The sequence below is a fragment of the Lemur catta genome, chromosome 9 (genome assembly GCF_020740605.2).
Source record: "Lemur catta isolate mLemCat1 chromosome 9, mLemCat1.pri, whole genome shotgun sequence".
In the NCBI taxonomy this organism is placed as follows: Eukaryota; Metazoa; Chordata; class Mammalia; order Primates; family Lemuridae; genus Lemur; species Lemur catta.
Genome location: NC_059136.1, coordinates 48,633,891 through 48,778,069, shown reverse-complemented (window position 1 = coordinate 48,778,069; position 144,179 = coordinate 48,633,891).

The following is a 144,179-nucleotide window of genomic DNA, read 5'->3' as shown; positions in this document are numbered from 1 at the left end:
TCAGAAACAGGAGAGGCATCAAAGACTTACAAATAATATAAATGAACTTGTAATTTATCCTGTAGAAACTGGACAATATTATCAGATTCAAAGAACAGCAATAATTATGAATTATTACAGCTTGATATATACCTAACATTCAATTAACTGCATAGTTTTAAAGGGATGAATTTGATGAGTTTTGACACATGTATATACATACCTGAAACTATCACTATGCTCAAGATAATGAACATATTATTCACTCTTAAAAGTTCCATTTTATCTATTTATAACTCCTTCTGCCCCACGTCTCCAACCCCAAGCAAAAAATTCTACATGTTATGTCACTGTGCTTTTTTTTAGAATTTTATATAAAGAGAATCATGTAGTACCTACTCTTTCTTGTCTGGTTTCTTTAATTATAATTATTATATAATATAAAATGATAATTATGTAATATAATTATTTTGAGATAAATTCAAGTTTTATCTCTCAATATTCTGTTTTGTTTTTACTGTTGAGTAGTATTCCATTGTATTTTAGTATTACAATGCAGTTATCTATTTACTTGTTAATGAAAATTTGGGTTATATTCAGTTTTAGGATGTTACAAAAAGCTATTATGAACATTTATATATGAGTCTTTGTGTGAACACATGATTTCATTCACCAAAAAAAAAAAAGCTGCAACAAGTCTAAGGTTGCATGAATGCAATAATAATTTTATATATAATACAATAATTTTATATACATACATGTGTATATATATGCATATACCACAAATTTACAGAACTAAAAAGAATATTAGGAAAAATCCACCATCTTCATGGGAGATGATAACTCTCAATGATAGACCAGGAGCAATAAGTCAATAAAGATATAGAAGATTTGAATAAGCTGATTAAAATGATCTAATACAGTGCTTACTTCAGCAGTATGTACACTTAAAGAAAGTGATCTAATACGTATGTTAGGAACACTGTAAGAAACAAATCAACTTATGTAGAACACTATACCAAAGGATTTTTCAAAGAGGGGCCGTGGGTAGTATCATCTAATGACATAAACCTAAAACATTTAGGAAGGGAATGGGGTGAGGAAGGAAAGTGGACTGGAAGCAGAAGTAAGAAATCAATGGCACAGAGAACACCTGTCCTACCACACACCCTATGGCAGTAACATGAGCAGTCACCACTGAAGAGAGCTGGAAGAGAAAGAATCTCCTCAGGAAAGAGCCTGCATGCCTTAGAGCAAGAAGAAAATAGAATACTAGAAAAATATTGGAGGATGAAGAAGCTTTTGCTTATGAGTGCCACTAAGTTACAGGAAACAGTGAAAAAATTGCAGGAGTTGGAAATGGAGTCAGATTAGAGGATTCATAGGGCTGACTAGGGGTGACTCTGGATGGTGAGAAATGACCTTGATGTCTTGAATTCCTTGGAATGACTGAATTCCTTGAGATGCTGAAGTAAACCAAGTGAAAGTGTAAATGAGGACTGGTGTGGTGGGGACAAGAAGATAAAATCTCAGTGGCTGATGGGCAGTAGGGGTGAAAGTTTTGTTAGGAATATGCAGAACTCTCAAGCCTTGACTTAAAATGCTGGTCATATTTATTGCCTAGCCCTGTCTGGCAAAGCAACCTCCCTATTCTATAACGCTACCTTCCACAAAAATCACCCAACAATCTTTAGACAGTGACAAACATTTGCTCATTGTTTAATAGACTCTATGGGGTTTGCGGGTTTTTGTTTGGTTCGGTTTGGTTTTTATTTTTGTGGTGGGTAGAAAAGGCTCTGAAGACTGAGAAACTGCTATTGTTAGTAAATGGGTTGCTTGTGTGTGTGTGTGTGTGTGTGTGTGTGTTTGTGTGTGTGTGTGTTTGTGTATGTGTGATGGCCTGACTTGTTCATAAATCACTCTGCTTATTTTCAGGGTGAAGAAAGCATGATCTCCTTAAATTAAAAGATGGGGCCCTTTATGAGCTGAGATCTGCATAGTTCTCGAGCCCCAGCTCTTGCCCTACACGTGGTATTTTGCCCATCTGAACAGCTGCTGTGCTGCTTCTTTAACTTCCCACCCTTTTTCATACATGGCTGTGTCTCTCCAGGACTTTATAAATATTTCCATCTTTGCCTCATTAATGGCTTTCCAATTGGAAAGCTGCAATTAAGAAATAATAAAATGATGAGGACTGCTAGTAAATATGGAACTTTGGTGAGGAAGATTATATTGCAAGCTGATTAGTTTGGTGATACTGTTAAAGGTGGGGCTCTGAGCTGGCATTTATATTATGAAGAAAAATGCATAAGAGAAAATGAGATTTTAATGAAATTAAAAGTAACACTCGGAGATTATATTTAAAAAGACAACTTACAATCTTGTAAGATTTATTACAAATCTGGCTAACTCATCTTTTATTGCGTAATTCAAAATATTTTAATTTTATTCAATATTTAACAGGATATCATGTGTTCCCCTTTTGCTTTGGACATTGAAATATGAAGATATGAGAAAACAACTATAATTCAAGCAGAAACATTTTTAATAAATGACTAGGGGAGAATACATATTAAAATATCCACATGTTTTTAATATATCCCAGGAATTTTAAATTATATATCTATGTATATTTTGTCAAAGGATACAATAAGTTAATGGTGTGGTTTTAATTATTTCTAAGATGATAGATACCTTTTAATTTTTTTAATTGTAAATAAAGAAAAAAAAGCATGCTTTTCTTCTCAATGCCACCATGCCACCTGATTGTTGAATCACGTTTGTTTTAGCAAAAAATAATTTTATGTCAATTTAGTAATCATATCAAACACATGTGGGAAGTAATAAGGTTCTCTGAAAAATGACATAAGGCAGATGGATTAATTGAGAGAAAGATAAAATTTATTTTATTTAACCATATATACACAGAAACCATCAGAATAAAACTTCAACTCCTCCATGAGGTACAGAGGTTTTTAAGGAATGGAGTCTTAAAGGCACTAACATAACTTCGGAGAGGAAGAAAGGAAGAGGCTTGGTTAGCTAGCTAGCAAGGTGGTCTTGTAAATAAAACACTACAGGTAGCAGCCCTCAGAAAGAACAGATGATAAATGTTTTTTTTCAGACATTTAAAGATGTCAGACTCACAGTTAATCTTTCCTAGATCTGGTAAGGAAATACCTGGCTACATTAATCCAGATACTCTATACATGCAAATTTCCCCCCACAAAAGACAGCTTTGAAGCATTACTTCTATGGCAGCCATCACAAAATATGTCAAAGAAATACATTTTGAGGTAAAATATTTCTAACTTCCTTCACACATACATGCACATATATGTGTAATATATAATCTTTCCTAACAGCTTTGCCTATTTTAGTCACTTAAAACTTACAAAACCATAAAATTAGCTTTGTTAGATAGATAGTGAGGGATTCCCTGTCTCCTAGGGATGGAAGTGGGCCCCTGTCCTAGTGCCACTTTACCTTAATCCTGTCCTGAGTGACTGCCGTACCTGGGGGAGGAGGGAACACCATACAAATCTGCCAATCAGAACTTAGTGTGCCAACTTAAAAGAATGCAGAGGACTCGCTAGCCCACAGGACAAGCAGCATAGGTACAATAGAGCCTGGAAAGTGACCCAGAACAACCAGTTTTCAGAGAGGCTCATGGGAGATCCGCATGTGTAGTAAGACTCAGGTCATATAACTCCCAACTGTCCAATCAAAGTGGTTCCATGGTGATGACTGAGCCACGAGAGAGGTCCCAATCTGGACACTATAAAACAAGACCCAGAGCATAACCAAGGCCTTTTTTGCTGTCTTTCTTCTGTGGCAATGGGTCAGGTCATCATCTATGGCACATCTCACTCTGTAACCCTACATCTTGCTCTTGCTCTATAATCCTATCTTTCTCTCCTCAACAAACCTCATTTTTGTGCTTGCCTTACTTTGGTGTGCCTGGTCATTCTTTGGCACGTTTTAGACTGCAACTCCACAGCCGTATTGTTAACATCCCACTTTAGAGAAACAATCCCCGAGGGATGCAGAGATTAATTAATTAATGGCTCCAAGATCATGTATTTATATATGTTATAGGTTTTCAGTTTGCTTACCTACTAGGTTTGTACATAAGGACTCAAGCATGTGAGTACAGCAGCTTTATCAGGCCAGATTTTTGTTTGATATAACATATAGTTAGTAAGTAGCTGAGCCAGGAATCAAACACAGATACCTGAGCCCTACTGTCTTTTCAAAAAAAAAACAAAGTTTATATAATATAATTTAGAACTGATTTAGCAATACATAGGATATATGTTATGTTTTTATTTTGCATGAGGCAATTTTTCTTACACCTGTGGGGGTGATGGAAAACTTTCTCTTTCCCCCAAAAATTCACTACAAGATCAACTCACAATTAAGGCAGATTAATAAAAGGAAAAGGTTTATTTACCATACACATGAGGAGAATCACAAGATGATTACCCAATATCCCAATGGGATCCAGATATTTTTATACGCTCCTTTTAGAGGGGAGGAGGAGATGAGGAATATAGGTAATTCTGTTTAGGGGCAATAAATGGTTGCTAGTGAAGATAAATGGATGGGGAAAACAGATTGACTTGTAAATGAGTCTCTTTGCAAATTAACTTTGAGAGACAGGTAATATGTTTAAAATGATTTGGGTCAACTCTGGTTGCAGTCTTGATTTTCTTTCCTGCAATATAGTGAGGTAACAGGGAAGGCAAGGGAAGTTGATTGTTCTTTTGATGGGTCTGTCTGGTTATGTAGACATAGGTCATATTTTGGGGTGAAATTTCCTGAGCTCATGTAATTTTAACATTTCAATGTTTAAGAAACAGTGTAAATGTATATATATGCTGTATTTTTTTAAAAAATATTCTATTAATATACATATGAGCTCTCATAATCTGCTTTCTGATTTTATCTGTACATTGTTCTGACTATAAATATAAACAGAAACCTTTTTGTGCATATCTAAAATATACCCCTGCCCCCATTTCAAAAGATGACAAGCAAAAGAAGCTAAGCAGCTTTCTTAGTAATTTAATGAGTCAGCATAGTCATTGGACTCCTAACTTGGTTCCAGAATTTTTTTATTCATTTGCATTCAATTGAACATCATATCACATATTACCATCAAGCTGAATCCTTGTCTTTGTCTGTAAAATGTCTATGAAAATTTGTGCCTTGTGTTTATTTCTCCATCCTTAGAATTACCAAATTTTCATTTCTGTCAGTATGTTTTATTGGACAACTCTGTGTCCTGTGTTTCCATTTACTTAGAACTCTCAGCTGTTATCTTTGACTTCTTTAATCACTTCTGGAAACTACCTGTATTACCTACAGGTAAAATCTTCCTTGCATTGAATGCCTCACTGCCTAGCTCACCTATCACATGCTTGTTAAACCTCCATCATTGCAATACATGGTTCAATGCTGTAGATTTTTCAAATTTTCTGATGACAGCATTACCTGGGCAGCCTGTTTTCATTAGTGATCATGTACCAGCTGACATGAACATCTCCATTACTGAAATATTGCACATTGTATGGTGACGTTTATGACTCTCTTTGCTAATTTGAAGATTATAAAGGGAAATCATGGGATTTACTTTTATTACCATAGTCATACTGCAAACATCCTTATCAAGTAGGGACACATGAGTCTGAAAATAAATCTGGTTTAAAATAATAAGTTAAGTTAAATTAACCATGAAATATAAACCTTCCAGAAATTTGAAACCCTTTCAAATGATTACCTAATGTAAGGCTCATTGAATATTGTTTTCTTCTGTGTGCAGATTAATTTTATTGGCCATATCAGCATGTTCTTTTATTTCTAGTCTCCTCAGATTTACAGTTTTGTAGGCATTTGGCATGGTCAATTTACTTTCTTTGATAGTTTTAATTAGATAAGTATAATACAGTCAATACCAAAGGATATCAACAGAACATTTGTGCAAATAAAATTTCAAAACAAACAAATCTTATCATTCCTGGAAAAATGTCATCAAATCCTCATCAAAAATCTTGCAAGGTTTTTTTTAATGGTTTGTGACTCGCACGAGCAGACTTAAGAGACGAATACTTTTCCAGCTGTATTCAAATAAATGACAACCATCAGGTCAATTGAGAACACAACCAGTTTTTCTTCAGCATTAAATATATTTTCTGGCTTCATGTTTTTAATTGCCTTGGTACTACTGCTAATTTTACCATATTTATATGTATGTTCAAAAATATTATATGTATGGACAAATACAAATTAAAAATAATAGGCTCAATTCTCTTTGTTAAAAATAAGGGAAGAGACATTCCTTTTCCATTTGAGAGCACTTACTTTGGAAAACTTGCAATTGTTCTTTCTCAGTCTCTTTGAAATGTTTGTAAGTCTTTTAAAGCTAAGTAAGGCTCTTGTCAGTTTTAAGACTCAGGTTTGCCTTTCTCAAAAACATGGGAACCATCTCTTTGTAAAGTAATCATGAGGAAGATAGTGCCCACATTTCTCCATCTCCCTGGGAGAGCAGGAGCCTAACTTCCCTTGATGCCTCCTTCTGAATTGAAAAACAACCTCTTGTCATAAAGAAATGAGTTCATTTTTCCTTTATGTAAAGCCAATTAGCTAACACAGATGGTCACCCCAATTACCAAGTAAATTAAGGGTAAACTGTTTTAACAAATGGTGCTGCCAAGTCCTTTTACTTGAGCATTTGTTGTTTACCTTAAAAACAGGTACAGAATTGGTTGTGTCTGCTTGGCTATATAAAAGCGTGAGATTTCTTTCTGTCTTTCCAATCTTTTAGTGGATTACCTGTGATGCACATCATAATCTGTTTTAACGTTTTATTCAATAATAAAATTCTTTCATTTTCTTCTACTTTTGTAAAGGTTTTCTAAGTTGTGAGAAGATTTTGTTTTTGATTATATTTTCTCAAGAAATAAACTTGTACATTATTTTTAGCATTTGCAATCAAAAAGAAATTAATTAGAGCATAATGAGCAGAAAACCTTTAAGTCAACCAATGAAATAAAATGGCAATAGCTTTTTAAAACAGGAATACTATAAATTACCTCTAGACATATGCAACTACCTATTTCATGTTTGGAAGTATCAGAACTGAAAAGAATCATAACCCACAGAAGTACACATTTCTTAAAGTAACTTCTAAGCATGGCCTGTAATTGTTTTCCTTATTTTATTAATTCTTGTGAATTTAGCATGAATTTTAAGTTTTATATTATTTTCCAAAAAAATTAAATTGCATTGATTTCACACAATTGTTCTTCAACATAAGCTCATAATTTCAGTGCCTTCCAATTAGAACTTGTTGGTTTTATAATAAAAAATTTACATTTTCAAATATACAAGATTGCTAAGAATGGAAAAATGGAGAATTCTGCCATATTTCTAGATTAGTATTTGAATGTCTCATACATTTATATATTAGTATATCAAAATTCTTTTTTTTTCAAAGATTTATATAATTTCAAGGTGGTAATTACTGGAAAGCTTTATGTAAAATATAAATGCATAAAATACTTAATGTTAGTAAGTAATGTTAAACACAAACATTAGCATGCTTATATGTGTCTTTTAATTTTGTAACAGCTGTGTATGTAGGATATATTTATTCAGAGATAAAATATCATTTAGCAAACATTTATTGACTAATATATACTGGATAGAGGAAAATGCATTGTTTCCAATGATCTTAATGTTTGTTTTTTTATGTAACACATTATAAGCATTTACTGTGTCAAAAATATTTTTTTAAAATGTCATGTTATCGATTGTCGTATATATCCCTCCACGATAATTGAATTTTTCTTGTGTGGGCCATTTTGACTTGTTTCCAAATTCTTTTTTTACTAACAGTGCAGACTTGAATATATATTGGAGCAATAGACATCACAGAACTCAAAGATCAAGGACTTCACATTTCTTTATTGGCTATTCTTTAGCAAATTATTTACATTCGTATTGTAAGTTCACCCCAAGGGCCATTCAGACTATATCGCTAGGCTAGCTAAAGGGAAGCCATTTAGCTTCCAGTGTGCTTTTGGATTGCTCTGTCTTAAAAGTTTAGAATTAAACTGTTATTTTCTTACACAGCTACTGAGCAAAATATTAGAAAAAGGACCTTGAAGGAAAACAGATCAAGAGGCTGGATCTGTCAGGTAAACCACAGACTGCCGAGGACAAGATGCACCAGACAACATATTGTTTGCTGGTAAACATCAAGCAAGTCATCATGACTTGCACAAAGCTTGCTTTCTGCGGTGAACCCCTTTTACACCTTCCCTTGATAAGTTGCTCAGTAAGCAGAGAAAGATGAGATGGTCTTTGAGACAATCGTCTGCCATCTATCTCCTCAGGCTGCTGGCACTTGAATAAGCCAACTTTCCTTCACCAACACTGAACTTTTGTGTTTGGTTCTTGAGTAGTGGTTAGCCAAACCTGTGATCGGTAACATTATGACTCAGCTTCCTCACCTGTGAAATAAAAATAATAATACTAACCTACCTCATGAGTTTGTAACATTAAATGAAATGATGTTCATAATGCAAGTGGCACAATTCCTAGAAATTTAACACTGTTAAGTAAATGTCAGGTGTTTTAGTTATAGGTGTAAGTAGCGGAAAACCTGAGTTAAATATACCCAGGCCTAAACATACCCTTGAAATATCACATGCTCCATACATAGATGCATAAAGAAATTATTTTAACATATCTTAATTTCATATAAGTGAAATAATAGTAAAATATACAGATTAGTATCTGAAGATACAGTGATGAACTTCTACTAAATTAGAAGAGTGAAAGAAAGCTTTCAGATGGAGGTGACACTTCTGAGTCTTAAAAGATAAATAAGAAGCCCAATAAGAAGATATGAGGTGATAAGCAAGACAACAGCATGCAGAAAGAAATAAAGAAAGAAAGGTAAGACATTATATTATTAAGAACTTTCAGTGGTATTTTAGGTCAAATATCAGTTCAACAGGTATGTCTTGTTAGATCTCAGCCCAGATCAGTCTTCCTTCTACAAGCGTTATTACATTTGAATACTACTTTATATCATTGTCAGGGTTTTAAAAAATTTTATGTAAATTATATATAATTGTTATAATCAATCTGATTATTTTATCAACGTATCTTTCCCTATCTCACTTGTTTCATGATGAAAGAGAACTTATTTGTGTTTGCTTATAATTTTAAGTAAAGAATTAGACACTCTTGTTCTCTGGTTCTATGACAACCTTCCTTTAAATTGATGCAAAACTCATATTTAGATGCCTATATCTATATTCACTGAGAAGTGCAATGAGGAGATTGTCTTGATAATTGAAGATATGAAGAAATTTAATGTATCTTGGAGGGATTTGGAAGGGGTAACACATTATTTATTATTTCAAAGTAATATTTTATAATAGAATATTTAGCTTTTAAATATTATATCCTACAAATCATTATTTGTAGTTTGAAATGTCAGTTCTTGGTGCAGTGAGCTCATGGCTGAAGAATGACCAGACACACCAAATTAAGGCAAGCATGAAAATGAGATTTATAGAGGAGAGCAAGATAAGATTATAGAGCAAGAGCAAGATATAGGTTTACAGAGTGAGATACCTATGCCACAGATGAGGACCAGACCCACTGTGGCAGCAGAAAGAGTGAAAAAAGGGCTTGGTTATGCTCTGGGTCTTGTTTTATAGTGTCTGGATTGGGACCTCCCTCGTGGCTCAGACATCACCATGGAACCACTTTGATTGGACAGTTGGGAGTTATATGACCTGAGTCTTACTACGCATGCGGATCTCCCATGAGCCTCTCTGAAACTCCATTTGGTGGAGTGAACCACAACAGCACCCACTTTTGTCCTTATGAAAACCAGAATCCCTCGCTAACTACCTAACAAAGTTTCAAAGAGAGTTTTAGACAGGTTATAGTTTGTTATAGGAAGAAACCAGAGGAGAATTAAAACAATTGCCCAGAGGTGACCAAATCCTTATATAGATACATTAGTATCTTCATGACGTAATCTGCATCCTAAAACCAAAATTAATTCTCACTGGAGAGGCACTAGAATCATTCTGGCTCACAAGTGTGGCAACAATATATTTTTTTCAAGGAAGTTATTTTCCTTTATTTGGTTAGATCTCCAGTGAACAATTCCAGCAAGTTCAACATATATTAAAAATGCCAACATCAGCTCTAATATTAAAGGTTAGGTTTCATCTCTAACATCAAAGTGCTTGGAAATCGTCAGCCTCATCCTTACAACAAGAAAAAGGTGAACAAACAAACTTTTCAAGAACTTTTCATGGACTGATCAGAGAACTGAGCTTGCAGGGCAAACTGCCACTCTGAAACCCAAAGAGACAGACTAATCCAGTGAGTCACAGCCAAGATCTCTTAACCTGGAGCAGAAAGCCCTTAGAGCCATAAATTGGTAGAAACATTTTAAAAACAAATTTTATAAATTGTTGGAGGCAAAGTGTGGACTAGCAAGAGACTGAGGAACTTCTGGGGAGCATAGTCTTTGGGGATACTGGGGAGGGGGTAATGCTTCAGTGAGTTTTATTTCCCAGGGCATTCACTAATCTCATGTTGAGGGTCTGAGAAAGATCAACTCATAGCTCTGGCAGAGGAAGGAGAGGAATAATTGTTATAAAGTATGCCAAGAGCCAAGAGCATTCTCTACAACAAAGCCCTACTCTTCATGAAAAAAAAGAAAGCAAAAAAAACAAAAAACTTCTTGTCTCACCTAAAAGGGAAAAATATATATACATATAGATATAGCTACACTACTGGAGAAACACTTGTTAAGATAACTGCCCAGAGGTGGAGACTCACTAAATGACTGAGATTTAATAATATAATTATAAAACACTTTCTCTGCACCACACCTTACTGTAACATCAAAAGGGCTCCAGTATAACAATAGTGGATTATAGCCAAAAAAAGCTGCAAGATGTAGATTTCCTGAGGAGTAGTATATAAGAAAACCTAAAGTTAAGATAGGAGGCAAAAACAAGAACGTTAGAAGAATTTGAAGTCTCTAGCACACTTACAGTCATAGCAAACACTAAACAGAGCCTAAATCTTACACAAAAATAAATAAAAGACCTGAACACGAGACCTAAAATATAAAACTCACAGAAGAAAACCATGACATTTTGTTAGACAAAAATTTTCTTAGATAAGGTACAAAAACCATAAATACAAAAGGGAAAACTAATAAACTGGATTTCATCAGAATTTAAAACATTTGCTTGATAGGCAGAAATTTTATAAATATCAAAATCCAAGCCACAGATTGTTAGAAAGCATATTTGAAATATATATTTACCAAAGGACTTATATCCAGAATATGGCACTTTTTAAACTACAAGAAGACAGCTACATAAACAGATGAGCAAACATTTTGAACCATCACTTCACCAAGAATATATATTAATGGCCAACAAGGTCATAAAATGTTGCTAAACATCTTTGGCCATTTGAAAAATGTAAATTAAAACCACAGTGTGTTACCTCCACATACCTAATAGAATATCTAAAAATGCTAACTGTTGGTGAGGACATGGAGTATCTGAAACCCTCCTACGCTACAGGTAGGATTACAAAATGGTGTAGCCTCTTTGGAAACAGCTTGGCAATATTTTAAAAAGTATTTAATAGTACATATGTTTACTATAAAACAGGTCATATCATTCTTGCTTATTTACCCAAAAAGAAAAAAAAAGCATATGTTCACACACACACAAAGATTTTTATGTGAATGTATATAAATATTACTCTTAACAGTCAAGTAGTAGAAATAACCCAATTGTTCATCAGCTGAGTGAAAAACAAAATATGGCATATCCATACAAAGACATAGAATAAAAAGGAACAAACTAGTAATACACTCAAAAACAGATAAATCCCAGAAAAGTCATGCTAAGTGAAAGAAGCTAGACACAAAGGACTATATATATGATCCTATCCCTGTGACATTCTAGAAAACGCAAAACTAAAGCGAAAGAAAGCAGATCAGTAGTTACTCTGGTCAGGGGCGAAGGGTGGAGAATGACTGCAAAAAGACACAAAGAAATACCTTGGTATGATGGAAATATTCTAAAATCTGCTTGTGGTTATTGTTGTGAGAAAGGGAAAAACATCCCCTGACATCCAGGAGCTGGCCTGGTACTATTAGCTGGAACTTGGTATTGTTATGAGCTGGCCTAGCATATAAAGCTAGTTCTTATTATATTTCTGTTTAACATAAATATTTCCACAGACCATCAACTTTAAGCAAGTTACTTTTGTGATCATAATGTGTCAAAACAAAAACAAGACCACTCTATAATAATATTGGAACACATACAAAATATTAACACTAAGGCACAAAAATAACTAAAAATTCCCCTATCCTGGCTAATAGGAGTCACTGCTCAGTTACATCCTTAGCCCATTCCCTTGTATGATGTAAGATTTAACATGCCCAAGCATAGAATTATCCCTGCTTCCTGGAGGCATCCAATCCAGAGAAAATATCTGTTTCCTTAAATTCTCCAGAAAGTAAATAATTCTATAAGCGACTTTTAATACCCTGTTACCAAGACACCCTAGAGTTCCCCTCAGTGTATGAAATCTAACTTGTTCAGTTACAGGAATTATATGTTCCTGGTTGTCTTTGCTTGGAGGCACAGACAGTTGCTCATTTATAAACCTTTATCAGAAGTCATCTGACTATAAAATTTAAAATGCTGAATTTTCAGGTACATAAAATAGACCTCAATAAAGTGTTTAAAAATAAAATAACATCATGTCCTTTGAATAAATTAACCAAGGACTCCAAGTGCAAGAAATTTTTTCAGTGCACAATCAACTTTTCAAAATGCGGAGGTGTTCCCCTTAATTTTAGTCTACTGTTAAAGCATTCCTAAAATTTGGCCCTATGATCACTTCGTTCCTTTGTTAAAACTATTTTTTAAATTATGTCTATATTTTCTGTTCTTCAATCATTCTCTTAAATCATATTCATTTGCCCTTTATTCATTTTCCCTTCACATGAGTTTGGTTTGTTGAATTCTATCTCCGCAAATGTCACCAATACAACATGCTGATAAGAAAAAGCTCTGTTTATTACTTAATTTGATAGTGTCTCTGAGGAAGAAACACAAAATCAGAATTTACCAGGAATTGAGAGTTTCTTTTAAGGCTTGTCTTTTAACACAGGGCTTGATTAGGACTGAGTAAAAACCATGATGTAACAGTTTGTTATTGATGGACACAGCATGGTAAGGATTTGGAGACATAGATTCAAACAGTAGATAATATAAGCTGATGCTTTCTTTATACAGAAGAGTTCATACATCTTTTAGAAAGTGAACAATCATTTTATTTGCCTGGGCAAAAGTCTCCCAGAATACTGAAGTTATGGTAAAGAAGATAAAATAGGAAAGTCATTAATATAGCTTGTAAGCTGTGTATGGGTGTAGATAGTTTCAGTTTTCAAAGTTCAAATTGTGTGTGTGTTGCAGGAGTGGAGTAAATGGTTTCTGTTCTCAGGTTATAATTGGTATATATTTTTTCCACCATTAGTAATATTTTTCTTAAGACATCTATGAGCCTGAAATGACTTCTTGTTACTGATTTAAATTAAAAAGAAAAAAAGGAGGGGGGTGGAAAAAGATGGCTGAATAGAAACCTCTAGCAATCGTCCCTACATACAAATACCAAACTCAACAACTATCCATGCAAGCAAGCACCTTCAGAAGAACCAAAAATCAGGTGAGCGATCATAGTACCTGGTTTTAACATTATATCAAGAAAGAGGCACTGAAGAGGGCATAAAAGATAATCTTGCATTGTCTACCCCACCACTCCCCTACCCCCGGGAATGCTGCACCAGCACACCAAGTCGTGAGAGAATCTGTGTGTCCCAGGTAGGGCAAGTGAAGTAATTGTGGGAATTTGCATTGAAAGTCAGGGCCACCCTGGCACAGGGTAACACAGCACAGGAAAGAATTCTGCTGGCGCCCACAGAAGGAGCATTTAGACCAGCCCAGCCAGTGAGAAATCCTCTGCCCCGAAACCCAAGTTCCAGCTAGGCCCACCACTGGCTGACAAAAAGTGGCTTGGTGTCTGGACTCAATTTGTAGAGCAGTTGAGCCACAAAGGATGCAATCTTTGGGCAATTCCTGCAGCTGAGCTGGCTTGGAGCCAGTGAACTTGGGGTGCACATGACTCAGTGAGACACCAACGGCAGAGACCAAGCCAATGTGTGTGTCAACCCTTCCCCAACTACAGGCAGTGCAGCTCAGAGAGCATCTTCTTCCACTTGGAAAAAGGAAAGGGAAGCACTGACTGGTACAAGCATTTCAAAGAGACAAAGAACAATTACAACTTTTCCAAAGTAAATGCTCTAAAGCACTGACTAGTTACTTCATTGGGAACTATGTAGCAAGTATTTTTCTAAGGACTTTTTACCTTAATTAACACATTAAATTCCATCACAACATTATAAGGTAGGTAATATTATTAGTCCATTGCACAGATAAATGAAAAGACTAAAAAAGAATTTAGGTAATTTTTTTTTACAAAAATCAGAAATATTAAGTGCTAAACTATGCTTCCATAGGCAGGCTGGCTCTGGACTGAACTTTACACTGTCACTTTTAAGACAAGTTTAATTTGCTGTGATTTAATCACAATATTCACACTGGATGTGTTTGGTCTGAATAATGCAATCTGATGAATTTAAGTTCAAATAATAACCTAAGTTTACATGATTTCTTCTGTAATTTGCAGAAATACACTCTTCCTCAACATTTACTCGTGTTTAAGTAATAAATTCCATCATCCTATCAATGATCACACTGAGTTTACCTGGGGTTCATCACTCTCTCCTTTGGAATCTCCTAGTACTCTGCGAAGGCTGTTGCCTTGGTGGATTTCCATAGCCTTCAAAACAAAACTTAACTGACATTGTCATTTAAGAAACTTCTTCATTTTGAGCATCTAACTCCTCTAAGCATTTTTCCTTGCCAACTCTTTCTCCTACATTTCTCCACACTCCATCTAATACACACAGAGGCTTCCTGAGGTTAAATTAGGTGCCCCTCCTACAGGTTATCATAGCTCCTCAGAGGCCCCTTTTCTAAGTGCACAAATCAGAAGCACTGAGTCTTATGCCTTTTTACATAGGGAACATGGCCATTTAACCATGGCCCAATCAAGATGAACATTATGGCGTACTGGTGGTCTCCACTGAGCTCCCTTCCAACCATTCCTCATTTCTCTTCAAATTAACCATTATTCAATCACAGAGTTCATTTTTGCCCATTTTTAAACTTTATATCAAGAGAATCATATTGAATATACTTTTTATTTCTGGCTTTTTTTGTGTCCTCCATTTTACCCACAAGCTCATAATCCAGCAGTATTATTCTGTCTCCCTTGACTCTGTCACATATCAACAGCCTCCAAATTATTTTGACATTGGGACATTTGCTACTTCAAATTGTTTAGTTTCTCAGTGTAAATTAATATCTATCACTCCTATAACCCCTGCCAAATTATTGTTTTTACCTAAATCATTCCACTTAATTTTGGTATAGAGTAGGAACTATGTAATTTTTCTTATTTTTCTTTCTTCTAAAAATTACATTGTACCCAGTTACCCCAAAGAAAAATTAGTTCAGACCCACCTTCATTGAAATAGCAGGAAGCTATTCATATAAAAACAAAAAAAGGCTTAGTGTATGTCCCACTTTGTGGTGCATTATAATTCTTTTTTGACATTGTTTTTACAATTTGAGGCTTTAATTTTAAATATAAGCAAACATAGTAATGGTAATTTTAGAATATGTTCCTAAAATATATCTACTATATATTTTACATTCCTCTCTAATTTCACTGATGTAATTCAGTGAATTTTCACTTTATTTTAGCCACCTAAAACTGATCTTCAACACACACAGCCTCAATTAGCACCAACACCATCTGTTACCACCACGGCCACCTCTCAACCACATCTCTTCACACATTCCCCTTGGCAACACTGTATGCTACCCTAAAGCACTTACCCAAGTTTTTGGTCTGCCAGGAAGGCCTCTTTTTAATTTTAAGTATGTCACATATCATCTCTGACAGCCTGAGAAGGATATCTTTTACAATAATTAAACAGAATAATTTGCAGTCACAGCCTGTAGGAAATGCAGTATAGAAACCAGTTCTAAAAACTCTATGTATTTCAGAAGGCCTCTGACAGCTCCTAAATGCTCTCAACCTTAATATAATATTTCCCCCTCCAGGCACTATGGCAGTATGTTTTCTTGAAATGAAGCTGGGGACTGGGATGATCAAAGGAATCCTCATCCTCTTTCATTTATTTATTTATTTATTTATTTTGGTATATTATTATACATACATATAATTTTAATTTCAGCTTATTATGGGGGTACAAAAGTTTAGGTTATGTATATTGCTCATGCTCCCCCACCCCCTGAGTCAGAGCTTCAAGCATGTTCATTCCCCAGACAGTGCACATCGCACTCATTATGTAGGTATACACCCATCCCCTCCCCCCTCCCCCCACATCTGCCCAACACCCAATTGGTGTTATTCCCAAATGTGCACTTAGGTGATGATCAGGGAAACCAATTTGCTGGTGAGTACATGTGGTTCTTATTTTTCCATTGTTGGGATACTTCACTTAGTAGAATGAGTTCCAACTCTTTCCAGGAGAACAAAAGAGATTCTATATCACCATTATTTCTTATAGCTGAGTAATACTCCATGGTATACATACACCAAATTTTACTAATTCACTCATGTATTGATGGGCATTTGGGTTGTTTCCAACCCCTCTGTGAAACTAGATACAGTCATGAGACAAAGATACAACATAAGATTCAGTAGTAAATGTTGTATGCCACTTCTGTTAGGACGTTTAAAAGAAAAAAAGAGATTCACCTTGGAGGTTCTCCAGTTTGGTCTTTATCCATTTATCTTTCTTGCATTATGAAAATTTGACATGATGCCTAGAGTTCCAACAGCCATCCTGGATCATGAATTTACCTTGACAATGAGTAAAGGATATGAGTATTGTCACCTACATGGAAAAGCTAAAGAAATAGTTTATAAGTTCAGGCCTTACAGTTGCTACTGAGGACACTAAAGAAACAGGGACTGAAATCCGGAGAGACAAATGAATCTGAAGCTGAGATCTACTAACCTAGAACAGAAGTTGCTAGAGCCAAAACCTGGTAGGAATGCTTATATGGTAATTTTGACATGTTGCTAGAGGTTGAGTATAGACAAATATGATGGCAAAAATATCTGGGAGGTGCAATCTCAGGAACATGTCCATACTTTCCTAGTATGATTCCAGGAGTCCCACCGAATTCTCATTTCTCTAGGTGAAAATCCTAGAAATATTCCCTTATTACATTAACAATGGGAAGGGAAGATTAATCACTGTAAAATATGCTCAGAGCATTCTCCCTAGAAAATCTTTCTAGGGGAAAATACTTTACCAGAGCCTTATTCTACCTAGGGGAAGTGCATTCCTCCCAATTTAGTTCCCTCTCGCTTTCCTGTCTCATCCAAAGGGGAAAAGAAAATACCAGTGGAGAAACACTTACAAAGATCTCACCCCAGACACATGGCCCACAAAATGTCTAAGATTTAATCATGAGATGACAGAAGGGTTCCTCTCTCCTACATTTTATTAAAATATAAACAATCTTCCAGTATAAAAGCAACGAGCTGCAGCTAAAAAGCTGAAAGATGTAGATGTTCTCTGAGGAAGAATACATAAGGAAGCACAAATCCAAGAGTAGAACACTATCTCAGTCATGCGATCAAGATTAACACCAACAATCATGTCAGGTTGCCACTATGTACTTTGATATGATGAAATGAAGTGGAACTATACATTATGGTCTTTTTCTCAGGAACATATAACACCAGTCTAATCATGAGATATATCCCAATTGAGGCAATTTTGCAAAATACATGACTACTAGTCCAAACTACCTTATCAAACTATAAATGTCTTCAAAAACAAAGAAAACTCTCAACAATTGTCACAGTAAAGAGGACCCTAGGAAGACATGACTACTAAATGTCATGTAGTATCCTGAATGGGATCCTTAAAGACAAAAAGGACACTAGGCAAAAACTAAGAAAATTTGAGCAAAGTATAGACTTTAGTTAATAATAATAAAGTATCAATGTTGATTCCTTACTCACAACTATACCATTCTAATGTTAGATGTTAATAATAGTGGCAACTGGTATGTGGGATATGTCAAGTCCTTGTATTGTCTTCATATTTTTCTATAAATGTAAAACTTCTCTAAAATATATGCATATATGTGTGTGTATATATATATCCTGTGAATACCATAAAATCACCCAGGAAAACTCAGTTATTTCTATAATTGGTCCATTACATCCACCAAGATATTTATTATCTACAAGAAACTAATACTCATCTTGTTCCTGAAAAATGACTATTCTAAATTCCATTCAATTTCACAAATGGTTACTTTGTTGGACATGATAGATTATTGCTAATCGTGCATATTGGAAGATAATTCAAATGCTAAATCTCTTGATAATGTCTTGTTCTAATCTTTATATTGGGCAAGCCATATCAGCAAGAGGAATGATGAGGGCAGGGAGAGCTATTTGTGATTAGCCTGCCTAAATAATTCTCAATCCAGCCGAAGTTACACTGTGCAGAAGACAGTAAATTCTAGATTCTCCCAGGCATTAGTTTCTTACACAAAATCGTTGCATGAATATAACAGGAAAACCAACAGAGACATCGATCTACATTATTTGTTAACCACACTAAATTGATTAGGCTGGTGGGAGATGAAATAGGCCAGCAAAACCCAAAAGATCTTGGAAGCAAAAAGACTCAAGAATATATAATATTCTTTTCTTACCTTCTTTTGTTTCTGGCAAAAGACTCTACCAGTTTCCTCCCAGATATTTTTTAAAACAGAGCAAAATTATAGCATAATTGTGTTTCCTACATGTATGAGTACAATTTCCACCCTAACCCTACCATCATAATTCCATTTTCAGAAGGTGGACAGTGAACTAGGGATACAGTCGGTTGCCAGGATAATAGAAAATGCGGTTGTCCCTTTAAAAGCTTCACTCAGACCCTGACTTTACTTGATCACAAACTTTACTTGATCAGATTGCTGGTATGTATTGTTTCCTTTGAAATATGTAGCTTAAAGACTGAAAAACATTCCATTGTTTTATTACTTTACTCTTTTTTGTTTCTATTGCTTTACAATATCCCCATCTCTTCAGGATCCAGAGTCATAGTTTACTATAGTCATGTACCACATAATGACATTTCAGTCAATGGTGGACCACATGTATGATGATGGTCCCATCAGATGGTAATACCATATTTTTATTGTACCTTTTCTATGTTTAGATATGCTTAGATACCCAAATACTTACCATTGTGTTGTAATTGCCTTCAGTATTCAGTATAGTAGCATGTTGTACAGGTTTGTAGCCTAGGAGTAATAGGCTATACCATATAGCCCGGGTATGTAGTAGGTTAAACCAGTTAGGTTTGTGTAAGTGCACTTTATCATGTTCACACAATGATAAAATCATGTAATGATGTGTTTCTCAGAAGTATCCCCATAATTAAGCAATGCATGGTTGTATTTAATAATTTCCTACTTCCCTCTGAATGTTCCTCAGTGTGCAAGAGAAATAGAACTATAAGGGATGCATACACAGTGTAACAGAGTTTTCAGACATGAATTTTAAAGTCATTATGTTTAATATTTGAGGAAATACAAGAATAAGAATTTTGTTAATAATGCATATATAGAGACTATGTCTGCAGCACATATAACTGACAGACCCATACAAATAAGAAAAAAATAGACAACCTAATAGGAAAAATGGCATGGAACTTGAATAGCAATTTCACATAGCATTATAGCCAAAAGTCATTAATTTGTGAAAAAGTGCTCAGCTTCATTAGTCATCCAGGAAATGCACATTAAAACAGCAATTAGCTACCTCTAAATGCATACTAGAATGTCAAAGATTGAAGAGTGATAATACCAAGTGACGCTAGGAAGTGGAGCAGTGGGAATTCTCTTGTAGTGCTGATGGGAGTATAAATTTTTATATATAACAAACTTTGGGAAAAAATTCTGGCAGCATTTTCAACAGTTAAACAATATGCACATAAAATATACCTAACAATTTGACTTCTAAGCAAATACCAAAAAATGTGTATGTATATGTGCAGGTGGTATGTACAAGAAGATTCATAGCAGCTTATTTCTAAAAGCCAAAAACTGGAAACAATCCAAATAGTCATGAACAGTAGAACTGATGAATAATTTGAGATCTTCTCATATACTACCAACTATCCAGCAATAAAATATAAGAACTATAGCTCCAAACAGCAAAGTATGTATGTCTCACAAATAAAACTAAATAAAAAGAATCTCAATTCCTTTATTTAGTCATTCTACAATGTATACATATTTCAAAACATCGTGTTGTACATCATAAAAAATATAGTTTTATTCATCAATTAAAATAAATAAATTAGGGGAAAAAAGCCAGACACAAAAAGATACATAATGAAGATTCAATTTGTATACTATTCAAAAGTAGGCAGACATATATGGTGTTATGAATTATGACTTTAAGAATGAGAGAAAAGGTAGTAACTGGGAATCAGTTTTATGAAGGCTTCTCTGGTAGTGGTAATGTTCTACTTGGTACTATGAGTAGTGGTTACACATATATGTTCACTTCGGATAATTCCTTCCAAGCACAATATATGACTGGTGCATTTCTATGTGTTCATATTAAACCTGATTTGAAATTTTATAGCATGACTTACGTTAACTAAAAAATATATGCAAACCAGACTAGATATGATATAAAAATTAAAGGATATCATTTCGTAAATCTTATTTTTTTTTTTTTTTTTTTGAGACAGAGTCTCGTTCTGTTGCCTGGGCTAGAGTGCCGTGGTGTCAGGTTAGCTCATAGCAACCTCAAACTCCTGGGCTCAAGCAGTCCTACTGCCTTAGCCTCCTGAGTAGCTGGGACTACAGGCATGCGCCACCATGCCCAGCTAATTTTTTATATATAAATATTTTTAGTTGTCCAGATCATTTCTTTCTATTTTTTTGGTAGAGACAGGGTCTTGCTCTTGCTCAGGCTGGTCTCGAAATCCTGAGCTCAAATGATCTGCACGCCTCGGCCTCCCAGAGTGCTAGGATTACAGGTGTGAGCCACCGTGCCTGGCCTTATTCTTTATACTATTATTCAATGTGATCATTTTTGAACAAAAATAAAATATAAACATGTTTCTAAAACTATATCTTTTTATCAATTTCTATCTACCTCATATTTTGAAAGGAGTATATAGCATTCCATTCTATGAGCTCTTTTATATTCTTTTCTATTACAATTCCTCAAGGAGCATCCTTGCATCCTCATTTCTGTACATATGTAAAATTGAATAAATTTGTGGATCAAAACGATATTAATTTTATAGATATTTCCAGCAAATTGTCATACAAATACTTTCTGTTTCTCTACACCATACCTAGACTTTATAAATAAAAAAACAAGAAAATATGGCCATGATACTAATGTAGCTCATGGAATGAAGAAAAAAAGAATCAAAAGATGGAAAGGACTCCTCCCTGTGACACAGCATTAAGGGTATACACTTCTTTTAGTGTGCTTCTATTACTATGATACTGACGAAGAGAAGGTCCTTCTATAAGGCAATTTTTTCTAAATTGCAAATTTTAGAAAGAGAGAATATGATAGGCCTAATTTGTTTCAGGAATTTTCAGCCTTTTTGGGGGAGCAGAGTGAGGTAAGGAATCAATTAATTCTAGCCAGATGAGTGCCTGAGGCTATTACCACAAAAAAGAAAAACAAGTGTGGTAAATTATGGCTGACTCCCTCAAGGAGGACCCAGTACTGAGAGTTCATAGGTGACAAAATAGCTACTTTTCAATTGTTATTCTTTATATCTTAAAATGTGAGGATTAGATATATTTATTTTTTCAATCTTTGAAATACCAAATGTCTATTTTTTTATTTAGTTATCTTTTTTTATTCTTTTGAAAAATTTTCTTACATGTTGAAATATTAGAAGAATGGTTTGTCTTTTAAATATATGACTTTTATGTAAATTTTCTCAGTGTAAAATTTGAATACTGCCACCTCTCAAATGCTGATCACAGACTTATTCCCAAACTCTCATATTGATTTGCTTCATTTCTGTCTGATTTCCTAGAAAACATCTCTAGCACAGGCAGATAGTAGGTCTAGCAGGTGCTGAATTGATGAATGAATGAAAACACTTGAAATCTTACAACTCTTGTAGACTATTGACAACTAGCCCTAACATCTTTCCTAAAACTCTCAGAATGAATAGATGTCTCTCTCCTGAATTTCCCTAGCATATTGTTTTTATTATACCTTAACAATTTTTGTTGTTTTAACTGTACATATACAATTTGTCTTCCTCTTGCTCTCTATTTATAAATTGCCTAAAACAGAGTAGTCATTCAAAGGAGGTTATATTTGAAATTTGACAAATAATATCCATATAAGTATGCTTAACTTAGTTCCTTTTCACCTTGAATGTTTCCATAACAATCTCACTACTATTTCAGTGGACACTAACTGATAGCAACTAAATACTGCCACCTCTCCTTGATCATGTTGACAGCCTAATACTAGCCTAAAGCACTTCCCACTTCTTGTGTCTGCAAGGGAAGCAACAAGTTTGTTTCAGTGCATCCCCAAATTAGCTCTGGCAAATCTTGTCCAACCACCGTGAGGTGGATCTGCTGATACCAGACAATGGGTTATAGCCAGGTTGGAAACCAGGACCCAAAGACTCAAGTTTTACTAACCACGTCTCGTAGCTCTTCAGCGTTCCCAAACCTGGATTTAATGTTGATCTCTTTTTAGTTTCTTAGGCTGTTACTTTTTTGGTGGGTAAATGACAGTGGAACCAAATGAAGGAAAATGTCTCCTCTCTCCCAAAGCTCTTTCTTGGGACTAGACTGAACTAGATTGAGCAAGTGGATCATGTTGCAGCTAATGTTCAACCACTACTTCACTGGGATAAACAAATGTGCTAATTCAAGTCCTTTGTTTTGGTTTCAGCTGGTTTGGAACAATGAGACTTTAATACAAAACTCTGCTTTCCCCATGCCTTGGTCCAGGGTGAGAGTGTTTGGCATCACTCCAGTTATAAACACATCCCTTGAGGCCTGGCCTACACTTCCCTCCGTACCAGCTGGTAGAGCAGTCCTAAGAGCTCAAAAGCCTTTTGTATTTTTCCACAGTCCCTCCCCTTACAGAGCTGTTCCTCACTTCCATGAAATCATTCCTTCTTGGCAGTCTTTGTCCTGTTATGCCCAGATGTGTGTGACACACACAAGAAGCAACAGTGAGATTCTACAATAAAATCATCAAGTTGGCCAAAATGAAAAAGTCAAGTTATTACCACATCAAGGATATGGGAAAAAAAGAACCCAGGAGCCCTCATGTAATGCTGAAGGAAGTACAAATTTAAAAAGCTATTCAGTAAAGCACCTAAATGTACTTTGTGAAATTAAGTTTGTATATTCTGTGATAAATACTTCTCTTAGTATATAAAACCTAAGAAATGTTTGTATACTTTCATGAGGAAACATGTATAATATTCTTCCCTGCAAATTCCTTATGAGCCTAAAGCTGAGGGAAAATTAGTTGTCTATGTTTAGGAGGAAAGGTAAGTAAAATGTGGTGAATAAACACAGTAAGTCGCCATGGACTTGCCAGTCTCCACAATCACATGGGCCAATTCCTTAAATAAATTTCTTAAAGTAAATCTTTGTCTCTATCTCTGCTTCTCTCTCTCTTTCTTTCTCTCTCTCTCTCAAGTCCAAAACCTGAAGTGCAGACTAAGATATTGGAAAGAATTAATGTTGCAGCTCAATTTGGAAGAAAGTCTGGAAGCAGAATTCTCTCTTCCTCAGGGTACCTTAGTCTGATTTCTCTCAAGGCCTTCAACTGATAGGGCGAGGCCCACCCATATTATGGAAGGGAATCTGCTTTACTCAGTGTAGTGATTTAAATGTTGATCTCATCTAAAAAAATACCTTCATGGCAAAATCTAGACTAGTGTTTGAATAGTTACCTGATTACTATGGCCGAGCCAAATTGACACATAAAATTAACCATTACAGGACTGTTGTAGGAAAATGGTTGTGCTGCCAGACTGAAAACATCCAATCCTGAGACTTAAAGAAGCACCTTTAAATATAACTATTTTTCATAACATACCTAGGAATATACTTAACCAAGGAGGTGAAAGATCTCTACAAGAAGAACTACAAAACTCTGAGGAATGAAATTGCAGAGGATATAAACAAATGGAAAAACATATCATGCTCATGGATAGACAGAATCAACATTGTTATAATGTCTATACTACCCAAAGTGATTTACAAATTCAATACAAACCCCATCAAATTTCCAAAGTCATACTTAACAGATCTGGAAAAAATAATTCTACACTTCATTTGGAACCAAACAAGAGCCCAAATAGCCAAAGCAATCTTAAGCAAAAAGAACAAAGCTATAGACATCACATTACCAGACTTCAAAATATACTACAATGCTGTAGTAACCAAAACAGCATGGTCTTGGTACAAAAACAGACATATAGACCAATGGACCAGAACAGGGAACCCAGATATAAAATCATCTACCTTCAACCAACTGATCTTTGACAAAGCAGACAATAATGTACACTGAGGAAAAGAAGCCCTGTTCAATAAATGGTGGTGGGAAAATTGGATAGCCACATGCAGAAGAATGAAACAGGACCCCTACTTCTCATCACTCACAAAAATTAATTCAAGATGGACAAAACACTTAGATCTAAAGCATGAAACCATAAGAGTTCTAGAGAAAAATGTAGAAAAGCACTTGTAAATATCAGTGTAGGCAAAGAATTTATTACCAAGACCCCAATGGCAATCATGACAACAATAAAAATTAATAAATGGGATTTGATTAAACTAAAAAGCTTCTGCACAGCTAATGATACGATCAACAGAGCAAATAGACAACCTACAGAATAAGAGAAAATATTCACAAGCTACACATCTGATAAAGGGCTAACAACCAGAATTTACAAATAACTCAAGCAAACTAGTAAGGAAAAAGAAACCTATTAACACTGGGCAAAAGACATGAACAGAAGCTTATCAAAAGAAGAAAGACAAATGGCCAAGAAATGTGAAAAAATGCTCAACATCACTAATCATCAGGGAAATGCAAATTAAAACCACAATGAGATATCACTTCACCCTTTAGAATGGTTTTTATTAAAAAGTCCAAAAACCATAGATGTTGGCATGGATGCAGAGAGAAAAGAATGCTTATACACTGTTGATGGGACTGCAAATTAGTTCAACCTCTATGGAAAACAGTGTGGAGATTCCTCAAAGAACTAAAAGTAGACCTGCCATCCAATCTAGCAATTCCACTACTGGGTATCTACCCAAAGGAAAAGAGGCCATTTTATCAAAAAGACACCTGCACTTAAAAGCTTATTGCAGCACGATTCACAGTTGCAAAGATATGGAATCAACCCATGTACTCATCAATTCATGAGTGGATTAATAAAATGTGGTATATGTATACCATGGAGTACTACTTAACCATAAAAAAGATGAATTAACAGCTTTTCCAACAATCTGAGTGGAACTATTTTCCACTAGTATGCACACTTGAATGTTGATACAGAATCATGAAATCTCCATCTTGTCATTATAAGTTTAAAGAGGGAAAACTAAGCAGGATCCATAATTTGGGTTCTACTGAGAATGTGCCAAAATACATTATTCTGAACTATGCATACCCGTAATTTTTGACAATCTATAAGCTCTTTCTTATGTCTCTCTTCAAGTACTTGTTTACTACACTACATTTTTCATTTATCCCACTGCATCTTTTTACATCTGTTACTCCTCATCTCTTTCTCATACTTTACATTATTCTTGTTAGTTTATAAAAATGATCTCTAAGAATCCTTACCCAAAATAAGACTTTTCTATCACTCTACATCACCCACTCAGTACAACTTTCTTTCTCCTTTTTTTCATAACCACCAGAATGGAATTACCTACACATTTCATTTCACAACTGTCCATCCATCCTCAGCCTCCTATACAGTTTAGCTGCTGTTTTTATTCCTCTCTCCCTTGAATTAACTCCCTCAAAGAGCATCAAAATACCTAGATTACCAAGCTTAATGTGCTTCAATGGAACCATTTACACTGTACCTAACTAAAAGAAAGCATTTATGTCAGAAATAGAAATGACCTTGATGGCCATCAGTATAACTTAGATATGAAGTGGAGGCTCAGAGATATTTGGATCTAAACATCATGAACTTCCTTTCCATAAAGCATTAACTCTTGAAGAGCTGGACACTGAAGTAAAGGAATATTGAAAATTTAGTTAAGTCCCCAAAGGTGCTGATGATGCTTTATTCAGGGAAGAAAATATTCAGTAAGGGATCAGAGTAAATCAGATACAGCAGCAGAGAAGAAAATACACTAAATTATTTCTACTTTCTTTGACCTTCCAGATTCAATTCTGTTCCACTTATTGATCAGCAACCTTCAAGGGACTTCCATGTAAGTATTGAAAAAGACAAGGAAGCAGAAAGTTTGAGGTAAGTTGGAATAATTATGCTTTCTAAATTTTATGGCATTTTTATGGAGGATAGGTTATTTAGAAATATGTTTACTTGTTTATCGTTCTTTCTCCATTCTAATTTTGTCTTGTTTAATCTAATATAATTTTTATTGACACATTATAATTTTACATATTTATGAAATACAATTTGATGTTTTTTACATATACATTGCGTAATGATCAAATGAGGATATTTAGTGTATCCATCACCTCATTCGTCATTTTTTTGTGGTGCGAACATTCAAAAGCCTCTCTTGTAGCTATTTTGTAATATACAATAGCTACTGTTAACAACTATCATCCAACTGTGCAAAAGAACACCAAAACTTCTTCCTCCTACCTAATTGTAACTTTGTACCCATCCACCAACCTCTTCACATCCTCCTCTCCCATCCCCAAGTCTATAGTTTTTCATATTTACTTCACAAGAGAAAATTGAGAATAATTTAAGAAAGGTCTTTTAGTGTTTTATTTTTTTGCTATTGTGCAGCAAATTTTCTTTCCACTTCACATATTCTATTTTAGTATTTTTTCAGTTGTGTTCTAAAATCACAAGCATCCCTCAAGAAGTTGTTTGGTGGTGTTAGATGTTGAAGAAAGTGAATGGTTTTGAAATATGGGATTCTGATTGTTTTAAAATTCAACTTGGAGATTCAAAATACACACCAGTGTATTGAAAACTATAAGAATCCTGAATTTTAAAACTCAATTATTTTAAATGAGAATTTTCTCAAAAATTTTAATCATGGAACTTTTTATTTTTAAAAAACATTAATTAATATTTTAGAGATGTTAGTATTTTATCAACATAATTTTTAAAGTAATTTGCTACTTTTAATTGCAATTGGAGTTTATGTACTTGATTCTTACATATTATTTCATTAATTTTAAGCATTTTTCATTGTATTCAGTTAAGTTTCCAAGTTTGTTATTGTTTAGACTTACAGAAAATATTATCACATCCTATCCAATATTCATTGTATGATTATGATGTTATATAGAGAGTATTGCATTGGCCTAGACTTTTAATATAGTAATAATACCACACAAAAGTGATAATAAGCAACTCTATTTTATTGATTTTAATGAAACTTTCTTCAATGCTGCATTGTGAATTATAAGGTTAAGGGTGAATATTTATGACCCATTTAGTGTGAAAATAATCTATTATGTTGGGATTTGAATAATGATCACGTCGTTATAGGATCAGCCAAAAATTATGGGAAAATCCTTTTTCTCAGCCAGAGCACATTATACTTTGATTATTCCACTCACCATGGCATAAAAATTTTATGATTTCAAGCAAGGGATACTGATCAACCTTTGCACTAAACTTTCATATCTTATTAAAAGTAATGCCCAACACATGAAAATGGGAAGCAAAAAATAGGCACAGCAGCCTGAGATCATATTTAGTGTTTCATACTCCTTTGAATGTGGACGAACAGAATTGTCAGGTCGTCTGCTCCAGCAACAGAAGAGAGTTTTGTGTATTTTTTTTTTTAATAGAAGTGAGGCTGAGAAGGCAAAGGTTAAATTTCATGAGAAAATTTAATTCTCATCTTCCCAGGAACACATTAGAACTTTCCCCAGGTTTATTCTTAAAAGAAAGGGCAAGCTCTTTCCAAATAGATAAAGAAGTAGAGTCAGAAAAAAGTTAAAACAGGTAACTTAAATAAATTTATTCTTTTTCACTTCAAGGAACAAATATCATTTTGAAAAAGAACCTGGTGTTCATTAGCATCATTTGCTTAGGAACAATGATAATAAAGCTATTAATAATATCTTTTTCTACATTAAAAAATAACATATTAAAATGAATAATGAGTTTCAGTTTTCACAGTGCATGTTCTGAAAACCTTCTATATTTCTTTTTTAACTTATTCATAAATTGGTTCTTCATTAGGATATATTCTCCTATTAAAATTATTTTTGTTATTATTGCTTTTTGTGGTATAAATTTCGAAAATGAACGTTTACAAAGGAATTTACCAGATCTAATTAAAGCTTTGTGATCAAAGACCACCCAAAAGGTAACTGCGGCCACATAAAGTTAGATTTTTTAACTTGAGGTGCCAGGGGAATATATCCCTCAGCAGCCCTGGTGCATCCAAGAGAAAGCTAGGAGGGGCTTTTCTTGTAGTTGCCTTGTATTTGGTTATTTGGGATAGAGTTCAGGGAAGTGGGGATATTTGGGATAGAGTTCAGGGAAGTGGGGATTCATTCTGGATTAAGTATTATCAATAATCGGGAACAACTGGCAATTATGCATTTTAATAATCCTTTTCTAGAAGATGGGGTTAGAGTTGTCACTAGTAAAGAAGCAGTAGCCACTCCTGTCAGTTCTCATGTGGACAAAAGGTTTAGTTATTGTTGTGTGGTGGTGTAGTTTCCTGGTTTTGTCTTATATGCACACATGATTACAGATTGTCTTCTTTTTATCTTGTTCCACCATTATCACAGAGTGCCCCTGTCTAATTGTTGTTGACATTTAGTGGAATTATTTATTTACAGCATGGAATAAAACAGCCGAGAGGATGCATTCTCAACTGGGGCAATATTGTCCAAAAAGGGGGAAACATTGGTTATTAGGGGCAAAAAGATCTTTGACATTATGATAGCCTATGACTCTCTAGTACATAAAGAGCTAGACAGTACATCTGTGCTATTAAAATTTTATGGAGGGGAGGGAAAAGCAATTTGGGGAAAATGTCTTAAAAGTTTCTTCGGGAAGTTGATAATGAAAAATTGAGCAACAATGGCCTAGACATTCGTAGCTAGCTTCCAGATCTTTTTTTTTTTTTTTCTTTTCATCTTTTTCACTGGAAATAAGATTCTCCGATCAGTGTTAAGGCTCAAAGAGGCTCCCCATTGCTGGGCATAGGTAGGGTTTAGGATTCAAACCTATCTGTAGCTCAAAAATGCTGTACTTCCCATTAAAAATTTTACCTTATGTCCCCATCCCACAGTCACTTGAAACGGATATTACAAAATGTCCTGAAGGGAGAGTGCACTTGACTTCACTCCTCTTGCTGCAGAAAACATTTACACCCATGGCCCTCTGTTTCTTCTAGCTTTGATGCTGGAAACAATATTCAAAATACTGGCATGATTAAAGGGAAAAATGTCCCTTAGGGTAAGGATTCTAATCACAAACTTGGCTCTACAGTAGTCTCACCTGGAACACTTTAATAGACAACCATGCCTGGATTGCACCCTGAACCAGCAAATGAGAATTAGGTCAGTCTACAGTATTTTTAGAAGGAATTTGTGATGATTTGGGTATTTGACCCCTCCAAACCTCATGCTGAAATTTAATCCCCAACGTTGGAGGTGGGGCCTAATGGGAAGTGTTTGGGTCATGGGATGGATCCCTCATTAATAGATTAACGTCCTCCCTGAGAGTGAGTTCTCATTCTATTAGTTCCCATTAGAGCTGGTTGTTAAAGAGAGCTTGGCACCTACCCCCTCTTGCTTCCTCTCTCACCATGTGCTCTCTGCACATGTTGGCTCCGCTTTACCTTCCACCATGAGTGGAAGCAGCCTGAAGCCCTCACCAGAAGCAGATGCTGATGCCATATTTCTTGCACAGCTTGCAGAACTATGAGCCAAATAAATTTCGTTTCTTTATAAATTAACCAGCCTCAGGTATTTCTTAATAGTAGCACAAATAGACCAAAACACTTCCACTTTGTAATGTACAGCTGGGTCAAGAAACCATTAAAATTTATCTGTACTATGGCAGAAAAAGGTGTCCAGGCTATGCTGATCAAAGTCCATTGGAATGTAAAATTTCCAGCATAAATTTTTCCCTTATTGCTCCCTATACATCCCATATCAGAACCATGAAACATTATTTCTGATCCTGTGGCCTGGCTTAGTATTTCCTGGACCCTGGCCAAAGCAAAAAAAAAAAAAAAAAATCTGAAGGTTTAGAGATGACTCACAACCAGTCCTTTCCTTAGTGTCTCTCTTTTCTTTTCAGGTAACTGACCTCTTCCTCCCAGAGCACCAACTCAAATTCTTCTCTCCTCACATCAGTGATGTCAGTTACATCAACGGGACATTTAGTATATGAGCCCTAGGGAGCCCATACATTAGAAGTGATATCTAACTCTTTTATTTTGTTTATTTATTTTTAAAACAGGGTCTTGGCTGGACGCAGTGGCTCATGCCTGTAATCCTAGCACTCTGGGAGACCAAGACAGGTGGATCGTTTGAGCTCAGGAGTTTGAGACCAGCCTAAGCAAGAGCGAGACCCTATCTTTACTAAAAATAGAAAGAAATTAGCTGGACAACTAAAAATATATATAGAAAAAATTAGCCGGGCATGGTGGTGCATGCCTGTAGTCCCAGCTACTCGATAGGCTGAGGCAGGAGGATCGCTTGAGGCCAGGAGTTTGAGGTTGCTGTGAGCTAGGCCAATGCCACGGCACTCTAGCCAGGGAAACAGAGTGAGACTCTGTCAAAAAAAACAAAGAAAAAAAATAGGGTCTTGCTCTGTTGCCCAGGCTAGAGTGCAGCATCATCATCCTAGCTCATTGCAACCTCAAACTCCTGGGCTAAAGTGATCCTCCTGCCTCCACCTCCCAAGTAGCTAGAACTACAGGTGTATATGACCACACCCAGTAATATATTTCTTTTTTTTTATAGAGACAGATCTTGCTATATTGCTCGGGCTGGTCTTAAACTCCTGAACTTCAAGTGATTCTCCCACCTCAGCTTTCCCAAGTTTTAGGATGACAGGCACGAGCCACCATGCCCAGCCTGTGCTTCTTTTTAAGTCTACTTATACTTACAAAATTCAGTCAATTTCAATTTTTTATTTTGATAGGAATTTCAATGTCATAATCTAATTCTTATACCTCTATTTCCTGTGATCTACCTTATTCTTCAATGAAATTCAGATTTCAAAGCACTTTGGAAAGTAAATATCCTTCTGAGTTTGAAAGTGGAGCCAGTAGATACACCTAGAGAAAGAAGATCTGGAGAAAAGGCAGGAAAAATGCAGTTTCCAGGGAAAACCGATGCCACAGAGTCTCCTCCACTGCACCTGCATAGTAGTCCACTAGCAAGCAGCTGTGTGATGCAAAAAGCTTGGCCTCTGAGCTCATTAGGCCTGGATTCGAATCCACTATACACTTTTTACTTTTATGAACTGGGACAAAATATTTTATGTCAAAAATAGGCTAATATTACACACTTGAAAAGATAATTGGGAAAATTAGACAAAATGAATGTCATTTGTCTCCATTTCCTCAAAGCTTACCCCAGTTCACATCACCTGGAAGATGTTTACCAGTGAAACATTGATGAGTTTCTTTCTTCACTGTAATACATACCTCTACCATGCATACCATTTTTTAATTAAGAATCGAATTTCTATTTATATATAACTTCTGACATTGCTTCTTTCTAACACTAATTTCAATTGTGACTAAATAACTAAGTTGTTGAATATCTCTTCTTTCTTCCAAAGTATAAGTTCTATAAGGGCAGAACTAATATCTAACTCCTTCACACTCTCTTCTCCAATGGCATAGCATAGTATATCACTTACCCGCTAGACACTATGCTAGGCATACACACACACACACATGTATATATACACACACGCATATATATGTGTTAAATGAATAAATATAGATCCTAGATCTTGCTTTGTGACACTTTCATTTTTATTGAGCAAGATAAAAGCAAGAAAATACAATACAAACTATGACCAAAATGCATACAGTTAAGCTCTGAACTCCAGAGAAGACTTTCCGGGGAATTTAAGTTTCAGTAATGAGGCAGATTTAGCCAGGAAATAAAATTTTGAAATTTTATTTCAAGTGTTAGAAGGCTGAAGCTTGGACAGAAGGGTTGAATCTTTATAAAGGCCAGGCTTAAGAATTTAGACTTTGTCTTTTAGACTCTGGAAATCTCCTGAAAAAGTTTAAGCAGTTAAGACACACGCTATCTATTTAATAGTAAATGTTCCTAGTTAATAGATTCCCCAGATTTATTCAAGGATAAATATTCACAGTATTTAAGGATAAATACGAATTTGCTAGCTAAATTTTCTTGGATGAAAGAGTATAATGAGAAAGAATTTTATACAGTGAATGAGGTCAAATGGACATACACTAGAGAACATCACTATGTCTGGAATGTATTATAAATGAAGTTTCAATAATACAATTTAAGGCTTTTAAAAAATAAGATATTTTAATGAAAAAAGATAGTGGTCTCTATGGAGCATATTAGAAAGGCAAAAACAACCCCATATTTTTATGCATAATCATCTATTACTCAATCAGACAAAATGAGTCTCTGGAAAAGTATACTCTACTTATAAGCAGAAATGGTTTATCAGGCTTTTCTACCAATAAGTTGAGCATCCCTAAAGATCTTGGGATTCACCTTATCAAATTCCACCCCATCAAGCAATCCTGTAATTACTACTCAAGATCCCCAGAGTTCTCTCCACCAGAATAGAGAACACTGTATGGCAAACCCCTTGACATTATCTGGTCTCTAGAAAGGATTATCATTTTTTTGTGTTGGTTTTTCAACAACAAGCAGAGCTTCCTAGAAAGTGTAGGCTTATCTTCCACATTATTTGTTTGCAAATATTTTTATAGGTCCTTCTGGTGAATGTACTTTTCCTCTGTATTACATCACCAAAATTGCTATTGTTGTTCTATATATGGAGCCATGGAAAGTTAGAGAGGGAGAACTATCTCTCCAAGACCCTCAGGGTAAGTGACAGTACTGATTCCCATAGCTATTCTTTTAATTCAGAGTCCTATGATTTGAAATCTGCAGCTCTTGCCTACAACTTACTGCCCTAAGCCATTGCCTATGTAGCCAACAAGACTGATGGATGATGCCATTCATTAATGACACGTGTATAAATACATGTATATATTCATACATACACACATTATATTCACACATTATACATTATATTTATTCATTACTACAAATACTAGGGAAATGTCCATTTCAAAACATAGACACATGTGACCTATTTTTAGATATTTTCTGTTAATACGAATATTTTACTTTTTACTTTACAAATGTTTATATTATCTGCATACAGACAAGCTTATTATTTTTATGATTAACTCATTTTTTAATAATTTTTGTAACTTGCTTTTTTATCCACAATATATTTTAGACTGATTCATAGCATTAGACTGAGAATTAATTCATTAATTTTAAATAATTGAATGTTTTATTCTGTTTTATAGATGACCATGCTTTAGTCATTCAGTACCTTGATAAACAACTAGTTTGTTTCACATTTTTTAAACTATTACAAATAATTCTCATGTAGATATTATTGTATATGTCTATTTGCACTACTGAGTTTTTCTATAGTATCTATAGGAAACTTTTCTAGAAATAGAATTACTGGGATAAAAGTGAATTCAAATTTTTATAGGTGTAGTCAAATTTATGAAGAAATATCTTTTCATAACTTACATAGTTTCATTATATGTGAGTTTCTATTTCCAAACATCCCTACCAATATTCAGTGTATCGGTTAACATTTGTTATTTAGCAAATTACCCCAAGCCATAATGGCTTAAAACAATTGTTCATTTAGCTCATAGCTTTTTAAGTTCGCATGTTGAGCCAGGCTCAACTGATAGCTTTTCTGGCAAGCCCCAAGGCATAAGTACTTTTTCAGTCTCTGCTTGTATTGTTCGTGTTTGCTACCAACCCATGAACCAAACAAGTCACACAGTTAAGTCCAGATTCAACAAGGAGAAAAACAGACTCTACTTTTTAATGGGAGAATAATTTCATATATATTCTAGCATTATCCATTTCATGGTTGCAAATTATATTTTTCCTTTTTTTCTTATTTATTAAACTATGATTTCCTTGAAGGCATTGCCAGGTTAAGGAACCCAATAAACACTAAATGCTTTTTTTTTTTATTGTTATTGTTGTTCAATGAAAGAAAGTACTTGCCCTTGAGCAATTCATTGACTTTTTTGTGATAACACATATGCAAACATTTGTTCATATGTACCTATTAAAATTCCACCTATTGCCCCAGGCCCCAAAACTTCCTTAACTAATCTTTCTAGAACTTCTCTTAGATTAATCTATTATTCCCAGATATTCCCAGAGGACATTATTTAAAGACTTATCATAATACTTATTACCTTTGAACATCTCTCTAGAGCCCTAATTTCCTAGCACATAACAGACTACAAAACAAAAGAAAAAAAAACAGGCTATTTTCCTTCACCAGTTTTGTTTAACCTTTCCTTATGATCTTTTTATTACTATAAAATATCATGTGTGTTTTTAATATTATATAAAATTTTAAAACAACACAACTGGTACAGTTTCTCTGTACCACATCCTCCTATCCATGGTCACCAATTTAATCACTCATAACATATGTTTCTGTTTCCTCACTTTTCTTTGGCTATGTACCCAGTCAAAAGTACACCTAACTCATATGGACTCAAAATCCTAAGGATTCTTTAATAGGTGTTGTGTCTGCTTGTTTGATATTTTTGTTTGTTTGTCAAGGACATGGTTTCTTGCTAAGAAGTTTGAGATGATTGCCTATATACCTGACAATATTTTAGAACTGAGCCCAATAGGAAAGGCAACGGAGTTTCCAGAAAACAAATCCTCTGCTGGCTGCTGTGTTAAAGGTGACATCATGATCTTTCAGTCTGGACATCCTCTACTTCCTTCTAGGTAAGCTAAGGTCTAGGAGAGAGAAAAGGAAACAGTTAGCTACCTCATCTCATAGGAGCCCAAGCCCCCTGGTTTTCCCCAAACAACCAAGGGAGACAAAATGAGGCAGAGCTGGACCAGGAGTGCTCGGTCAGGTGGTAACTTATCAGGGCTCGTCTGGAGCAGGTCTGTGAGAGATGAGTACTCTGTCTAGACTTTATCTTATCCACATCTATGACTGTGGAGTTTTCTGTCTTTTCCCCCCCATTATTTGCTTTTCTTCTGCTCTTCTCCAAGTACTTGGTAATATCTGTAAGACAAAATTCAGGTTCTGAGATCTGATCCTTTAGGAAACCAAAGAACAGTTTGGCTTCTGTGTTCTAAAAAATTTACAAAAGCTTGCAGAGAAGCTGTGGGGCTTTGGGCCTGAGGACCACATCACAAAGCTAGTAGGAATGTCTTGTCTGATACTTATAAAATGAAATAAAAACTGTTAGAAATAAATTTCTATTATTTAAGCAAAAAGTAAAAATCACAAACAAAAGCAAAAATTGAAAAAAAACAAAAACAAAAACAAAAACAAAACAAAAGCAAGCATGACCAGTTGCAGAGGACTCTCATTTTAAAGACAGGAGGCTTTAATAATGGTTTAAGATGGTATTATGTTCATGGTTACAAAAAATGGCCACTATTTTCCAGGGATTGTAGTTATATTAGGACAAGTATTTTATGCATCAATATATAATTTCATTATTTAAGAAATCTTACACTTTTGAAAGTGCAAGGCAGAATGTATAGGATATTGAGAAATGGAAAAGAAGAATTAGGTTACAAAGTTTTTTAAGAAAAGATGTATTAATTGGGATTTATACACCAATGAGGATATTGACCTGATTACAAGGGTAGGTAAATGTCAGGGTATTCAGGATGGAAACCACTGTGTCAGGATGGGGAAATTCCTAGTATTTCGTGAAGATAATTTATGTTTATGAGGATTCTTGAAAGTTTGAAGGGATGTTTGTGAATGAAAAATAACACCTGCAGTTAGTTTTCCATTGTTTAATGCTCTATTTATTAAATTCACATCTTATTGAATAACACTTGAAAGCCAATTTTTCTTAAGCATTTAAATGTCGAGTACCCATTTAATTAATTAAGTTCCTTCAAATATTTTAAACTACAATTATAAATATAAATATCTAATAGGATGGTGAATGGTAGTTTCCATGCTTTCTCAAAATTGTAGTGAAAGCCTTGTAGCTGAAAATAGTAAAGACTCAACACTCCCATATACTAAAGGTAACTACTAAGAGAAGGAACCCAGCAGACACATCACATCAGTCATGAGATATGGCTGTCCCCTGCTACATTTACTCTTCCTAAGTTTCCACAAAATAATTGGAAGTTTGAGAAGCCTTAGAAATAGTGAACCATCTTCCTAATGGGAGACTGTTTGGCTTTTCTCTTATCCTTCCTGAGATGGGGGTTCAGAAGCCCTGCCTCTCTTCACTGCCATAAAGGTTAAGCAAGAAGGTAGTTTTAAAGTAATCATCCCTGGGATAAAGTTGAATGCCTGGAAAATGGGGGGTATCTTAGTCCATTTGTGGATCTATAACAAAAATACCTTAGACTGGGCAATTTATAAAGAACATACATTTGTTTCTTACAGTTCTAGACTGAGAAGGCTAAGATCAAAGTACCTGCAGGGTTGGTGTCTGGTGAGAGTTGCTCTCTGCTTCCCAAATGGCGCCTTGATGCTGCATCCTCTGGAGGTGAGAAATGCTGTCTTTGCTTGGTAGAAGGGACAGAAGGGCAAGATAGTGATCCCGTCAGGTGTAAGCCATTTTACAAAGGTACTAAACTTATTCATAAGGACAGAGTCTTCATGACTTAATCATCTCCCAAAGGTCACCTCTTAATAATATTTCATTGGGGATTAAGTTTCGACATGAAATTTTGGAGGGGAACTGTCATTCAAACCATAGCCAAGGAGAGGGAATGGATATTGCCTTAATATTCTTCTTGGGCTATTCTTTGTGCAAATTTGAACCAGGGTCTAAAGGACATGAATAGAAATACCAGAGGGAAGACATAAGACAATGAAGGCACCGCAACTCTTTCACTGTTTGATGTAAGTCAACATTTTGAGAAGTATTCAGGCTTGATCTCTCTTTTGGTACCCTAACCAAGAAAGCTGTCTGGTAGGAATGTTAGCCCTGCTGCAAGAAGCTGTATGGTGTGCCACAAGTAACGAGAGCTGAGCGTCAAATAGAGGAGATCAGATTGGAGTACATCTCCCTCATCAGACAATAGTAAAGTAGGAAGATGATGAAAAGGTAAAAGATATAGAGCCCTGGCTTCAAGTTGCTCTCAGAAGAGTTGGATATATGAACAAGGATTTAGGAAGCTCTCTCTCTCTCTTTTTTTTTAACCAGCTAAGTGAGACAAGAAAATAACTTCAAGATAATATGATACATGTTGTGATGGAATTGAACATAGGGGAGCTATGTCTGACCATGCATATGCATATCTTCCTTAAGGATTCAAAACCTTAGGTAGGATTTCTCCACTATGAGGTATTATAAACTTAGCAAGAAAGGGAGAAAGAGAGTTGGTAAGGTAGATGGTTAGAGTATTTAGCTGTTGTTGTATTATAAAGTATATTGAAACCCAAGCCTTAGCATTTGAATTTATGCTGATTACTGTAAGAAGTCATGGAGAGATTTTATCTGTTGAGACAGTGCCCCTAAAGAAAGAATTAATATATTTCTTAGAGCTCTATGGGAGACAAATGAGGGAAAATTTCTCCATGCTTAATTGAATCAGAGATGAGATCTTGGAGTCTAGTATTTAAGAGTAGATTGGGGATGCCAGATGATGAAATTCTGGGCAAAAAAGGATTACAAAGTACAAGAAAAACCAATCAAATGGTTGTCAACTAAACCAACTGCTACTTAACTGCATCAAGACTGCATTGTTTTCAAGACAATATGGTAATTGAATATTATGACCCAAAGTTAAAACACAGGAAAACTTCTGTTTTGCTCTTAAAAGTACTATGACCTAGAGTTTAGGTATTCTGATATTGTTTCTCATTAAGGGGTTATGTAACCCTCCACCTAACTAACCACTAAATAATATCTCTAAAACCTGCACCCTCCTTGTCTTATACTTGCTCTAGTTCAGGACTTCATCATCTGGACTACTTTAACAGTATTGTAATTGGTATTCCAAATTCTTAGTTTCTTTTTACCTCAATTTTCCTATCTTACATGCATCATTACAGTCTTAAAATATAAGATTTTCTCCTATTAAGAACCTGGAATAGCATTCTATTTCATAGTTGCATCTAACATCAACCACCATACTTCAAAATCTGTCCCATAACTACATGAGCACAAGCCAATTGAGAAACACCTTTCTTTTGTCTTTCATGTTCACAAATAGTCATCAAAGGCTCTACCACGATTTTCAAATTTTGTCATAATTTTAAAGTCTCTTAACCGTCTTCAACCTCAGGCCATATGTTTGTTAATAATGATGTTGGCAACATCTCACAACCATGGACAGGTCTATACCAGCTCCTGCATAATTTTCCTACCCATCAAACCCTAGAGTTTCTATAGGTTTGTTGTTTGGTTACTTGATTTTGTTTTTGTTGGATGGTGTTTCTTTGTTTTAATGTGAACTCATTTCTGATAGACTTGAAATGGCTCTCTCTTTGTCCAGAGAGTGCGTTGAAGTCAGACTAGACAACTAGACAAAAAACAAAGGTTTTGATCCAAATGTGCATACTTTGGATTTTTCTGGAAAGTCAGTAAATAATTGCCCCAGAGCCAAGAATCGGATTTTTTTTTTTCCTTCTAGCCAATAGAGTTCCCATTTCCTTGGAGAGGAGCTGGGGATTAGACCTCAAATGAAAATCCTCTATCAGAGGAATTTTTAATGAAGAAAACATTCCCCTTTCCCTAGACCTCACTTCATTAGTCATCCCCATTTTTCTCAATCTAATTTTATTAAATTTCTAATCTTTGCTTATGAATCTGCTTAGATATTTCCCATAATAAGATATATTTCCTCCTTTACCTACCCCTTTTGTTATTCACCTAGCTCTCTGATTCCCTTCTTAATGATTCTATCTTCACATTTACACTGTCTATATTGACTACATTCACTGTTTATTCACTGCAGTGTGTGTAGCCTATCACCACTAACCTTAGTGGAAGTTCTTTTTAATCAGCTTGTTTATATCCATTTTATATAGCAACCACATTTCATTATTTTCTGCAAAATATTGGTTAAACACAAGTCTGCCTGAAACTCTTGATTTCCCTCTTAAATATTTTTCAATAATATTATAATATTAAATAGCTTTTAATTGTTATCTTTGTGAGATAGAAATATACATAACAATGATTCTCACAAGACTTATTGGACCTAAGTACTCTTATTTCTTGAAATAATTCATCTTGGAATTTTCTAAAGGGCTTTAAGTAGGAATTAAGCAAGCAATTTGGCTTATAATCTGTGCATAGTAAAATAACTTCCCCTTTAAAATATGGAATGTGTTTCATATTTTTGCTCTTTCTAAGCTAATTATATATTTAAGTTAGATTTAGATAATTGTTTGGTAAGGACTAATGCCAACTTTTTGAAATAATTAGACTATTAAGAATAATTATAAAGCAAGAGCTCTTTCCTGGGGCTTTTTACTGTTGTTGTGATCAGATATTTTAAAGTAAATAGACTTATCTAATTCCAAATGAGAAGATTCTTAAAATATGCAAATAGAAAGATACTATCATGGAATATAATGGAAGTAGCAATGGCAATGCTATTTATACCTTTAAAAGATAATAGTTTTTAAAATTGTCACATATATTCTTAAATTTGATTATTTTATCTTTAGGATTACTGTAAAAGGGTATCTTCATTTTCCAAATAAATGGATTAAAGTTTTAAAATATAATTTTTACAAGTTTCATGATGAAAAAGTAGCTGAGGTAGTTCCAAAACCAAGGTTCTTGGGGTATAATTTTAAGGATCTTCTTGAAACGAATGCTACAATGAAAAGACAAGCAGGATGGATGGGGTAAAATAGATTTGATCTTAGATTGAATTGCATAGAATGCCTGTCAGAAAAGAAAAAAATTGAACAAAAATCTCAATAATGTGTACAAGTGATCCATGCAGAATCTGGATCTAGAATATTCCAGGAAGAGGGAACAGTAAAGGCAAATTCTTTGAGGAAGTGTCATATGTGGAATGTTCTATGAATAACAATTAGAGCAATGCTAGGAGTGTACCATGAGGATAGAAAGCAAGTATCTGACACTAAGGGATTTGACCTTATATCCTGTGTTAAGAAAAGTCACTGAAGAGCTATGAGGAGGAAAACAAACCCACCTAGTAATCTATATTGTAGTCAAAATGATGTTTTATAAGAAGGAATTTTGCTCTATAGGGAAGCACAGAAATGAAGTGGTAATTGGTTTGGAGCCAAAAGAGATTTTTTGTTTATTGTCTGTTTTTGTTTTTTCTATGAGGTAAATATTTCAGCATGTGTGTTTGCTGCTGGAAATGATTCAGTGAGAGAGAAAAACTGATGAAATAGATAAGAGAGGTAAGAAATGAAGAAATTACTTAAATCTGTAAGAGTTGAAGAGGAATGTGACTGAATTTATTATAGGCCCCAATTTTTCACCCTTTCCTCGTGTGTTTTAGTTCATTCTACTAAATGGGCAGAGACTATTTCCTTGTGTCTTGAATTTGTACTTTGCCCTGTGATTTGGTTTGATTTGTAAAATGAGAAAGAAGTGACAGAATGAAATTGCCTAGCTGAAGGGGGCTTATGTGTTTCTACTTGCTTTTGTGAGGCTCTGACATCATCAAGAGAAGAAATACTCATGTGTAGCTTTTGCATCCTTAGCCTTGGTCTCTGAATCAACCAAAGTGGAGACAACCTGGGCCCAAAACTCATAAAAGAACCAAGTCCAGATGGACAACAGCGTACTTGCATACGCATGAGTGATAATAATAAAACTGTTGTCTTTAACCATAAATTTTGGAGTGATTTATTACATGGGGAAAGCTAACTGATATAATATGTATCATGCAAGTGAAAATGTTGGCTTTGTGAAGAGATATGAATAGTTGACCCATTGTATTAACAGGAAAAAGATTGATTGGGTTTAGGTTGCTGAAGATGGTCTGGTGGGTTAGTTGTAAAAATTGTCATCTGAAAGCCTTTATTTTCTTGGTGACATAAAAATCAAGAGTGAGAAAGAAAAGTTCCATTTGGAGAAATAGGAGAAAGTATAAAATATTACCCTGGAATGGATGAGTGAATTGACTAGAGAAATGTGCTCATGTTTCTAAGAAATGCTGAGGGTGCAATTAAATTTTCTGGGCATGAATTTAAAGTAATCATGGTTATGGGTTTTTCTTTAATTATCCACAGCTGCTTTGACATAGTGCAGGGATGTACCAGGTTTCTCAGGTCAGTACTTCACAAAGAAAAAAAATACATTGAGAGCCTATGTAAGGGAAAAATTATGATAGGCCATGGAGTCCAAGCCAAGTAATCAGGGAATTGAAGATAATGAACAGTAGCAAAGGATATATTGAGTATACTGGAGTTACCATTGCTTTCAAATAATAGTTGGCCTCGAAATATTAAAGTGAATAAATTTTAAAGATAGGAAATGGTAATCAGAGTGGTGGCTTAAAACAATAAAATTTTGGAGAGACAGCAGTTATTACTCACGAGAAGGTAAAGGATATGAACAAAGGAGTTGATAGTAGAGAAGCATCAAGGACAAAATAATTAGATGTAGGAGGGAAGCAAGAACTGATTGAATATTGAGAGAGGGGAACAAGAAAAAAATTGGTGAATCAAATGCTAAAACTGTTTGATAAATAGGGAAAGTAACCAGCTTTATAAATGACTATGATAAGGAGAAATAGCTGATCAGATAAATCAAGAGCTATGCTTCAAAGTAGTTGGGGTTTAGAGGAAGAGGAAAGAATGATGGTACAATATTATCCATGAGGAGTAAGAAACACACATGGATCTCCTTTAAAGACCTAGTGGTACATGAGGTGTAGGAGAACAACAGCTATCATTTTAGAGACTACAGTGAACGTATTGTCTTCATGACATGTCCTGGTTTCACATAGCACAAGAATCCAAAAGAAAACTCACAGCTATAAAGTATAGAAATTTTACTGATGACAAAAACAAAATTCCAAAGCACAGTAAAAGTCCCATGGGAGTAGGGATGGAACTAAGGGTGGGTGGGAGATTACATCAGACAAGAATATATTCAGAGTTGAATGGAGGTAATATTCCAGATGAAGGATATGTGGAGCTACCTCTGGAGACTAAAGAAAGTAGGAATGTAGGCAGGACGGGATTGGTCCTAAGTGATATTAAACACCTACTTTTAATATCTTGCCAAAACAGGTAGATGTTGCTCAATAGACTTCAGGTTCTCATTGATGTGATGAAAACACCTTGACCCTTAGAGAGAAGAAAGCAATGATAGAAATTTTCATTCTAATACCTATCCTCTTTCTGGGAAGTGTCAAGAAAGTCCATTTATCAATACAACTTGATAATGAGATAATATTTCTATCTCAGTAGTAAAAAGTGAAACAATATTCAGATGTGATTCAAAATGCCAACTTTTAGAATAAAATATCAGTAAACATTTTTGCAGTGGTAATGTACATTCACAATGATGGACCTGAGTCTCTCATGTAATTTTTGATACACTTGGAGTTGATACATCGTTCCCATAAAAACCTTACATTAGCATACATATTTAAATTAATCAGGTTACTATGTACTTTATAATTCTAAATTATATTTTATGTCCGTTTGTAATGTGCCCACCATAGCATTTAATATAAAAAACAGCAACAATAAAGGGTAACAGGGCATTAATGGAGAAGAAAATTATTTTCTTTTGAAAGCAATTATCTTATTAAATGACTCAGAGGGCATTTGATTACTACTTATATATAAATACTTTGAAAATAATGCAGAAAAATATGTGTTTCCTCAGAATACTGAGAGATATGCTTTCAAAACTGAGAAAATTCATTGTGGAAAATAAATGTTATTGGTCTCCTGATATACTTTTGGTAGTGTTCTGAGAATGATTTTATTATTGAGAATGTCTAAACAAAAAAAGTTCTTCAACAAAATAAATGACTAATAAACAATCTGGCCATTTTCAGTGGCAATTATCTTAAAATGAGATATGCAAATAAGCAATGCTCCTATAAATTAGTTGTTTTATTTTCTCTCTTCTGAATAAATAAATTCAGACAAATAATGAACTGTAAAAATATGAAATAAAATAATCACATTTTAGAACAATCTTTCATTTAAAACATCACACTTTGAATACTATCCCTTTTAGGAAGAGCAGAATTTCTGAGAGTCAACTTTGCCATACCTAAAGTTGTTTTCAAGTAACATACTAGAAAGTCAATCAGTCAACCACAATTATAGTGTTTCAACATCATAGAGCCAAGGGTCCCCAACATTAAAAAAGTAAATGGAATGGTAAAGTCTTGATTTATGCCTGAATGATTTTATGGTATTTCTTAAGTAGTCAATAAATATTAACTAAATTAATAAACTATGTAATTAAAATCTTCTTTAAAATCATAAAAATATAAGAGTTGATCTTTTGAAAAAATGTTAGACTAATCAGAGTTTTAGGGGTGTAAAAAAACAAATTTGTAATTTTTGGTAAGACAGATCTTGGCTCAAATCCTGGTTATTTTACTTACCAACATTTTATTTTTAGGCAATTTACTTCATTATGCACATCCTCTTTATTATAAAGGGACAGGAGCTCTCTTGCACTATTGCAGTGAACCATAATGAATGTTTTTGATGCAAGTACCTCTGATTGTGACATCTAGAGGTCACTCAATAAATAATAACAATCAAATACAGGCTGATTTGTTTGGTCAGGGAAATATTTATGGAAGAAATGTAGTTACAACAGGAGGGATACTATATTAATCAGGGTTCTCCAGAAAAACATAACCAATAGTATGCATTATGTGTGTGCATTTGTGTGTGTGTGTGTGTCTATAGAGAGAGAGATTGATTTATTATAAGAAATTGGCTCATGCAATTATGAAACCTGGCAAGTCCAAATGTGGGCCAGTAGGCTCAAAACCCAGGAGAACTGCTGATGCAGATGAAGTATAATACAAAGATACTCTGCTGGAAAATGTTTTCCCTTACTCAGGGGAGAGATGATCTTTTTGTTTTATTCAGGCGTCCAGCCCATGGGATGAGGCCCATCCACATTATGGAAAGCAACATGCTTTACTCTACCAATCACAATGTTAATCTCATCCAAATAAAATCCTCCTAGAAACATCCATAATAACGTTTGACCAAATGTCTAAGCACCTCGTAGCCCAGTCAAGATGACATGTAAAATTAACTATCATAAATGGCATAGACCACAATAAAAAATTGATAAGCCACATTTGCTTCATTGTAAGTAGCCAGAAGGCCAAATAGGAAAGACTAAGGAAAGCTGGAGCTTGGAACATCAAACAAACAACCAAGTAAACAAATACTGCTGTATGACATGGTTCAGTCTTTGGTAATTGTTTCATTCTTCAGCATATAATACAAAAAAGTTATTCTGGAGTTCATAGGGAAAATACATTGGAAATCCACTATTACAACAAATATTTAGTGAGTCTCCACTATATACAAAATACAGTTTTAGGTACTTGGCATATAGTATTGAGTAATCCTGAAAATATTCCTCCTATTTCTTATGTCATATCTGAGAGAAGACAGTCAAGGAATGAATATATGCATATAGGCTATGCAAAAGCTATAAAGACCAGTTTTAGAAAACTGAGCAAAATGAAAAGGGCAGTAAAATTTATGTCATAGAGGAGCAGAATGACAGTCCCAAACAACATTATTCATGTGTGGGGCAAAGGAGAAAGAAGTCAAAGAAGACCTGGGGTGACGAGCCCAGTGATTACAAGTGTAAAGTTGAAATTGATGGCAGCAGCTCTTATTGATGCTATGATGATAAAAGATACTGTTGCTCACTGTTACAGAATAGAATATCACATTTTTAAAGGAAAGGAAAAAGAAATATGCTTAGGTTTGACATGATAAAATTAATGCAATGTCATTTAGCCTTTTAAACTAAGTAATAATTATTACCTGGTTTTATGAATGATTTTTAAAGACTGGGATCACAATGATTTTGTTATTTGGTACCAGATTCACTGATAAAAGATGGAAAGTTCAAGCACTTTAAATCACGTCTCGAAGCAATGCAATTTTGGGGAAAATGCTATGTAGAAATTTCTTTAAATTTATACTGGTCCTAAAAATTTGAAATATAAAAAATAACCCATTCTTCTATTTCAGAATTCTTATTTACTTTAATATTGGACTTTCTATTTCTATGTCACAACTGAATCTTTACATAAATATACATAGATGAATTAATTGGTCAATAGAAACTTAAATTACTTAAATTTCAGTAAATGGAGTGTTTCTTGACCTTGGAGTGTGTTGGTTTTTTATTTATTTATTTACTCTTTTAACTTATACACCTGTGAATCAATAACTGTCTAATCACTGGGGGAAAGTAGTCCATTTCATTCTCTAGCTTAGATTTATTTATGGCAGTTTAGTTGGCCTACAGCATTTTATTCATCTGAGAGGCATTAGCTGCTAAGATTTCTTGCCTCTAGGTCGTTATTTTTCTCCCTAAATCATGAGAATATAAGAAAATAAAAGATAAGAAGTAGAAATAAAAATTATACAGTTAACTATATATTTCCTTTGATGTCAGGCTTGTGTTTGTTCTTACTTTCTTCCTGGTAAACAAAGCAGTGGGGAAACAAATTAAGGTTAATTTTCAATTCAGTGATAATTTCTATTTTCCTGTCAGATTGCTTAAGTGTATCTGTGTTGAAAGTAGGATATAAAAATTTCCAGATGTGTTAGTTGTATTGACATTATTGCTAATATTGTTATTTTTTTTCTGATTTTTTAGAAACATAGAAAATAGCAGAGACCATACATGAACTTCTGGTGTCATATAATCCTGAGTCTTTTGTATTCTTATACTTTCTTAATATTTGAAATCTCCTTGTTAATTTGAAATAAAGATATTGATGAAAAACTCATAAGGCAAAAGCAATCTTTGTGTTGAGAAAATAAAATATATAATAATTTTAAGACATTTGTCATTATGTACATCACTAAAATATTTCATTTGATTTGTATTCTGCCAGTTTAATTACAACAAAGTAGTTTGTTCAAGAGAAGGAGTATTAAAACTAAGTGATATTATCAGAGACCCAGTAATGCATAAAAAAAGAGAAATTATTGAATGGGAGGTAGAAATGTTTTTCAACAGGAATAAAATATTTTCTACTTCCCACGTGATAAATATTAAATTACCTAATTGAAGAAAACCAAGATTGATATACATATAATTTGATTTATTAGAAATTATATCATATACAGTATTCTATAAACTGAATGATTCTAGGCTTCTATAAAAACTATTGTTATAATATTTAAAAAGAAGAATATGCTATATAAATAAAAGTATATGCTATGTAAACATTTACTTAATTTAATTAAAATAAAGGAGTATATGCTATATAAACATTTGATTGAGTTATGAACATATTCCCTATAAATGGTAACATTTTAATTAAATAAACAATACACAAACATACAAGGTACAGAAAAAGTGACAATGATAGATAATGGGTATATTTATAATTCAAAGACAGCTTATGAACACTTCTGTATGATTATACACGAAGGGCTTAATTTGTGTATATAATCAAACCCATATGATTTTACCAGGGCTGAAGTTGATTAAAAAAAAAATAAACACGGTGAAAGAGAAAAGTTTCATTGGTCAGAATAAATATAAGGCAGGACCTCTGGGTTTTAGCACATACGTAATTATAACAAATGCAAAATTCAGCTGAGGGAGATTTGAAACATGTCTCTAGTATCCATGACTTTTTGTGTCCCCTTCCTACATTGACTCTAAACTTGGTGGTGATTGTTTTACCAGTGGGACAACAGGGAAGTGTTGCAACCAGAAACTTGGTAAGTCCTTACACACTGGGGCTTGCCCGTTAGAATTCTGCTGCTGCCACGTCATAAAATCTGATCTAACATCTTTCAGGTTACATATAGTGAGAGGTCTATGGGAAAGTATTCTTCTGTGCTACTGCTGTCTCTCTGTGGAGATACAGACAAGCATCTGGAAGTTGGTCTGAGGTCATTTCAGGTCAAGAGGGCCAGCAGTCAGGGCAAAGAGGATGCAGAACATAGGAAAGTTATGGAATCCCTCAGGACCTGTGACTCTGTCTATTGTCACCTCATCTGAGTATGAAAAGACCTTCAGAGAGTAAAAACTCAGCTTCACTTTCACATCCCAGCTCTTGTGTATGTTTCCTCTCTAATTTAGAAGTATTACAAGAGATCCTGGGAAATATATTTCCCAGTATAATCAAGCTATCCAAGTTGTACATCAGAATCCACCCCAACATGGTGTCCATATACATCTATTTTAACCATATCTAACTTCCATGTAATAGTAAAATCATGCTTCCACCTAACATGATACAACTTATATTACTAAAAATACATTAACTCTCTTTTCAAAAATGAATACACAAAGTCCTAAGAGATGCTTAATCTATCTTGAGTGATGTGTACTTCACAATATATTTTTAATATCTGTAAGTAAAGTAGAGATATGCCAGATTAACCCAATTAATTAGAACATCTAGGCATGAAAAAGGAAGAATGTAAAAAAGAAAAAGAATTAGTATATACTTAATATATACTAGTTTAGATTAGTTTTTCATAGAACTGAAAATCTATTCATAGCCACTACAATCTCCAGTTAGGTTCAGTTAGGGTAACATGAAATAGCAATATATTATATGAATTATACCTTTCATAATTGATGTAGCTGGTAAAGTTCTAGAAATCAAAAATGAAGGATCATAAAATTAATTTCCAACCAGTCATCCTGACAATCCAGGTCTTCCAATTAGCAAATAAAGAATAAGGAATGGGCTTTTATAGCATGGACTATGAAAAATTGTTGCTTCTCTGCAGGTCTACAAAGGGCATCTGGCAGTGCACCTGAGGTTCCTACAGTCCCAGCAGATGCAAGAACTGGGCATGAAACCAAAGGGTGAGCACGAGCTGGAACTCACTTAGTGTTTCCGCATATGTCTGACACTACATCTTTACTGGAAGTCACTATGCATGACCAAGATCCCCCTTCAGGACATATCCCTCTGGTTGTAGGGAGTACTATTGACTGACAGCCCTCAGCTGTTAGCCTTTTCTGGGAATATCCCTAAGCTGAAGACAGCCACCTTGCCATAAATAATACTCTGATTCCAGGGACAACTGTCATTCAACGACCTGTCTATATGAAGTCTGTATGAAGATATTAGCCTATGGTCCCTTCACTCCAACTCAGAGCAACTCTGAAAAGCCTAGCTTCAAATATCCCCAAGGGGTTGGCTGAACATTTTGCATGTGTATCATAGCCTACCTTTCTTTCTTTGCATAATCTTGCTTCCCTTCCTACAAGCTAAACTCTATCCTAGAGTCTGCTTCCTGGGGTCTGAATTGGTATCAGAAGAGGGGTCTGAATAATAAGTGCTAAAATGAAATGTTGGAGCTGGATCACCTCCCAACCTGCTGACAATCAGGCATCCATTAATTACTGTATGAGGTGGAGGGCTGACAACCCCAGCATACTGTGGCAGGAAATTTATTAAGGCTTCTACACATCATGAACTCGTATAATATACCAAAAGATGAACCTGCACTGGTGCAGGGATTAGCAAACTATTGCCCACTCCCTGTTGTGTAAAAAAGGTTTTATTGAAACACAGCCATGTATTGTCTGTGACTGCTATCATGCTACAGCATCAGATTGGAGTAGTTGCTACTGTGGGCAACATAGATGCTATATTATCCACAGAGTTTAAACTATTTACTATTGGGCCCTTTACAGAAAAACTTTGTTGAGCCATGCATCCATGAATAAAATTTAGTAGGCATTTGAGAAATATGGCAGAAATAATAATCATAAGGATAATAAAATTAGATAGCTGTTGCTGGGGTTAACTGATGCTTGTGAGAGAGATAATGTAAAACTAATCAATTAAAAGCTATTTGTGAAAGCCAGAGGGACTTTTTTTGGCAGTATATATAGAGATACCAATCCCTTGTTGATAGAGAGCTGAGCAAGCTCAGGACCAGGAGCAAAATTCAATTATAAAGAGTAGCAGAGTGCCAGAGAACATTAAATTGTTACTATAAGCAAGTCTGCTTTACCAAGATCAGGGGCCTGACTGGGAAATAATGGGGCCATCAAAATAGGATGGAGATGTCTGGGTTGATATACTTAAAAATATTGAATTCCTACATGCTCCCAAACCCTCTAAGTCTACAGAAGAGTTTACCCCTCTTTCTAAAGGACTTTCAGATGATGCAGTCAACTTCATTGTGCAGGACAACACACCCTCACCCTACCAGAATCTGCTGTCACCTTCCTTTTCTGACTACTATGTTAATAATTAGAATTAAATCACAGAATTACTTAATAAAGTGCTTAGCCTACTAATAAAGATAAGAATAATTATAACTCCCAAATAAACTGTAGTGCCTAATCATAATATAATAGACAGAGCCAGGACAGTACATATAGACGTGAGTTCTGAGTGTTCTAGATCAAGGTATGTGAAACAGAAAATTGTGTGAGGAGGAGAGTTTATTAATATGACTGGCAGCATTCTTTCAAGATACAGGATCCAATATTTTGGCAAGGACCCTGAAACAGTGCAAAGACACCAAAAGTATATTTCTTAGAAACTTGAAAACAATACTGTATTAAATGAAATAGAAATTTCCAAGAATTGGGCATGCTAGCATGAATATTCTATGTAAACTCATAAAACCGTGAGATGCCTATTTCTATGGAAATGCTGTAAGATACCCAGTTCCTCCTTAAGATAAGAGATTAAAAGAAGAGAAAAAAGAAAGAAATTTGCTCATGAGAGTGGTAGCAGATGACTTATAATCTTGATGTTGGCTCTCCTTTGTTGTTCATTGCTGACAGTAAAAGATAACTGAGCCACCAATGGCTATGGGATGATAAGATTCTAAAATAATGGAACAAGTGGTAGTGTTCAACCATTAAAAACAGTGAGGCACAATGATACTATGAATGGCAAGGTTGAATTGGCAGCTGGGCTGCAGAGAACTTTAAAGATGGGTAATGGACCTCACTGTCTCTAGAGGAAACTAAGGTGGACAGACAATGTGATTTATGCTCAGTCTATAAATCTAAAAGAAATCAAGAATCCATGATTGCCCAATTTCTTGAACTGAGCCAGTTTCCTGATCTGGAGCCCAATGACTGAGGAGTGGTCAGGTTTCCAGAAGGAAGAACCTTGCAACACCATTGCAAGTACATAGGTTAATGATTCCCCCAGTCCTCCTGTGGTGACCTAGAAAAATTTTGAATGTGCACAGGAAAAATGGGAATACTGAAACATTTCTAGAACTTACGAATACAGAGTCCAAACTGATTTGATACTGGAAGACACAAAGTTTCATCATGGCCCTCCTCCATTCTAATCTGGGAGCACATACAGGCCAGGAAATAAAACTAGTCCCAGGCCTGGCTCATTACAAGTTCAGTTAGTCAAGGAGTCCATCTGGTGGTCATTTAGGTCATTTATTTGGTCTTGAATATATAATTAGAATGGTTATACTTAGTAGTGCCAGCTACTTCACACATTAAAATTCTGTCCATTCCATTTGCAAATGGGCATATGTTGTCCATCACTGTGGTCTAGAGGTGTGCATACCAGCAGTGTGTTCTGCTTTCTGGAGGATGGAGAGACTACAGAAGCTCCAGACGATGCAGTTTGGGAAGGGAATTCTATAATCCCAGGTACCCAGAGGCTAGTTTTAAGTGGAGAAAAACATGGTCTTCAAGTTGCCACATTCTCCTGGAAAGGCACAGAAAGATGAATGACACACTGGGGCTTCAGTTCCAGGGTAAAGGGCAGGAACCTTCTTACCCTCCTCAAAAAACAATAGTGATGGAGAGGACAAACACAGACTTTAAACTGGCTCTGCAGCTGCCTGACTCCATTGGTTCTAAGAAGATAAATGTTAAAGTATCTCCCACAGTATTCTGCAGTGACATATTTATGTTAGCTGGATTGTCCATTTTGATATATGGTAGAAAATCTCCTATCCTTAACTATTATTTTTGAAATTATCTGGTCTGTTCTTGAACCTTTTCTCTGCCAAGTGGCTTTTAGGAACTATAGATCAATTTCCAATAAGTTTTTGAATTGTGACTGAACTTACAAACTTGCATTTAATTTATAGATTAATTCTGAGAAAAATCTGTATCATTATGATAGTAAATCTTGTCCATGAACATAATTTATAATCCCCAGTTTGGTGAGTTGACACAAAAAATTGGTCTCCTCACTCACTGCAGAAGGAAATGGGAATTGGAGCTGGCATTTAATAAGAGCAATTTGACAATGTCAAGAGAAACAGAACCAATAGGAAACATATAAATCTATATAAGGAGATATTTATTATAGGAATTGGATTATGCAGTTATGGAAGCTGAGAAGTCCCACATCTGTTTTCTGCAAGCTGGAGAACCAGGAAAGCCGGTGGTGTAATTCAGTCCAAATTCAAAGGCCTGAGAATCAAGGGGCTGATGGTGTAAGTCCTGGTTTGAGTTTGCAAGTCCAAAAACCAGAAACTCCAAAGTCTGTAGGCAGGAGAAGACGGATGTCTCAGCTTCCTCTTCTTCACTCTTCTTTAGAATAGTTAATTTTATCAGTTTAAATGCACTCGTGTGGCATATGTGAGTGTGGGAGTGTGTGTGTACATCTGTGTGTGTTTAGTTCTATTTAATTTTATTACAAGCGTAGATTCATGTGACTACCATCATAGGCAAGATAGTCTTGTCATGTGACTACCATCATTGTCTGTCACAAGAATCCTTCATGCTATCCTTTGATAGGGATAACCATCTCCCTACCACGACCCAAACTCTTGGCAGCCACTAGTCTGTTCTTGATTTTTATAATTTGTCATTTCATGAATGTTATATAAATGGTATGTGACTTTTGTGATTGGCTTTTTTCACTCAGCATAATTCACCTGAGATTTATTCAAGTTGTTGAATATACCAATAGTTCATTCATTTTTATTTGTATCCCACGATAAGAATGTACCACAATTTGTTTAATCATTCAACCATTGAAGAAAATATGGAAAATTTATAGTTTTGTAGCATTATAAATAAAACTATGAATTTTTGTGCACAATTTTTTGTGTGAATATAAATGTTTGTGTCTCTAAGATTAATCTCCAAGAGCATACTTTCTAGGTAATGTGGTAGGTAAATGTCTAATTTTATAAAAGACTCTCAACCTATTTTCCAAAATGACTATACCATTTTCCGTTTCCACCATCAATATGTGAATGATCCAGTTTCTCCACATCCTTTCCAGCATTTGATGTTGTCACTATTTTTAATTTTAGCCATTCTGGTAGACATACAGAGATTTCTTACTGTGGTTTGAATATGCATTTCCCTAATGGCTGATGAAGTTGAACTGTTTTATGTGCTTATTCACCAGCTGTGTATCCTTTTCAGTGAAATGTCTGTTCATGCCTTTTGACCATTCTCTAGTTAGATTGTTTGTTGTTTTACTGTTGATTTTTTAGAGCTCTTTACACAATCTAGATAGAACACTTTTATCCAATACATATTTTGCAAACATGTTCTTGTCTCTAGCTCCTTTTTTCATCCTCTTCACGGGGGCCTTGTCTCTAGTTCATCTTTTCTTCCTATTAACAGGGTCTTTTTCACAGCAAAGGTTTTCACTTCAATTTTGATGAGGCTCAATTTTAATGTTTTTAATTTTATAGCTCTTATTCTTCGTGTCAAGTCTAAGAACACTTTGCTAATGATAGGTCTCAAAGATTTTCTATTTTTCCTAAGTATGATTTTACTTTATATATTTAAATCTTTGACCCATTTTGAGCTAATTTTTAATAAGGTATGAGCTTTAGTTTAATTTTTTCGTCTACCAATTTCTAATCATTCCATCTCCATTTTTTGAAAATGTCATCATTTCTTCATTGAATTCCTTTTGCAGCTCTGTCAAAAATAAGTTGGCCATATTTGTGTGGTTCTATATCTGAGTTCTCTATATACATTGGTTTGTCTAACTATTCATCTACCAATATCTCACTGCTTTTACTACTGTAGCTACTGGGACTTAATATCAGATATAATAATTTCTCCCACTTTATTCTTCTTTTTCAGGAAAGTTTTAATTATTCTAGGTTTTGCACCTTTCCATATAAATTTTTGAATAAGCCTGTCTATGTCTACAAAAATCTCTCTGTGATTTTCATAAGAATTGTACAAAGCCTATAGATAAATTTGGGGGAAATTTACATTTTTACTATATTGAATCTTCAAATCCACAGACATTATATGTCTTTCTATATTTAGGTCTTCTTTGTTTCTTTTCACCTGGATTTTGTAATATTTAGCATAAAGACCCTGCACATTTTTTGTTAGATTTATAGTTTAGTATTTCATTGGAAGTCATTGTAAATGATACAGTATTTTAAATTTCAGTTTTCATATTTTCATTCTTAATATGTAGTTTATTTTTAAGCACAATTTTGGTCAAAGAAAACACATTTGCAGACCAAATTTTTCCTATAATCTATAAGCTTGCAAACTTTGCCCTAGGCAGTGGAATCCACATGAAGTCAATGGTGAAATTATTACTCTATTTAGTGAGACAAATAGCCCCTAAGGGTAGTAAATGGACCTAGCTGGTTAGTTTCTCAGTACCAAAATCAAAGGGTTAGGGTTTATGCTAAAATTCTCATCCCTGCAAAGCTAAGTACAACTAAGAACTAAGATGGAAACAATGTAGAATATAGATACTTGGAGCACCATCCAAGGATACCACACACTGGACATAGGGCAGAAACAATATTCAGAGATTTCACAGGCAGTTAGAATTGAGGATATTGATACTCTACTTGTGTTGCTTAGAATTGGCTCAGAAATTTGTAGGGAAAATATTTCTGTATATTGAAGAAACCTTAATACTTGTAATGATATGAGGGTAGGAAAAGGGCTAGTAAACTCTTCTTACTCATAGATAAAGAGAGACACAAGTCTTACTGTTTTCCCAAAGTTCTCCTTCCCTATGAGTGACAAATTATAAATGAGTGGAGTATTTGCTCGTAAGAAACAGGAAAGCAGTCAATGTAGAGAAAGCATGTATGGTATGGTGGACTGAAAACATGGCCACGGTATTTCACAGCTCCCATCAAAAGGTGGAGTCTAGTTTTCCACGTCTGAAAATATGTTGACCTTGTAACCTGTGTTGACCAACAGAATGTGGAAGAAGAAAGTTCTTAAGCATTTGGATTATGGGTCCTGAGGCCTTGGAGATACTGCTTTTGCTCCCTTGAAATGCTACCCTGAGACTGCAATGCAAAGAGGCTTGGTCTAATATATTGAAATATGAGAGGCCACATTGAACGTAATCAAGGAGCTCCAAGCTAACAGTCATATGAACTGCTGGATATGTAAGTAAAGACATTTGAACCTTTCTGAGTTCACCCTTATGAATGAGCACAAGCAAAACCATTAGAGGTACCACTCACCCAACCACAGGAATTGTGAGAAATAATAAATCATTATTGTTTTCAACTAATGAATTTTGGGGCAATTTATTAAGCAGCAATTAATATCTGATACACCATGTTGCTTATTAATTGAGAAGTTAGTTGATAAGATTCAAATATACTTGAAAATTTTGAAGAATCAGATTTAGGGGGTGGGAGCTAATAATGATAATATTTAAACACTTAAGCTATATGATTCTTTGACTTTTTAATACTTCTTTTGCAACCCTGAGATTTTCAAAGGTGATCAATTATGTGATGTGAAAACACAGGGCAGGAGGCTTTTTTTCTTTTTTATTATTTTGTAATAAATACCATACTAGACCTATTCAGCAAAGAAACTATTATTAATATTGCAATGCTATAACCAACAAAATTAAAAGTAATAAAATATTTGTATTTTAATAAAACATAATGTCATAATTGTAATAGCAACTGTAATGAAATTACTTGACTTACTGCATTAATATTTATTTGCAGCATGAAAAGTTTACCATTTAAATGATATGAGTTTCAATGTATTTTAAACACAGAAATCTCCCATATGGATATCATGTGACCAGCATACACTTAGCAGTTTTGTGAACTATCTCTTTTTTTACAAATTATGATGCCCATAATATTAAATTAGTTAAGATAAAATTAATAAAAAGCACTATTTTTTGTCTTACTGTGGATACAGATACATGTGGAAGTCAGATTTACATTTATTAAATTGAGGATATTTTAAAAATCAAGAGTAATATAGGTGTATTTTAAACTTCACCAGCATGTTAAGTTTATCGTATATAGGTTTAAAGTTGTAATAATCTTAGAAAAACTCATTGATTCATGTCAGAAAGGTAAATGCAGTATAGCACTTAGGTCTTCCTTTTTCTTTACTCTTCTGTCCAGTGGATGCAAAAACTTCTCTTCTGTTTTCATTTGGGCAAATTCTAAAATGAGTTCAAATTCCTTTCACACTGCTAAATCTCATTACACTGTCATGCCTGTACTTTGAGTTTTGAGTCAAAGGAGAAAGAAGGCTTATTGCAGAGTTTCGAATACAAAATTGCTATTTTTACTTTCGTTTCAGGATTCTCAACTCATGATAGGTTCTGAGAGGAATTGCGATTGTACAGGAAAAATAATGTAGCCCAGAGAATCACTGCCATAGAAGTGCAGAGCCTTGGACTAGCTTTCAAGTGTACGTGGCATCATGTGTATCCCGGCTTGTCTTTTCAGCTTGTTACTTCCATTGAGGATAGAAAGTGAAACCCGGCAAGCTAGACTTGCAGTCACACATTAGCGCGCAGAAGGCCAAGGGAAAAAGCGTGGGTTAAGCCATCTCAAAGCAGACCCTTCTATTATTTTAAGAAACTAAAAGCAAAGCAAGCCACTTCAAGGCTCTGTTACAGAAAACTTCACCTCCATGTGACCAAAAACAATCAAGCTGACAAAATGTACTAAATGAACAGCTGCAGTTTGTTTCTAACACTCTTTAGGCAAGAAGAAATGTCAAACTCAAATTTATTCTCAGTTCTGTGTTTAGTGATAATAATGCTTTGTATCCGCTTAAAAATTTTTATCAAGAGTCCACTGGACTTCAAAATTCAGCCACTGTAATAAAAATACTTTGAGTTAAAAAAGGACAAGTATTCACAAAATAGATTCTGGAGACATTTTAAATATTAATATTTCATCTGTTACAAAATACATTTCCCCCCAAAAAGATTCTGCTTGTATATTAGAGTCTGAAATGGATAAAATGGGGTTATATTTAGAGGTAATTTTAATTGCCAAGAGTCACAATGAGATAGTATGAGGATTGAATGAGAAAATATAATAGAAAGGAGGTGATGAAATGTAAATATTGCAATTATCCTTATCATTACCCTAAACCATAATGCTTTCTGTATCATTACCCTAAACCATAATGCTTTCTGTAAGATGGCCTTATATTATTAGCAACCTTTGAGTCTTACTTTCTGATCATATCATCATCTACTTTCCACCTGTGCCCTGGAGAATCCCAATAAGATGAGAAATGTTTGAGTGGCTCTGCTAGAAGAGATATTAGTATCTTTTTCTGAAAAAGATACCTAGAGATTACTTGAGTATTACAGATTAAAATGGAAATTAAGAAATGCTTATGTCGGCATTTGACTTCTCAAAATAATCACCAAACACAAAAAGAATAATAGGCTAAGCATGATTAGCAATGAAATATACACATATATCCAATCCTGAATTTCTAGGAAATACTAATGAAGCTTAAAATAAAGCATAAATATGTACATACTATTTTTATTCATTAGAATGCATTGCAGATATTTGTTTAAACTTTGCTACATTTTTATCACACAGTGATAAAGTATTATCATTACATGGTGATCAAGTATTAGCATTTTTGAAGTAAAAGTCAATATAGGGTGAAAGTATAAGATAAATAAAATAATAGTCTAGTAGAAACTTTAGTATGGAATTTTAATGCTGTGAATAATTAGCACAAATATCACTGGATATCTACTGTTTACCAGACACCATGTTAGCCTCTTCATTTACACCTTGCTGTTAAATATGTACAGTACTGAGGTAGTTGTTATTATCCTCATTTTTCATATGAAAAAATTGAAGTTAGAAAAATCAATATGTCTAGTTGTACTTAGTGAGTTTTAAATTTAGGATTTAAATTCAAACCTGTTTGAAACAAAAACATGTGATCATTCCCTTCTGCCACACTGCAGAAAACCACTCTTCATCTGCGTAACAGTAGCACAGCTCTGCTTACCTCCCTGACTCTGAAGAGTTGGCCTGCATGATGAAACTGATAATGATAATAAGGGTAATTATACTGAAACTTCAGCAATCCTTTAAGTGATAGCACTTATAATATTTCCCCCCCAAAAAAAGAAACAGGAAGATTAGGCATTTCTAGAACTTTTAACTTTGGCAAGCAACCGTATGTATATGGAAGAAACCAAGCCGAATGTACTAGATTTATCAAGCCATGATTCTCATGACACAAGAGGAGCTATCGCACTTCTAATACAGAAGCTATAACTTGGTCATAGTTACTAGAAAGTGCTTACCACCTAGTTATGTTTTCTTCCAGTAAGGACAGGTAATTTCAGTTGGTATATGCAGGTTTCTTTCCATGCTAGGCAGGTAGAATGACTTAACTGGTTGATAAATTTGGGAAGCATATCCGGGCAGACGCAGTCACCTTCGCTCCTTCCTCTTTAGTTTCTCTTTGGAGCAAGCTGTCTGAAATAGCGAATGTTCTCCTTTACCCTGTGTTGTTGGTGCCTGATGAGTAAGTCTGACACATTCTGGTCATCAAATACATGGCCCATTTGACTTTTACACTAAGCTGCATCTTCCAGCTTTGCTTTAGGTGGTATTTTGTCCTCTAGACTTCCTTTTTCGTTTCATTTCACACGTTTTTGAGAATTCAGTTGGCAAATTGGTAGGAGTGATATTTTTTGAAGGCTCTCAGAGCCCCGATGTTACAATAATTATTTAAAGCACAGAAATCCAAAGTCACATGGAGAGTCTGTTGGAATATAAACATCAGGAATCTCCTGATGGACCCCATGAAGCACAGTCCGTTGCTTAAATTTTAACCAGACTACATGACTTATTCTTCAGTTAGGTATCAAAAACTAGGCATGATTCTGATGTCAAGGTCTTCAAAGTCACAGTCAGGAAACCACTTATTGTAACATCACCACAAATTGCACAAGTATAATGGCACTGTTCAAGTAATCTTTAGAACGGAACTACTGGCTCTGGTTTTAAATATACCTCAGATATGAATCTGGCAGTTTGACTGAAATCAAGTCTCTCAAGAGGAAATGTGTTTTAGGCGAGTGCACATTCAGTAGTTCTCATTTTGCCTCAATGAGTATTGTAGTAACTGCCACAAACTGGATTTGGAAATCCATATTTTGAGGCCATAATTTTATATCACCATTATAAAAGTCATAGGATGATTCCACTACAGCACAGAGGATGTGTTGTCTAGAATGCTCTGGGACAGGGTGCTGCTCCCACACTTATGGAGGAATTGGAAGGAACGTGTAGTCCAGGAAGTGCAGACTCCGTGCAGCTGAGCCTGATTGAGAATGTTTCTCTTCAACAATCCTGTGCTTGACATCAAAATGCAGGGATCATATGAGCATGAGCAAGGGAAATATGATTAAGCAGGGGCACCAAGGGATCATGTAAGGAATTGCCAATGTTCTATTTGTACATCTGAGTGACAGATACAACAAAGTTAATTTATTAATATCATTTTTTAAATTGTATACACTGTTTTTCAAGTTAAGGTAAAATGCACAGATATTAAGTATACGATTCACTGAGTTTTGACAAATATATGTATCAATGTAATCAGCATAAAAAAAATCAAGACATGAAATATTTCCCCTAACTCATACCATTTACTCATATCCAATTCCAGTCAGTCCCTACCCTTCATCAGCAACCACTGGTCTGATTGTTAAAACTCTAAATTATTTTTACCTATTCTTCAATTCCATTTGGAATTTACTTTTATGTCTGACATCTTTTTTGCTCAATATATATATTTTTGAGATTTATATGTATTGTTTGTGTAGGCAGTTTGCTGTTTTTCTGTTTTACTTTTTTCCTCTTTTTATTATTTTATTTTATTATTTTTTTAAGAGATGTCTCTTTCTATGTGGTCCAGGCTAGACTTGAACTACTAGGTTCAAATGATCCCCCTGCCTCAGCCTCCCAAGGAGCTGATCTTTTTCTATTTTAAATGAGCCCTACTCAAGTAAATTTATACACAATAAAATTTACCAATTTTAAGTGTACTATTAAATGAGTTTTGGGAAATATGTATGCAATTGTAACCATAACATACTCAACATATTAATAACTTTTTTTGTCAAAATAAATGAAATAAAAAGATGTCAAATTATCTATGGGAGCTGAAAAAATAAATTACCAATATAGTGATTTTGTGAACTGTAAAAAAAGAGTGAATATTTTTCCAATCACTAATAGATCTCAACTAGTAATTTGACTAAATTCAAATTTTATAATAAAAATATTCAAACAAAAACAAAGTAATACAAGTTGCTTGTATTTTTGTTTTATTGTTTTTAAATTGTTAAAAAAATTTAAATCCATAATAATGTTGGACAGTAAGAAAGAAATAAGAAATAAAGGGAGAAAAATTTAACAACATTGAGTTAAATTATAACATTTAGGGTCAACAGGTTTCAGCAATTATTTGGAACAAAACTTTTATTTGAATAGGTACAGGAATTAAATGTTTGAAAAAAATAGGTCAAACTGATAAATTATAATATTTCCAGGATCAGCACAGAAAGCCCAAATTGAGAGTAATTTTGACTGCCTTTGTTTGTTTTGTGGTGTCTGTTTAGGTTTAAAGAATTCACACTTCCCAAACGTCCATCAACCTCCTACAGAACCCACCCCTCTCCCCTTCCTAGGGGTGTATTAGGCATGTAGCCTTTGCCAGAGCCCTAGGGAGATACAGGAATGAAATGCAAAAGGGGAACTTACTTTCCTTTTCCCTCCTGATAAGGACTAAGCTTATCCCTCCCGGTTGTTCCCTAGGGAAACAAAAGAATGAAATTTAAAAAAAAAAAAAATTAAAAAATAAAAAAGAATGAAATGCAAGAGGGGAACTTACTTTCCTTCCCCCTCCAGGTTGTTTGAAAAGTATTTACTCCTCCCAGAAAAACCCCCTATAAAACCCAAGGCTCCCCCCTTTTCTCTGGTGGACACCTTTTTCGGCCTCCACCTATCTGCACTCAGATGCTCCAAATAAACAGCATTTTGCTACACATGAGGCTTCATGTGTGTCTCTCTCTCAGCTCCTGACCTAACAGCCTGTATGCATAGAACATTTAGATGGTGTTAAAGAAATCAGTATGAACACGTACAGCATATAATGGAGGGCCCATTATAATAAAATATTTTTTAATTACTTGAAATTGCTATATTGGAATATGCCCTTTTTTCCTTTTTCCTTTGGTTGTAGATGGGAGTTTGAACAATTATTCTTCAGTAATTTCAAATTTAAGAAACTAACATGCATCTGCATAAATTCTTTTTTGTCTTTGTGGGGCACGTTAGTGTCTGGAATACCGCATTCATGCTGATAGTGGCAAGTCACACAAGACAGACACTATTTCTTTTTATTTATTTTAACAGTAACCAATATGCACAATTACTACTTCTATCATGGTGAGAGAAAAAAGGTCTGCAGACTACCACAGATAAACAGAAATATAGGTACAGTATTGCTGAAGAATATAGGCATAGTCTTTACATTGTAATTATTGTGATTTTTTTGCCCATTGTATAACAGTTTTATAGTCTAAACATTTTAAAAATATTTTGAAAAATGGCTGAAAATCATTAGTTAAATCAGTGTATAAGCAGATACTGAAACCAGAGAGAAATAGTGAAAGAAAAAGCAATAGGATCCCAGCCAGCTGAGCTTCCATTAGGTAGGTTTTTATCAGAATTGTATGAGTCAGGGTTTTCTACCTTGATTGAAATAAGTTTAGAAATTCTTTGTTACCTGCCCACAGGAAATAGCCTCAAGGAAACTGCCTAGATGTTAAATTGCCACATGCATCAATGAAGTTAATAAATATTTAACTCATCCTTGGCTTTTTTAATAAACACAAAGACAAAGACATATAAAAGAAAGGAAGGAGAGAGAGGTGGAAGGCAGACAGAAATGAAAAGAAAAAAAAAAAAGCCTCTTCAGGTATTTTGCCTAAAGGCCTTTGACATAGCAAAGCTCTCCTTTTTAACTTACTGTTTCTGGACCCAATTGCTCTATTTTTATAGTCTTATTTCTGGACTTATTTAGCAGAAAGTAGAGGTGGCAGAGGATTCAGTAGGAGAGTGACTCTCCAGGGTATATCTGCCGGTATTTTCTTTTCCCAATACATCTTATTTTAAACTATAGCCACAGTAAGAACAGGAACCCTGTTCAGCAAAGTGAATATTCTTTCAATATATTTCTGTGACACAGTGTTCACCTCAACAGCAGAATATAATCATTTGGGCCAGGGTAACTATATAGCGGCAATGCAAGAAACCTAACTTCTTTCTTGCTGGTTTTCAGGTAAAAGAAATTAAACCACAGTGAAACCAAAACTAAAATACCTTTAGTATAACATTAATTCAACCCATGCTTATTAATCCTTTTTGTTGTGGAAATGTAATGAAAAACAAAATCTTCTCCCAACCTAGAAATATTGTCCACAAAGGTATAATGAAAAATGAAAACAAAACCAAAAACACTTTTGTTATTGAATAAGTATTAAATCGGAATGGGATGTGCAGAACAAGCAACACCACCAACGAATTACAAAGACAGAAAGAAATCACACTCTTTTATATAGTTAAGCAGATACAACTCATGGCATATATGTTCTCAAGATAAGCAATAACTAGTCCTCAAGTAAGAGGACTTGATAACACTATTGCTCGGAGATTCACCTGGTAATTGTAGTGATTATCTATATTAGCTAAATGGCTTTATCTAGAGGAAAAACTTCTTATCTTTTCTGTGACAGGAGGTTGTTTTGCAACTTGGGGGAAGTTGGCTCCTACCCTCCCACAGACAGGGAAGGTAGATTTGGTTATTTCCTTTGGTGTTTACATTTCAAAGACAATGCTGAGTCTTAAAGTTGACAAAAGACCTATCTAGTTTTCAAAAGTCTTTCTATAGGTTTAGAGAGGAAAAAGTCCAATTATAAGTTTTTTTTTGTTTTTTTTTTTGTTTGTTTTTTTAGCAAATGCTCTAAGAAAAGGCAAGGAGAAGTGTCTTCCCTTATTTTTAACCAGGAGAATTAAGCCTCTTATTTTAAATTTTTGTTTGTTCTTACATCTTCCAATTCTTTATTAACTCATGTGTACTCTGCAAATATGTACTAATATGTTATTGCCTAAAACTACAAATTCTCATCAGTTTTACTACTGTGGCTTATTTTATTCTTAAAAATTACGAGAAATAAGAGGCTGGGCGCTGAGGCTCACTCCTGTAATCCTAGCACTCTGGGAGGCCCAGGCAGGCGGATCCTTTGAGCTCAGGAGTTTGAGAACAGCCTGAGCAAGAGCGAGACCCTGTCTCTACTAAAAATAGAAAGAAATTATATGGACAGCTAAAATATATATAGAAAAATTAGTTGGGCATGGTGGCACGTGCCTGTAGTCCCAGCTACTTGGGAGGCTGAGGCAGTAGGATTGCTTGAGCCCAGGAGTTTGAGGTTGCTGTGAGCTAGGCTGAAGCCACGGCACTCTAGCCAGGGTGACAGAGCAGGACTCTGTCTCAAAAAAATAATAATAATTAAAAAAAAATAATACGAGAGAGAGAATATAAATGGCAATGCCTGGAGACTTTTTGGTTGTTGCAACCTGAGGGGCACGATGCTACCAATATCTAGTGGGTAGAGGTCAGGGATGCTGCTAAACATCCCACAATGCACAGAACAGCCTTCCCTCCTCCCTCGCAAAAAAATTATGTAGTCCAAAGCATCAGTAGTGCTGAGGTTAAGAAAACCTGATATATTATAGTAAATTTTGTAACAGTTGCAAATTAACACAATTCAACTTTTCTTTCACATTGAGATGTCTAATAGGGTACTGAACTGCTGATCCCCAGTTGAACCAAAGTTGATATTGATGCGCACTGAAACACAGGACTTAGAAAGCACAAATAGATCATAACCTTAACCTACAAGAAGCTTAACATTTTTCTTCCATTGTTGAATAACCTGGTACAAAATGCCTGAAGTTGAAAAGATGATAAAGAAACATTTGTAGTACAGAGGTAAAAATTAGCCATAAAGTCTTTTATTTTAACATTTAATTGTGAAATGAGTTAGTATCACAAAAAGAAAACCATATCAACAAAAAAGTGTGGGTTTTCCCCAATTTAGCAGACTAAATCTAACATGGATAGTGTTTAAAGTTTCTAACCAAACAATATGCACAAATTAAATCACAGTAATATCTCCACTAACAGTTGGAAGCAATGGAAAATGGCAAATCTTTGACTACAGAAAATTAAATGCTTAAAGATGTAAAATTTAAAATGTTTTAAAGAGTTTTAAAATGTTTTAAAGACTTGAATGTGATATTTTTCTTTGAGTATAATCTGGAAAAAAATCAGAGTAGATTAAGTTGTATTTTTGTACAATGAAGAATTATATTATATGAAAACAGGCATTTCTTACCAATATATATTTATTTATCAAAGTCTATTTCTGTTTTCAAAGGTCAATTAGGTATTAGTTTCATTGCCCCAAATTTATGTCCAAAATATAAAATCCATTGCCCATACCAAAATGGGATTCATGGACCCTGTTATTATATAATTAAAGCAAAAAGCTATATGTCCATAGGTTGAATGGTAAAAGTACGTAATTTAATTCTGATCATGAAAATTATTTTATAGTAATTTATGGAGAATATTTAAAGTCCTCATTTTCTACTTATATAACATTCTTCATTTCTGCTTAAAATATAATTTTATCAAAGTAAGTAAGGCTACTCATAAAATTACTTTATGCCAAGGGACCTGAAATTCCCTTTGCTGTGATTACATTGTTTCAGAATCCATTACTTCTCTAACACCATCTCTGAAACAATTTTACTATGATTGTATTGTATCAAAAGCTGTATCTCTTGTTCACCAAATAATAGAATTTTCTTTTTTCTTTTTTTTTTTTTAGCTTTCTTGGCACTGGACAGAGGGAAGCATCTTTACTTTGATTATACTTGAGCAAGTTTAAATAGTCTGATTTCCTTTCAAACAAGTTTTCCTTTGTAGTTGCCATTTCTAGCATTCAGTGCTATTTGAAAACCACTTAAAGTCCTATTCTGAATAAATAAACAGAAATTCTGATTATAAGGGAGACTTCCAATTCATTATAGGTAGAACAAAAAGGAAAACTCTTTGAGATATAGTTCAGGTTTTGTGCCTACTATATTCAGAATTTTTAAAATCCAAAACCATATTTTACGACAAAACAGAAAAAGGGAAAATTAAATTTTTAAAAAAGGAGAAAAGAAAAATATCTAAGGGCTTTCCTGGCAATTGGTTAAAGGAAATATTTTCCTAGTATCTTGCAACTGAAAAACACTTCAAAGAAAATTCAAGCTAATGCACCCATATATCTTTTTATAAAACATAGGTCTAAAACCAAAAATTAAATACTTTAAATTTTCTCAAAATAAGAATAAACTTTGAATTAGAGAAAGCCATTTTGGAAATAGTTTTAAATGTCATTAACCTTAAGTTAATACATATGGAAACATTGTTTTCTTCCCTCCCTCATTTTCTGCCTTCTTTTGCTTCCTTCCTTATTTGTTTCACTAAATGAGAGGACTTACATATAAATGGTTTTGCTAAATGATACTGATCATATATATCTCTATTAGTTTTCTATTGCTGCATGACAAATTACCACCAACTTAGTGGCTTAAAACAACATGTTTATTATCTCCAGATTTTTATGGGTCAGAAATATTAGCATGACCTAACTAGGTTCTCTACTTAAGGTATCTCATAAGGCTGCAATCAAGGTATTAGGTAGAGTTTTGGTATCATCTGAAGACTCGACTGGTGGAGGATCTGATTCCAGGCTCACTCATGTGGTTTTAGAAGAATTAATTTTCTTACAGGCTACAGGACCAAGAGCCTCAGTTTCTTCCCAGCTTTTGGCCAGGAAGGTTCTTAGTTTCTTGCCAGATAAGCCTCTCCCTAGGCTGGTTCACAACATGGTAACCTGCTTCATCAAAGCCAGAAAAGGAGAGAGTCTGCTAGAAAAGACAGAAGTTACAATATTATGTAATGTAATCATGGAAGTGACATTATATCACCACTATATTCTGTTGGTTAGAAACAAACAGGTCACAGGTCTGCCACATTCAAGACGAGATTATAGAAGGACATGAATGCCAGGAGAAAGGGAACATTAGGTACCACCTCAGAGTCTACCTCACACAGTAGCTAAAATATATTGAACACTTAAAATTCCAGAAACCTCTCGTTACCTATTCTTCCTTCTCTGTATAGTAATAAAACTAGCAAATTTTATCTAGGCATATAACTTCCAGGAATGAATGCTACAGATTTTTGCCTTCCTTACAGCTAATATAGTTAGGTGGCCAATGGGCTAAGAGAAGTTATATGTACAACTTGTTTCTTCCTGGTTTCTGGAACTTAGATATATTAGTGAATTATCTTGATTACATGGCAGTACTATATAAGCACTTTACATGAACTAACACATTTAATTATCACATACTTTTAACAGGTAGGGAATCTAATTATTCCAATATTACAGGTAAGGAAAGCAAGGCAACGAAGTGAAATATTTTTTCCAAAGACGCCCAGTAAGTGCTGGTACCATAATATGAACACAAATAGTATAAATCCAGAGTTTACAGTTTTTATTTTATCTCTATTAGTTTTCTTCTTTACAACTTCACAATTTGCATTGCTCATCTAGTTAAACAAAAGCATTTTAAATTCGGGCCAAATTATTATAACAGCAAAGAAAGATCATCTGCATACATGTAAATGTTTTCTAAATATCCATTTGATTTCATTAGAGGTAATCTCTGGCATTTCCATAGATGACCATGAAAACATTGCAAATGTTAATTTGGGGGTTACAAATACATTTTAGCAAGTTGGCAAGTTAACAAATAAAGAATCTGTGAATAATGAGGATAGACTGTATATCAATTAGGGGAATACTCATAAAACTCTACCTCTCCAATGCTTGTAAAAGTCACATTATTGTTTTGTGTTTACCAGTGACTCCCTACAATAGTGACTCAAAGAAAAGACTATTAGTCCACAAAAATTGTGATTTCTTTGGATGTAGACAGAAAAAAATGGTAAGAGCTTCACTCCAAATTTTAAAAACTAAAATCACATTTAAATAGTCTATAAAATAAATATGTGAAGAGGGATAGTTTGGGTATGTTTACACCAACAACAATTAAACAAACAACAACACAACCATTACATACATATGTATAGTTTTCTAATTAGCAGAAGGGATCAGAGACAAAACCAAGTTCTATTTATTAAGACATGGCCTTTTCAATACATTTTAACATTAATCAATCTGCCAGCATTATTTTATATGACCTCTATTTTCAGGCTAATTATAAATTTGAATCTATATTTCTCCCCATTATCATGCTGAGTGCTTCCTTAATTAAATTGGTTTGTGTATCCATCTAAATGAAGTTCTCTGCTTCACTACTTCATACACTGTGCACCAATTTGATAATAAAGTAAAACAATTCAAGACTCTATTTGATGATTTTATTTTTCATTTTATTCACTAGCTCTAAACTTCCATTTTTATGTATAAAACTTATTTCATTTTCATCATGGCATTTCCCTCAAAATCATGTATTTTGCCCTTCATTGCATATTATATATTAGCTTATAATTACTATATAATTTATTATTGAATAGATATTTGAATGCTATTCTCTTTTCCATGTAATATATAAAAAGAACTCCACCTCAACCAACCATTACCTCCTCCTTCCCCTCAAAAAACTTCTAGAATTTATCTGGAAGCTGTAGAAATCTAAGATTTTATTTGTTTTCACACGTTAGCATTGCAAAAGTACTGGGCTAATAGATTTTTTAGTTTGCCCTCCCACCAACATTAAGCAAACCATCACTTTCTCTGGACCTAATTTATTTAATCTATACAAGAGAAGGAGCCTACACATATTACTCTTAGAGCACTTGTGATATTGCATTTTAAATTAGGGTTTACATGTATTCTCTTCTTTTTAAAATTAATTTTGTTAGTTTCAGATTATTATTGTTCTTGATTTTTCTTTTCCCCATACCATCTAATCCAAAGCAATTGATTAAAATATTTATGTTAAGTAAAGAATTCAGGATAAACTTTATGTTCCCGATCAAATTATTAGATAGAAGCAAAAAAAGAATTAATCATTTTTAAAACCATACTTTGTAGTTTATAAGAGTTTCTCTTACATACTTTTTAGTTAATACTTGATTTTTAAGATCAAGGTATGTCCTCCTTTGTATTTAAGTAACAATCTTATCTATACAGAATTATCTCTTCTGTCTAGTTAGCTGTACTTTCTGATTTTTCCATTTGTAATCATATTTTTAAAGAGACATGTATTTTTTTTTTTTTTGAGAGAGAGAGAGGAAGAGTCTCACTCACTCACCCAGGCTAGAATACCATGCCATGATCATAGCTCATTGCAACTTCAAACTCCTGGGCTCATGCAACCCTCCTGGCTCAATTTCCCTAGTATTAATAACTGGGACTACAGTTGTGTGCCAACATGCCCAGCTAATTTTTTTTTAATTTATTTTTTTCAGAGATGGGGTCTTGCTATGTTGCCCTGGCTAGTCTCAAATGATCCTTTCACCTTGACTTCCCAAAGTGCTGAGATTACAAGTGTAAACCACTGTGAGTGACAATCCTTAGCTATGACACTGTAAAGCTAATAGCTCCATGAAAAGAAAAACATAGGGCAAAGTCTGTCACTTAAACTTTAGGTTAAGGGAAGACTATTTATTGATAATACACCAATCTTTAATAGCTGCCTTTAATGATCTAGAGAAAAGATTTTTGTTTTCTAGTCACATTAACATAAAAAGGGAAAAATTTACACTGAAAAGTTAACTATTGATTTTTAAATGCTTTCCTTATGTAATAATAGATTGGATTCCATTATGTTGAGCACTAAATCCTGCCTTATTATTATGACTTTTTTAAATATTTAACATAGGTACAGTTTTATAGCTTTATTCCAGTTGAGATTCAAACATCATTTAGAGTATTCTAATTTGATGACCAGCAAACTACCTCACAATTTGTAGATTTCAAGATTCTGAATCTCCTTAGATTTGGGAATTTGCAAATGGAAGATAATTCATATGAGCTCTCTGCCTTCCACATGGGCGGGCTTGGAGAGGCTCTTTGCCTATGTTTGTCTCACATGTGTAGCTACATATACATCCCCAGGGGATTGCCTTATTCAAATGAAGTTAAAGCAGTTAAGTATATTAAATAGTAACCAAAATTCTAAATTCCTTATTAAGTATGTGAAGCATAGTCATCCCTGTGTTGCTGCTGCATTATGTCCAGAACTTCATTTAGCCTCATTCAACTTAATCTCAATAGACTTACCCATGGAAAACACTGAAGAAAAAATTGGGAAATCTGTAGTTTGTCTTACGGTGCCTGGTTTCTTACTTGTAATGAAGGCTATTGAGACATCTCTCTATTTCTATTGCTTAATACCCTTTTGTTCTTTCCTTCCCTCCTTCAAACAAAATGGGTAGGAATCTATCATTTGTATATGTTCTTTCATTGCCTATATATATACATAAACATTCATATTCATCTAATAAGAACATACACATACACACATATGCACACACATTATTAAACTACATTTTAATAGTGAAAGGATTTTGCTCCATTTAAAAAATAAATTTCAGGTATTAACAAGCAGGCAAAAAGTGATTTGAGGGAAATCAAAGAGTATTCAAAAATCTATCTGGGGATATACACAATTGACTCTATGATCACATTGTCTTCAATCTTCTTGAGACTAGATAATGTTTAGTGAACTGGATAGTACAACTCAACATCTTTTTCCCTTGGAGATGATAATTTCTTTCATGAAATTGACTTAGTAACAGGTGGCATATCTTATTGAGACAACATGAGTTATGTATTTTGAGATAATAGTAATAACTGTTTTTGAAATGGTATGTGGTAAGCTGAATAATGATCCTCCCCCAAAGATTTCTATGTCCAAATCCCCAAATATGTAAATATATTGCTTTATGTGGCAAAAGGAACTCTGTAGATGTGATTCAGTATTTTGAGATGGGATGATTACTCTATATTATCTAGTTGGGCCTAATATAATCACAGAGAGGGCAGAAGGTCAAAGTGAGGAGAAAGCAATGTGATAACAGAGGAAGAATAGAAGAAACTGCAGTGATGTGGTCACAGCCAGGGAATGTCAGCAGACTGTAGAAGCAGGAAGAGGCAAGGAATGACTTCTTTTCTGGAGCCCATAGAAATAACCAGCCCTTCTGAAACCTGGATTTTAATCCTGTAAGACTGATTTCAGCCTTCTTACCTCCAGAACTGTAGGAGAATAAACATGTGTTGTTTTAAGGGTGAGGTAATTTTTTACAGCAGTAATAGGAAAAGAATAAATTGTGCTTTGAGTTGTGGTTAATGGTCATAAGGATAAACGTGTTGTTATGGATGTTCTTTATAAGATTGTAAAAAAGTTCTGAAAAGACAATAAAATATAAATCCAATATATCTAGTCAGAAAGTGATTATATGACAATCTAGAGATTGTCATAGAGACATAGTTATGATACAGTGAAAGGGTATACATGAAAAGTATTTAAATTGGCAATAAGTCATATTATGTTCTCAAAATTGTACTCCTTTGGTAAACCGAAGAGCGGGCCACAAAACCTAAAGTAGGTCCAGAAAATGCTTTATAAGTTCCTCTAGAATCAACAAGCCATATGCATTGCCTGCCAAAAACATACACATTTTTAAATCAAATTGGATGATCCTCTAATTATTTTACCATTAATACTACTCATGTCCTTTATTGACCTCTGTTACCTTCAAACATTAATGGCTATATCAATGTAAAATATAGTGACAAAAAATATTACTTGGTAATGGTCTCAACTTTGATATTGATTTTCTTTTGGCCTTTTATACTAGTCAGAGCAGCCCAGTATCATGGTTAGCTCCCAAAGAATTCCCCCATAACTTATACCTACTTATATTCACTTTGCTTAGTCCCGTTCTTCACAGAATCTGCACTGGTAACAAACTGTACGATTAACAAATTGTGAAAGAAGTAATTCTGTCCCAGTTCCAGGCCTAAAGTTTTCAGATGCTGTAGTTGTTTCCTTTTGTGTACTTTCAGAATCTCAGAGTCCCAGCATAAGAGGTCTGACTACGCTGAGGCCACCATATTGTAAGCCTAAATAATCCACGTGAAGATGTGATGTAGAAAGAGAGATTGAGATATTCAGCCAGCCCTCAACTGCTCCAGCCATTTCAGCTTAAATACCATGCATGTGAGTTAAAAAAAAAAAAAAAAGAAAGAAAAGAAAAAAACTTTCTTGGATCTTCAGGGAAATTGGCTCTTCATATGAAAGTAGAACCAGCCACTATCTGACAAAATGATATGTAAGATGCCAAGCAGAAACTGCACAGTTGAGTAAAAGAACCCATAAAATCAAAATTGTGAGAAGAAATAAAATTGTGTAAAACTGAGCCACTAAGTTGTAGGGTGGTTTATTATACAGCAGTAGATAATAGAAAGGCCCATCATGGCCAAATTGCTTGAAAATGTTCCTAAATTTGCTTTACTGTTGCTCTTGTTTAATATTCTCCTTATTCCTTTCTTCATAAGGCTATTAATTTTTAAGACGTAGTTCTTTTCTGTTGCTTATTTTTTTCTCATTTGTATAAAAAACATTTTTTTCAGTTCTCATTGAATCTTATTTTTTCTATCATGATAAACCTGCCATAAAGTTATGATTTAAAAATTTTTCCATTACTTGAGGAGACTATAGATTCTCAATATCCCAACTACTTACCTTCAGCTACAAATACAGGAGCTAGGAAAAGATAGGCACTTAATTGCTTAGCTGAATAAGTAATATCTGGATCTAGGACATCTACTAGGACCATTGTCTTCATTGATACCATGACCATAGATGTTAGAAAATATTTTATTAATAGGACAAAAGACATAATATAGTGGAACTATTACTCAGAAGTATAAGTCATAGCTTTATAAGATTGAAACTAGGAAAAGAAAAAGAAAAAAGATACATTAAAAAGATAAATACCAGGGCCAGAGCAACCCCAGTGGCCCTAGGCTCCATAGTGTCCCCAGTACCATGTTGACGCTCAGGGCTCCAGACTCCAGGCCAGGCTATACAGCCACAGGCAGAACAGTCCCTGTGAGCCTGGCTTTAGGCCAGCCCCTGCAGACCCAGGATTTATGCCAGCACCAGCAACAGGCCCGCTCCAGGCTCCAGGCTGGTGTCAGTGGCCCCAGGCTTCAGCGAACTCAGGGTCTAGGTCTTTGCCAACAAACCCAGGATACAGGCTCATCCAAGTAGACTCCAGTGTCAGGGTAGACTTTGCAGATTGAGGATCCAAAAACACTCCTGGAAATTCAGGCTTCAGAAAAGTCCCTGTGGATCCAGGACCCATGCTCACCCCTGCAGACTCAGGCTTAAGGCCCCTCCCAGAGCACATAGGCTCTAGGCCCATATCAAGACTCAAGAAGAAGGACCATCCTAGTGCCCCCATGGACCAAGGCCCTCCCACAGCTCAGATTGCAATGTCTGCAGGGAAAGTGTGAAGCCTGGGGTTCACTCCTCTGTTCATTCCCCATATGTGGATGCCTTCCTCAGGTACCTCTGATCTTACTAAGCAGGTCACCCACTTCCGTCTCCTTCACTTTGGGTGCCTCCTGCCACCTATCTGCTGATCCCCAAGGCTCTCTCTAAGACAATCAATCAGAAGGTGGATATCTACTCACCACTTTCAATCCTCTCCATGAGACAGTGTTTGCCGGCTGCTTCTAGTCCACCATCTTGGCCTGTGCCTTCTCAATTGCATTTGTTTATCTCTTCTCTGTTGAGGTCTGTTCTAGGCTCCCAGCATAAGGAACAAACACAACCCCCAAATTTTCTATTCTCATGGGCCTTGCATTCTAATGGGAGGGTAGAATGGAAAGTGAAAGTGGAAGAGCAAAAGTGTGGAAGAGCAAAAGTGGAAAGTGTGGAAGAGCAAAACAAAACAAAAATGTATCTATATGTGTGTCAACCTAACAAGAAAATTCTCAACAAGTATAAGAAAAATAATAAAATTAGGAGTGTTTTGGGATAAAGAGTAGCCAGTCATTACTGTAGCAAGGCAGATTAAAGAAGGGTGTTCTGAAGAGAAACATATATTAAAGACCATAATTTGAAGGGAGCAGCCAAGCAAAGATCTTGCTAGGAAAAGATAACAACTGGTTCAAAAAGCCCAAGACTGGGAAATTTTGACATTCCTGAAAAGTAAATAGTGCTATTTCTCCAAATGCAGTTAGAATGTAGTGAGTGAGGGTGAGAATGGGGAAAAAGGAGGTATTGGTGGTAGGTGACAGATTATTTGGTCATTATAGATTAAGGTGTAAGGAAATCCACTGAATTATTTAAGTAGAAATGTCATGTGATTGAATGTATCTACATAAAAAGAAAATTCTACTCATTCTGCAATATGTATGAGGAGAGAGAGGATGGAGAATGGAAGGAGGTGACTAGGAAGGCTATTGAAAAATTTTGTAGATGTACATGAAGGTGACCCTGGAAAGGCAGAGAATGAATGCCCAGAACCAATATTGACACTTTTGAAGAAATAGAAAGAAATGATAGAGGATCTGAACTAAAGGTGTAATACATAATAATTGAATGAGAAGAGTTGAGGATTATGAAAAATATACAGAAACTAGAAAGAGTAGAGTGTAATATTTATCTGTGTACACTCACACACATATGTGTGTGTATCTCTACCTAGTTTTAAAAGCATTTTTACAGGCTGTACATGTCAACTTAAGCCATTATTATTGACTATACAGACAAGACATAGTGGAATGGCTAAAATACTCCAAAATTCAATCAAATTCAATCACTTAGTAATTCTGCTTTTTTCAGGTATATGTACATATTTGTGTTTGTACTCATTCCTTCGTGTCTCTAAACTTGTTTGAAAGTTTTTCCATTTTCTTTTTTCAACTTTTATCATTTTTTATGTGAAGTAGAGGCCACCTGATTTTACCTACTTAATTATGTAATCAGTATTCAAATATAACATTGAAGCAGACTATCTTTTCAGTCTCAAATATCACCACTGTAAATATTGCTGCATTTTATAAAATGATTACTTTGCCCTATTTCCTTTTAGAATTTCATAATCTTTACAGTTGAAGTAATCTTTAGAATTTCATAATCTTTACAGCTGGCTCCTTCCTCGTGTCTTTGAAGAGTCATAATTATCCTAATTATCTGCTACAGTGCAATGTTAAAATGTTTTAACACTCCACTTTATCTCCTGAGGAATGTACTTAGTTGCTAAGAAGTTGCCATCTGTTTTTTATTTGAACACTCACCATAGGTTAAAAACCCACTTGTGTGTTCAGCACTATCAACATCATCCATCAAGAACTTCCTGTTTCAGGGACAGACACTCTGTAGATGACAGTAGGAGGTATAAAAGCAAGAGCCACGGTAGAGAGAGAGTTCCAGATTTATACCATCTCCTCTCGCTTCTCTACCTAGAGAACATAGACTCTTCATTCTTTTCGAATTCTTTTTGTTCTCTTTTTAAAATGGACTTTTCATAAAATTCATCAATCCTAGAGTTGTCTTTGCAACACTCCTTAAATCCCTCCAGCTCTCTTTGTTAATGTACAAACAATTATGCAAATATTGCAATTGGAGTAAAGGAAAATATTCCAATTAGTGGAATAAAGAGGTTGAATGTCACAATAATTTGATGTGGATTAATTTGAAGCAATGTAGAGGACATCTAAATTTGCCTTAAACAAGTTACAAAGACAATATCAACCAGCAGTGCCAGTTTATGTCATTTATAGTATTGCATACATCCAATCCTTTTTAAAAAATATTTTTACTTTTAATTGACACATAATAACTATACATTTATGGGGTACATTAAGATGTTTCAATACATGTATATATTGTGTAATGATCAAATCAAGATAATTAGCATATCTGTCACCTCAAACATTTACCATTTCTTTGTGATAGAAACATTCAAAATCCTCTTCTAGCTATTTTGAGACATACAATACTGTTTTGTTGACTATAGGCGTTCTACTGTGCAATAGAATATCAGAATTTACTCTTCCTTTCTAATTGTATCTTTGTACCCGTTGACCAATCACTCCCCATCCTCCACTCTGTCCTACCCTCCCTACTTTCTGGTAACCAATGGGTTTGTCATATATTGCCTTTGTTGAGGTAGATACCTTTCACACCATATATACCTAATTTTTGAGGGATGTTAAATTTTGTCAAACGCTTTTTCTGCATCATTCTTTGTGTTATTATGGTGTATCACATTATTGTTTTGCATATGATAAACCATTCTTGCATCCCTGGGATGAATTCCACTTGATCATAGTGAATGGTCGCTTTAATGTGCTGTTGAATTCAGATTGCTAGTATTTTTTTTTTGAGGATTTTTTCATCTATGTTCATCAGGGATATGGGCCTGTAGTTTTTTTTTGTTGTTGTTGTATTCTTCTCTGGTTTTAGTATATGGGTAATTCTGACCTCCTCAAATGAGGAAGTATTCCCTCTTCTTCAATTTTCCAGAATAATTTGAGAAAAACTGCTGTTAGTTCATTGTTAAATGTTTGGTAGAATTCACCACAGAAGCCATCAGGCCCTGGGCTTTCCTTTTCTTTTCTTTTCCTTTTAGAGACAAATTCTTTAAATTTATTCAAATACTGATCAAACAGATGGGATATTTTTTTCACTGATTCAATTTTCTCACTGATGATTTGTCTGCTCATATTTTCTATTTCTTTATAGGTCATTCTTAGTAGATTGTATATGTCCATGAATTTATCCATTTCTTCCAGATTATCAAATTTGTTGGTATAGAAATAGTCATAGTATCTCTTGTCATCTTTGTATTTCTCTAGTCCCAGTTGTTATCCTTCCTTTTTTAACTCTAATTTTACTTATTTGTCTTGTTTCTTTTTTTTTTTCTTAGTCTCACTCATGATTTGTCAATTTTGTTTATCTTTTCAAAAAACCAGTTCTTCATGTTGTTGTTCTTTTGCATTGTTTTTCTAGTTTCTATGTTATTTATGCTCTCATCTTTATTATTTCTTTCCTTATACCAATTTTGGGTTTAGTTTGATCTTGTTATTCTAGTTTCTTGAGGTGCATCATTATATTGTTTATTAGAAGCCTTTCTTCTTTTTTGATGTTGTTGTTACTATTAACTTTCCTCTTAAACTACTTTTGCTGTATATAAAAGCTATTGATATGGTATGTTTCCATTCTCATTGGTCTCAAGAAATTTTTAAATTTTCATTTTAATTTCTCCATTCACCCATTGGTTGTTATGGAGCATGTGTCTAATTTCTTTGTGTTTTTAAATTTTTGAAGTTTCTCCTGTCATTATTTCTAGTATTACATCATTGTGGTCAGAGAAGCTACTTGATATAATTTCTGTCTTCTTAAATTTATGAAGACTTGTTTTGTAGCCTAACATATGGTCTCTTCTGAAGAGTATGTGCAGTTGAAAAGAAAGTGTATGCTGCACTTATTGGATGCAATGTTCTGTAAATATTAGGTTTATGTGGCCTAGGGTGCAGTTTAAGTCTGACACTTCCTTGTTGATTTTCTGTCTAGATGATTTGTCCATTTTTATAAGTGGTATGTTGAAGTCCTTTATTATGCTTTCTTCATCTATTTCTCCATTTGGTTTAATAATTTTTGCTTCATATATTTTGGTGCTCTGATGTTGGGTGCATATATATTTATGATTGTTATATCCTCTTGCTGAATTGATTCCTTTATTATTATATAATACCATTCTTTGTCTCTTTTTACAGTTTTTGACTTAATGCATACCTTATTTTATATTATACAAGCTATTTTATTTTATATTATATTATTATTTTATATATATTATTATTTACTTTATATTATACAAGCTATTTCTGCTTTCTTTTGGTTTCTGTTTGCATGGGCTATTTTTTCCCATCCCTTCACTTTTTCAGTCTATGTGTGTCCTGGGGAAGTAAGTCTCTTTTAGGCAGCATGTAGTTGGTTCTTATTTTCTTATCTATTCAGCCACTCTGTCTTTTAATTTGATAGTTTAATCTATTTACACTCAAGGTTATTGATAGTCAAGGACTTACTCCTGCCATTTTGTTAATTATTTTTCAGTCATTTGGCAGATCTCCTTTCCTTCTCTCTTTTTTACCTTTTCAGTTTGGTGGTTTTCTGTGGTGCTAAGTTTTGAATTGTTTCTCTTGTTTGTATATCTGCTGTAATTTCTTTCTTTGGGAGTAATGTAGAATCCGTATTTATAATAAACTATTTTAAGCTAATAACAACTTATGTTTGGTGTATAAAAATAATCTAGGCATTTTTCCTTCCCTAACTTCTTATATTTTATATTTTTGTTACCTAATTTACACCTTTATATATTGTGTGTTCCCTGACCAATAATGGTAGCTGTTATTGTTTTTGAGCATTTTGACTTTTCACTTTCATCCTAGAGGAATAAAAGTTTTCCATAGCAGCATTACATTACTGGAGCATTCTGCATTTGCTTATGAATGTATTTTTACTATTGTGTTTTATACTTTGATGTGTTTCCATGATAGTATTATAATTATTGTCCTTTCACTTCCAGTTCCACTCTCTTAAGCATTCAATGTAAGGATTGTTTAGTGATAATATATTCCCTTGGATTTTGCTTGTCTGAGAAGAACTTTGTTTCTCCTTCATTTGTTAAGGATAGATTTGCTGAGTACCCTTGCTTTTCTTGACTGGGCACCTTTTTTTGCTTGGCTGACAGTTTTTATTTTTATTTCAGCACTTTGAATATATCATCCCATTTTCTTCAGGACTGTAAAGTTTCTGCTGAGAAATCTACAGCTATCCTAATGAGAATTCCCTTATATGTGGCTTTTCTTCTGCTGCTTTTGTAATTCTCCCTTTGTTTTTGACTTATGAGAGTTTAATTATAATGTGGTTTATCTAGGTCCTTTTTGGCTTGAATCTATTTGGGACTTTTGAGCTTCCTGGATATGAATGTCTATATATTTCCCAGGATTCAGGACGTTTTCAGCTATTATTTCATTAAATGGGTTTTTTGGTGCCTTTCTCCATCTGTTCTCCCCATGGGACCCTATAATGTGAATATTTGTTTGCTTAATGGGGTTCCATAGACCCTGTAGGCCTCTTTCATTCTTTTTTATTCTCATTTTTATTCTTATTTTTTCCACTGAATGGATTAAAAATGCCTGTCTACAAGTTCAGAAATTATTTTTTCTGCTGATCTAGTTTGTTGTTGAAGCTCTGAATTGTATTTTTTTATTTCCTTCATTGAATTCTTCAGCTCCAAGATTTTGTTCATTTATTTTTTAATAATATCTATTTTTGTTTTTTAATTTCTCATTCAGATAATAAATTTCTCCCTGACTTTATTGAATTGTTTTTCTGTATTGTTTTGTACCTCACTGAGTTTTCTTAATATCATTATCTTAAATTCCTTTTCAGTATTTTGTAATTTTGTTTTCTTTAAGGATTGTTACTAGAGGATTATTATATTTCTTTAGAGTTATCATGTTTCCTTGATTTTTCATGTTTCTTGTGTCATTATATTGTGCATCTGGTGGAACAATACCTTTTTCCACTTTTATAGAATGACTTTTCATAGGCAGAGACATTTTCTTGTAAATAGGTCCTAGATTATCGATTGGGTATGGTCTGTTGGCTTTGATTCTGGGTGGAAGCAGTAGTGTTATTCCTTTGCATCATCTCCAGCTGTAATCCATGTCAGCAATGTCTGTGAGTGCATCAGTGGTCGAGGATGTAAGAGTTAGTATTAGTGGTGATGTGGTTTTGTTGGTTGTGAGCCTTCTGCGCTGATTCTTTGGCCAGGCACACAGAGATGCAGTTGGTCTGCTGACTCTGGCGGTAAGTTCACGGGGAGGAGCCTGTTGTCAGGCAAGCCATCAGTGGAGACATGTATGGGTGCAGTGGGTCAACTGGCTCTTGGCCAAGCCCACCAGGGGCCAGCCTGGAGATAGCTTCCCTATTGTGCAGGACTCTCTGTTTCTTTGTGGGTAAGGTGACATATGGGCTTGGACACCAGGATCATGGGCATTATGGTGGGCCTGGGTTCTGAGCAGCTACGGTCATGGTACTGAAGCCACCTGTGTAAGTATGGTGGAATGATGGTGGAGTCTGAAGGATGGAGAGATGTTACGGCTACTGGCCACAAAGCAGGACACACTTTATCTCTGGGTAGTTTCAAGATGGCACTGTGCCATAGTAGCTTGGGGTGTTATGGAGGTTGAAAAGTATACACTGTAGGCTCCTACTCTGGAGCGATACAGTGACATGAATTCCAGACAGCTTTCTAAACCAGGCTCACAGAGTGTGAGGACTGTGGGGTCTCTCTTGTAGCAAGAACTGTAGCTGTACATCAATAATGAGGACTACTGGGGGCCTCTAATTTAACTTTTCCCCACAAGAAAATGTCTCTTCAGGCCCTGAGCTGATCCCAGCAGGGGACATAAGGTGGAAGACACGGGATGCTTTGATCCCCTTTCTATATTTCTATCCTAGGTTTCTAAGCTTCACAGCAATTTCAGCACCCCCTTAATGTACTCCAGCTTATTTCTTCAGTGACTTTAGTTGAAATATAGTTTTTTATTTGTCGTTTTGGTCTTTTTGTTTGTGAGGAAGTGGTAAGAGCCAGGCACCTCTAGTCAACCATCTTGGCTATAGACTTCTAATCTTGATTGTATCATTTAGACAAAAGGAAATTATTGGTTTTGAAAAAAATATATAAATTAGTGGTTCATAAGCATTTTTCTCACTGCAACACAAATCCATTGAAAAAAAATCTAATAAAGGTATTTGTTCTTTCCTCAGAGAAAACAATTTACCATTCACCCAATATTTTATATTTAAGTTTAGAAAATTAATGGGCTGCCTGAAATACAGTGACATCTTCACCTGTCATCCAAAACTGCATTTTAATAGAAGTATAAAATTCAAAATAGGCACATGAAGTTTTTGAACACCAGACAAAGCTTTCAAGTTAAAGTATAGAAGAAGATTGTGTCTGTAAGTGGTAATTTTAGATAAAATGAATATACTCCTTCCTGCCAAAACACCAAGAAAAATAAGCGTTATCCTCTGTGTATGCAATCAAGAGTAGTACCTATTCAAAATGAATTTTCCTGGAGTATATTCCCAGAGTGTCTAACATAGGTGGTTCTGATTTGGGTCCCAGGAATCTGAATTTACTAGAAAGAGTAGAGACTGAAATGAGGCAAATGTTCTAAAAGGGGTACTAAAAGTTTACTATGGTAATAATATTCTATTTCTTTTATGTTTCATTGCTCTTTAAAATAAGTAGACAAAAATATAGAATTTGAAAACCTAGATTAAGAAAACAAATATTTCTAGAAAAAAATATCATAGGCATTTAAAAAGATATTACATTTATTTTCATAATCTCTTAATTTGCAGATATATCTAAATATTTTTTCTACTATATTTACTACAGAAAATATACACTTAATACCACCAATCATGGAGTTAAAAATAAAAATTTATTCCACATGTGTAATTTACTATGTGCCAGACACAATGCTAAATGTTGAGAGTTCACCAAACACAGCAGTAAAAAAGTCTCAGCCCTGATGAAGCTCATAATATAGCAATAATGTGTGTAATAGAGAGCATCAATGTGTCTCTTAGAAACAACTGAATGGAAATGTCACATGGTTTGAACTTAAATCTCTCAATTATCATCTATCAAACATATAATTCTATTACTTAAGAAATATTAAGCCTACTTTTGTGGGTTTTTTAATTTATAAATTTGATCATTTTATTTTTGAATTTTCTTTTTTTGTCATTTAATCAATTTGGTAATTTATACAAGTGCCCTTTGTCTTAGTCTGTTTGTGCCAATATAACAAAATACCACAAACTGAGGAATTCACAAACAGCAGAAATTTATTTCTCACAGTTCTGGATGCATGTAAGTGAGAGATCAAGGTGTAGGCAGGTTTGGTGTCTGATGATGGCTTCATCTCCATGTCCAAGATGGCAACTTGTTGCCCTACCCTTTGGGGAGTGATGAACATTATGTTCTCACATGATGGAAGAGTGGAAGAGTAAAAAAGCTCTAAGCTAGTTCCCACCAACCCTTTTATAAGGCACTAATCCATCCACAAGGACCCAGCCCTCATGACTTAAATACTTCCCCAAAGGCTCCACCTCTTAATGCCACCACAATCGGGATTAAGTTTCAACAAATGAATTTTGGAGGGAAGACATTCAAACCATAGCACTCTTTAACAATAAATTTATTCATATTTGGTCATAGAGGGTTTAAAAACAATAACAAAAAGAACCAGAAAAATAGAACAAGTGAAAAAATATAAATGAAATATTTTATTTTGAAAGCAAACATTATAAAATGTGCTGGTATCTTTAAAGTTAAGTGTATGTATTATGTTTTAGGGTTAATTTTACTTAATTATGCTTAAATGTTACAACATTTAATTTACTTAAGTACAGTTTCATACACCTTTCACATGAATTTCCTGTCTTGGTACCCTTTTACTGTTTTATTATTCTGTAGTTTTCCCAGTTTATATAAAAACCTTTACTTTTTTGGAACAGGGTAATAAATCCATCTATGCCAACCTAGGCATCATTGATGTTTACATGCTCTGCTTCATTAAAGTGTCTTGGTATAGTTTTTTAAAAACCCAAACAATTTATTTAACCATTTTTTATACCCATGTTCCAGTACAAAACCATAGCAGTCATCAATGAAGACTTTTAGAAATCCAGCTATATTGAGGCATAATTGACATATAATGAATTGAAAATATTTAAAGTATGCAATTTAAGTTTTGACATATGTATATGGTTGTGAAACCATCAGTATCATCAAAATAATGAATATGTATTTAACTCCCAAAAGTTTCCTTATGCCCATTGGGAATCTTGCTCACTGATTCCCTTTCATCCCATCCCCATCTAACTATTGATCTATGGTTTGCCACAATACACTAATTGACACTTTCTATAAATTTGTATAAATAGAATCATTAATTGTGCACCCCCTTTGTCTGGCTTCTCTCACTCAACATAATTTAATGTCCTATGTTCATCAATTATTCCTTTTATTGCTTAGTAATATTTCAGTGTATGGACATATTACAATTTGTTTATTGCTCCCAGTTTTTTTTATTTGTTCAAACAAATAATGCTGCTTTGATCATTTGTAGACAAATCTTCCTATGAATCTATGTTTTCAATCTCTTGGGTAAATATCTACAAGTGGAATGACTAGATCATATAGTAACATTCAAATTTTTAAGAAGCCATTAAACTATTAATATTTTCCTAAGTGTATTGAAGTTGTAGTTACTCCACATCTTTACGTACATGTAGTCAGTCTTTAATTTTGCCATTTTAATAGGTGTATAATAAATCATACTCTGGTTTAATTTGCATATTCCTATTGACTAATGATGGCATCTTTTCATGAGACTTCTTGACTCTTTTTCATGTGTTTTTTGCCTATTTATTTTCTTTGATAAAGTGTCAAATCAAACCTTTTGCCCACTCATTTTTTATTATTGATTTATTATTTATTATTTTTATTATCTTTTTATGATTGAGTTTTAAGAGTGATTTATTTATATATTCCAGATAACTTTTTTATCAAATGTGTAATTTTGAAAATATTTCTCTACTGTTTGTGGCTTGTCTTCTTGTATTATCCTGGATAGAGCTGGAGCCCATTCTACAAAGTGAAGTATCACAAGAATGGAAAAGCAAGCACCACATGTACTCACCATCAAATTGGTATTAATTGATCAACACTTAAGTGCACATATAGTAATAAAATTCATCGGGTGATGGGAAGGTGGGGGGAGGAGGGTAAAGGGTATCTTCACACCTAATGGGTGTGGTACGCACCATCTGGGGGATGGACATGCTTGAAGCTCTGACTTGGGTGGGGCAAAAGCAATATATGTAACCTAAACATATGTACCCCTATAATATGTTGAAATTAACAAAAAATAAATAAAATAAAGGTAGATAGCTTTAAAAAAATAAAAAATAAAATGTATAATTTAAAATATGTATATATATTCTTTTAATAGTGTCTTTAAGTTTTAAATTTTCATAGTCTAATTTAGCAATCTTTCTTTTATGTGTTATAACTTTAGTTTCATGTCTCAGAAAATCTTTGTATAACTCAAGTAACAAAAAAATCTTTCTTCTGTTTTCTTTTTGAAGTTTTATAGTTTTAGGCATAAACCTAACTGTAATCTATAATATGGAGGTATATGATCCATTTTCAGTTAATTTGTATATGTAGACTTTAACATATATTTAAGTCTATGCTTCAGTTATAACTTCTACCAATCATGTTGCTGATTGGGTTTAATATGTAGTCCATAAGTTGGAATACTCAAATCAATTAGATAAGAGTTTATCAATATAACTAAACAACACAATTATATTTAGTTTAAAATCACTAAGAATCAAAGCACCATCGACTTTTTAATAATCTTGCAACTGATATTACTAGCTAGGCTCTTGGTAAAGTCACTAACACAATCACTGACTATTAATTACGCTGTTTTGTATGAAAGAGATTTCTTCCAGAATTTTTATTGATAATTAAAGAATTAGTTTTAATTAGACAAACAGAATTATGTTCTGCTTTCATTAGCTTTGTAAACCTATAATAGAAATAATTCTAATCTTATAAAATCAACTTAGGATAAAATCAACTTAGTAGATCTTATGTTAAGTAATTATATATTTGAAATATTAGGGTAAACAAGTTTAAGGTAACAGTAGACTCTGAAACAGCCTAAAACTGGGTGATATTTTCAAGGAGAAGTTAAGACCCAGCAATATATTTTGCAAATGCTTCAACAGGATCAAATAATCTTTTGTCTATTTGAGACTGAAAACTTGTTTCAGAAATGGAGCTGTTGTTTTCTTTCTCCTAATTGCATAAGCTTGAATTTGGGAAATGAGGAATAGAAGCCTAGGAGATACAGCAATAGGAAAAAATGGAAATTCTCCAGTCAGGTTAGCAAGTTGGTGTGTGCACCTCTAAAAATATATTATTTGACTTGAGAAAAACCTTGTGAAGTTGGCTCTGGTCTTTGGCAAGATACACTAAGCACCTTCTGCCGTGTCTTTCCTCCTGAATGCAACTATGAACTTGACAGAATCCAGGAGCAGCTATATGAGGACTCTGAGAAGTCACTATTTACAGGAGACTTGGGGAAATAAACAAGAATTGAAGCGCCTCCAAACCTGTGGAGAATCTCCCAAATTTTCCATCTAACCCCTCTGATAGCTCCAGGCCAATATATGGAACAGCTAACGACAAAGGAAGCTGTAAGAAAAATCTTCTTGTGGTCTCAAAATAAGAAAGGGAACTCCTAAAGATTAGAGAGAGTAGGAGAAATTACCTGTTGTTTTGTTCATTTATTTTATTATGTTTTCTATTCCTCAGCTATCAGTTAATCCCATAGTAGAATAGGTGGCAGTGGTGATGATGACAGAAATGACAACTGGGCAAGGGTCTAACATTCTGAGGAAGGGGCATCTTTCTCTCTGACCAGAACAGCTGTCCCATCAAGAACATGGGTAAATCTTCTTTGATTATTTTCTGTGCCTTCCCCCTACTTGGCTCTAAAAGCAGACACAATCACAGGAAATGTGCAGTAGGGTAGCGGAACAAAGTCCCAGCTTTCTAGACAGCAGCCCATACAAAGGAGGCTCCAGGGAACTGGGAATTTTCGGGAGATTGCAAGGAGGAGAAAGCACAAGAGTGCAGTGCCATAAAGTGATGTACGCACTTCTGGGCTCACTTCCAAGCTGCATATTCATGGATTTGACACTAAATACCATATTTTGAATTCAACAATGGATGAGAACTTTTTTGTAAAAGGTCAGATAGAACTATTTTGGGTTTTGTGGGCCATACGGTCTCCATTGCAATGAGTCAACTTTGCCACTGTAACATGGAGGAGCCATAGATAATAAGAAAACTTTATTTACATAAACAGTAAACAGTCAGTGAGTCAAGTTTCAACCATGGGCCATTGTTTCCAAAACTCTGAACTAGATTACTGCCCGGGTCCATGTCTAAATGTGGCACTGCATCAATTCAATATAACTGCAGAAAAATACACCACTCATTTTTCATTCCTCCACATTTCTTGGTAAAATTAAACCTAGACAAAATTACATACTCACATTTTTATTTAATGACTAAATCTACTCCAAGTCACTCAAGTGTTAATCAATAACAAATCCATTGGTATTACACTCTTGGAGTTCCTAGTATTCTATAAGCTGTTTATTTACTCAAAAGGATAGAAACCATTCGTCAATTTGTGTGCTATGATCTAAGCCTTAGGAGGTTTCTATTTCCTCTGAAGATATGGTGAATACTTAGCTCTAGAAGATATATAGAGGCAAAAGTATCTTTAACCCTTCAAAGATACATTTCTTTATGTAATTGTTTCCTGAAATGCAGATAAATTTTAACAACTATTGATTAAAATGTCTGATATTGAGGATTCAGAGAATCTTTATTTTAAATAATCATCTCATATATATTTAAAGGAGGAATTTTTTCACACTTAAAAAGAAAACATTGTTATGAAGTCCAAGAGAAAAATGTATTCTATGTGGAGAAAAGGGAACCCTTGTGCACTGTTGGTGGGAATGTAAATTAGTATAGCCATTAAGGAAAACTGTATGTATGTTTCTCAGAAGACTAAAAACTAGAATTTCATATGATCTAGCAATCCCACTTCTGGGTATTTACTCAAAAGATTTGAAATCAGTTTTTTGAACAGATGTCTGCACTCCCATGTTCATTGCAGCACTCTTCACAATAGCCAAGTTAAGGAAACAATCTAAATGTCCACCAGCAGATGAATGGGTAAAGAAAATGTGACGTATATACACAATGAAATACTAATTAGCCTTAAAAAAATTCTGTCGTATTTGACAACATGGGTAGAATTGGAGAACATTATGCTAAGTGAAACAAGCCCTCATAGAAGAAAGACAAATACTGCATATTCTCACTTATATGTAGAATCTAAAACAATTCAACTCATAAGTGCAAAGAGTAAATGGTGGTTACAGGGGCTGGAGAGGGTGGCAGGAATGGGGAGATAATGGTTAAAGCATATAAAATCTCAGTTAGACAGAAGGAATAAGATTTTTGTTTGAGATTCATGGCATAGCAGTGGCAAATATAGTTAATAATAGTGTATTGTACATTTCAGAATTACTGAGAGTAAATTTCAAATATTCTAACTGTAAAAAAATGATAAATATTTGAGGTTATGGATATGTTAATTAGCTTGATTTAATTATTCTAAATTTTATTTATAAATCGTAACATCACTTTATACGCCATAAATAGAATTATAAATTGGCAATTACAATAAAATAAAAATTAAAAAAAAGGTTTAATCTAGCTGAAGAATTGCAAGGGTGGAGTCTTACACTTTCATAAAAAAAATAAGAATCTTTTTTCTAAATTAAAACAAAAGATGAGAACAATATCGAATGGTAATTTAAAATTTTTTGAATTTAGAACGCACTTGGAAAATGTGACCGATATCCTACTGTGAACTTCACATATTGCGAGACTCCTCTTGCACTAGAAGACTAGAAGAAACCAAAAAGAATACCTTAAGATGGGATTGGTTAAAAAAATAATTATAATAAAAGTCCTTGGCTGTTAGGAAATAAATGTGTTGGGAAACTGAACTCTGTGGGATTCTTGCCAGAAAGTTTAAGACACTGCAGGCTCAAGTTATTAAGAAGGCTTTTGCTCTTTGGTTGTTGTCTCCTTTTTTCATAGAAATATGATCATGTCTCTTAGTTGAGGAAGGGAGTTGGGAGGTAGGATCACACCTCTCATGAAAGCCTTACTACAGGTCTATAGACTATTATAATTAAGAGAAAAAAAAATTAAGTGGAATCATAATTAGTGTCCCTGGCTAGGAGGTTTGTTATCTAAAAACTATGCATAAACTATAATAGAATGCTGACATCATTGGCTACATTCTTAAATTAGAATTTAATCACTCCTTACCACCATTACGGCAATCACCTTACCAGGACATGTCTCTCCCTCAGATTATTACAATTCTTAACTAGTCTACTTCTTTTTCACTTCCCCTGATCCCTTACCCCCATCCATTCTTAAAAGTGCATCTAGAGGGATCCTGGTAAAAGACAAGTGAGATATTGCTCTCTCATGAACAACCTTCAGTGGCTTGCCAGCTCATTCAAAGTAAAGGCCAAAGTCCTTAATATGAGTTACTGGGCTCTGTATGGTCCAGTTCCTTCTAACCTCTATAATTCATCTCTAATCTTCTTGTCCCAACTCACTACCTCCAACAGTACTGGCCTCCTTGCTGTACCCAGAACATGTTAGGCATGCTTCTGATTAAAATCTTCAGAGTTGCTCTTCTCTTGCTTCATAGCCACATGACCAACTCCTTTGTTTCCTTTAGGGTTTCTTCAAAAACCACCTTCTTATTCAACCTTTGTTTTTTTTATTTTTTTTTTTGGTGGTGGTAGGGGGGATTCTACCCCAGACTGTAACCATTCAGCATTTCCTATGTCCTTGCCCACTTGGTTCTTTTCCTCTTTATTACTTATCCTTATCTATCAAGCAGTATATTTTAATTATTTATCACATTCATTATTGCCCCCACTAGAAAGTAAACTACATAAGAAGAAAGTTCTTTGTTTTATTTTGTTCTCCACTGTATACTCAGTAATGAAAATAGTTGTTGGCATACAGTAGGAGTTCAATAAATAATTATTGAGTGATTGAAGACTTTATAAGCTTTATTCTTTCAGGAATCTAACAAATTGGTTTCTTTAATATTTAGATCAGCAAGAATATTGTTACCAGTGAAGTGTCTTAAACAAGAGGAAAGCTATTCACCTCCCATAACAATTCTAAACATCTAGTAATTCTAGAGTTGCTTTATTTTGTCCTCAAAAACCAAAATTCTTTCCATTTCTCCACTTTGCCATAATTTGCTCTGTGATGATTTCTCTCATATTTGCTCACTTCCTGATCACAATATTGTTGCCTTGACAACAATGTCTAGGGACTTCAAATGAACTCTTTATTTTTGCAATTTTTTTTTTCAAAAATAAGAAAGATTTTACCAGGAGTCCCATAAGTGGATTTCTTCTCGAATCTCATTGACTAGAAGTCGGTCATCTGCCTCTACCTAAGCCAATCACTGGCAAAGAAATAACATTTCCATGATAACTCTCTCTAGGCCGTTAGGTTATTGATCATAGCCATATTTCAGAATCACATGAGAGTTTTTCAGTTATAAATTCTTGTTACCCAGCTCAAAATAATTAAATCAGAATCGCTCATGAGAGGACTCAGCCATTATTAATTTTTGAAAGCACCCAGGTCGTTACAATTTGCAGTCAGGTTTGAAAAACAATAGTGTATCTCTTGATGAAGCTGGGGCTAGGCATAGAGGCAATTGTGACAGATGGAGGATAAACACTGAACAATATACAGGTTTGGCCAGAATGAGAGGAGTGAGGCAAAGCAAGGATAAAATGAATAAGCAACCACAATCTCTGCTGCATAGTATTAATATTTGTCCATGTAAAATTGTAGAATAATATAAAAATTAGAAATAGATTTTTTCTTTGCAAATACATTTGGAATTTTGCTTGATGCAAACTAATACTTCTGTTCTATTTATTTGCATATATTTATAGACGCTGCAGCATGCCAGCGTCTTATTAAAGAAAGAAGAGACTTCTAGCCTTCAGAAAACTTTCTGAATAGCCTTTAAAGTTCCATGATATTCTTCTCACGCAGAGAACTATCCTGCTCTACTACACTTTGCCACTTTGGTACCAGTGATAACCAATTATTTTAACTTTCATTGTTTACCTACTGTGTGACTGACCTTTGAAAACCAGGGGGAAGTAGTTAACCTCGCACCATACCTCTCACAGGTGAGACTTCTTTTAATCTTATTTTCAACAGGCTTTCTGTTGCAGATATTTTAGCCTGCAGGTTAACTACAAAGATTCCTCAAGGCAGTTACTCAAAATTGCAAATATAATTCTCATTTCTGTGTGAAGCAAATGAATTCTAGTTTTAAAATATTGTCCTCATAATCAGCAGTGCTGCCAGGAGGTTCTAAAGGAAATTTAAGAGGAATATTGATAATATTTCCTAATTTGTGGAGATCCATTGTTCTGGTTAGACTTGGTACTGATTTGAACATGACCACTTTGGTTATGAAGACAGTAAAAATGAGAGCCACATGTGGAAGATAATTAAAATGCATATCAGGTCACTGGGCACACAAATATTAAATAGCTAAATGTTTGAAATTTAGGGTTGTTTTTAACATAAACAGCATTATTTGTCCATGTCCTTCATAATTTTTAGTATTTAGTAAATCAAAGTAATTGCAAATTTCATCTACTAGCAGTGTTTTCCCTAAAGCATCATCAACTTACATATTTGGGAGTTCTATTGCAAATGAGGTTGTCCTGTGAAAACTAGAGTTTATTCTTTAGTTATTTAATTTCTCACTCAGATGACATTTAGATTTTAAACACTAAGAGAGATACATTTGTTTTTTTACATTGTGTAACCTGAGTACAGAAGCACCTCAGACCCTTCTGCAGAGAACTGCAGAAGGTTCTTCTGCAGATATGCAATGATAATGGCTTGGACTGGGAGGTTGACAATCGAGATGGTAAAAAAATAAAAGGATTTCAAATATACTTTGAGGGTAGAAATGATAGGACAAGTTAATGTTGACTGTGGAAGACCAGAGAGTTTGAGGATTTAAGATAATGTCTACTTTTTTGTTTGTTTATATTTGTTTCTTTGCTTTAGCAATTGGATGATGATACATTTACTGAGATAAGAAAGATTCAAAAATGGAATTATAGAAAGGAATATTCTAAGTATTATATGTGTGTGTGCATGTACATAAAAATATTATAATAATCCAATCATTTAAGCACCATTTAATAGAAAACAAATATCAACTATATCAAAATAAGAAGTTTGAAGAATCATATTAGTGTCAATTTCATGTAGATATTAATGCAAGTCATTTTGTTCAGACTTGGTGTTTAGTAACTGCAGTAATTGAATTGCTTTTATAAATTAGAGTAGCACAAGAAAGTTTAAATTAAAACTTATAATTATTAATATTTTGTGAGATTCCCTCACCTCCAGTTCCCAGAAAAGGAATGAAATGAGAAACCTGTAGTAGCAGAGTATAGCATGTGTCACCCTTGGCTCTCACAGCACTTTGCACTTCACGAAAAGAAGTAAAACTGGGAAATCTAATTCCACAAAATCTTGATCCAATGATGACTTTTCTCAAATTCATTATCTATGTGAGTTCTAACAAACTTTCCTGAAATTGAAACCAGAAATTTCATATCACTGGGAATTAAAATATTCCATTAGATTTCATTGTTGATAGAACTATAAACTAATTTTTTTAAAAAAAATTATATATTTTTCTTTTTGATGAATTTGAGGATACGGAGGTATTAACCCAAGCAGGATAGTATCACAGCTGTGAACACATGAAAACACTTTCATGTGTGATGTATTTGAGAAATTAATATTTTTACACAAGCATCATGAGGTATCTTTCCCTGGTAGCAACATTTGTTTTTCTTTATTATTTGACACATAGAAACTAGAGTTACTTTACATCAAACAGTGTTCAGTAGTTTTAAAATATTATCATGTATGTGCCAAATGTACATTGAGGGTTAGTTTTATTAAAGACAACTATATGCTTATATATATATTGCTATATATAGCTTATATAACTATATTGCTTATATATATACTGAAAGGAAAGCATTATGGTCACATGCTTATTTCTAAATCATATTTTAATGGGTTATTATAATATCAAATCAACTAAGAAAAATTTACCCCAATATATTATATTCTATCCTTTTATATTTTTCAATTGAAAAGTCCATTTAATTTTGATTGGCCTAAATGATCAATCACATATCCTAAGGGCCTTGACAATTCTGTACAATGAAAATGAAAACCAATCATGTTCTTAATTTGGTGACTAACTGCCTTCACTTTTCAGATTGTTGCGTTGAATATAGACAATTTGCTCTCTTCATGGCTGAAGACACGTTTTAGTCCAGCATGAATCATTTTGTTTTATGTAAGTCATCTTTCAAAAGATTAAACAAAAAGCATGAGAAGGCATATGACTTAATTTCATTTAAATCATTCTCTTCCAGCCTTTCCTCATTTGAGGAAAAAATGCCATTTTGACCCACCTCTTCCTCCTCCGTTGTATTTCTTATTGACAATGGGATAAAAACCAATACCCAGGAATCCAGTGGCAATAGTGGTAGGTAGAGTGGTGTCAATCACATTTACTACTAATAAATGGAACTTATTGCATGATATGTGCTATGTATTTTGTTAGATTGTATGTAGATTATAAAAAAAAGAGATGTCACAATGGGGCTCAGTGAATATACCTGAAATGCTGGCATTGATTTACCATTTATTAAATAATATCCCACTATGTGTTTGGATACAAAGAAAGGACAAGAAACAGATAGTCTCCACCTGATTTGCCAGTATTACATGGTAGATTATTTAAATTTATTTTATCTTTACCACAATACTTTAAGTTCTTATCTTTTTTTTCTGTTTTAATAACCAAAACCATGGTGACACAGCATACGTGATATCTGGCATATTAGTTGGAGACAAAAAGCATGGTTCCAATAATTTGGCATCTGCCTTGTTTTAAGTCCACTGTTGTCATTCTACAATTTTATTGTATGTCGTTTAGTGGTTTTAACAGCTTGCCTTTTCTTTACTCATTATTCATGAAATTTTTTATAGGAAATTATTTAGAATCTTAGTCTGCCCTGTAGATTTACCCTTTAACCACAGGTCTGGAGATCGGACTCTAACAACTTTATCTCATTATTATCTATACCTCTACTTTGTTTTAGACTGCCCATTCCATCTGTTGACCTGCACATCAAATAATATTACTTAAAAACTTGAACTTTACACTTTGCTCATTAGACTGACAAGACAGACTGAACAATAAGCATGAGATTTAGGAAGGACAGTACTAGAATTATATCAACAAAGGCAAGCAACATGAAACATGAAAAGAAGAAAAAAAAAGGATGTCAATTTCACATAGGACTCTGCTGTTAGAGAGAAAGGATTCTATACTCTTAATTTGGGTTATAAAGCATCTTCAATTTCTCCTATTACTATAGGAAGAGGCTCCAGGCCAAGGGTCAGAGAATCAATAAACCTGGAAAATAGGCAGGAAAGTGCTGTCTCTTCTCTCACTACATTGCTCAAAAACTAGTCTATTCAGTCAATAGACTTGTTCCAACAAATCTTCTTTTAAAAAAAGCTCTATGATTTTGTTGTTTTTATTTTATGAAATATGTTCAACTACAGTAATTATAAAAATACTAAATCATATTAATTAAACCTAATTAAATACCTTTGTATCTATATTTCAAAATAATTCTCCAATGGTACTATTATCTCATTAAAAAGCAAACCCACCAGAGAAGGCATACAAATGTCCAAAATACATATTAAAAGGTGATAAATATCAGTAATCATCAGAGACATGCAAATCAAAACTGCAATAAAATATCACTTTACACCCATCAGGATGGCCATTATCAAAAATTCAAAATAATAACAAGTACTGGAGAAGATGTGGAGAAAAGGGATTCTTTGTACACAGTCGGTGGGAATGTAAATTAGTACAGCCATTATGGAGAAAAGTATTGAGGTTCTCCAAAAACATCAAAATAGGACTAACTAGCTGGGCCTGGTGTTGTGTGCCTGTAATGGTAGCTACTCAGGAGACTGAAGAGGGAGGATCAATTGGGTGAACTTGGAGAACATTATGCTAAGTAAAATAAGCCAGGCACAGAAAGACAGATACTATATGATCTCATATAGATGTGGAATCTTAAAAAAAAATAAAATAAAAAGGTCAACTCAGAGTAACAAAGAGTAGGATGGTGGTTACCAGTGGCTGGGAAATGGGATAAAAGAGTAAATCTTGATCAGAGGGTACAAAGTTTCAGTTTTAAAATGAATAAGTTCTAGATAGCATAGTGACTATAATTAATAATAATGTATCTCATGCTTGAATTTTCCTAAGAAAGTAAATCTCAAGGCTCTTACTACAAAAAAAGATAACAATGTGAGATTATATATATATATATATATATATATATATATTAATTCTAAAAACTGGAGAATTTTCTCTAATTTGTGATTTTTTTGTGACTATCAGAAACTCGTGTTCATTTTCATCCATTAATTATAAATCACTTAAAATGAACCAGTGAAACACCAAATAGGTAAAGTTCCAGATTAATTCATTGATTTAACAAATATGTCACTAATTATAGATTCTTGGAATTTTTACATACATAGGGGACTTAAAGCATGGAAATACAGAAAATTCCCATTCTCATTGAGAATAGTAGAGACAATAAACAAACAAATTAATATATACATATGCCATGTGAAAAGTATCATGGGAAAAATAATATAGAGTAAGAAAAATAACGTGGTGAGGGGTACAGTGGTGTAGGAACAGGGGCTGCTACTTTATCTGTGTTGCTCAGGGAAGGCTTCTGTGATAAAGGGTCATTTGAAAAGAAATTTGGCGGTTGAGGAGAAGTGAACCATGTGGCCATCTGGGGGGTGAGCACTGCAGACTGAGGTACCAAGGTGAAGAAGGCCTTGAGCTGGGAGTACAGCCAAAGCCCAAACACAAGCAGGCTATCAGTCTACACAGAGTGCAGTGAGCATGAGGCAGAGAGGAAAACAAAGTCTGTAAGGTAAGGAAGGAGGATGGATCCTGAATGACCTTGTACTTCATTGAAAGAACGTTGGGAACCTTCCCAATGAGCAAAGACATGACAAGCAGAGGCTCATTCTGGCTGCTGGAAGAAAAATAACCATTATTGTTACAAATTCCATAACATAACTTTGCTAGCTGATTTATTATACATTTCACAACTGTGTAACTAAAAATCTTTCAATCTTATTCAGTGCATAAAATGAAAAGTATCTAAATTCTATTGAGAAAAGCAAGAATTATTTCTCAACATCACTATTAAAAAAATTTAATGATTTAATAAACAATTTTCTAGGCAAGATAATATATGCAAAAAGCGTAAGAATGACATATGCTATTGACTAAGCTCTCAGCATTTTTAAGTATTGTTTTCCTCTTCTCATGAATGTCCTCTATGTCTGAAGTCAATATCAAAGCCTGACTTTATTTTTCAGGATGTGAAAAGAAAGAAAAGTCTTTATTGATATATAAAAATTTATAAAAAACAGTTGTGCAGTTGACACAAGACCATATTAATTTAATCATTAGTAATTAAATGAAGTTCACAGGAAGAGGGCTTTCATTGACCATAAAAAAATAGTCTTGACTTTGAATCCATAAATAACTGTCTTGACATTTCCCCTAATCTGGTTTGTAGTGGATCATTGCTTCATATTGCTTTCGTACCAATTGCATAAAATTGTGAGGTGAGTCAATATCCATCTTATGGAATACTTTCTGCATAATACACATAATAATGTTGAACTATCCAGCTTAATTATTTTTAAAATGTCAGATAAATAATCCAGTATGTTACTTTTCTTTGCTCAACTTTTTTGAACGCAAGATTTTTCCTAAACCAGGCCTTCCAAATGCTATTTTTTCACCTTTAGATTCTTTCTTCTACTTTATTGCCTCATTCTTCCAGCCTCCTTTTTCAAGGCTCAGTAAAACTAATGCTTTATAGAGTTCTTAGCTGAAGAGGTAATCTAAAGTAGTTCCCTCCCCTTTGTCTATGCAGCTCTTCTCCCCAGATTATTTTCTTTTATTTGTACTCATTTGTTAATATTTTATTTGTAATAACTAAAACAGGTTTCCCCATTATGCTCTGAACTCTATTCATGTGCACTTTGTTTCCCACTAACACCATTCCTGGCACTTAATGGATGCTTAATAAACAAATGAAAGAATTGATGACTATTCAAGTCCCTGTTTATGCCCACACATATACATAAATCCAAAATTCAGAACCGTATTGAAATATATAGGGTATATATCAGTTTAATGTTTCTTCTACAAGACAGAAAAAAAAAAAACCACAAATTTATCTCCTTAAGAAAAACTACATAGAAATCTTGTCCAAATTGTGGACATTGTCTAAAATAACCAATGGAAACTGGACAATAAACATTTAATATTTTAATGATACTTTGTGACAACCTGGCCCTCTCTACATTTTAGCATTGAGAAAATTAGTGTGCTGTATAATAGCGTAACCCTGGCTAAAAGATCCAGATGGAAGCAGGATACCTCCATAGCCAAGGCAATTTTCACAGCAGTACAAATTACTTTTTCACTTAATCATGTTATGACAAAATCCATTATAATGATGGATAGACCCAAGGACATTGTTAATACTGAAATAAAATTTAACGAAACTAGTTGTTTCAAGTTTGTCTCACAGATTTTCGTTAGAATAATTATGGATAATAAGATAAGAAAAGTAGATTTTATATGAAGATAGATAAAGATTTTGTTTAAGAAAAGTGTAGATTACAATTATGATTAATGAGCATGACTATGTTAGTGAAAAAACTAATTACTGGGGAAAATGATTAATAGTATATTATTTATGATAATTATAATACAGCCGTGACATAGACTATATATGGGCTTCCTTGCATAAGTAACTGAGAATCCATTCATGTGTGGCAGAAGGTGAGGGCAAAGAGCTCATAGGGTGTTTGTCTGCTTGAACATATAACAGATTTGGATGATTTGTTATTTTGCTTAGTGATCATGTAAAGAAGCATTTTCATAAGATTATACAATAATATTTTATATAGTATGTTCAAGGAATTTTGGTGATTTTAGTTGAAAACATATGAGAAATTGCATTGTAAATCATATTATGATTTTATTTCTGATTTTTTAAAAAGAATAAAATTAACTGTGACATGTGAGAATACATCAAAAAATCTTCCTTTAAAAAGTCTTATTTAAAACTGAATGCTTCCTACTTCCATAGCCCTCTGTAAATTATCATATAATTTGAAATTATCATATAATGTTGAAAATATCTAATTATATAAAAGCTTTTCCTAATAAAAGTGTAGGAAAGAATGCTATAATTTTTATTAGGGTACAATGCTTGAGACCTAACTTTTGGATAACTTTTAGATGAATCAATCAATGAATGAACAATCTAATTACAACAATAAGTGGTGAATGTACAAAATAGCTTATTACCATGAGGTAATTATATTGAAAGTGCAGGCTATTCCTATATATTGTCATTATATTGAATATTTTATTGTCATTTTTTTTGCTATTTTCTGTTTATTGAGTAAGTACCATATGTTAGAACTTTTGCTAAATAGTGGTGGCAAAGTGTTCGAATATAAATCTAAAAATACAATATTTAATGAAATTACTTTTGAATTATATCTTTAAGAATGAAGATTTTTCTTTGGGATGAAAAGATGAGTAAGGAAGTTCAATGGCATGAAGGAGAGAATAATGCATGTGGTGCAGTACAAAATAGGAAAAGATTTGGCATAAATGGAAAAATAAATGAATCAGTAAAATGGGAGGAAATGAGATTGGTAAGATAAATTGATTAGGTTGTCAAGATTCTATTACAGTATATAGTGCTAAGGGGATTGGGCTTTATTAATGTTTTAAATGTGGAATCAAAAAAGGTTCAAAATTAAAAGAGTGGAAAATCAATTTTTTATGCTAGTATCTCTATTATTAATAGTAGTGATTGACCAACTCACATAAAACAAGTCCTCACTGTCTTACTGCCCACCTATACAGAATATTTACTCAGATTCAAAAATATGTTATAAAAATATTAGTGTTCTTTTTTTTCTTCTGCCTTTCTGTTTCATCAGATTGGAGAAAATTAGCAGGTATCAATATTGGTGTATGGGTAGTGAAAATATATTATTAAATCTTGAATACAAGAAAACAAGTAATTAGAATATCTGTATTGGAAATATATATCAAAAGAGCTTAAACACCTAAGACTCAACTAACCAAAATATAATTATAAATATCATTTTGGTTACAAAGAAAATTTATTTCCCACAAATGACATTATATTTTACTAGAGAAGGTTTCGATCATTCGTAACAGCTATAGATTACCTTTTTCTCCTGAACTCAGGGATATTTATTAAAATAAATAAAAAATGTAAAATAATACCTATCATTACATCATGCACTTAAGTTATATCTAATGCCATAGGCCAAATTTTAGATTAGTATTCGTTGTTGTTTTCTTAAGCACGGATTCTTTTTTTTAAATAATGATCAGTTCTTCAAGATTATATTCTCCTTTTTAACTCTATCATGACAATGCACATCATATTTCCTCAACCTGGAAAGAGCTCCTCAACCCTCTTCATGAATAGCCATCTTTAAGATTCATTCCATAAATCTCCTTCTCCAATGACAAAGCTGATAATTTAAACATAACTCAGTTACATTGCATTCCTCTGTACTGCAATTGGTTTATATGTCTATTTCAACCATTTTTTGAATACAGTTATATCTTAAGTATTTCTCTGTTCACCAGTAATATATGCTTGAAAATATGTTTTCCTTTATTATATATTCCTGAGGTTCTTTCAATCTAAAAAATAAATGATGACTAAAAGATACGAAAGAGATCCTTTATGTACCAATTAGGACCAAAAAAAATTGCAAGAGATAAAACACCAACTCAAATTAGCTCATATAAAAAATGTATTTTTTTTCCCTATAACTGAGAAATTTAGGTGAATATCTAACATTATTCTCCTCTTGGCTTTGGTTTATGATACTCTATATCCATATGGCAGGAGAGATGCCTGCTACCTCCACTGCTGCTTCAAACCCTGGCAGATCTAGATTTAAAGATATTTAAAATTTATGACTCAAAAGAGACATCTCTCACTGCATACATTACAATCCCATAAAAAGAAACTAACCCTACTTGTATATTCTATCCTGGACCCTCACTTTGTGCAAGGAGAAAATATTTTGGATGGCCAACCTAGGTAAAATGCCTGGTTTGGGGGTTGGTGGGCCTCTACTTTCACATAGATTTAGGTAGAAAAGAGGATAGTTCTTGAAATGATGAAATGGGATCAGACAGAAAAATAATGTATGTCCACCATGTAAGTAGTCTTTTCAATCAGATTACTTGAGTCTAAATCCTGAGGTAATCTTTACCTTTTACTAGCTGTTAAATACAGGAAAATTTACTTAAGCACACTGTGCTTCAGTTTCCTTTTTATAAAATGAATAAGGAATTGTACCAAGGAATAATAGCTACCTTCAGATAAGGGCATATAGAATAACTGTGATAATGAAGCTAAAACACTCAGCATACTGGATCACAAATAATAATCACTCAAAAATATTTGCTATGATGGCAATAATTTAATCCTTAATTGTAAACATTCATAGTCTGGTCCTTTGATCCCTGAATATTTTTTAATAAGGCATTTTAATGTATGGGGAGTTTAAAGTAGTGATTCATAGTGTTCTGGACACAGTACTCTCTCGGGATACCTAAGAAGGGGAAGAAGAGAGAGCAAGAATTGCATCTCATCTGGAATTGTAGCCCAAATTTATGGTCTTTACATGTTGTGCCTCCAAGAAAGATTTTATTTGAAAATAGAATTCTACAGCTAAAATATATTTTGTAGCTCACAACTGCTCTAAGATATCATCTTTATAGGCCTAGGTAAATCATAAATGAAACACCTAAAATAAAACAAAAAAATATAGCAAGTGTATGGTGCTTGTTACAAGTGGGCTGAGCAAAGAGCATAGGTGAATAATGTCATTCATCCTATTGCTCCAGGAAAGCAATTCATAGTTACCACTGTACTGATCATATTTCAGCAGTGTCATTTTTATAGAGAGAAGACATTGTTATATTATGATGCTATTAAGCATATCAAATATCATATGTTTAAAGAACCAAAGATACAAAGATGCATATCTTTTTTTCATTATAAAAGCATCGTATTATTTCTTTCACAAGTGGAATCAGAGCACTGACAGATAATATAGCAATTTATGAACTGTGGACAAAAATAAGAGCATATAAGCACAATCATATTAGGATTCCAGCTATGCTTATCTCATTATCTCAGTCAGAGCAGAAGACATTTCAAGATGTTTATGTACAGAGAATGTTAACTGTTTTCAAAAGATCATTTTTAAATATTCCAAGATAAGAATTTAATAAGATTTGTGTGTAGAACACAGGTAGAGTTCTGGAAAGAGCTTTGGTACTTTCCCAAACATTTATATGAGTATAATTAAGCTCTAATATATGGTACTTTTTGTTTTTCTTAACTGTTGAATTATAAAAGAGAATCTAATTTTGCCAATCACCTTTTAGAAAGTGCTAGTGAAAGCTTGTAAGAAAAGAACTAGCATCAGAAAGTGTCAAATGTTAAGAGGAAGGATAGGAAAATGTTCACGAAACTTAGAAAGTAGTTACTTGTTTATTTTAATTACAATCATCTGACTAGCTGTATTTCTACTGAATTTATTGACTAATTTCTGATTTTTTGTTTGCTTTTTTTAAAAACAAAGATTAGCTTTCAATTGGACATCTTCCCTGTAATTTTACCTCATCATCATTAAAAATTACAGAGAAGAAAAGAAGACCCTTTTGAAAGAATTTATTAAAAGGTTTTATATTTTCCTACTCTTTACATAATTTATTTCTGGTGTTAATAATTCTTATTTAGTTAAAAAAGGTGAGGTACCTAATCAAACACAGAAATAGTGAGAAAAATTTATTTTATCTCCTTGACCTGCAAGGAAAGGGCAGATTTTTTCCATTGAGGAAAAATGACAGAACTGTCAAAAGAACCTAAAAATAACTAAATGAATTGTAAAATGTATGACATTATCAGTTATCATGTAATATGATAAAAATCATACAGCTTTATGCAAGCTTTATTATGATATTATCATGGTCAGGTGCTCTGTAACACTCTTTGCACTTGTATTATTCATGTCATATTCATGTAAGTTTTGTTTGTGAAAAAAAGGACGTGTGCTTCAACAAAGAGAAACTTAAGCAGGAATTAATTATAATCAGTGCAAATTTATTTAAAAAATATACATATTTCAAAAGTAGTCAAAAAAAGGCTCAATAGCAATTTAGGGAAGAAATGAGAATCATTAAGTTACTCTAAATGTGGCTTTGGCACAGGCTTAAAGTCTAGTCTCTCAGGCATATAGAATAGGAGTATATTCATATATTACGTATTATAGTTGATATGTGAGTAGAAGGAATGAGATGCAGACTGAGATAACGAGATGCTGGAATTAGCAGATAATGATTTTAAAGAAGCTATTATAATTATGCTAAATGATGTAAAAAAGAATATTGATTGTAGTTGATAGTGTGATTAAAGGAATAGCAGGAAAATACTGGAGCATAGAAAATATCTATGCTTTGGGGCATATATAACTTCCTACAAGATTTGGATTGATGGGAAACCTTTATAACGTTACATAGATTATGCATATTCATGCCAATTAATGAATGGAAAAATTACTTAAGACAAATCTAAAATGGTACAGTTGACCCTTGAACAACTTGGGTGTTAAAGGCACCTATCTGCACAAAAATCCATGTATAAATTTTGACTTCCCCAAGACTTAATTACTGATAGCGTAATTACTGATACTGTTGAATGGAAGCCTTACCAATAATGTACATAGTACGTTAACTTATTTTGTGTATCTATTACATACTTTATTCTTGTAATAAAGTAAGCTGGAGAAAAGTGTTATTAAAAAAATCAAAAGGAAGACAAAATATACTCAGTATTCATTAAGTGGAAGTGACCCATCATGAAGGTCTTCACCTTCATTGTCTTCGTGTTGCATATGCTGAGGAGGAGGAGGAGGAGGAGGGGTTGGTCTTGCTGTCTTGGGCATGGCAGAGGTGGAGGAGGTGGAGAAGGTAGAAGGGGAGGCAGGAGAGGCAGGCAACACAGTATAACTTATAGAAATGCATCATAATTTCTGCCTGACATTTTTGCTTTTTGATTTCTCTAAAAATATTTCTACATGGTACTAATCTTTCTTCCACTGTTTGCTTTAGCTTCAGTGCCTGCATCATATAATAGAACAGTGCATGTTGTAAAAGAAATCAACAGCAGTCTTGAATAATCAGAACCCTTTTGCCAGATTGTCTAATTTCAATTTGTTTTCTGGCACTATTTCTTCTGCATCTTCCTCATTACCTGGCACTTGTTTGGAAGCACTCATTTCCATTGAGTTGTCTTCTGATAATTGGTTTGGTGTCCTTGTGCTCTTGAATTTCTCCAAGATGCATATCCTGAAACCCTTCACCCCACCCCCACCTCTTTTTGTCATATCCATAATCTCTTTCATGATTTCTTGATGAGCTCTGTCATAAATCCTGTGAAATTGTGCACAAGATCTGGACACCTGTTTTTTTTTTTTCCAGAAGGAATTTATTGTTTGGGGCTTTGATGGCTTTTATGGCTTTTTTCTATAAAACAATGGCATCTTCAATAGTGTAATTCTTCCACTTTCATGACGTTCTCTCTATTGAGGTTCTCTTCCACTGTGTTGTAATTCTTTTCACAGAGTACTGTGTGTAATGAGACTTAACAGTACTTATGAACCCTTAGAGGCTGAATTAGAGACATCATGTAGGGGCAAGTAAAACACTTTGAAGCCTTCGGGGTTGAACCCATGGGGTTCTGGGTGGCCAGGGGTATTGTCCAATATTGAAAGAACTTTAAAAGGCAGTCTCTTATCGGCAAAGTACTTTCTGACTTTGGGACAAAGCATTGATGAAACGAATCCAGAAAAAAGGATTCTTACTGTCCAGGCCTTCTTGTTGTACAACCCAAGGTTTGTTAGCTGGTGTTTAGCTTTTTCTTCAAGGTTTGGGTGTTAGCAGCTTTATAGATAAGGGTAGTCCTGATCATAAACCTGACTTCATTTGCACAAACAGTAGAGTTAGCCTATCCTTTCTTGCCTTAAATGCTGGTCCTCACTTCTCTTCCTTATTTATTTGTGTCAACCTTTTTCCAGTGCAGGACACTTTCATCTGCAGTAAAAACCTGTTCAGGCAGATATCCTTTCTCCTAAATGATTTTCTTAATGGCATCTGGGGATTTGTCTACTGCCTCTTGGTTGGCAGAAGTTGCTTCTACTGTTATGTGGACATTTTTTTAAGCAAATCTTATTTCTAATAATTATCAAACCATCCTTTCCTGACATTAAATTCTCTGGCTTTACATCCTTCACTTTCCTTTTGCTTTAAGTTGTCATATAATGACTTTGCTTTTTCTTGAATCATATTAGAGTCCATAAGTGTGCCTTTTTTATAGAAATCCTGCATTCACATAACATACATTTTCAATATGAGAGGAAAAGTTTATTTTGCAAAAGTGTAAGATTTTTGAGCCTGCTGGCCATAGCTGAAGCAATGGATTCATAAATTTCCTTTTCTATTTTTACAGTGGTCCCTATGCTGGATTATTTATCTTGAAATGGCAGGTAATCATAGCTGCAGACTTCAATCTACAGTATATATCAAGCAATTCAATGTTTTTTTGCAATGTCATGACTTTCTCTGCTTCTTGGGAGCACTTCTAGCATCACTAGTGGCACTTCATAGGGGTCCCATGGTGTTATTCAAGGTTTACAATATTGCACTAAAACACAACAAAAAAGCTAGAAAACTTCAAGAAATTACTTTTTACTGTGATACTCAATTTATTGGAGATACAAACTTCTCAAGCATAGATGGATTAGTATCATGTGATGTTTTAAGCTGATCCTAGCAAGACTTGAGCTCACTGCAATAGCAATAGGAAGTGGCTAAAAATTATTACAGTAGTACAGTATGTACTACAGTTAATTTTATGGAGTTATGATTTAATATTGCATCTTTATGTTTGCTAACATTTCTCAAATGGTGCCATGTACTGTCTGTGTTTGTGCGCATAAGTTTTGGCAAGATGTAAGTTTTCATAAGAGATTTTTGTATATTTTATGGTAGTAAATGATAAAATAGACTAATACCTACATATATTTTATGCATTCATAACATACCTTTTTCTTATTTTTTTATATTTCTAGACTACCTGGTTCACCTGTGAGATCTTCAAATTGTTGCACAGCTCCAAAAATATTTCTAATATATTTATTGAAAAAAAATCTATGTATAAATGGATCCATGCAATTCAAACTCATGCCATTCAATAGCCAACTGCATTTATTTCTTATTCTGTGAATGCTATATATCACATATTCCACTTCCCTCAAATTTTTAGGAACATGTTTCTCCTTAACTAGACTGTGATTCTAGAAGCATAAGATAATGTGAAATACATCTATGAATCTCTAATATGAAAAATAAGGCCTGTTTTCTTTCCCATGTTGCTTACTTCCTCTGAGTCTTCACCAGCAGAATTGTTGACACATGTTTCTCCTAAAGAGCTATTCAAAGCAATCTAAGCTTTTAGTACCTGTACTCTTTAATATTCTTTAGCTTTTGCCCATAGCCCACTTGTAACAGGTAATTAAGTTGAAACGAAGTCACTAGGGTGGACACTAATCCAATCAGTAGAAGTCCTTAAAAGAATGAGGACTGACAATGCCCTAAAGAATATAGAATTCTGACAGGGGATTCCCTTAGAGCTGCAACTACTCTTCCCTTCCTTAGTTTCCAGCCTGCTAGTCTATGCTGCAGATTTCTGACTTGCCTCAAAAATTGTGTGAGCCAATTACTTAAAATAAATCTCTCCTCCTCCTCCTCCTTTTCCTCTCTCTCTCTCTCTCTATATATATATGGTTTTTGTTCTCCCAGGAACCCTAATACAGAAGGTATAACAGATTAAAGAGAAAAAGTAATCATTTAAATAAATAGATATTGATAAAAGTTAGCATCTATTCATTATAATATCTCATTGAAAATAAGTTAATTTTTATTCCTCAAAAGACATAAAAGTCTAAATAAAAGGGAAATGTGCAAACTAGCAGAAAAAAATCATAACACATCTAATTGACAAAAATATACAGAATATAGAAATAATTCCTATAAATAAACAGTTAAAACTTAAAATAAAAGTGATCAAAACATATGAAGAGACATTAAATAAAAGAAACAAAGTTCAAAAACATTTACAAGGATCGCCTCATAGTAATCAGGAAAATAGAAAAGTACGAGATACATTTCGAAATTTACCAGATTGGTAAAAAACATATGACAACACAGAAAAATTTGAGGACTGTGATATTTAAGAAACTTTTAGGCATTGATGATATTAATCTCAACTGATGGACTTTGGAAGACAATTTGTGTTTTTTCTTTGTTTGCTTGAGATTTACCTACTGTCTGAGCCATTGATTCCATTTTTAGGTATATAATAAGTGAAATTGTGTACATGTACACCAGGACACATGTAGAAGAATATACAAAGGAACATTTTAATTTTTTTCACTGAAGATAGCCACAGTATTCACTGACAAGTATTTGCAAAAATATACTGTGGTATAATGGATTCCTAGAGTTGCTTTTATCAGTATAGATGAATATCAGAATAACTATTGAGCAGAAAAAGCACAGAAAAATAAATGTAGTAAAACATAAATATATAAAGAAAAAAACAAAAATGTAATGTATCATCTAAGGATATTACACATTTTAGGAAACCATAACAAAAAGGATATGAACAATAAAACAAAACTAGTATTTTATGCAAATTTAAAAAAAACTATGCAACATGAGTTCTATATCATATAAAACTGTCCTTCATTATAAAGATTTTAATAATATACTCATAATTAATATTTTATGGAGTATTAGAATAATACATAATTGATTCAAAGTTTTTGTGATATTCCTAATACATTATTATCAGCTGAATTAATATAGTAAAATGCTGGCTCAGTTAAAACTGAAACTGTTCAGTAACAACTGAGGTATTTAGATTGTGCAGACTTAATATAAAAAGTGCTATTAACATATTTGGGACAAAAACAATTTAAATCATGAGGTCAAATGCAGTATTTAGAATTAGAAATATAAAATGATTGTAAGGAGAAAAGAGTTGCTATTTTAAAATAAATAAATAAAGATTAAGGTGTCCTCAGCAATTCTTGGTGAAAGAAAGAAAGAAAGAAAGAAAGAAAGAAAGAAAGAAAGAAAGAAAGAAAGAAAGAAAGAAAGAGAAGGAAGGAAGGAAGGAAGGAAGAGAAAGAAAGAAAATGCCTGTGTAGGTGCAAATTATGGATAGATATTACTGCTTCTTACTTTTTAGGAGCTTTTTTTTTATTTTAAGTAGGAAAAGAAATATTAGTGCTAGAAAAAAAGACATATGTTTATACTTGGAAATTTTCCAAACTATGAACTGAATTTTAACACATTTTAAACAGTATCAAAGGGGATAGATTCCTATAAAATATTTTGTATATAAATATGGTTAATAAAGTAATAACACAGACCAATGGGAATAGTTTTACTGAAACATGGGTTCTATGTAATATTGCATATTATAAATTATAGACAATTCTTAAAGTATTTTGCTTACCTGTAAAGTGAAGGATTTGTACAAAGTCAATAAATATCAAGTTATTTTTAATCACGGACTTCTTTCTTAAAGTGACATTTTATGTAAGAATGAGGTATATGTAAGATGTAAACACAGAGATTATCTGAGTGAAGTGTGGATGAAGATGGAAGAGCCATTCCAGACCTACTACCCATCTTCTATTCTCATTATACCATCAAACCACCTGAATTAGAGGTCTATCCACTTCCAACAAAAATATGAATATGACTAGACTATAGGAATTGTCTAGTTCTTCTCAAACCTAGAAGTCTATGGTTTAGTAAAAGACAAATGCTTTAAGTTTAGAAAAGTATTGTTAATCACAATATCCCAAATCTCTCCACTTACTGAATAAATATAAATATTTTTTAATAATTGTATACATTGGGTCCATTATTATTTTCAAATTATACACCAAAAAAAGGAAACTCAAAAATATAAAGTAAGCATACCAAAATCTTACATCAAATGAGTTTGAAGTCATTAATTAAACTATATCTCTAGAGCCTGGTGTCTTTTCATTATACCCCACAAGGGGAAATAAATCAAGGACACAATAAAGTTTCTCCTCAACCTAAATCTCTTTCTTAACAGCCAGGCATTGAAGGATGAAATTTCCAATACGGAAATTTTAATTTTTTGCCTAACACCAGTGTTCCTTTGATAAAAATCAAGTATCTCCAGAAAAATAACAAATTGTTTTTACCATCATTCCTCAATAACTTAGGTGAAACAGTTAATGAGACTACTTTGAAAAGTTAGCTTTGGATATATTTCATAAAGAAGTATAATGTCTGGATCCAGGTGATAGAGCAGCCTAAGTACAGAATATTACTGGTGTCAGGCTTTTGTTGTGCTTAAAAGTAAAGGCCTGGAGTCATACAGACCTTGTGTTCATTTTCCTGACACCACTACCTACTACTGTATAACTTTAAGAAGTCACTTAAACTTTTCAGACCACATTACCCTCATCTGTGAAAGAGAGTTAATAATTTACCTATTTCACAGCCTGTTTTAAGAATTAAAGAAAAATCTGTGTTCACTGTTCCTTGTCCTTCATTGTGAGAGGACCAGCTGGCTCTACGGCAGCCTCTGTTGCCCGGTGACCGCAGGTACCAGAAGACCCATAGAGAGGATGCTGGGACACCACGGAAGCCAGGAAATGATTTGTTAAAAAAAAAAAAAAATGTTACGCTAGAAGCAGCCTGCCAGCACGCTGCTCTCAAGGAAAGAAGTAAAAACTGTAGACAGCTGCCTACGTACAGATCACTCTTCTCTGAAGGAGCACTGTGAAATCACAGAGAAGCAACGCGGGACAGTCAGTGTGAAAAAAAGGTGACAGGGTGACATACTTAACAAGATCAAAGTATGGGAGAGGAAGAACAGGAGGATAGAGAGCTGGGGCAGCACATTCACCCTGCCGGCCCCGCTTGAGTTTTGAGACGGCTTCCTCCACTGCTGCAGATTTCTACCTGGTCAGACCAGGGACCTGCCTGGAGTCTGTGCAGAGTCATTGCACCAGACAACGGGTGTGGTGGGGATCAGGCAGCAACTAAAGACATCCTGAGTTCTCGGGTTCATGGCACCAGGTTGGCACTGGGCTGGGGAGGGAGTGGACTAAACTGAGGCTCCCCTGAGCCATACCCTATTACTGGAAGCCAAGTGCTCCTCCCTACAGCACAACAGGATCTGAGCACAACAATTGACTGGGGCACAGCAGGCTGTGAGTGACTGCTTTGGTGGGTCCTGGTGGCGGGGGGGGGGGGGTGGGGGGTGGGAAGAGAACTTCATGGTCTCTGGGCCACTGGAACCAACATCTGCCCATGTAACTTGGCATCCACATGGTCCCAAAGCCCGCAAAGCAGCCTGCCACTTGCTCGGTCCCAACTCTGCCCTATAGGCCCCAACTGCCTCCTGCCTGTGTGGCCCTGACACTGGCCTCCAGGTTGGATCAGCACTGCCACCTGCATGGCCCTGCTTCTGGCTCAGAGGCTCTGCTCAGAATCCCTGCATGGGCCCTCCCCCATCTTGGCTCTGTGGCTCTCACAGTGGAGCCCAAAGCTCCACCTCTGTGCCTCCAGAGCTCCCATCAGGCCCAGGACACAGTCTCCAAGACTCCTGCGCTGCATCTGGGCCCCAAGACACCACCACAGAGCCTCCACCACCACTGCAGGGCCAGAGAACTCCTATAAAATCCAGTGCCCTATCAGGGTCCCCTCAGCCTTGAGGCACCACTATACCACAAGCTGGTTTAAGAAAATGCCCACAGCCTGAGAATCCATAATCACTTCCTAGATAGCCTCACCCAACTGCTACTGTCACCTTTACGGTGAGACCCTGAGTAGAGCAATCCCCACTACAATAACTTCAGTACAGAGAGTCTTACCCGGCTCCCAACTTGAACATCCTGCTACTATCTGGTGAACAACCGAACAGCAAGCACAAACATCATCCAGCACCAGCTTGAACAGAGGCAATCACAGGTGAACAGAACAAATCAGAACAGCTGCACCATAGGCTTCCAGTGCGCATGCCCCACCTCTGCTGTGTCAACACTCTAGAGTAGTGGGGAAAAAAACACCACCTATGGTCCTCCCCTTCTTCTAATCAAGCAGGAGAGTTCCCAGCAAAGAACAGGTGCCCTGCAAACATGTTTTTCTGAGTGGAGAAAAGAGGTTCTAGATAAGAAGAAACCAGCAAAAAAAAAACCCTGGTAACATGAAAAATCAAAACAGATTGACATTCCCCAAGAGTTAACAATGGAATTACAGTAGTGAACTCCAACTACAAGAAAATTGTCAAAATGACTGAAATGGAATTCAGAGTATGAATGGCAAATAAGATGAATGAAATTGAAGATAAGGTTGAAAACCAACAAAAAGAAGCCAAAAAATATTTTAGTAAGTTGATGAAAAAGTCACTAAAGAACTAGGCAACATAAGGAAAGACCTAATAGAACTTAAAGAAATGAAAGAGTCATTTTGGGAAGTTCAAACACAGCAGAAAGCTTCAGCAACAGATTAAACTAATGAGAAGAAAGAATCTCAGAGCTTGAACACAAGCCTCTTGAGCTAACCCAGTCATCCAAGGAGGCAGAGAAGAGAACAGAAAAGGCAGAGCAATCACATAGAGAGATATGGGACTATCCAAAGTGAACTAACATACCAATTATAGGCATCCCTGAGGGAGAAGAAGAAAGAGCTAAATGCAAAATCTATTTGAGGGAATTATTGAGGAAATACAGTGGGCGGGTAATGATCTCTAAGTGTCCTTTTATTTCAAATGTTCAGTGATTTTCATAATTGTGCCCTGTATTAGCCCTAACTACAACAACCTAGAATATATTCTACACAGTGAACTTCAATGCCTAAGAAGTAGCACTCTCTGTAAGTTATTTTAATCTTACAAGAGATGATGGGCTAAAAAAGTGTTACAGAATCTAGATTATTAAATACCACACTGCCAAGTGTAGAGAAAGATTATTATGGCTCTATTCAGTTTTCAATTCTTTTTTTTTTTTATTTCAGCTCATCTTGGGGGTACATAAGTTCAGGTTATATACATTGACCATGTCCCGCCCATCCCCCTGAGTCAGAGCCTCAAGCGTGTCCATTCTCCAGACAGTGCGCCTGGCACTCACCATGTAGTCATACCTCCATCCCAGTTTTCAATTCTTATGTTTGAAAGCTTCAAAACACACTCATAAGGGGAAAAACTTATTTTAGAAACATTTTGTAGTCCTTGAATCAGATAAAGAAATAATGCCTTGCTCAGTCTAATTGGAGGAATTGTTTGTCATAAAGCAAAAGCAGAGGAAGAGGAAGGGAAGAAGAAGAAAAGGAAGAGGAAGAAAGAAGAAGGAGGAGAAGAAGGAGGAGAAGGAGAAGGAGAAGGAGAAGAAGCTGCCCTTCTGGAGGTTTCCACTGCCTTAAAATTACAGCACAATCTCATTAAGCAGTAATGGAAATGAGAATTACTTGCTCATGTAGCCCTGACTGTATTCCTGTTAAGTCATTTGTATACTATTCCATGATTGGATTACTGGTGAGGCTGAGAGGTCTCTGAACTGCATTCCCATGCATTCTTTTCTAATTCTACTTCTATGACTACGAGCAGAAATCATTTCCTGAACTTTGTAATGAGACCCTCATGGATGCTTACAAGCCTTCTTTAGATTTTAGATACGTGTAAACTCCTCTGATGTTGGCCCAAAGATGCATAATTTTAAAAATCTTAAAATATACTTCACCATGCTATTAATATATAATAGAATGTTAATAACTTTCTTAATTCCAAATATAATGAACCAATACTTACTTTTTCAGTAATGCTGCTGTGGAATGAAAAAAAAAAAGAAAATCAAAATAGCAAAACAATTTCTAGTCAATACACAGTAACCACTTTTTATCTTCCCCACTTTGTCTTCTAGTCTTTTTTTTTATTATATGAGGATGTGTAATTCTCACCTAGTATAAGTCCCCATGAAAGTAAAAAGAGTATTTTCTTTATCTCCTCCAAGAACTAACATCTAATCAGCAACCTTGCACATAGTAGGGTTTAAGCAAATTAACACATATTTCTAAGAATCAATCTCTATTTGTCTATCATCTTTCTATCTTCACATGTATACATACATGAAAAATTTTTTAAACAGTCAAAAACACATAGAATTTGACTTTTACAGTTAAGTCTCCTCCCTTCTAAGGTTTGTCATCAGTTTTAAAAAATTATCAGGGCTATGCAATTCATTAGGCATGTTTTATTCACCTACAAGTGAGGAAATATGAATAACAGCCACTCAAAAATATTAGTATAAACTGAGTATTTAAAATAGATCATACATTGTTGTCACTGAGTGTTGATATTTCAGTTACATCTGTCAGCGTTTATCTTCAATATCATACCTGAGGGATTAGCTTTTTAAGAGACTCATAACTAAAAACCACCAAGAATTGTTAACTGAAGAAATAATGAAGTTTATAGTTTGTAAAAGAGAGCTTTATTCTCATAAAGGGTTGCAACCTATGGGTGGCCATTCTGGAAGCCTAGAAAGCAGGGCCCCCAGCCATAAGCCAGGAACACATGCTTCAAGGCAGGGACAATGGGAACAGGAATTTATAATGAGTAGGAAGTCCAAATATACATATTCAACAAGCTATAGGGGTGATCATGAATATTTATGAAAAGATAAACATGCACCCGTGCAATGGAGCTTTCTGGCCTTTTATGGGGACCATGTTCAGAAATGGTGCCTTCTATGTCAAAAAGGTGAAACAAGGACACAAAAGTCCTCTCTGCACCTGCTCCATAGATTGTTTAAAACCACTTCATGGTAGATAGTCTTTTATCAGGAAAAAATGCTGGTCTGGTTCTTAGGGGAAAAAAAGCCTGATGGCCATTAGCAAGGGAGGGGGTAAAATGATGCACGTCCAGCCTCTGATCCATCATGCCTGGGACTTCAGTTTTAAGGTTTCCCCTTGGCTGAGAGGGGGTCTGTTTAGGAGTTGGGGAATTGGGATTTTATTTTAGTTCACAGATTCCTAAAGTGAACACAGCTGTTAATTTTTAAATGAAGCACTAATGTCATGATTGGTCCTTCAAAAATGTCCAGCATTGGGAAAATACTCTAATAGCAGAGAGGGAGGTTGTGTATTTTTAAAATGTTCCAAGCAATTTTCCTTAGCTTAGGCTTATTTATTCCATTTTCTCCTTTTTACCAAATTACTGTTTCACTTTTAATGCTTTTTATTATGGAATTTTGAAACTTAGAATTGGATCAGTTGAAATTATAATTATGTTAATAGAGACATATGCAACATTTTATCCATCAAGTTAAGACTGATATATTATTATTGAGCTGTTAGAGGTCAGCCTCCTGAGAGCCAGCACTAAACTAACGCTTAGGTCAGAATTCTTAGGATGCAGGACAGTGTCAATCACAATGTGTGAATTCAATAAAGATGTCCTAATAAATTTATCAGATAATTAAAATGAAGGCATTATCACAAAGTGAAACTAGGTAATGACCCCCATACAAAGACATTTACGATTAAGTTAAGAACACAGAGTTAATTTAAAGGAAACTTTCAAAATTCTTTCATAATGAAAGAAAATAAGCCCTAAATTCAGAGTGACCAAGCTTACTTCCCAGTTTAAACATAACTTCTCAGATTTTAATTCTAATCAGAATCAGAAAAATCTGATTCTCAGTGTCCTCATTTAGTAAATACAGACACATTTTATATAAGTTATATGGTTCATAAAAATTAAATGAGATAAATTCTATAACATTCTGGACTATTAGCATATTATTTTTCATCATTCTTCTTTTCATTGTTTCTGTTATAAAAATAATAAAAATAGTCCTTATTAGAAAAAAATCAAGGACTTCAAATGTACATAGTTATAAAATTCACATCCATGTTCATCCAAAGCATTGTTTTCATTCTGAGAAGGAACTATAATTAAGTTTGATTTTTTTATTTCATCCATTGATAAAACAAACATTTGTGTACAAACATAGGAAAATGAAATAGTAATTTTATTAGTTAGAATAAAAGATAAGTTGTAATAAAGAGATCCCCAAATTCGATGTGGTCCAAAGCACATGGGCACCTCTGATTCTTGGACTCAGGTCCCCCCATCTGATTGGTCTACCATTCCCTTCCACGTTGTCAATATATTTACACTTGTAGCTGGCTCAGCTCTACGTAGTGTTTGCAAAATAAGTATAAAATAGTCTAATAAGTATAAAATATTTTCCATATATTAACTCAATCCTAAAATAATCATTATCAGTTAGATGTTATTATACCCATCTTAGTCTGTTCCTGGTCTTATACTAAAATATCTCAGACTGGGTAATTTATAAACAAAAGAAATTTATTTCTCACAGTCACAACTCTGGAAGCAGAGAAGTCCGAGATCAAGGTGCCAGCAGTGTAGTGTCTGGTGAGGGCTGGCTCTTTCTTCTTCCAAGATGGCATTTGGTTACCGTGTCCTCACAGGGCAGAAGTGCAGAAGGGAGGAAGGCTGTGTCCTCACTTGGAAGAAGAGGTGGAAGAGCAATAAAGGGCCTAGCCAATTCCTTTCAGCCTTTTTATAGAGACATTAATCCCATTCATAAGGGCAGAGCCCTCATGACCTAATCACCTCCCAAAGACCTCACCTTCTAGTACCATCATCTGAGGGATTAAGTCCCACTGTATGAGTTTTAGAGGGACACATACATTCAAACCATGGCACTGTCTGAAGAAAAGGAAACTGAAATGCAAACAAGTTAAGAAGCTTCCCAAGAACACATAGCTAGTGAATTTGGCAGAAGTTGGTATTTATTAAGTCATTATTCTTAAGAGTAAATTTATATCAGTTATATTTTCTCTATTACCACGTTACAAGTACTCTTATTGGACACATTTCTACAAGTCGAATAGCTGGTAAAAAAGAAATACAGCTTTTAAATTTTGACCAAATCTGACATAATTCTCCAAATAGCCTCTTCCAACTTAGTCTCAGAGTATGAGAATGCACATTTCCTAACATACTCACCCACATTGGATTTTATAAATTTCAAAACATACTAAAAAAATAAACAAAGTATTTTATGTCATTATTGTTTTATATTGAACTATCCTATTTACTTCCACAGTTCATCAATATTTTATATGTACATTGGGTATTTTCATTTTTCTGCTTATGAAATGACTCCCCTCTAGTTATAATATATAACAAATTATCTTTCTTAAGAAGATTAAAAAGTGTTACATAAAATTTGTGCCTGCCCTAGAGCAGGCACTAAAGTAAAACAAAACAAAAATAAGTTTCTAAGAATCACTCTATCTCCACAAACAGAAAACAAGAAAGTAGAAGATAATGAGCATATCTTTTAAAGAAATGAGGTTAAAAACAGACTGCCTGCAGCTATCCATCTTCCACCCTATGATTTTTGTAATATGTTGGTAATATTTGTTAATATTACCTGTTTTTCAAATTTCTCAATGAAATTCATAATCATTTGTCCACAGATTCTGTAAATTTGCATCATTAAATAGCAGATTTTAAACATATATTTGAGCCTTTATGAAATAGCAACATTTTTCATTTACAAAAGGAGAGATTTTTTGCAACCTGATGTTAAATATAAAAGACTGTGTTACTAAGTAAAGTATACAATATACACAATTTTGGGGATTTATGAATTTTCCAGGACCTTATTCATGGAGAGTGTTTAACACTACGCTCATTTCCATCAACTCCTAAAGATTCCTAGAGTATGTCTTTTTATTAGTCTGTGTGCACTGGTATATGCAAAATAGTTTTAAGGTTACACAAAGGAAAATATAATTACAAAGATAAATCTTCCCTGAAAGTACTCAACACACCCTCCAAACACACATGCTTTGATTTTCCTAAAAGTCATTGCATCCGTTCATACCATTAGTCTTAAGCCTATTTGGCTGTTACTCTAGCAGTGAAGCCAGCCAGAGCCTATTTATTTCACAATGTTAAATTAGTTTTGCTTCTGAAGCAGTCAGGGAGATGTTTTACATGTGGAAAAGTGGAAAATATAAGTTGTGCTGCTAGTTGTGATTTGTAGATCTAAAGCAAAGTTCCACTCTCCATATTTTCGCCACCATTCCTTTTAAAGTGCTGGGGATTTACTCCTGTAGTCTTTACCAGTGAGGGCAGTATTGGCGTTTGGGCTAATTTTTTTATTGTGCAATTCTGTGCTGCACAGTGCTAAGCATTCAGCATCCCTGTTTTCAAATCACTAAATGCCAATTGACCTATTTCCCTCATGATAAGAACCCAAAACATGGTTTTACCTATTTCCAAAATTTTCTTGGGAAGCATTACACCTTTCCTCCCTACCTTAGTTGAGAATCTATGCCAAAATAAAAATACAGTAACATTCTTTACTAATTACTGCTTCAGTTCAAATTCCTTTATCTAATCCATTAAATGGATAAATAGTAGGGCTATGCTTCCACTCTTAATATTCAGGTTTTATTTCCCACTATATGCCTTTGCTCATGCTACAATTTACTCAAAATTGCTGAAGATTTTCCTGGCACATGTCTTATCTGCCTATAATCCTGGTGAAAGTGTTACCATGGGAAGACCCATGAACCAATGTCTCAGCATCTATTTGCACTGTTTTTATATAATCTATCCTACTGGTGATTGATATGTTCTTACTGTTTTCTATTTTCTGGATGGCTAGAAGTTTTATCCTGTAACTTTTTTAACTGATGCAAAAAACAAAACAAAACAAAAATCTATCCATTTAATGCAAAAGTGAACAAGGAGAGTTCTAGTACCCAAAAGTTTCTGTATTCTTACTATTCAGGTCCTCAGAGAAATAGAATGAATGGTATATTGCAAACTAAAATTTACTGTCCAAGGAATATTAGCTGCCATGGCCAAAGCTTTGCTCTGAGTTCTCATGGTCATTAACTCCAAAAGGAATCTATAGTCTATCTCCATATGAGTTTGTCACTAGATCTCACATGTCTGGGATCACACCCCTGTCCTTGATTCTGTTCTTTTAGAGGTTGACACGACCAGTTACTATAAAGCTGTAATGCAGTATATCCAAATTTATAACTAATAGGTACAGGTGGCTTTTCCCATTAAAAAAACACAGGAACCTTTGCATGAATTTCAGTCCAGAGTCCTGGTTTGCTAAAAACAATACTAATGCAAGACTGGTCTGGAAGCTCATTGGAAAGGAGCATATCAACTACTGGTAAATACCAAAAGACCATTTAAGTAAGAAGGGAAAGATCTCTGAATCCACATTTCCAAACTCACTATGTATCATGTTTCCATGATCTGAACACAGTCACCACTTGGGGATATAAAACAGGATTCTCCAGAAGCAGACAACGTCATAAAGGAGATAGTTTCTTGATTTTTGTTTTTTCTTTTTTTCCCCAAGAAACTCAGATTAAGCAACAAACTTCCAGAGCTGGAGGGCATCTACCCAAGATTCCACAAATGCCAGTGAATCTCCCCTTCTGCCCTCGAATGTTCTTAAGAGTTCTTGCTGGAGTTCCATTGATAAAAGTCTGTGCTTCTTTGTGAACCTGACTTGTATCAGTGATTCTCATGATTATGTACTTTCACTCAGCCTTTAGTAATTCATTTAAATGTTACCTAAATTTGTTTTACTGTCTTGTATCTCTTCCTCCCATGCTTTGCCTCTGGTAAACCTGTGCTTCTATCCTATTTCTCATTTGTGGTACAAACAATTATGTACAGTACATAATTCTTGATAATGATAACAAATGAATATGTTACTGATCGTGCATTTACTATATTATACTTTTTATCATTATTTTAGAGTATACTCCTGTACTTACTGACAAAAAAAATAGGGTAATTGTAAAACAGCCTCAGGAAGGTCCTTAAAGATATATTCTAGAAGAAGGCATTGTTATCATAGGAGATAACAGCTTCATGCTTATTATTGTCCTGGAAGACCATCCAGTGGGGACAAGAGATGGGGGTGAAGACAGTGATAATGATGATTCTGGCTCTATGCAGGCCTAGGCTAATGTGTGTGTTTGTGTCTTACTTTTTAACAAAAAAGTTGAAAATTGTTTGTGCTTTATACACACACACATATAAATATATATAGACACACACAAATATATACACATACATATATATATTTGAGACAGGGTCTCTCTCTATTGCTTCGACTATATATTTTTTGAGCTATGTAGCATCATCACAGCTCACTGCAACCTCAAACTCCTGGGCTCAAGTGATCTTCCTGGCTCAGCCTTCCTAGTAGCTGGGACTACAGGCATATGCCACCATGCCTGGCTATTTTTTTTTTTTTTTTGGTAGAGGCACAGTCTTGCTTTGTTTTCCAGGCTGGTCTTGAACACCTGACCTCAAGTGATCCTCCCACCTTGACCTCTGAAAGTGCTAGGATTATAGGCATGAGTCACTGCACCCAGCCTGTTTGTGCTATACTTTTATATGACTGGTAGCACAGTAAGTTTGTTTTTACCAGCATCACCACAGATGTTAGTAATGCATTGTGCTACAACATTAGTACATTGCACTAAAACATTATGATGGCTACAATGTCACAAAGGAATAGAAATTTTTTAGCTATATTATAATCTTATGGGACCGCTGTCATATATACTGTTTGATTTTGACCAAAGTATCATTATGCAACACATGACATATATGTGTGTGTGTGTGTGTGTGTGTGTGTGTGTGTGTGTGTATACAGGAAGTCCCAGGTTGCACACAACCTGACTTACGGCATTCCATACTTCTGAACGGGCTCCCAACTCCCAAGGATAATCTATAATTAAATAATTAAATTAATAATTCAGGAACTAGTTTCTTCTGCACATGTAAACAAACCCACATGGCATAAGCAGTTCATTGGCTCAGCATCTTTATGCCAGAGGCTAGTCTTATTGTTTACAGTGCCATTTATGTATGCACAGCATCCGTTTGTCTCAACTTTTTAATTTGATTTTGTGAGCCTGTGTTTACCCTCATAACCATGTCTCCAAAGCAAATCCACTGCAAGTCAAGGTGAGCTTGCAGTGAAGAGAAAGGTGATTACAATGGAAATGAAGTAGAAATAATTAAGTATTCAGAGAAAAGCCAGACACCATCATTCACTGGAGAGCGTTAGGCTTCCATCACTTGACCTGGATTCCAGCTCCACAGTGTCTAGTCTGGTGCTGGGGTCAACTGCGATGGTCTTGGAGCCCGGGTCTGCAAAGGCAGACCTGGAGCCTGGGTCTGAGGGTATCAACTTAGCAATAAAGAGGACCTGGGGTCTGGGTTTGCAGAGTCTATTCTCGAGCCGGAGTTCTTAGAGGCTGGCCTAGTGCCAGGGTTCACTGGGTACAAGTATGGTTCTTGGTTCTTAAGTGAAATCAGTTATCCACTTGGTTCTCCTTCTGCCATGCGGAGGTTATTTCTGTAGTGCACTTGCTCAGGCTGGCGCGGAGGTGTCATGGGTAATGGGAAAGTATCCTTTTTAACCTCTTTAATAAATCTTTTCTTGTATCTATGCTCTACCCAGATGCTGTAATCTCTCACCTAGATTTCATAATTCTAATAAAGATATCTTCATGAATCTGTAGTTGTTCAAATTGATGTTTCTACACAGGAACAAGTGCTAGAAAATTTTATTCTGCCATCTTGCTGATGTCACTCTTACATAAATTACATTCCTAAACCCAATTTTCATATATAAATTTGGGATAACAGTTGTACTTAGTTTATAAAACTGTTAATCACTTTTTGTTTTTCATTTTTTTGCTTTTTTTTTTTTTGAGATAAGGTCTCACTCTATTGCCACAAGCTGAAGTGCAATGGTATGCTTATAGCTTATGGTTTATTTGTAATCTTAAAATTCTTTAAAAGTTAGTTTCATAAAGTATCTTCTTTAGAAGGACATGTTGGAGAAATATCTCAGGGTCCCCACTGCCAAGAATAATTATGCTTTTCTTGTGTAACTGGTTTTCCTTTTACCTTATTGGCACATTAATTTATGTATGTGACCACATTTGCTTTTGCATTTGGTTGTTAGGAATTGTAGGACAAAATTTACGACCCCTCTGCTTAACATACTTGACTTTTAATGCTGTAGATGTATAATAATTTTTGAAAAGTTGGTAATAATTGAGAAATGTTTTCATATCTGTTTATCAGCTTTTCACATAAATTCTCAAATTACTGACCAGAGAAATTTCTATTTTCACTTTGATTAACTTGATTAAGAAACACTGATAATATTTACCTAGTGCACAATGCAAAAGTACAAAGCAGTATATATTTGTTTTGTTTTATATATAAAATATTAGAGTATTTAAAAAGTTCTCTGAAAAAAAGCTTTTAATTATAAAACAGTTATAAATCTTAAAGACTTATACTAGGATAAATTCCAGAAAGACCAGTTAAATAATTTATTTTTTGTGACTGACCTTCAAATAACCTAGGGTTAAACTAAGAGGAAGTTGATTAAAGTCTTACATAATTAATTAAGCCTTCTTTATTCTCTTTCTTTGTCAGTCATTTATTGCATATGTATTTTCACTTTTGAAACTATGGTCATGAATCTGAAACTATGTTTGTCTTTTTTGTATCATCTCCTTAGTGCTTAGCACAGTGCTTAGCCATGGTATGTGCTCAATAAATATTTAATTAAGAACAAATTGTAACACACACTTCCCAGATAGAAAACTATTTGAAATCTGTCTAGATTACCATCGTATTTGACCTTGGTTTTAGGGTTTTGGCGAGGGGAGGGGGTTGGCCAGGTTTTTGTTATTGTTCTTATTATTTGACCCCTTATCTCCAGTCTCAGTTCTGCCTTGGGTTTTTTATTTGCCCAGCTAAGATTAGGAACCCTCTGAGGATTCATACTCTCAATCTATTATTTTTATAATTTTCACTAATAGTAACACATAATGTGCTTTATCCACATAAAATTTCTTCAGTATGAGTAAGTACTTAAAATTTGGGAACCAGTGATTTTTTTCTTTGAGCAGTTCTCTAAAACAATTCTTAGTTTTGTGTTTTAAGAGCACTTCACATACTACAACCCTAAAAACTCTGGGACCCATTTCAATATTGTTTTAGGTTTGATTAAGTTTGGACAATCAAGTTTTTCTTGTGTCTTCCAGTATTCACATGTGACTTCTTTTTTCTGGGGTTATTTTATCTTTAAGTTAATAAAAAATGTGTTTTTCACCCTAAGACTTTTAGCCTTAATATTTCTGTGAATACACTTACTATTATGTAGTGTGTCAAATTGGAGGGCTTATTAATGGCACCCCTGAAAACCGAATTTCCAGATTATAAAATATGTAGAGCTTATTTTTTCCATCAACATAATCAAACAATTTCCTGGAGGTTATAAATCCCTCTCCCAATGCTCATATTTTATCTGGAGTTCAAGAGACTTGCTCAGAGAGGAAGGGAAAACATAAGATGTTCTATTTAAAGGAAATGAGAAGTATGATTTGATTATATGATTATTCTATGATTTTTCTACTCTGAAATAATTATCTTATTTTCCTATTTTTCTACTTATATACTTTTTATGGCTTTTTACCCTTGTTATAAAGCCATTATAGTAAATGCAGAAAACAAATATAATTCTGAAAGAGTTATTGAATAATTCTTTCCAATATGTAACTTTCATGATTTTATTTCTTTTTTGTTGCTAATATTGTAAGTGAGATAATTTACTCTTTCCAAAAGCTTCAAAAAATCAGTGAATTACATACTTTCTAAGAGAAAAAATATGACTTCTAAAACTCTGAAATTCTATGATCCTGGGATCCTAAAACCTTATATATAAGAATGTGTGAAATACCTATTACCTAATTCTGCTGATAGACCAATTTTGTTTGGTGCACAATGATCACATACAAACATACACACACACAGAATTTTCTGCCTTAATAACAGATGCCCAGTTCCCATGACTGCCTGTTGTCCTGTACCTTCTTGCTTTACTGATAACATGTTAACTATTTTGCCTCTTCCACATTTAAGTATGGACCTCTGTTCTCAGTTGAAACATTATATAACTACTTAAATTAGAATATACGTGAGCAAGAATACTTTCAGCAAAGTGAACTTTAATGTAAATGTGGCCTAATAATCCTGATGAGTTATCTTTTCTAAATTTATCCTTAGGAATATAAAAGTACATGATATATGTGTCTTTCTTAGAGAGCCACCTACCTGCCAAAAAAGTAAAAATAAAGAAATCAACACATCCATAAAGGAAGCAATCTGGAGTCCCAATTTTGTTATTCACTTTTTTCTACTCTTTAAAAAAAGTGATTTATTTTTTAAAATTTTGTGCCAAGGAAGTAAACTAAAAATTTAACCATAGTGAACAAAAAAAATCTAATAAAAGAACATAAAAATTCCACAATTATTATACCTGAAAAAATAGAAGGAATGGTAAATAGCATTTTAAAACCTGTCAAAAAATAGAAAATTTATGATAGACACATATAGGAAATATATAACTAAAAAAATAACTTCCCTCTTTTGGTCAGAAGAATAATATGAAAGTTCATGGGGAATATGTGTTTTATGTGAAAATAAAGTGTTTAATGACAAGCATTATACAACACAACTATGTAGAATTCTAAACTCAATTAAAAATGTCTTCTTTCACATTAAAAAATATCTCCAGATGGCAGTAGTACAGAAGATTTCCATATAGGTATTGTAAATTATTTAAATCTGATTTTTATTCGGTTCACTGGAGTTGCAGATGATGGTATGATTAAATCTTGACAGGGACCCCCAGCTACCTGTTAACCTTGGTTCCAGATCTGAAAACTCTATACCACACCATGGACTATAATTTCTGTAATCTCAACTCCATTAGTTGCTAGGTACATAGCTTTTTCGAATGTCCTCTTTAACATATATCTGTGTTGTTTGTATAAATATTGCCAATACAAATTCAGACAACTTCATAGCATGAAGGTTATAATATGAGGCTCAGACCAAAGACAAAATTATAAGGACTTTGATAGCAAGACCATGTTTTATACTTATTGGTAATCTCCACCCAACACACAATTTTGATCAAATAATTCATTCAGAGAAAAGTTATTGTACGATTCTCAAAAAAGTGGTTAAGTGAATCATGCTCCTCTTTTTATGTATTTTGTGATTCCATGAATTATCACGTTCATGTTATGTATTTGTTAGAGATAGCTTATTTTTTATAAGTAATTGATTATTTCACAATCAACTCAGTTGCCCAAGCCAGAGACTGGGAATTCATTTTGATCTCTTTCCTCCAATTTCAGATATATCAAATCTCCATCATAAAGTTGTTCATAAATCTATCCCATTTACTCCATCTTCATTGCCATCATATGTGCTCGGGACCTATTTCTTGCTGGAATTATTGACCCACACTTTTTTTTTCCCAATCTATTCTCAACATTGCCATGAAAATAGTTTGTTTAAAACACACATTTGACTATGTAACTCTGCTGAAAAACCTTTGATGGCTGCCTATTTGTTACATGTGGTATGTAGTCTAAGATTCTTAGAATGGTATAAAAGACTCTGGGCCATCTTGGCATTACTTACTTCTCAGCCTTATTGCTTGTCAGATGCCTTCTTATATCTGCATGATTTTGTCTATCTAAAGTGCTCTCCTTTTACTTCTTTGACATACTTCTCTGCACTCAAATCCAGGCCATCTCTTCAGAAATTTTTTCAGACACTCTCAGTCTCAGTTATATCTCCCTCTCTTTTGTCCCAGTTATACCTTTCACTATCCTGCCATTAAAAAAAAACTGATTTAAAATCTTCTATTAAATATTTATGTATTATTAAAAGAAGGCACCCTTGTTAATATCCTATTAATTACCTGCATCATAGAAGGTGATTAAAAGTATGTAAATGAGTTTCTTTTCTAACTGTGGTGTGTGTGTGATGATTAATTTTAGATGTCAACATGACTGGATTAAGAGATTTGAAGATAGCTAGTAAAGTATTATTTCTGGTTATATCTGTAAGGGTGTTTGTGAAAGATATTATAATTTGAATCAGTAGATTGAGTAAAGCAGATCCACCCTCGATGTGGGCAGGCACCATCCATATGTGTATGTATATGTATATATACACATGCACAGACACACATATATTTATATATAATGTCCTATTGGTTCTATCTTGCTGGAGAGCATTACCTAATACAGTGTGTAATGCTTCAATGGCATAGATATAATTGTGAAAGGGAAGCAATTACATAATCAAATATGGACCAATGAGATTTTTGTAAGATGAGTTGTTTTCTCTTTATTTTTGAATAAGAATTTGATCCCAGGTGCATAATCTCCTTGAATGTCTAGGAGCTCATCTTTAGGAGAACTTTTTTTAAAAAGTATTTGTTGTATAGGCTTATTGTAAGGATTTAATATGTTAGTATATATAAAGATGATGAGCACAACATTTGGCACATAGTGAAGATATAGTGTATGATCAAAAACCTGGGACTTTGATTGTTTGAATTTCAGCTCACTTAATCTCTAATTCTGCATAAATTCTACAAAGTTACTTAATTTCCATCAGTTTTCCAAATGCAGAAGAGTAAAGTTATTGTGAATATTAAATGAAATTATCTTTTGAAGTGATAAGAACATTACAAATATTTAATAAGTGTTATTATTAATATTACTAGAGTAGGTACTTAGTAAATGATTGTTCCCTGAGTTTTTCTTCCCATTCATGCTTTGTTATAAATATGAAAATTATTTAGGTGTTCTGACAGCAGCCACTGTAAGTCACTAAGAATTTTAATGTTAGGAATTTTAGCGTAGAGAAACCACTAGAAGAACATTTTCAGATATTGAAGACAGTGATTGAAATTGTTCATATTTGATGGGATTTTTTTCTTGCATTGGTTATTATATTTTAAAAAGTTGGGATTTTTTGAGAACCAATGTTTTCAAAGATTGAACAGGAACATTCAATTTGAATTGAGGACATGATAGGATTTATTATGTGGTGCTAGTGTCCCTCAGTTATTAATCATGGTGTCTCATTGCTTCAAACTTTCTGTCACTATGACTTTGATCTTTCACAAATTTCTTCTATTAATGAGGAGGAAAATTGCATTATTTCATCTCAAGATGCAGTAATTGCTAAAGTCCTCTGTTCTCTTACTATTTTCTGATAGTGTGACTACCTTGGCCAACTTAAGTTTTAATATATGTAACTCTTTATGTGAAGAATAAAGACTTGGCTTTAGTTTTGAGATGCCCAGTGGCATACCACATTAAACATTAAGTAAGTGGAAATTAAAAATGACTACAGTAAAATGTTGCTGTCGTAGCACCATTATTTGTTTTAATCTATTTTCTGTGTTGACCTAAAATTGAATAACTTTTTGAGACTTTCTGTCCATCACAAAATAGTTGAAATTTCAGGGCAATTTTAGTAAATTTTTTAAAAATTCCTTTAAGATTGTCTGCCTTTATTTCTGGAAGATGTAAGCATGTGATCAATGGTGTTTTATTTGAATAGTAGAGAAGCAATAAAATTTTTATTATGAATAAATTAACAAACTAATAACAGCTATTTATAAATAAATTAAATATTTTCTTTGAAATAGTGGTAAAGAATTTCAAAATTCTACAATCAAAAGTTTCACCTTACCACCCACACACTTCTGAACATATCCTTCTCTGGCTTTTGTACTATCCTCCTCCCATCTTTAGACAGCCCCGAATCCTTACATTACTTCTATTAATAAGTAATACCAACACATAAGAAATTCTAACAGTTTCTTTAGAATTCATATTTTAAAACTAATAAGTGGTATAGCCTTCAACTAGATACAGCAAAAGTGTTAAATATTTTATTAGTAACTTTCTTATCCTCACTCATGGAATTTAGTTCTTCCCAGTGGTTCTTAGTTTTCTTTTTTTTTTAATGGCATAAACACAACCTCTTTGTTTGTATATTGCATTCCAAAATTAAATAAATGATATTCTTTCAGTTTTATTTATCTATTCCTTGTTGTTCTATTATCTAGTTCCAAAATCTGGCAGTCTCTTCATTGACTCTAAACTACAAATGAAGGGACATGTTAGCTTTTTATGTGTCCAGAATGTTTCCATTATGCTTATATAAGACTGCACCCTTCACTTAGAATGTGATACAAGTTGAGGTTAAAAGCAGCTAAATCTTTTCTCTTTTAAAACATTTTATATCAGGATCTATCAACCTTGGATTATGTTTTTGTAACAAAGATGCATTTCAAATGTGCTCTGTGGAAAGATACTTAGCCTATCCTTCAGTGCTCTGGCCTTAATCTATGCCTTGATTTTGCTTTATACAGCAACTCTCTTTAAAATCTAAAGAAATAAGCATTTTTTGTATTCTCTAAGAGTTTCCTTCTTTGCATTATATGTCCTTGTCCTTGACATCCCTTTCTTTAAGCACACTTTTTCTCTTCATTTCTTTATTTAAAATTTGATAACATCTATTCTTTCTTCTCTCAAATTCTACCTCTTTTGTTAGGACTTTTCTCATCTCCTCAGCCACATGAGGTCTCTGCAAAGCCCCTAGAAGTCAGTATTTTTCTTACAGAATTTAGAATGAAATCTCATTGAAGGCAGAGAGCTCATTTAATTATTCAGTCCTAGCACTCTGCTTATTGTATAACAAGCTAGAAAAGTGCTTGCTAAAATGACCTAAAAAGCTATTAAAGTCAATGTTTGATTTCAGTTATATGCTAAATTTAGTGTCATTTGCAAGCTATTAGTTCTCTATTTCATGCTTATAGTCAGGCTCAAGCTAATAGAAAAATTTTTTTGAATAGCATAATTTCTCTAAAAACACACAACAAATGTTTCTAGGATATTAGAAAAGCACATTGAAATATACAAGATCATCTTTGCTATTATTAAGATTATTATGTCTTTTATCATCGATTACTACAGGAGTTTTCTTCTCCTATATGAATTGTTTAAATTAAATACATAAAAAATGTCCAGCTCTGCAGTTAAAAAAATACCTTAAAATGGTAAGTTTTCTTGTGCTATGTGATTTGTTTAGAGTTAATAAGTATAAAATACAGTTACAATAATAGAATTATACTTTGTGGATTTCCCTAACCTGGGCTGCAAATGCCATTAGTAATCAACAAAAATGTAAGATACATAACACATAATTTAGTTGTTTTGCATGCACAAATGCAATTAACTAGTTTTGACCATGTTATTCATGACCATACATGTGGTTCTGAATATTTTTGCCAAAACTGGGACCCTCCATCCATCAAGAAGTTGTTCTGTTCACATATTCCATTAAGAAAACACTTGTCAATTAACTTCAAGGAGTGCAGTTAGCTGACAACCTCCAGCTATTAATGACTTTATAGTCATACTTTTTTACACAATTTCTCAGCTGAGGTAGTTCTCTTCCCTGACATCCCCAGGCAATGATTGAGGACATCAGGACTGGTAGGACTTGGATATTTCTGTCTAACACACAGCTTTTTTGCTACATAATCTTTGCTTTGAAGCTCTCTGTTGGGTTGGCCAACACATATTTGTAACGTAATCTTAAATTCTTCCTGCCCAAGCCTGCTTCATCCTCTCTTTATCTTTTATAGGCATAAGCCCACAGTAGGCATGGTGCACTCTTAATTTTGGTTCCACATCTGATTTTTAGAGGCTTTAACACAGTAGTGTCAGAAGTAAGGCTTCAGAAGTGCATTACTCATTGCTTTACTGACAACAAGAACAACATCACTCCTAGGGTGTTTGTAAGATATGGATAATCCCTAGCACAAAATGGTGACACAATTGCGGTAATACTCACTGATTAGTGACTTAGTGACTTGAAGAATGTTTCAGTGGAGGTGAATACCTGGTCATTACAGTGATTTAGGAGTTTGAAAAATGCAGGGGGAATCATGCATGCCAGAACAATAGAATTGACTGGTTTTTATTAAGTAGCATTGATACTTGATGTAGGGATAATAAAAAGCTCAGGGAAATCTTTAAAAATTGGAAAACTAACAGTAAAAGGTTTAGGAACCTGTTTGATAGCTCACATAGTGGACCTAATTGATTACAGTAGGAAAGCAGATAAAGGTTAAGCTCAGGATTTAATAGTTAAGACAATTCAACTCAACTCAGTTGAGGCTGGTTGCTTATACCAAGTTTTTTGGCAAAAATGGGACCCTCAAAAGTGGGATGGGGACATCAAAGTCATACCTCAACAATTTTGACTTCTAGACCCTTCTAAATTCTCAAAACCTGGAGAGGTGACTTTCCTATTAAAATTTAGCACTCTCTGGAGGCAGGGCCAACACCATCATCCAGGAGACACCCCAGAGGCTTCTCCCAACAAGTTAGTAGGAGCCACCATTAGGATTCACTTCACCATCTCTCTTGGCTGCAAGATTGATAACTATGATTAAGTACCAGCATAACTTAACCAGTACTATCTGGACCTGATAAAGAGGGGAAATACTGCACCCTAGAGTAGCTACAAGAATTATCTCACATTAACAGAAGTCAAGGTAGCACCACTGGGACTAGATTTTGAAGGTGCTTGACCAACGGAGCTGGAATATAGGACCAGATGAGGGAGACATTATTAACTTGAGCTCACATACTTGAGACACAGACTCTAACATCTGACAGGTACCCTACTGCACAGTGAAAATTCTCCATGAGACTGGCTTCTAGACACCTGGAGAAAGTATGCCCTATGCTGAATACAGTTGAAATGCCAGAATTGCCATCAAAAATGGCAGAGGAAGGGATTAAAAGGCTCAGTGAGTTGGGCATGCTGGAGTTGATATATTTTGTGAGGTTATAGAACTCACCAAAAGATCATGTTGCATAGCATGGTACAAATAGTATATTTACTATTCACCAAGACTATCAGGCATGTGCTGGTGAGAAAGACACTAAAGAGTTCCATGGTGGATCAACTCTACAAGCCAGGGCTGATGGTAAAAGAGGCTATCAATGAGTTTGGCTTATTGATAGCAGCAGGGATCTTGGGGCCTCAAAGCCATAGAGGCCAGGTGGCAACACATAAACACCAACAGGGCCTTAAGGGGTTCTTGAATTCAAAGTGGAAGTCAAAAGGCCTTGACCTGCAGAGCCTCAGTCAGTACCACTATTCTGGAGCTTACAGATACCTGATCGAAATCACAGGATTCCAAAAAATAGCATCTGGACAAGGGACCCACTTTACAGCAAAGAAAACATAGGATCAGGTCCATGACCATGAATTCCACTGGTTTAATCATATATTTTACCATCCAGAAGAAACTGACCCAAGAGAGAATTGTAATGGCCTACTGCAGGTGCAGCTGACATGTCCCTTTGTGGAGGCAGTATCCCACAAGATAAGGTATACACACTAAATCAGGGAGCTTTATATGGCCCTGTGTCCCTGGTATGAGGAATTCATGGGTCTGGGACCGAGGGATAAAAGAACAAGTGCCTTGCTTACTAATTATTCCCCATGATCCACTGGAGGACTTGTTCTTCCTATACTTTCAACTCTAAGATCTTCAGGGTTAGTGGTTGCAGTCCCAAAATGGAGTCTTCTCTTTCAAACAACATACAAGGGAACCACTGAGTTATAAGGTAAGACTGTTACCTGGGCACTTTTGACTTCTTATGTTCAAGGTTCTACAGACAAGAAAAGGAGTCACCATCTAAGCAAGAATAACTGAACCTTATTAGTAGGAGTAGGAGGGCCTGTTAAACAACTGGGGGAAAGAAAACTATAAGTAGAACTAAGGTGATCCCCTTGGGAATATCCTGGTATTCCCAGCTTGTCTTAGTCCATTTTGTGTTGCTAAAACAGAATACCTATGACTGGGTAATTGATAAAGAAAACAAATTTATTTCTCATAGTTCTATAGGCTGGGAAGTTGAAGAGCATGGTGCTGCCATATGGTGTGGGCCTTCCTACTATGTCATCCCATGGCAGACAGGCAGAAAGGTAGGAGAGCACATGCATGTGAGAGCTCACTTTTAAAACAATGCCACTCCTGTGATGTTAACCCCCTCCTGTGATAACAGCATTAACCCATTCATGAGGATGGATTCCCCATGACATAATCACTTTGTAAAGGCCCAACCTGTTAATACGGTTACATTAGCAATTAATTTTCCAAAACATAAACTTGTGGGGGACACATTCAAACAATAGCACTTTCCAACTGTGAATATCAGGAGTTAAGTACATCAACCCCAACCCGACAAAGGAATGGTTCCCAGGAGCTCAGTCCCCTTAGGAATGAGATTTTGAATGACACTATATGGTAAGCCACTGAGACCAGTGGACGTGATAGCTAAGGGCAAAGGAAACTTAGAATGGTTAATGGAGAAGGGAGGTGATAAGTACTAGTTATATCCTAAGACTCACTGCAATGGTGAGTGTTGTAGTTTATTCCATTTCACTTCCTTTTTAAATTTTTTTTTCAGAAATTCACTTCACTTCAGAAAGTGGTCCATTGGAAGCTTGGAGAAGCTGCTGCCAAAATCTATGCAAAAATGAGGTCTGTGTGGTGCAAAAGATGCACTTTGCCACACATGAAGGTTTGCTGCTGCTCAGATCTTCACCAGTGAGCTGCACAGACTAGCCAATTACTGAGTATGTTGGAGGTACTAAAACTTAGACATTTCTGCCTAATCCAGGACTCTTCTAATGATTACTGTTTGCTTCAGAGCTTCCCATTATGTTGCTAAGAATTTTCCATCTGCATCATAATCTACGGCTCTACATACCCAATCCTTCTTTTCCCCCTCTTTTCTTCCCTTTTCCAGATATAAGCTCTGTAGCATAGTCTGAAGACTTTCTGTGCCCAATCCTGCTAAACCTCTTGCACTCCTAACTATGAGCATAGTAGTTATGTCAACCTAATGATAGTCTAAATGAATCTTATTTCCATAAATTCCCAGGACCTTTAGAAAACTAGTCTCACACATAATCCTCACTTGGAATCTGGAAATAATGTAGATTTCTCTCTCCATCCCCACAGCATCTCATCAGGAAGCATATTTAATATACTCTTAATTCTGGTAAGCCTTATATTTCTGTAGTCTTGAACTGACAAGGCTAAAATTCTTTTCTTTAGTCAGTGTGCTATAAAAACAAGTAGCTTTTATTCCTGACAGAACATGCAATTTATTCCTACATTATTCAGTAAGATTTTAAAATGTAATTCTTCACCACCATTCATAACTAGTATTAATAATTACAGAACAATGTAGATGAAAAGTAGAAGTAGGCGTCTTGAAGATATGTGACTATGATTAATATGAAAAATGCTTTAAAAACTACCTGAATGCAATTTTCTTATTCTGGGTAGTGAAAGTGGGTGATTTTTCCTTCTAATCCTTTTTGGTATTGCTTCATTTTATTAATTTAGAAAAGACTCACCATATCTGTCGAATTAAAGGGAAAAAAATACCTCCTTAAACTCCCTGGTCAGCTAATGTGTGATTCCAAGAATCGTAGTTAGCCATTATCCATCCCCACCCCCCACACACATAAACGTAAAATTATAAAATATATTCCTCTTTTGAGATAAATAAAAAATAAAAACTGGAAGAGTAGGAAGTGATTACAGAAGGAAAATATGCTATAGTTTAGTAGTTAAATGCAATACAGTGATGAAAGCTCACATGAAAAAGTTTCTGGATAATTTACTTAATAAGGTATAGGTTGAGAAAAAGTTCCTGTCCAAAAACAAAAAATGTTAAGAATACCGATCTACAAGATGATTTTCCTAAAATAAAATATTATGTCTTTGTCAGATTGTTTTTTAAAAAATAAGAGTGTAATATATATTTAAAATATAACGTGTAGGGGAGATATTATATTACTCATACTTAAATGCACTATAAGTAGTAAGCACTATAAGCTGTTTCCTTGATCATAGTGGAATTGAATTAACTACTATATTAAACATGCTTTGTTTTGCCCACGAATAGATTTGAATTGAGGGTTCTGGAGGAGAATAGCATATTTACAGACAAAACAAAAAGAGAAAATAGTGAAAAAAATCAAATCTTTGAATGAAAGGGCAACAGAAGTCACAGATATATATGTTAATGCAAATATAGAGAAACCAATCTTATTCAACATGACATGAGAATATCAGCAAAAGTACTCTGTTGGGTCTGTCCTGGAAATATGAATTAAAATGGAAAATAAAAAATAACTAATTAAAGAAAACACACGATCATATCCCTTTGTTCTGACATATCTGCCTTTAGCTTAATTATATCTTTAGTAAATATTTTCTTTTTTAATCTGAGTGTTTATTTTCTTTTTTCCCTCTTCCCCACATTTCAAACACATTTTCTATTGTTCCATTATGTACTACATATCTTTAGTTTTTCACGTATTTTCAGACACATCTTTTTCTGTCAATATTTCCTTGTCAATAGGTACTTATTTGTGAAGTTTGGGTTGTTATACTGGTTATTATTATGTAGGAAATTATCACAAATTTTATATACATACATAAAACATTTACAGATAAAATTATATATATATATACATTATATAAAAGAATCAGACCAAATTCTGAGAACATGAAGTTTTTATTTAATATAAAATAGAAGTGGTAGGACAATTGCATTTCGTTATTCAAAAAAAAGTGTGTTTTATAAAATAGATGTTTAGTCAAATTTTTTAAAATTTTTATAAATTTCACACTCAATATTCAGTGATAAATTAAATATCTAATACTCATATAAAATGTTCCTGAAGTAAATTTTTCAATATTAATGCTATTAATTAATTTTATATTTTAGCAAGTACATTTATATATATGAGCACACACACAGACACACAAAAAACATAATGCCTAATGATGAAAAGGAAGGGATTAGGTTTACTAATATCCCCTATTATTTAAAAAAGGAAAATAACATTAAAAGAAGTTAAATAAAATTACATAAAGCCTATATAACCCAGCCTTAGGTCTCCAAATGCTATTTCTATTAGACCAGAAGTGGCATAAAAACATATATTTATTAAGATATAGTTTGCTTTACATGCATATGTATTAAATATATGTTCTTCATTTATAGTATCATTTTATAAAAGATGGTAGTTCAAAAAGAAACCAAGAATGATTAAGAATAAAACTGACTTTGTGCTAAAACCATTAATTATGACATTTTCCAAGACTGAACATATCTTAGGCCAGAAAACAAGTGTCAGGAAATTCAAAAACATTGAAGTCTTACTACATATCTTCTCAAACCATAGTGGAATAAAACTAGAAATTAATTTCAAGAGAAACACTCAAATCTACACAGTCACAGTAATTTAACAACTTGCTGATGAAATATCCTTGGGACAGTGATGAAGTGAAGATGAAAATTAAAAGATTCCTCAAACCGAACAACAAAGAGGATACAAGCTTTCAAAATCTAGGGAATACAAAAAAGCAGTCCTAAGAGGAAAGTTTATAGCCTTAAATGTCTATATCAAAAAGACAGAACAATCACTAATTAACAACTTAATGTCATGTCTCAAGGAACTAGAAAAGGTAGAACAAACCAAACCCAAATCCAGCAGAAGAAAATAAATAACGAAGCTCAGAGTAGAACTAACTGGAAAAGAAACTAAAAAAAAAAAAAAGGATCAACAAAATAACAATAGATAGACCACCAGCCAGATTAACCAGAAAAAGAAAAGAAAGGACTCAAGTGAGCTCAACCAGAAATGAAAAAGGAGACATTACACCTGATACCACAGAAATATAAAATATCATCCATGAATACTTTGAAAACCTCTATACAAAGTATAGAAAATCTAGAGGAAATGGATCAATTGTTGGAAACACACAACCTCCCAAGCCTGAATTATGAAAAAATAGAAATCCTGAATGTACCAGTAATGAGTAGTGAAATTGAAGCAGTAATAAAAAAAAAAACCTCCCAATGAAAAAGTGCCAGCTTAAATGGATTCAGAGCCAAATTCTAACAGACCTACAAAGAAAAACTGCTACCTATACTACATAACTTATTCCATAACATTGAGAAGGAGGTAATCCTCTCTAATTCATTCTGTGAAGCCAGTATCATCTTCATACCAAAGCCAAGAAAGGACACAACAACAACAACAACAAAAGAAAACTGTACACCAATATCCTTCATGAATATAGTTGCAAAAATCCTCAAAAAAATACTAACAAACTGAATTCAACAACAGATCAAAAAGATTTTATCATGATCAAGTGGGTTCCATCCCAAGGATGGTTTAAAATCAAGAAATGAGTTGGTGAGCATTGTAGGGGAGAGAAAAGGCACGTCTCAAATCATGTTTGGGATGTGGCAAAGTCATAACATGCAACCAAAATGTTTGTAGCCTCATAATTTCCTGAAATAAAAAAAAGAAATGTGATTCACCACATAAACATAAGCAAAAATAAAGACTATATAATCATCTCAATAGATGCAGAAAAAAAAGCATTCGATAAAATCCAGCACACTTTGATGATAAAAACCCTCAATAAACTAAGCACAGAAGGAATATACCTCTAAATTATAAAAGCTATATTTGACATATGAACAGCCAACATCATACTAAATGGGGAAAAGTTGAAAGCATTTCCTTAAGAACTGATACAAGACAAGGACGCCCACCGTCACCACTTGTATTCGGCATAGTACTGGAAATCCTAGCCAGAGCACCCAGGCAAGAGAAAGAAATAAAGGACATCCAAATCAGGAAAGAGGGAGTCTAACTATCCCTGTTTGCTGATAATATGATCTTCTATCTAGATTACCCTGAAAACTCCTCCAAAAGACTCCTAGAATTGATAAATAAATTCAGCAAAGTCTCAAGTTACAAAATCAATGTACACAAATCAGTAGCACTCCTATATATACTATTAATAATAACAGTCAAGCTGAAAGTCAAGGACTCAATACCAACCAGAACAGCTACAAAGAAAATAAAATACCTAGCAATATACTTAACCAAGGAGGTGAAAGATTTCTACAGAAAAAAAATCTACAAAACACTGATGAAAGAAATTGTAGATGACACAAATGGAAAAACATCCCTTGCCCATAGATTGACAGCACTGTTAAAATGTACATACTGCACAAAGTGATTTACAGACTCAATGCAACCTCCATCAAAATACCAATGTTATATTTCACAGAACTAGAAAAAATGATCCTCAGCTTCATTTGAAACCAAAAAAATGCCCCAAATAGCCAAAACAGTTTTAAGCAAAAAGAAAAAATCTGGAGGCATCACATTACCTGACTTTAAATTATACTACAAGGCTACATTAACCAAAACAGCATGTTACATTAGCCCACCCTCAGCACAGGGTCTCTGGCCAAGTCTGACTCTGAAACCTTGGTGCTCTCTCCTTGGCCTCAATGCTCAGTCCCATGTAACCCACTGGCTCCTGCATTAACCCAGGAATACCTCGCTTATATCTGTGCATTTAGCTGGGAACTTGCCCACTATAATGACCTGAATAAAGTGTTTATAAACATGAAAAAAGAAAAAAAACAGCATGTTACTGTTATAAAAGTGGAGGACAAATGGAACAGAATAGAGAACCCCAAAATAAAACCATATAGCTGCAACCAAGTGATTTTCAACAAAGCAGACAACAACATACACTGAGGAAAGGAAGTCCTATTCAATAAATGGTGCTGGAAAAATTGGATAGCCACATGCAGAAGAATGAAACGGCACCTTATCTCTTGCCATGTATAAAAATTAATTCCAGTGGAAAAAAGACATACGTAAGACATTAAATCATAAACATTCTAGAAGAAAGCAGGAAAAACTTCTGGATATCTGCCTAGGCAAAGAATTATGACTAAAACTCAATGGCAATTACAGCAACAACAAAAGTAAATAAATGAGACTTGATTAAATTAAAAATCTTCTGCATAGCTAAGGAAATAATCAACAGAGCAAACAGCTTATAGAATGGGAGAAAATATTGGCAATATACATATCCAATAAAGGGATAATATCTAGAATCTATAAAAATATGCTCAATGTCACTAATCATCAGGCAAATACAAATTAAAACCACAATGAGATACCATCTTACTCCAACTAGAATGGTTATTACTAAAAAGTAAAAAAAAAATAGATGCTGGCAAAGATGTGGTGAAAAGGGAACACTTATTTACTGTCCATGGGAATGTAAATTAGTACAACCTCTATGAAAATCAGTATGGAAATATTTTAAGTAACTAAAAACAGATCTACCATTTGATCCTTTAATTGCACTCCTGGGTGTTTAGCCAAAGGAAAATGAATCATTATATCAAAAAGTTACCTCACTTGTATGTTTATTGTAGCGCAATTCACAATTACAAAGATATGGAATCAACCTAAGTGCCCATCAACTGATAAGGAGATAAAGAAAATGGGATACATATATATATACACACCATGGAGTACTACTCAGCAATGAGAAAGGATGAAATGATGTGTTTTGCAGCAACTTGGATGGCACTGGAGGCCATTATCCTATGTGAAGTAACTCAGGAACAGAAAAAAACACCACGTGTTCTCACTTATAAGTGAGAGCTATACTATGGCTACACAAGGGCACAGAGAGTGGTATAATGGACATTGGAGACTCAAAAGCGGGGAGAGGGGAAAAGGTGAAGGATGAAAAATTATTTACAGGGCACAATGTATGCTATTTGGGTGATGGGCACACCAAAAGCCCAGACTCCACCACTATACAATATACAAATTTAACAGAATTCAACTTGTACCCCCTAAATCTATTAATTTTTTAAAAGGAGAAAAAGCAAAGAAATCTAAGATGTAAAGAAAAAAAAAGAAAAAGAAAAGAAAGAAGAAAAGAGCTTGTATAAATGATAGTTTGAAAAACACTTGCAAAATTTTATAGCTTAAAATCTAGCTTTTACTGGGCCTTTCATGCCAGGAACTGTGTTGATGGTGTTAGGGGCATTATATCATTTTATCCTAATTCTAAAAGCTAGGATTTACTTTTTTCCCCTTTATTCCAGTGATGAATGTGAAACCCAGACATGTTCAATAACTTGCCTAGTGTCACACAGTTGGTGAACAGGAGTCAATTGATCCTGACTCTAGTACCAGCAATCTTAACTGCTACACTATCAGTCTTATGGTACTGACCAGTCAAAGGATATTCTAAAATGCTGTGCCTTAGGAATAATATGCTGAATCACCTCAACAGTCATCTTGAAAAACTTCCTCAAACCCACAATTCTGTTTACAGTTGATTATATCCAAGAGTAACCAACACAGATTCAACAATAATAATTTTACCCCAAGTTACTTCCATACTATGATCAGTCACAGCCTCCTTCCCAAGAGTATCATAGGGAATCATATGATTTAATGCATAAATACAGTGAAAAGCTCTACCAAAACAGTATTTATCCACCAGATCTACTCCCCAAATGCTATCCCTAGAAAAAGTCCACGTCAATCCAGGGAAACTCCATTCTTTCATTTCATCAAAACAAAGACTCAGCAGTCAGCCTATGCTTTCTTCATTCTCTCTCAAACCATGTTCCATCTGTCAAAAAAAATTCATTCACTTCTATATTCAAAATATATTTATAATGTTATCATCTGTCACCACCTCCACTCCCACTACCATGGTCTGAGCCATCATCATCATCTCTACCTGGATTATGCTAAAAGTTACCCAATTATTTTCCCTGCTTTTAACATTACTGTTAAAACAGCTGCAAGTGTGGTCCTGCTAAAGTCATATCATGTCCCTCCTCTGCTCAAAACACATTTACAGGTACTAAGGTTTCTAGATTATTAGGCTGACATTCCCAGGAAACTTTTGCAAACAGCTGGTACCTCAATTTAAGGCTGTCTGACACCAAATAGCCTACCTATTCCTTCACAGACAAGATTGGTCCATTAAAAGTGAGAGTAACAGAGAAAGGGGTCTCATAAAGGGAAAGTATTTTTACATTAAGGACTCAAATGAACACTGATGTTGGAATACCTCCTGGTAAGATAATGGGAAGATAAAGGAACATTCTTTTTCTTATTTTGATGAATTTTGGCCTATGTGAATTGCTATTTTCTCTTAAAAAGGTCTATTCTTTAACTTATACACAGTGAAACATTATGGAATTATTACAAAATCTTTGAGCATGACAGTTGGTTTGAGCCACATGGTATAACAGTGCCTTCAGTGTCAATGATTGGGATGCACAAGTTGATAAATAAATATGATTATTGCTAACATTTATTGAATGCTTCTAAGTATTTTCATGTAGTATCTCATTTAATTCTTGCTACAACCCTATGAACTAGAAACTATTATTTTTATCTTTCTTTATTGTATTATAGGTGATATCAGTAAGTAAATTACGTGAGGTCACAAAGCCAGGAAAAGGTAGACATTGTTTTTGAACCAGACAGTCTAGCTTTGTGGGCTCTGTATGTGAAGCAACACCAAGAAGCTTTCTATGTTACTGCTTTTTAGAAAGGTAGGTGGTCAGGGGGAGGAGATAAAAAGGTAGTCACAGGAAAGGTCTCAGAGAATCATTTTTTATAGGTAATGGAGAAACACTTGCAGATTTAAGAAAGTGGATAAAATAATCAAATATTTATTTTGACCATCTCAGGAAAATGAGACTGGACTTGATGTTGATAAAAGTTAATCAGAAAATTAATTGGAAAGCTGTTGCAATATTATGTATGAAAGAAGTAATGATTTAAGTAATACCCAAAAGGTAAAATTAGCAGGATTTTAAATCTGATTACATAGGTAGAGATTAAGTTAAAGTAAGGTATCAAGAATGAGCCTCAGATTTCTGTATAAGTGGCTAGGTGGAAGTTGGAAACAGCAACTATGACACAAGCCACAGGAGAAGGATAATGGTTAGAGAAATTAGTGTGTATTAGTTCAAATACAAACAGGTAGAGTCTGGGAAGCCATTATAACAAAATGTCTTGCAGTAGGATCAAGTGGCAGATAGTACCAATAGTAAAGTGAAAATTGACATAGTATCTCCTAAAATAAAAGATAGCTGAGTACCTCAAGCCTAGCAGAAAGGCCAGTAGAAGCCCCTTTCAAGCTAGAAACCTGGGTACAGAAAAAAAGCATGAGACAAATGTCCAAATAGTCATTCAATTCATTAAAATCTAATAACTATAGCTTCTTTTATCCAACTCTACATTCACAATAATAGGACCACTGTGTATAAATCTGATAGCTAAGGTAGTTTCCACTGGAACATTGCTTGGGCCACCACTGCCCAAATTAGAATCTGTGGTTATCCAGTTATGTGCTTTGTGGCTAAACCACAGCCTCCCACCCTTGCACATATACACAACTTTTAATTTATATATTATTTCTTTCAGTAAGTCTTTAATTATAAAGTTTGTGGTCATTGTGGTCAATTTTCCTGGGTGAGAGTTATTTTTTTGCTTTATAAGATACTTATGCATAGTTAAACTTGAATTTATGTGTTTATTTTACAGGGTCATTCTCAGACAGCAATTTCATTACCATCATTTCCTAGTTCTATTCATAGAAGCATATGTGTGAGGATAGGAGAGGATTCTTAAATGTAGCTGTCACCTATCAAGAGCAGAGTTACCAAATTGTTGCTCCAGAGATAAACCAGGTATAACAGCAAGCAGAATGAGACGAATGAGAATTTTTAAATGAGAAATGTGCTCTAAACAATTATAATGTGCTACATGTTTACAAGTCTGCAGTAGCTTTAAGATTGTCCTCACTCTAATCCATTCATAGAGCTCTAAAACATAAATATATTGATGTCATTTTTGCTAAATTCTTCCAGTGGACCCTGATGTCCCATTAGGTCACAAGTGTTAGTTTGCCAAAAAAAAAAAAAAAAAAAAAAGGATCTGCCTTATGCCTATCTCTGTTGTGTCTTCTCTTACCACCTTCTCTCTCATGTTGTGAATTTCACATCAAATTATGTATTGTTCTTCAAGTGAGCCATGTTCTTTCAAGCCCTCTTCTATTCCCACAAGCTACAATGCTGCCTTGTCTGTATATCTGCTCATTCTTTAAATCTCAACTTAGATTTATTCCAGGAACACTTCCTTGGCCCAATCTCTTTCTATCAGTGATTGATAAGCAGTCAGCAATCAATGGGGGCCAGTGTGGCTGTGTGTCCACAACATAGCTCTCTGTACTTACCTCTAGCCTCTGATAATCGCATGATGAAAAGTTATGATGCCTTTCTCCCTGTTATAAGGATTCTTGACTGCAAGGAATGTGTCTATTTCTATAAATTCAACCTAAAAAGTGCCTGGATTATAGAAGATACTCAGTAAATATTTTATGCACAAATGACCAATGATGGAAATCTTGTATAGCATTTTGCAAAGTGTTTTAAGAAAAATGATAATAACCATTCTGGCAAAAAATAATTTTATATTGTAAATTTAGGAAATGCCAAGATAAGTACACTTAAACAGTAAATTTATAACAAGAATTCTGAGAGCTATATATATATGCTAATTTACACTGTAGCTTTCCAAAAGATGGCTACTGTATGTAGTGTTTACCAAATTTGCTTCAGAACTTCTTTTTCATTTAACATCTGTTAACATTTCAAGTTACTTTTCAGAAAACAGAATTGGAAAAACTAGACTAGTCCATCTTATTTATTAGCTAAAATGTATTTTAATCCTCCACTTCACCAAAAAATAAATAAACAAGTAAATAAAATAAGTTTCTGTTACCTTTTTACCATAATTCATCACAAATAAAATGTTGGGAATATATTAGCATTTCTACTTCTGTAACAATTTTATTTTTAATATTAGGCCACTTGAAATTTCCAAAACTTTCTTTATTATAATATGGTCATAAAGAGAATAAAAGAATGATATTGGTACATTAAAAAAAGGCGACTTAGTTAAGAGCAAAGTCTGGACTTTCTATTTTTGTCAAAAAGATACAGTAAGGCCGGGCGCGGTGGCTCATGCCTGTAATCCTAGCACTCTGGGAGGCCGAGGCGGGTGGATTGCTCGAAGTCAGGAGTTCGAGCCCAGCCTGAGCAAGAGCAAGACCCCATCTCTACTTAAAAAAAAAAAAAAAAAATAGAAAGAAATTATCTGGACAGCTAAAAATGTATATAGAAAAATTAGCCGGACATGGTGGCACATGCCTGTAGTCCCAGCTACTTGGGAGGATGAGGCAGGAGGATCACTTGAGCCCAGGATATTGAAGTTGCTGTGAGCTAGGCTGACGCCACGGCACTCGCTCTAGCCTGGGCTACGGAGTGAGACTCTGTCTCAAAAAAAAAAAAAAAAAAAAAAGATACAGTAAAAAGCATGACACCATATGTAAAAACAATTATTATAAGTAATCCATTAAATTATTGTATCCATATGTGTTCCTTAGATCAATACTTTCCTGGACAATTATTTTTCATTCATCTCAACAGCTTTGTTGAACCACATTTATTAATATAAAAATGATTTTTTTGTGTGTGAAGTGCTGACTGTGGGTTTTTACATATTCCCTACAACAGCTGATTGCTGAGGTGGTTGCTCAAGTACTAAGTTACTTTCCTATAGATGCTACACTTTGATTTCCACATTATTACCTTTCGTCCTTGAGAAATTTCTGTTATGATATCAAAGATTTAAATGCTAAATAGTTTTTCAGCCTAGTTTTTCAATTCCACAAAATATATACCCAAATACACCTATATTAAGATTAATTTATTTCCTAACTATACAAACTGATGTGATTGGCATAAATCCTAACCTCTAAGGGTTAACTGTTTATAAACTTTTAGGGTAAGTATAAATCTATCTATATCCATGTGATATTAAAAGGTCCAAGTGTTATGAGCACCTAGAAGAAAGAAATGTTACATTTTTAGGTGTATAAGAGTCAATTAGGATCAGAAAACAAATTTAAAAAGACATAATAAATACATTTTTCCCCTTAAAAACTGGATTGGATTCAAGGAGGCAGAATTTGTAGAAGTTATTTCAAACTGAAGAATTAACAGGTAAAAAAGAATAAAAGTGGCAAAATATGAAATGTGTTCAGAAACAATTGATTGTACTGAACAACTGTAATATTTAAGTGTTCAGCAGAAGTGGAAAATAGATTGGAAAGTTTTGGTTGAGACATTTTGTGGAATTATTTCAAAATCAGACGGAGGGGTTTGTATTTAATTCAACTGGATGTCATTTAAGGTAGTAAAACAGGAGAGACGGATTAAATCAGTGTTTCACTTAAGGTGTATTGATCAGCCATAGGATGAGCCAGAGATAGGAAGACCAATTAGGGAAAGGGCAACAGGCAGGAGCAGGCTTGTGAGAGGAGTAGAAGACTTCATCCAAATTAGAATAAGAGTAATGAGAATGGAAAGGAGAAGGTGGGTTTGATAGTTAAAAGACACTGACCAAGACAAAATAGTTGATAATGATGTGTTCTTATAACTTAATACAGAAATTTAGATACAACGCAGAGAGCAAAAAAGTGGGAATTCAAATTACATACCAGGAATTCACTGTAATGGTTTTACAGCAGGTATTTTATTTTATTTTATTGACTTTTAAAGTGGTCTCTTAGGGCTTTATTTGTTTTTTGTTGTTGTTGTTTGTTTGTTTATTTCACCATATCACAGGGGTACAAATGTTTAGGGTACATATATTGCCTTTGCCCCACCCGAGTCAGAGCTTCAAGGGTGTTCATCCCCCAGACGGTGCACACTGCACCCATTAGGTGTGAATATACCCATCCATCAAAGAGGGGTAATTATAACTCTTAAAATTTAGGGGAAAAATATAAAAGTTTGTCAATGAATTTAAAAAGGCCTCACATTAAATTATAGAAATAGAACACTTGTGAAACTTCCATTCTAAATAAAAAAAATGTATATTTAAAAAATTCCTTATGATAGATTGAAAATAAGACAATAATTCTTTACTTTTCCTATATCCATGGCCTTTGCAATGTGACTTTGTAGCTTAACTGAAGGTGGAAGCTGAATCATCCCAAGTGAGACTGACCTGGAGCAGCCAGTCCCTAGCTGACCCTCATGTGATCTGGCAACTGACCATGGCATGAACGGGCTCAGTTGAGGACTACGTCTGGCCCAGATCATCAGAACCATCTTGGTGACACACAGACTCATAAGATAAATAAAATATTGTTTTTGAAGCCATTCAGCTTTGATTGGTTTTTTAACATAATAGCTAAATGATACTCTTTAATTGACAACAAGCCATCGTTTGCATAAAGGCATTAAAAAATAGATTATGAGTTACTTATATGATATGTAAAAGCTCTTTGATAACAAGTAAAATTTGATTCCACAATGAAATATCATTCCCTGGGGAGGTGTAATTTTGGCCTGGTAAAAATATTTTTCATCAATTTTTCAAAAATGATAGACTCTGCTATGGTTATGATTACTTATTAATATCAAAGTTTTTAAGATCACATTTTATAATCTCATCTGACTTGTAAATTTAAAATATAGCTTTTAAAATATTTTAATTTTCTTTTTTTAAATTTTGTTATGCATCAAAATCAATGCCAAGAAAATACAGATGAAAATTCTCGACTTTAATAAATAAGCCTAGTTTAAAATGATTCTGCCACAATCAAACACATAGAAGCAGAGACCATGGTGGTTGCCAAGGGCTGGAGGAAGGGGAAAATGGGGAGTTGCTATTCAAGGGAAACAAAGTTCCAGTTATGCAAGATGATTAACTTCTAGAGATTTGCTGTATAACATTGTGCCTATAGATAACAGTTCTGTGTTATAAACTTTAACATTTGTTAAAAAGGTGGATCTCATATTGTTTGTACCACAATTTAAAAAAAATTGAAAAATAAGCAACTACAAATAAGATAGAGTGAAAATTATATATCTTTAAATAGTCTGACATTGATTTTACAAAAAGTGAATTAACAGTAGTAGTTGTAAGTTAGAGTATGTTTCTTAATTTATACTTACTAGCTAAGTGTAATATTTGCATGTGACCACTAGAGAGAGCTAGTATAATAATATCCTGAGAGAATAACAAAAATATAGGAACACTATCTTACACTTAGCATGTGTACAGATTGCTTTTGTTTATATTGCATTCTATATGATCCTAGATAGCTTCTGAATTTTTTAACTTTAAACTGATAAAACTCATCTCTCCTTTCACTACAATACATTCAACCACCAATGTTGTTAGTTTACCAGTAATTATCTGCATATAATGCATTATGAAGTTTAATTAATAGTAGTAATAGTTCTAAAACTGCAAAACAGCATTTTAGGATGTTTGCATTAAATTGTTCCCACAGTCACCAAAAGTAATTTTATGCTGAAGTCCTAATATTTTTTTTTATTATTTTTGTTACTTGTATACATTATAGTGTTTACTATGCATGGGGCAAATTAAAATTGTTACATTTAGAAAAAATTAAATGTAAAATAAAGAATATACAAAAATAAAGGTTCAGACTAATGCTGAAATTCTTAAAGCAGAGGAAGTCAGGCTAACTAAATGAAGGATAAGTCTCCTCTTTTGTCAATAGACAAAAGACCTCCATTATGGAACCAGCCAAGAGCAATTCAATTTGTAAGAAACTCGAAGGCAGAGATCATGTCTTAAACTTCTTTTCTAGCTCCTACAAACAACCATCACTATTTTTATCAGCATCAGCAATGAATAGAAACATAAATACTTGGAGAATCAGATTGGTTGATTATTTGATGCCTATATTAATACATTATTTATAAATATACACAATTTAATTTAACTATTATTCAATGCAATGTGTGTATTTTTTTAATATTTCCAATTAATGACTTCTTCAAAACTCAAGGTATTTTTAAACTATAAGATGTTTTTAATAATATGTGACTTAGGAATGGAGTCAAGATCAATTGGTTTGCTAGTCAATAAAGCAACATTTTCAGATTTTGTTGAATATCTGTGCCTAGGAGCATATTAATATGACAGTCTAAGAGCCTATCTCCAGAGTCTGACTTGGAAATTCTGCACTGAGTCCTGCAAATCTGCATTTTATTAAGCACCTCTGGTAGTTCTGATGCAAAAGGCCATCTTGCATAATATAGTAATTAAGAACATAGGCCCTATATTTAGAAAGACCTGCAATCCAAGCCACACTAAAAGGCTTCTTAATCAATAAAGTGGGAATACTAATTCCAACACAAGTAGTTGTGGGAATTAAAGCAGCTTATGCACATAAAAGAGCAACAATACTTGGCACATGGTAGCAACTCTATAAATGGTGCTCATTACTTTTCCTTCCTCAGTTACGTATAAATAGTATGAATATCCTCTGACAAGATATTCAAGGAAGTAAACGATGATGATAGTGATATGCACTTTCGTTATGCTTCTGTGATTTTATTATTCCTTGTCATTTATTATATTATGCAGTTTCTGTTAATCACATGCTTACATGAGTAGCAATGTCACTTTGTCTATTGATAATTACTTAGAGACTTGTTTATGCTTTTTTTAAACTATGTTTAGGAACAGATTACATCGCTGCAAGGTGTGTCTGCCTTGTCTACCACAAATGTAAGTTGTCAAGAAAAATATACATGTC